At 42.5% G+C, this 144,179-nt stretch overlaps 1 protein-coding gene across 2 annotated transcripts; it reads right to left on the reverse strand.

Annotated features, from left to right (window-relative positions):
* Positions 1-8,837: 8,837 nt before the first annotated feature.
* Positions 8,838-103,652, reverse strand: LOC142109312 (prolactin-releasing peptide receptor-like). Of its 2 annotated transcripts, none has more exons than XM_075193457.1 (2): positions 103,262-103,652; positions 8,838-10,624 (listed from the first exon to the last, which is right to left on the reverse strand). In XM_075193457.1, the coding sequence occupies exon 2, from the start codon at positions 10,604-10,606 to the stop codon at positions 9,512-9,514; it is 1,095 nt and encodes a 364-aa protein (XP_075049558.1). In that variant the 5' UTR covers positions 10,607-10,624; positions 103,262-103,652; the 3' UTR covers positions 8,838-9,511. The 2 variants fall into 2 exon arrangements, 1 of the variants encoding a protein (XP_075049558.1); XR_012680331.1 differs by lacking the exon at positions 8,838-10,624 and adding an exon at positions 91,283-92,643.
* Positions 103,653-144,179: the final 40,527 nt, after the last annotated feature.

The following is a 144,179-nucleotide window of genomic DNA, read 5'->3' on the forward strand; positions in this document are numbered from 1 at the left end:
CCGCAGTGGCAAGACAAGCTCAGACTCAAGTCCACATTGTGCTAGTAGGGGTTCTGCTACTGCGGGTACTGCTATACGCACTAGAATGGCTATTCCAAAACAGAGTACACGATGCAGTCGTGCATCTTCCTCAATTTCACATACACCACCTTGTCGCTTTAAGAGTGTGTCTTTTACTGACACATCCAAAACAGAAAAATCAGAGCCTGAGGATAACATTGTGGTTGAAGAACAACTTAGGCACTCACAGAATCCTGGGGAGAGATTACAGAGGGTGCCAGATTTGTGAATTGGATGGAAATGCTAACTGGTAATGACACTTCCTGTTTAAGGAGGCACGGAGTCTAATGCACCCCTGGTATTCACCAGGGATTCCTGCAAAGAGGTTTAGACTTCGCAGCTAAGGGTGAGCAGGTCGCAGTTCTTCAGGACAGTTACTAGTGTGGTAGTGATGCGGGTGGTCAGGAGATTCCGGGGTCAAAACAATCGTCCGACACAGTACGGAGGGAGATCTAAAGGAATGGTCAGAGTAGCCGAAGTCAAACCAGAAGATCAAGCAAATCAAATTAGGATCCAGGAGAATGGTCAAGGGACAAGCCGGGTCAATAACAGGTGAAGAACACATGGAATGCTGGAGGCAGGAAAAGACCTGATACTCTGCCACCCTAATGGTGTCAGAGTCAGATTTAAATAGAGGTGAAAGGCGAGTGATAGGTCGCGGTCAGTGACGTCACAAACCACTGTCGGGAAGCCAGAATAGCATCCCATTGCCTAGCAATGGGGCAAGTTACTGCACATGCTCAGGGAGCTTTCTGACAGAAGCAGTGACTCTGTTGCCTAGCAACAGAGCTCCCTCTGTTGGAAGTGGCAGGCAGCCGTCCCCACTCTATGGACGCGATGCGGGGAAGGTGCCTTACAGTACCTCCCCTCTCTCCTATCATGAGAAGGATTAGAAACAGATCTCTTCAGAAATTCAGACGAGGGGTATGTAGATCTTCTTTATCAACCCATGATCTTTCCCCCAGCCCATAGCCCTTCCAATGAACCAGTAACTGAGTCTTACCATGGAAGAGACGCGAATACAGAATGCGTTCCACCTCATATTCAACACCAATCGAGGTCTTGACGGGAGAAGGGGAAGGTTCCTTAAAAAATTAGGTGATGACCAAGGGTTTAATTAAAGAAATATGAAAATTGTAGTGGATCTTAAGAGAAAGAGTTAAGCATAATTTGTAAGAGACCGGATTAATAACTTGAGAGATAAGAAATGACCCAATGAACTGAGGAGCCAGCTTCATTGAATGGACTCGAGGCTTAAATTTAGTGGATATCCATACGCGATCTCCCACTTGAAATACCGGCAGACTCCTGCAGTGAAAATCAGCGGACCATTTGTAACATCGAGAAGACTACCATAGTTTCGTTTGAGTCAGGGTCCAGATCCGGAAGAAATCGTGAATTAAGGTATCAACCGCAGGGGCCGGAGAGACAGGAACCTCGGCCAGACTAAGAAAAACAGGATACCTGCCAAATACTGTGAAGAAAGGAGAGAATCCGGTAGAGATATGTAAATGATTAATATGAGCGAACTCGTCCCAGCAAAGGAGATCACTCCAGGACGATTGATGTTCTGATGAATAATATCGTTCAATTTGACCGTTCGCCTGCAGATGATAACTGGAGGAAAATTTAAGGCCGATCCCCTAATTCTTACAAAAGGACCTCCAGAATCTTGAAATAAACTGTACCCCACGGTCCATGACGTTAATTTAACCGAATCACCATTTTTACACTGGGGGCAGGGCCAAAATTACTTCCTCTTACTGCTGGAGTTCCGGCCGTCTCCATAACAACCGGGGTGTCACTTCATGTTTCTTGGCCCCGACCGTTGCCAAGTCAATGGCTGGACGCTGAGTGTTCCAATCAGCGCGCCCCGGCAAGTAGTGCAGCCGGGCGCATATGCTAATACTATCACGGCCTGTGGGCTGATTAATTTAGGTACCTGTTTAATTACCTGGGGCCTGATGATGATTACAGGGCTAAGTCCTGATTGGCTAGTATCAGTATATAAGGCAGTGAGGGCTTAGCCTCCCTGCCGGTTACAGCGTCCAGTTTTCCTGTTAGCTAATCTGCTCCTGTGCTGTGTTTGGTGATAGCCTTTTGGATTGACTTCTGTGTATGACCCCTGCCTGTACCTTGGACTCTGTCTGCTTGCCTGTGACACTGACCCTTTGGCCTGTATCTTGGACCACGATGTGTTGCCTGTGACCCTGACCTTTGGCGTGTTATCTGACCAGTCTGCTTACCTCTGATCTCTGACCTTGGCTTACATCTGACCATCCGCTGCCATCTACTCTGTCTCCTGGCCTGCCGCTACTGTTCTGTATTACAAACTTGCACTACGTTTGGAGTTAAGTCCTGGGGACATCTGAGTACCGGTGAGCGTTTAAAGCTCTATGGGAAAGGCGGCTGCTAAAGGTGAAGACCTCTGTCAAATAGTTCTGTAAGTTTGTGAACAGACCGTCAGCCTAACAGATTCACTGCGAATAGCATAATTTTAGCTGCTGAATTGCAAGATGCAGGAGACCTACCTGGAATTTGGGAATCTCCCGGACATTCTGGAACAGTGGGCAAGTATGGTTACTTGCATCTGCTACCCCAGCCTTGTTTCCTACTCAGCATATTTGTATGTATTACTAGTATATGCAGCCATTAACTCCTGTGACCCCTGTACCAGTGGATTTTCAGCCCTGCTATACTTGCATTGCTCCTGCCATCTTGTTAAACCTCTGAGGTCCAACCTCTGAACTCATTTTTCATTTTTGCTCTACCTGTGAGTGCTTACACTTTTTGTCTGGATTATGCTTACTCGGCAATAAAGATAGCCTTATCTGTGAGGAGTTTGTTTATCTCCCTGTGTTTGCGTGGGTTTCCTCCCACACTCCAAAAACATACTGGTAGGCTAATTGGCTGCTAACAAATTGACCCTAGTCTGTGTGTATATCTGTGTGTGTGTATGTGTTAGGGAATTTAGACTGTAAGCCCCAGGGCAGGGACTGATGTGAGTAAGTTCTCTGTAAAGCGCTGCAGAATCAGTGGCGCTATATAATTAAATGGTGATGATGATATATGATTTTATCTTAACATCTGCCTTCTACTCTTCTTCCAGTTTTGGAACTCAGTTTTACGTCAGCACTTTGTTGTTATTAAACATTAATGTGCACATGCAGGTGAGAGAAACTGAGATAGATAGATGTCGGATACATCAGTAGGTGTCACCATTCACTCAGCTGTGTGCCTAGAAATAACAATCGGCATCCCTACTCATCTGTTTAAGTTTTGTGACGTGTAGCCGATTGCTAAACAGCAGCTGCTTAACTTTAGGTTATTATACAAGTGTGCAAGGTAATTTACTTGTATGGAAGTGCCTTAATCCTATGGGCTCCTCATTCTTTATTGAGCTCAGAGGCGAACGCAGGGTTTAGAAGGGGGGGTTTCCGCCCCCCCCCCCCCCCCCCCCGAAAAAAAAAAAATAGAGCAGCTCCATTTCAGCGAGTCTGAATTCTACAGCAGCCGTGGCGCTGTCAAGCAGCATCCGCGGCAGTGCTGTATTATACTACAATACAGCACTGCCGCGGGCGCTTCTTTGACAGCGCCGCGGCTGCTGTACAGTATCATTGGTTCCCGGAGGGGAGGGGTTTCTGGAGAACCAGAAACCCCCACTGCGTGCGCCACTGGAGCTGTCTTTCCTCACTGTGCTGGTGATAGTTTTGTCTGACCCAGTGTGCTGTAATTACTACTGTGATTCTTTGTTCTTACCAGGATTGTTTATTGAACCTTGCCTTGTATGCTGCCTGCCTTCTGACATTAGACTGTTATTTGTATTCTGCTTACAATTCAGTTTGGACCCCTGCTAGCCCTTGATCATTGCTGTTCTGACCTTGCTTTTTGAATTTGCCAATAAGTAGCTTGGTATCCCTCAGGGCCATCTTTTCCATTGGCCACTATGGGCAGCTGCCCGGGGGCCCCACAGGCAAGGGGGCCCCATAGGCAGGGCTCTTAATGAGAATAAATAATCCTGCAAAAGAAAAAAAACCTGTAAAAAAAAAACCTTCAAGGGTCACTGAGCAAGTACATATATCTATCTGTATCTCTATATATCTATATCTGTATCTATATACATCTATATATCTATATCTATATCTAGGGGCACTGCTTTGCCCGGGGGCCCATAATGTTGTTAAGATGGCCCTGGTATCCCTCGCTGGATACCTGGGGGTAAATGTATTAATGTCCAGATTATTCAACTCCGGCGTGTTCAGCGTCTTCGGCGATTAAATTTAAAGCGGCGCTGCATTGTAAAGGGAAAGCTTCCCTTTACAATGCAGCGCCGCTTTAAATTTAATCGCTGAAGACGCTGAACACGCCGGAGTTGAAGAATCCGGACATTAATACATTTACCCCCTGATGTTCTATCTTTCCACTGTTACTGTACTGGACTTACTGGTGTTCTACTGTGTCCTGTCCATCACCTCAAAAACCTTGAAGTTAATATGCCCCTACTACTGCAGGTTAAGTCCTGAGGGGAAATGAGCATGAGAACATATAGCGGTCTACAAGAAAGCGGGCTGCTATACGTGAATGTGAGGAAACAGGGTGCTCCTGGACTGAGAACTTTTAATTCTCACAGTTTAAGTATATACACCAGAGTATCGGTGTACCATATGTATTATTATTCATGTTATTAGGTACATTTTGCCCTTGCTATTACCTGCAATATTGTATGTATTAGAAATAGAAAGAATATTGCCATATTGTGTGAAAATAACAGTACAGCAGAAGTAATTTTGCTTGTGTTAGCTAATGTAATTATCATTTGTCTCGTCTCAAATGTCCATTGTCATGAGGTGTGGCTTAGATCTGGTTTGTAATCAGAACAATATATGAGTGACATGACATAGCTAGCTGACAGCCCACATTAATTAGCTAGGTCAACAGGTAATCTGAGAGGTAATTTGGTTAGAACTTCTAGATGATAAGCAATGTGCCTCCACAGTAATATACTGGCTGAAATAGCATTGGGAAATGTATTAGCATGTATCAATATAAATGTTATTGTATCAAAATGTATTACAGACTCAGATTGTGTAATGTTGCAGATACAGGGCCTAAGTCATTAATGAAAGTAAGACAAAAAAAGGAGTAAATGTTCTCCAGGACAAACCATGTTACAATGCAAGGGGTGCAAATTAGATTATTGCTTTGCACATAAATTAAATACTAGCTGTTTTTTTTTTCATCTAGCACACAAATATTTGATAGTTTTATTTTTAGAATTAAATTTTAAAGTGGATCTAGGACATGTCACTTCCCAACTATAAATCTGTCCCCACATTTTAAATTTACCTCCCCCTCCAATGCAACATGGCTTTGCCCAGGTGCAAAATTACAAATTTTTTATGCTTTGCTCTCCTTAATGACTCAGGCCCACAATGTGTCAAATGCAAGAGTGAAGTGTCATTCCTTGATGTTATATTGTAACCCTTTGTTTACTTTATCCAGACAAATAGCTAATTGAGTCAAGCCATTCTATTATATAATCAAGGTAACAGAGTGTCAGGAACCCCTCCAACCAGTACAACCACACCCAGAGTCTGCTCTGACAGTCTGGTGTTCACTGGAGCCCCTAGTGGTGGGGACAAACTTGGCCGCAGACTACAGAGGGTCGTGTGATGTGTACCAGCTGTGGAGAACCCAGGAGCAGAGGGTTATGGCAGACAGCGTATCCAAAGATCAGGCCAAGGTCAGGGGTCACTTGCTAGATAGAATCGTCAGAAAACACGCCAGGGGTCGGGGTCACGAGCAAATCAGCAATATCAGAGGTTCAAGCCAGAAGGTCAAGGGCACAGGCAAAAAGGCAAGTCCAAGGTACAGGCAGGGGTCATACACGGCAAACGGAGGTCCAAAGGTTAACACCAACAGCACAGCAGGCAGCAACACAGAAGTCTGGAAGCTATAACCGGCAGGTAGGCTAAGCCATCCCTGCCTTAAATACTACAAGCAGCCAATCAGAGCCTGGCTGAAGTATACACAGCCCCCTGCATAAGTTTAAATTATCTTCATTAATTAGCCCGCAGGCTAGTGGAGCCGATTAGCGCATGCGCCCGGCTTTCTTTCATTGCCGGGACGCGGCGCTGAGGAGGAAGCGTCTGACCATTGCCTTTGCAATGGCCGGGTCACGGCCGGAAAAGACATCCTGGTCGTCAAGGTGACGGCCAGGACGCCGGGGAGTCCAGGAGACGAGTCGCAGCGGCGGCTCGTAACACAGAGACAGTATGTCTAACAGTTAAAGTATCCACTGATAGATACCAGCTGAAGGGGGGAACATTGAGACATTTGACCTTACTCCCTGTGTATACAGCCAAGAATATAGGGAGAGCAGAATACCAAGAGAGGTATTCTAGCTTGGTGTACAAGACATCAGTGAATAAGACTCTGGTCCAGGCATTGTGGTGCCGCTGGAGGAAACCCTACCAGGACATGGTCTGTGTGAGCTAGTATCCCTAGCTGGGCGACATAGTAACTGCCTAGCTAAATGGTAGTGGTAATATTGTGGGAGGACAAGACTCTGAAAGAGACTGCGATTATTACTTTGGAGTGCTGACTGCAAGAGGCTGCTGGAGGATACCTGCTACCATTTACCCTGTATCTTGTGAACGTGTTGTGGTGTTGTGCTGTCGTAATAATGCCTTATTTTAAATATACTCTGGTCTACCCGAGTGAGTTGAATCCCACAGAGGGTAATTGCCATCCCAGCTAAGGGTGGTATCTTCACAGTAAAGATCCCCTGGGATCATATTATCTGATGGGTATTTATATAACAATAGAGCCCGTTTGCTGACCTGAGCGCACTATAGAGGTAGGTGTAATCAAGAAATACACCACCACCCATCATGAAAGCATAGTGTTACACTGAAAAAGCATAACAGTGAAATTCAAATATTCGAAAAGCCTCTAGCAAAGCAATATTATGGGAAATTAGAAAGTGAATGTAACTTTGGAGCATAACTGTTTTTTAATAAGACCTTTTGAAACTGACTCAGTTTGATGCAGCTAACTTTCTGTTCTATTACATGAGATTTTAATCTACTCTGCAAAGGGATCCATGCAGTGATATTATCCTACAGCTTACCCTACAGAGGCTAGAAAATAAATCCATCATTTCCTTTGTTCTCAAACAGCAGTTAAAAAACCAAAAGGATAAATGAAAATCCTTCCCATTACAGTACAAGTGCTTGATTTCATTGTAAAGACATTCTAGGTGTTACGTACAGAACACAATGTTCAGTTCAACTGCAGCCCCGTTAGATACGAATGTTTTCGTATGGGGCATTTTCTCATTCTGATGATGTTCTGCTCAGGAGGCTATGCATAAACAGGAAAATATTTTAAAGCTGTGTTTAATTTCATCATAGCAGGAGGTTGCAAATCTCATTTGGAGGTAAAAAAATTTAGAATGTAAAGGACCAGTCTCTGCTAGAGCAAGAATTTGCTTTGACTTGCCTAAGAGTAAATTGTATTAATGAATAGAACAAAAAGTTCTACTAAAAATGCAACACTTTCTGAATCTTAATATGTTGGAAAAAGCACTTTTTGTAGGCATTGCAATACACAATTTTCTTTAGACAGGGATAGATTTCGATACAGGCCTAGTTGACTTGTACCCACTGGCTTTCTCTCCTTCCATGTTACATAAGTAAAACTTATTTTTTGCTCCATAAGTAAATTAAAATGACTCGAGGAAATGAACATGTAACCCCTGCCTCCACTTGTCTCCCCGACAACACTAGGGGCTAGATTTACTAAGCTGCGGGTTTGAAAAAGTGGGGATGCTGCCTATAGCAACCAATCAGATTCTAGCTTTTATTTATTTAGTACTTTCTAAAAAACGACAGCTAGAATCTGATTGGTTGCTATAGGCAACATCCCCACTTTTTCAAACCCGCCACTTAGTAAATCTAGCCCTAGGAGTTATCTGACAGGCATAACACTCGGCAGTTCCTGGTGTTCTGATGCACATCCCAGCAATCGACTGTTAATGAAGCTACATTTTCAAACAGGCCCAGCTGCTGGAATCATGGAAAGTGACAGATGAAACCCTTGTGAAGTAGGCTGTATTTAGCTTTGGCCTAGACCAGAGACAGAGAAAGGTGGTAGGATAGCAAGCTCTGTGCATTGAGCACACCAGCGGTATAGAGTGGAAGCAGTTGAAAGTGGCATTGCTTTTTACACCGGACTTACATTGTGACACTGTACTCTGCTCTGTAGCTACAGTATGTACTTATGTTAGAGATGCGGACAGTTGATTATGTGGGGCCTAGGGCATCAAAGTTTGTTTGACTACAGTGTCCAATAACTTTGCTTTAGAGATACATTTTCTATATATTGTATAATAGCATTATTTCCATTTCTTAGCTGATTATTTCTGACTCGCTAAAAAATACTTTTTCAATTGGTATTATTCAAAGAAATAACTTATTATCAAACAACATGTGTCTTGTATAACTATTATGAATGAAGCAAGGATATTCAAACATCTTATAGATTGTTGAAAGTTTATTTTATGTTTTAGCTAAGTTGTACTGCATCATCTCTCACAAGTAGCTTAAGCCAGTTAGGACACTTTAGTCTACTGAAATTTTATTTACTTTTAATTTTATCTTATCAGAGCAGTTAATGACAGCTTCCATTTACATGACTTTAATAAATGAATATGAACAGTTAGTTATGATTTATGGAATACAAAGTTACATCATATTTATTAAATATAGGGCATATTATCTCTTCAATGTAGTATTGTGATGGCATAGAAACTTTTTTTTGCCTGCTAATGTTAAAAGTTCACTACATAGAGAGTTATGGTACTATAAAACACTTGAAGGGTTTATGCAAATTGTGGTATGTAGAAAACACAACAGAACTACCTCAACTGCTCAACAACAACTTTTCTCTATTTAAATATATACATTACCAATTTAATTTAAAACTATATGTATGTCAGTATCAGGATTCAATACTAATGCAATGTCATTAAAAGTGTGTAGAACTGCAAGGTTTTGAAAGAATTTGAACATTTATAATTTAAAATGAAATATAAAGATGATCTGTAAATACAATACTTAAATATATCAACATTAAAATTATGAACTCTCAGTCAATGGAAACTTTCTTATTATAGTATCCATGTCCCTGAGAAAAATCCATTGGTTTAGTTTCCAAGACGAACAGCTTATAAGAAACATATATCTTTATTATATAACTTGATCATGTTGGATCAATTAAGAGTCTTTTACGTTGTACATCAATATTAAAGCACTGCATGTGTAAGTGGGATGGAATCTGCTGGTCTCAAACATATATTGTATTCAAGCAGTAGTTATCACTCACTTCACATTATAAAGGAATTTAAGCAGCGATGCACATATCAATTGAAATACAGAGCAAAAAGCTTCTAATTAAAAGAACATCTCCCTTGAAACGTCATCTTATCTGAAAGGACCATAGGAACATCAGCTAGTGTGGAACAAGTGTTGAGCCTTGAATTCTTACTTGACATGGTGCTAGCTCTCTTCTTATGATGGTAGAAGTAATTTTTGAGGTGAAAACGGAATTTGTCATGCAAGGAAGCATAGATAAAAGGGTTGTAGCATGCAGAGCTCATTGCAATAAGATGACAGGTAACTTGAATAACATTGATGTATTTTTTATCCAAGATGAAAAACTCTCCATCAATATCCCGAATAAGGTTGACTACTTGAAGAGGAAGCCAACATATGGCAAAAGCCATGACTGAAATAATGAGCATACGGTAAGTCTTCTGCTTCTTTTTAGACCATTTTTCTTGATTGTGGGATGTGGCCCCTGGAACATTCCTCCTCCTAAGGTGATAGGCAATGGCACAGTAGGAGATGGTAACAGCAAAGAGTGGAAGCATGTAAGACAATAGTAGTATTGTACAAGAATACAGAAGCCTTTGATTTTCTTGGTGCTTCCAGAATTCCTCACAAACTATCATGTCAAGTCCAACATTCTTGAGATCAAGATAATGAGTATTCATGGATGTTGGTAAAGATACTCCAATTGAAACCATCCAGATGACAGATACAATATAAACACATGATTTACATCCTATTCTCCTCCTGATAGGGTAGACAACTACAACATATCGGTCTATCGCAATAGCAGTCAAGGATAACACAGACACAAACACAGTTGCAGCTTGCATTAAAATGACAAAGTGACACATGAATTTTCCAAACAACCATCCACGGACTTCAAAAGCATAGGAGGCTGTCAGTGGGACACAGAAAATACACATGACCAGATCTGCTGCTGCCAGGTTCCCAATAAGGAAATTTGTAGTGTTGTGAAGCTTCTTAGTAAAGGCAATCAGAAGAATTAGAACACAGTTTCCCAAGCAAGCTACAGTCACTAATAAAGCGTATAAAGGAATGAATAGAGGTTTCATATCAAAAAGGAGATCCAGACCTGAAAAAATCTGTGATGTATTCTCTGTGGACTCATTCATCAACTTGCCTGCCATCATTTTCAAACTTCTGCAATTCTGAAACAGGAATTACACATTAAATGTTATTTTAAAACATTATTCCAAAATTATATGATATGATTAACGATTCTTAAGAAAACACTAACATTTCAGATTCTTTTAATATGAAAATTTTAGTGCAAACTGGATAATTCATCCTGCAGATCCTGCACCTATGGATTATTATATATATATATATATATATATATATAGTCTGGAGTACAATGATCACTCAATTGTGATGATCCATTTCACCGTCAAAAACAAAAAATACACCATGTTGAATGATATAATTTGTTTTTGCTTTGTTATTCATTTTTTTTGCAGAGAACTCACCAACTGTTAACTACAAGAGTTAGTGCAAAGACAATACGCATAGGGAAGGCATGTTCTCTGGTTCTCTCCACCTCCTAATGTTTCTCAGTTCCTTCAGTGACCACTCTCTACAATAATTAGAAACCTTTAGGATTTTGCCCATGGAAGTTCTTTCTTCACCTTATTGTACTGAAGAACTCCACACAACATTAAAAATTTATTTATAGGTAGAATTTAATATGTTAAGCTAAAATATGAAATGCTGACTACCTGGTATATCAATCTGGAGCACCACCTAAGTCTACAAATTAAGATGTATATGGTAATTAATGTTTAGAATTAATGTTTAGAATTAAGTTAAATAATCTTAATTATTAATATTATTGTTATTATTATGAATTACATTAAAATAGGCAATGGTGTTTTCAAGACTTCTTCCCATTAATGAAATTCAAAGGTGCATGATGAAATAGCATCAAAAAACATGAATGTGTCTTTGAAAGAAAAGACATATGCCCTAGGAGGAGAAAGGAGTCCATCATTAGACCATTGGAGCTAATGGTAAACTTACTACAAATAGAAGAAATACTGGATACTAGGAAAGTAGTATTTGGCATTATAGCATAAATTACTTAACTCCACCCAAAGCTAAGCTTTCAGTTTACTAACCACTATCAAGAGACACCTCCAGCAAACTAGCAGTTAACCTTCTGTCCAAGAAGAAGTTTAAAAATTCTGGATTTATAGTGCTCATTATCACCTATGCGCGTGAGGGGACATTGTAACTGTTTTTATAACTTTGGTGTGTGATGCTTTTTATTACATTAACCAGAGGATGTCAAGAAATGTGCTTATCCACCTAATGCAACACAGAGGCAGAATGGAAATGGCTGTGTACCACTCCACAGAAAGGAATGACCCTCTAGACCCTTTGCATCTCATTTTCACAATCTGGCTCTACAAATGGCACACTTAAACAAATTGAGACACTTAACAGTATCAAAGATGATTTGCACATTGGACATTTTGCTCTTTGGTAATTGCCTCCACTGTGTTCAGGGCCGGATTAACCATAGGGCTAACTGGGCTACAGCCCAGGGGCCTATGGCATCCAGGGTGCCCTTGAAAGTGCTCAGCAGCAGTATTGAACAGTCGGGGGCGGGGGCGCCCCCGGCGCGATCAGTGCTGCTGAGCACTTTCACTGCGGTCCTTCTCCGGCGCGCTGTAGTCTCCTTACTGAGGAGATCTCGTGAGTCTCACTCTCACGAGACCTCCTCAGTAAAGAGCGTACAGCGCATCGGGGAAGGAGGTAAGTGCCGGGGGGGGGGGTGCGGGGCATTCAGCTCGGATCACGGGGGGGGGGCCTCACGGGGGAATGGAGGCCCCCTTAGCCCAGGGGCCTCCATTTCCTTAATCCGGCACTGACTGTGTTCAGAGTATAGGAACCAGTTCTTTGAGTGCAGTGGGTGCTTCAGCACCCCCAGTAGTTGTGTTGGCCCTAACCATGTCTATGCATTTTTCAGTCATATGGCAAGGGGGTATTATGAACATCTCCAAAATGTTAAAAAGATGGCTCTTATAGTTAAGAGTGATATCAGTATGCTTAATGTAAAAATATGAAGCACCTCCAAGTCAGTTGGTAAGCGAATGAGAACTAACCTAGTAACAAATAACTAAAAAGTTTTATAAAAATAAAAATACATATAAAAAGAACCAACTTTTCTTCCTAACTAAATCCCACGTATAACAAGGCAACATCATGAATGTGACACTTATGAATACTAGGCTCGTGTAAAACTCTAGCACAAGAATGTGTAAATGTTACTGTCAATGATGATAAACTCAAAAATCCCCAAAATTACCTTAGGCTCCAAACTTGTACTCCTAGCCCTTGCACTGCTCCCCTTTGTTTAATTTAATTAATTATGCCCTGGATTAAATTGAAACCTTGTACAAACATAGCACATCATGAAAAAATAAAACTTTCAAAATTAACATGTCCTTCTTTTCTTCCTGAACCTTACAACTATGTAGGAGCTCGAATTAAGTATTGCTATATTCTGGAGAGCTAGGCAATTACATTGCATGTTTTTGGTATACATTTATATAAGATATAGCAATTATGAACAGAATCATGATAAAGTTTATTTTCACTCCATTTTTCTCATTATTTGCCCATATAAGATCCTTCAAATAAAAAATAATCTATTATAATATGTTACCAAAAAAATCTATCCTGAAAAAAAACATATAATTCTCTTGTGTAAATTATAATAATTGGCCTGGTTATGAAAAGTCAAAAACCCTCCGGTTATGAATAGGTTACTGTGTTGGCTTATTAATAGTGGTGAACTGTACATTTAATAATTTCCTTGTTCTCTGTATGGACAACTGAATTATATCACTTCTTGTATTACATGCACTGTGCAATCCAGTGTATGTTTTCCATACGTACTGATAACTGTATAATACCACTGCCCTTGATTTTTGTGCATGATGTATGCAACACCTGTTAGTAGGCAGGTGTTCCTTCTAATATAGTATCCGTGCCTCCACTTGAATCTTGATGAGGATTTGACTTGTGACTCATAATTAGAGCAAACAGAGGTCGATTCTCCCTTCCCAATACTAATGTATACAGAAATCACACACAGACAACAGTCTATAGTTGAATTCCAATCAAGAAGTATCTATTTATTATTACTTAAAAATATATTGTTAATTAAAATGATTTCTTAAATAACATATAATATATATAGAATAGGATTAGATAGTTAATTAATTATAATATAACTGTAATATATATATATTATATATATATATATATATATATATATATATATATATATATGTACATGACTGTTTAATGTGAGTAAAGCACACTTTATGTCAAGGAATGTTATGTCCCAATTACACTTAAGAAATGGCGGAACTACCATTGGTGCAGCAGGTGCCGTGTCCCGGGGCCCATGGAGATAATGGGGCCTGCTGCATGGGGAGCTAGTGAGCTGTGGGCCCCAGTTCCCTCCTCCCCGCTTCCCTGCACCTGGGCCCACATCTTGCTAGTTTCGCCTCTGCACTTAAGTGGGGTTAACATAAGTGTGGTTATAATGTTGTCAGTAGCCATTAGGGATACCAATGAATTATATGGCATCATTTATATCTAGATCTTTTCATATATCTCACTTCTATGAAAATGGGAAAAAAATGTTTAACCTGGAACAAGTAGAACAAAATATATTAACTACTATAAGGCCTTTTCTCTACATCCAGAGAAAAAAAAAAGAAACAAAGAAAAAAAAAAGCCCATGTTCAGTGTATCCCATATTGTACAGTCATGGCCAAAAGTTTTAAGAAAGACACTAGTATTGGTTTTCACAAAGTTTGCTGCTTCAGTTTTTAGACCTTTTTGTCAGATGTTGCTATGGTATACTGATATACAATTACAAGCATTTCATAAGTGTCAAAGCCTTTTATTGACAATTACATTAAGTATATGCAAAGAGTCAAAATTTGCAGTGTTGACCCTTCTTTTGGAAAAACCTCTGCAATTCGCCCTGGCATGTGGTCAATCAACTTCTGGGCCACATGCTGACTGATGGTTGCCCATTCTTGCCTAATCAATGCTTGGAGTTTGTCAGAATTTGTGGGTTTTTGTTTGTCCACCCGCTTCTTGGGGATTGACCACAAGTTCTCAGTGGGATTAAGGTCTGGAAAGTTTCCTGGTCATGGACCCAATACTTCGATATTTTGATCCCCGAGCCACTTAATTATCACTTTTGCCTTATGGCAAGGTGATCCATCATGCTGGAAAAGGCATTGTTTGTCTCCAAACTGTTCTTGAATGGTTGAGAGAAGTTGCTCTTGGAGGATGTTTTGGTACCATTCTTTTTTCATGACTGTGTTCTTAGACAAAATTGTGCCATTATCTAAGAAGCAACCCCACACATGGTATGATCTCAGGATGCTTTGCTGTTGGCATGACACAGGACTGATGGTAGAGCTCTTCTTTCCTTCTCTGCACAAGTGTTATTCCAGATGCCCCAAACAATCTGAAAGGGGATTCTTTAGCGAAAATTACTTTACCCCAGTCCTCAGCAGTCCAATCCCTGTAATTTTGGCAGAACATCAGTCTGTCCCTGATGCTTTTCCTGGAGAGAAGTGGCTTCTTTGCTGGCTTTTCTTGACACCAGGCCATCCTCCAAAAGTCTTCGCCTCACTGTGCGTGCAGATGCACTCACACCTGCCTACTGCCATTCCTGAGCAAGCTCTGCACTGGTGGTGCCCTGATCCTGCAGCTGAATCAACTTTAGGAGACGGTCCCGGCGCTTGCTGGATGTTCTTGGGTACCCTGAAGTGTTCTTCACAACTATTGAACCTCTCTCCTTTAAGATGTTGATGATCCGACATATGGTTGATTTAGGTGCAATCTTACTAGCAGCAATATTCTTGCCTGTGAACCTCTTTTTGTGCAAAACATTGATAACTGCACTTGTTTCCTTGCAGATAAGCATGGTTAACAGACAAAGAAAAATGATTTCAAGCACCACCTTCCTTTTAAAGCTTGCAGTCTGTTCTTCTAACTCAATCAGCATGACAGAGTGATCTCCAGCCTTGTCCTCATCAACACTCTCACCTGTGTTAACGAGAGAATCACTGACCTGATATCAGATGGTCCTTTTGTGGCAGGGCTAAAATGCAGTGGAAATATTTTTTGATTAAGTTCATTGCCATGGCAAAGAGGGACTTTGAAATTAATTGCAATTCATCTAATCAATCTTTATGACATTCTCGAGTACATGAAAATTGCCAACATAAAAACTGAGGCAGCAGACTTTGTGAAAAATTATATTTGTGTAATTCTCAAAACTTTTCGCCATGACTGTATATGATACCTGCTGCGTCGCAATATAAATGCCCAAATATGCATACAATCAAAACGATAGTTGTCAGCGCGTATCCTTAACAATGTATATCTATGTGTATCTAGCAAAAAACATGAGGTATTAGTTCATATTTTTGTCAAAACATTTAAGCCTGCATCCAAGCATAAAGGGCACCTCATCATCTGCAGCTCCTACAGTGACCTATATGCTTTAAATACCATTAAAACACAGTTCACTTCCAGATATAGGGGTTTACATCTAGCAAGGACTGGCTTGTGAGCAACACCCAAATGTGCCTTAAATAGGCTTGATGGACAGATACTATGACATCTAAACCTGGTGGACTGGAATCTGGACGTAGGAACTGAAGGACTGAACCCAGGGCTAGAGACTTTGTACACCCAATCATCCAGAAACTCAGAAGATTATAGTACCAAAACTGGGACTGGGAAGGCACAGAACTCAGGCAGCAGATTATCATGGGTGACTATCTCCTGAACTGGAAAAACCTGGAACTGGCCTCAGGCGACTTAGAAGCTCCGTCAAGCCTTGAACTGGAAGCCGGTACCCAGAGACACAGAAAATTACTTCTGCTGTCCTGTTATTTTCACACAGTTTGGCAATATTCTTTATATTTCTAATACATACAATATTGCAGGTAATAGCATGAGCAAAATGTAACTACTAACATGAAATAATAATTCAGATAATATACCAATGCTCTAGTGTATATACTTAAACTGGGCCAAGGATTAAAAAGTACATTAAACCATGAGATACATTGCTGGTTCTCCTCTCCTAGGATGACAGCAGGGATCATATCTCTCTCTAATTGCTTTTGTCATTTAATCAATATGGCACTTACTTTGGGTGTCGGGTCACTATGTCAGTCTATAATTATTGGACTCTGTATACCACGTAATCTCCCTATGACCTGTAATAGTTAATATTCAGATACTTCTGACAATTCTTCCATAAATGTTAAACATCTAGGGTCTCTCTGGAGTGTTCTGCTCCATTCATATATCACTAAACTCCCCCGCTCCCACCTCTCTCCCCTTCAGCCTATACTTAATGTGGCTGCTAGACTTATATTCCTTTTTTTACCCCCCCCCGACTCAAAAAAACCAAAAACAAACACACGAGTGAGAGCTGCCCACGCATGCGCAGCAGCTCTGTATAGGCAGCGCTGTCCTATACAGCAGCCGCGGAGCTGTCAAAGAAGCGTCCGCGGTGGTGCTGTATACAATACCACCGCGGACGCTTCTTTGACAGCGCCGCGGCTGCTGTATAGGACAGTGCCGATATGGTGGGCACTTTAGTTAGCGCAGGGGGGAGGGGTTCTGGAGACTCAGAAACCCCCCCTGCGTGCGCCACTGCTTTCACACCGCTCTTCTTCCAGAAACTCAGAAAATTATAGTACCAAAACTGGGACTGGGAAGGCACAGAAACCTGGCACCAGATTATCAGGGGCACAGAGACACAGAAAATTACTTCTGCTGTCCTGTTATTTTCACACAGTATGGCAATATTCTTTATATTTCATATACATACAATATTGCAGGTAATAGCAAGGGCAAAATGTACCTAATAACATGAAATAATAATACACATAATACACCGATGCTCTCATGTATATACTTAGACTGGGCCAAGGAATAAAAAGTATATTAAACAGTGAGAAACGGGTGATGAATAAAAAGTTCTCAGCCCAGTACCATCTTGTTTCTTGCCATTCCACCCCCACTTTTTAAACTTGAGCCCCAGTCTCTTCTGCAGACACTACTGAAGGTATCATGCAGTCCCCCGCGAGGTGAACCAATTTCCTGCTGGGCTGTGCGCTGCCTCCAGCGCTCACTTGTTGCACCTTGTCATATTCTTGTAGCCGTCAGCACCGGTCACCTCTCAGAGCCTCTGCAGGAAGTCTTGATCTTCTGCTCCAGTATCTACTCTGAGCCCTTCTGCCTGAGAGCCCTACTGACTGCTTTTCCCTGGTTGTCTGGAGTCCTGCCTGGCTCGCCTCCACCTCCCCCGTCCCTTTCTGCCCTGGGGTTACTCATTTCCCCAGTCAGTACCCGCTTATGGACTGGCTTCTTGCAGAAATCCTGCTGAACACAGCAGGGACTACTGAGAGTAACATCACGCAGTCATCAATGTCCTGTTTTCTATGCTGCCTTCTTCCCATCTGTGTCTGACTGTTACTGTTGCAGCCCTGCCCTAACATATTCTTGCAGTCTACACAGTTGGCTATGTAGCGTTCTACATTCCTCACTAAACCTAACCACATGAACTGCTGCCCGAGCCTGGCTCGTATTCTCCTTTTTCCTCTGTGATCGGTGTCCCCTTCCCCATGGGCCTGAGCTATGAAACGATCCCGATATTTAGGTTGGACTACCAACCTGTACTTATGATTTGGGCTGGACACCGTATACAGTAACCCGTCCAGCCAAGCACATTCATCTACCACCCCAGTCTAATATGACAAATCTGCTAGTACCCGCATCCTTTCTAGATCTGGATCTAGTAACTCGGCTTATTGCAGCCTAGATTTATCCTCGTCCGCCAGGACTAACTGCCACCCTCCTCAGGATGGTCTTGGCTACTCACCCTCAGAGGCCCGGAAATGGAAAAGAGAGGTTGCTGACACCCGGATGTCACTGGCGTGTAGGGGAGGATGTTCTTCCTCTGCATGGGGCTCGCCTTTCTATGGGCATCTTTTCCAACAAAATAATTTGCGATGTCTTGCCTCAAATGATTGCCCAAAATCACCTCATTGGACATTCCCGCCATAACTCCAACTTCCACCAGGTTGTTACAATGGCCCCAATGCAACTGGACTTGGGCTGTTGGAATCTCTGCCCATCGTCCATCCTTCATCCTAACTTTAAAGTACTTGTTGGGGATAATTCTTCTGGAATCCACCAACTCGGGTCTTACCAGGGTGATGGCTGCCCGAGAGTCCTTATGTCCTTGGGCTTATATATCCACTTATACAGGTTTCAAGTGCCTGTAAAGGCATCCTCCTGTTGTTTGCCTCATGCTAGCCACAACATTGCAAGTGACACTTACCCCCCTCGCCTCTGGTGCGTCAGGGTGATAGTGTTTGTTTTTCCGGTGGTGGCTCCTGCCAACAACCCCTGTGGGTGGGAAATGCTCTGATTGACCTCCTTTCTTGGGACACTCATCTCAAAGTTGCCCCCGCTATCCACATCGATGGCACCACTTCCAAACTTGTCCCAAGTGTGGTATCGCTGGTCCTCGGCTGCTGGGTTGCCTTGGGCCTTCACTCTGCCCCTTTTCTGTTTTCTCCCAGTACTGTAGGTTACACTTTGTCACCCAATCCTGAAGGCTGGGTAATATCTCAGTCAGCCCTGCTTTTACCAATTCAAGTCCTTTTCTCCGGATCCACTCACCAAGGATGTGCTGCAGCTCTTGGCAAAGCTGGCCATAATCATAGCTTCCACTGTGCACTGCTGACTGGCCTAGAGTGGGGGTGGTCTGCATGGTAGCTGCGAATTTCGGAAGCCTTACTGGCTGCTCCTGAAAGAGTAGGACATGGTCTGAAGGTTCCAGTAGCCCCTGCTCCTCGGGCAGCGAGGTGGTATAGTAGTTCACCCTAGTCTCCTTGGACTATTTCCCCACCACATATGGCAAGTTCTACTGACATTCTTTAATAAAGTCCACCTTAGACAGTTTTGCACATATGAATCCCCCATCACTCAGCACCAATATATGAGGTTGCTCCTGGTCCTCACCTGACTCCTTAGCATCCAGGATTTACGAAATATATGTCCCAACTTGGCCGGCTTCCACTGCTGGGACCTCCGCTATTTTCATCCTGCCTGCATCATCGAGTAGGCACAAGTCAGATTTGCGTAGTTTTTCCACTAGCTGTGGCCTGTAGTCATCCTGGGTAGTGACAATTTCCCTTGCTCGGCATAATCCCCGTAGTTCATCCAGTTTTAGGGAGTTATAGTTGTTCATGGCTCACGTTTCTTCTAACTCCTCTGATAGGCTTCCTCTGGGTGCTGTGTAGCCCATGCTGTGCTCTTTGACCACAACCACTTGCGTCCTCTGCAGCCTTCCTGGTTCTTGCACACCGGGTCGAGTGACCCCACTACTTGCCTCCAATTGTGAGGATACCACCCTTAGCTGGGATGGCAGTTACCCTCTGTGGGATTCAACTCACTCGGGTAGACCAGAATATATCCAAAATAAGGCTTTATTATGACAGCACAACACCACAAGACGTTCACAAGATACAGGGTAAATGGTAACAAGTATTCTCCTGCAGCCTCTTGCAGTCAGCACTCAAAAATAATAATCTCAGTCTCTTTCAGGGTCTTATCTTCCCGCAATATTACCACATCCGATTAGCTAGACAGTTACGGTGTCGTCCAGCCTGGGTTACTGACTCACACAGACCCTTTCCTGGTAGGGTTTCCTCCAGCGGCACCATGATGCCTCGCCCAGAGTCCTTTTCGCTGATGTCTTGTACACCAGGATCCTCAAAGCTAGAATAAATCTATTGGCATTCTGCTCTCCCTATATTCTAGGCTGTATATACAGGGATTAGGGTCAAATGTCTCAGTCCTTCCCCTTAGGGGTATATCAGTGGATACTTTAACTAATAGACATACTGGGTCTGATTCATTAAGGCACTTAGGCAAGAATTTTAGAAAGTTTTCCTTCTTAAGTTTTCTGGACAAAATCATGTTTTGAAAACTTAAGTAATAAAACATACTCAATTTCTTGCCTAAGTTCCTTAATGAATCATGCCCTCTGCTACCTTGATTATACAATGGAATGGCTTAACTAAATTAGCTATTTGACTGAATACACTAAACAAAGGGTTACATTATATAACATCAAGGAATGACACTTCACACCTGCATGAAACATTGTATCTGCCACATTACACAATCTGAGTATGTGATACATTTTGTTACAATAACATTTATATTGATACATGTTAATATATTACCCAATGCTATTTCAGGCAGTATATTACTGTGGAGGCACATTGCTTATCATCTAGAAGTTCTAACCTAATTACCTCTCAGATTACCTGTTGACTTAACTAATTAACGTGGGCTGCCAGCTAGTTAACTAATTGTTCTGATTACAAACCAAATCTAAGCTGCACCTCATAACAATGGACATTTGAGACAAATGGTAATTACATTAGCTAACACAAGCAAAATGACTGCTGTTGTCCTGTTATTTTCATACAATATGGCAATATTCTTTATATTTGTAATGCATACAATATTGCAGGTAATAGCATGAGCAAAATGTACCTACTAACATGAAATAATAATTCAGATAATACACCAATGCTCTAGTGCAGGGGTTGGCAACCTTTTTCTATCAGAGTGCCGGCTAAAATCTAGTGAAGCCCAGGTGTGCCAGTTGGGTGTGATTTTATATATATATATATATATACATACATACATACATACATACATACATACATACACACAGGGCTGCCTAGAGGAATTCATGGCCCCAGTACAGCAACTTCATGTGTCCCCCTTTATATTATTATTATCATTATTGATAATTTATAGTCAAGCATGGCAAAAAAAATGCGGCGGCGCAACATTTTTTTTTCCATGCAAGTGGTCGTACAATTGGGGGCGTGGCAGTGCATCATTGGGGTCGTGTCTAGCAGGTGAAAAGCACCAGGCCACCCTCTTACAGAAAAATGCATTACTCCCACATGCCCCCTTGCTCAGCAGCTTTGCTCACATATGTCCCCTCTGCCCACATGCTTTAATCACACTTGCCCCCACTCTGCCCAGCACCTTTAGTCACACATGCCCCCTCTCCAGCACACCTTCTTACCTTATTTTCCACTGCACAGCATGGGAAGATATCCAGCAGCCCGCCGAGTACCATGTGACCACTGCAGTCACATGACCTGGCGTCTGAAGATAACTGAGCTGAATGGCATTTAGCTACTACCTATCCTCCCTGCACTCAATAAAAAAAAATAATAAAAAGTACTTTTAAAATAAAAAAATTATTTTCAAAGATAGGTCTCCAGTGGGGACTCGGGTCACCAAGCAGGCCCGGGCAATTTGTAGCCGCCCCCTCCCCTCTCGGCTATATATATATATATATACAGGTATTCCTCACTTAATGACCGACCTATTTAGCGACCATTCGGACTTACGACCCGTTGTTACGTCCGGCTCCGCCGCTCAGCAATAGGGGAAATTAATGACCTGTGCCCTTGCGACGGGACGTAACCACGCCCGTAGTACCCGCATAGTTTCTTTCTGAGCTGAAGAAGACAAGACAAGACGCACCTGATACCCTTGCAGTCTCCATCTTGCGGTAAGTTAGCTCTACAGTACTTGAAAGCACTTGGTTCTGAAGTAATACTGCAAGGACATTAACTAAACATAATATCTTTTTACTAAAGGGAGGAATATAAAACTGCATATGCACATGCTGATTTTTTATTGCCATGCATATGTATAAAGTACTGTACTCACTTAGCGACCAATTGGCTTAACGACCTAGTCGTTGGAACGGAACTAGGTCGTTAAGTGAGGAATACCTGTATATATATATATATATATAATTTTATGAGGCTAATATCATATTAACAGTAAGGGCCCACCAAAAAAACGTTATGCCGCACAGTAGTGCTCCAGTTCACATCATACCTCATAATTGTGTCCCCAATTCATCTTATGCCTCATAGTTGTGCCCACAATTCATACTTTGCCACAGTTGCCCCCAGAAACACATAGTATGCCACAGTTGCCCCCAGAAACACATAACATGCCACAGTTGCCCCCACAAATACATAGTATGCCACAGTTGCCCCCACAAATTTATAGTATGCCACAGTTGCCCCCATAAATACATAGTATGCCACAGTTGCCCCATAAATATATATCATGCCACAGTTGCCCCCATAAATACATAGCATGCCACATTTGCCCCCATAAATATATAGCATACCACAGTTGCCCCCATAAATATATAGTATGCCACAGTTGCCCCCCACAAATACAAAGTATGCCAAGTATATGTGCCCCTCAATTTGCTGCCCTTACTTACCTTTGTACACTCATCTTTCTCCAGAAACCTGGGAGCTGCTTCAATAAAACAGCCGGTAAAGGGCGAAACGGAGCTTCTGCGCATGCGCAGAAGCCCCGTTTCGCCAATCACTGACTGCTTTGCTGAAGCTGCTTCATTACTGAAGCAGCATCACTGTGGTATGGGTAATAAAGCTGCTTCAGCAAAGCAGCCGGTGATGGCCGAAACGGAGCTTCTGCGCCGGCGTGCCAGACAAAAGTGGTCAGCGTGCCACGTCTGGCACGCGTGCTGGGTGTTGCCGACCCCTGCTCTAGTGTATATACTTAGATTGGGCCAAGGATTAAAAAGTACATTAAACCGTGAGAAACGGGTGATGAATAAAATATTCTCAGTCCAGTAGTCCAGTAGCACTCCGTTTCTTGACAACACACTTTTTGTTACAGGTGTAAGAATGTTCAGGGAGATTAACATACCTATTCTAGGTGGCCTTATGATTTGTGTCCAAGTTGCCTATCATGCCGTGAACTGTCCTGTCAAACCTTTCTTGTTGTGGGTTTCCTTGTGGGTGGCCTTTTCCATCCTGAGGTGGCCATGCTCCATATGCAATTCCCTTAATACCATAAGAGAATATTTAAGTAGTAGTACTAATTGTTTTCTCATCTTGACAACTGGGTGGGTAGTCTCTCGATAGAGCAAGTATTTAACCATATATTGATCAATTGCTGGTTCTCCTCTCCTAGGATGACAGCAGGGATCCTATCTCTCTCTAATAGCTTTTGTCATTTAATCAATATGGCACTTACTTTGGGTGTCGAGTCACTATGTCAGTCTATAATTATCGGACTCTGTATACCACGTAATCTCCCTATGTCCTGTAATAGTTAATATTCAGATTCTTCTGACAATTCTTATGGAAGAATTGTCAGAAGTATCTGAATATTAACTATTACTATTAATTATTATAACACTTATGGAAGTGTTAAACATCTAGGGTCTCTCTGGAGTGGTCTGCTTCATTCATATATCACTAACCTCCCCCACTCCCACCTCTATCCCCTTTGGCCTATACTTAATGTGGCTGCTAGACTTATATTCCTTTCACACCGCTCTTCTTGTCTGTCAGGCGCCGTCCCCGCAGTGCTGGGGATGGACGCCCGACTCCTTATGGCCGTGATCGTTCCGTTTTCTAGCAACGGGGTGCAGTATATTCGGCTGTCTGCATGCATATGCTAGACCAGTGATGGGCAAACTACGGCCCGTGGGCCAGATCCGGCCCACTTAGAGGTTCTATCCGGCCCCCCAATATTTTAAAAAATTTCATTAAAATATGCATAAATTTATTAGGGCCGACCCTGTGTATCAGAACCTTTATTTTTCATCCTCCTTCCTAAAAGGACACTTCGTATGTCAATCACTCAAACAAACACCTGCTCGCACCTTAATGGCTGAAAGTCATGTGAGAAGAGATGGGCTGGGCCATATACTAAGGCGGATTTCGATTGGCTGCTGTGTTGTCAGTTAGTGGCTCACCAGAAAGACGGATCTGCGACAACCTGCTGAAATAAGTGCTGTGTCTGTACGATCGCTGCACTTATAGAGGTAACACTGCTATATAACACCCTCCCGTCCCATTAATAAAATTTGTATTATATATTTTTCGATATTTGAGTTTTTTAATAAATTATATTGGCCCGCTCCTGAAAAAGTTTGCCCATCACTGCGCTAGACGGTCCTGTTGCCTAATGGTTGGAACGCTTCCTGTCTGAATCGGAGGGCTGTTCTCCTGGTACTTCTCGGCTTCCCTGACTACTCTTTGGCTACTGACTCGGTACTGCATCATCCTCGGCCTGTCTGACTATCTGCTGTTAACCTATCTCGCTGGTGACTGTCTTGGAGAACAGCAACCTGTGCACCCTCTGCAGCCAAGTCCATACCTCCTTGCGGGGGTCCTTGGTAAATACCAAGGATGCGTTAGACTTTGCACCTCCCTGCGCAGTCGCGTCAACAACAGCCTCCATCACACTTCCGTTGTGACATTCTGCTTCCCCTCTCTGCCATGCACTACACTGGCTCCCCTTCCTCTACAGAATCCTCTTCAAACTCCTCACCCTCACCTACAAGGCCCTCTCTCACTCCATCACTCCATATAACCTCCTCTCCATACACACTCTCTCCCATCCCTCGCGATCAGCCAATCACACGCTCTCTCCCATGAATACTAGCAATGAATACTTTATAGAGGTGGGAGAAAGTCCAGAAGTTCAGTGTTTAAAATATTAGAGGCATATAGTATAAGTGTTGATGTCTATCTTATCACAGCAGCTAGTGAGATTTTCTTTGCCTGAGAACAAGAGAACACTCTGCTGAAAAATGGTTGGATGACCTTATTTTGGCCATGGAGGTCACTGGCAGAAAAAGTGGCCAGAATTGGAAAGACGACAGGAAATGGTTTTACTCACTAGAACAGGTAGCAAGTCTGGTGAGCATTGGGGAAATTCTTCCTCCACATTTCTTTCTGCAATTTAAGCTTTTGCCCTATCCTGGGGGCTTGCTACATATCCACTAAGGCCTTCTTAGATTCCAGAACCATGGGTAATTTGATAGATTTGGATTTTACCCACAAGATAGATCTACCTTTGTTCCTGCCGATCAGGCCAGTGGCGTAGTAGCTATGGATAGATAACCCACAACACTGCTGTGTGTTAATTGCAGTCACTGTAAGCTGGAACCTTAGGTCTCAGAGTAGAAAGCAGCTTGAAGTGACTGCATCCTCTCTGGAGCAGAAAGGTAGAATGGCATCTTCTCTGGAGCAAGGTGGAAGAATGACATGCTCTCTGGAGCAGGATGGAGGAACAACAACCTCTCTTGGGCAGGATAGAGGGAAAACAACCTATGCAAAGCAGAACTGAACTTTCTCTGAAGCAGTTTGGGAAGACAGCACCCACTTTGTATCAGGACTTTGGGGCTGAACCATATCAGAAACATGTTGGAGGGACTGAACCCTAGTGGGAGCAGGTAAAGAGGATGCGACACTCACTGGAAAAGGATTTGGAGACATTATTGCCTCTGAAAAAGTTATGGGAGGCAAGTCTCCCTCTGGACTTGATTCTAGGGTAATTTATTTATTAAGAACTGGACAGGCTATGGTCGCACTGGAGTGCGCATTGGCATTCAGTGTGGACATTGCTGTAGAAAGTGATCAGTGAAGACATAATATAAGCATATGTTGCAGCTCCTTCTATGGCTGCATTCTGCTTCTGTCAGGAGTGGGGTGTGGGCATCTGCAGGTCTGGAATTTACAGCAGCCGAGACTTCAGTTCTGTAACTAGATACCAAAAGAGGATCAGGAAATACAAGTGGTGTTCTTTCGCTGGTAAACAGTGTCTAATACATATCCATGCATTCAAATGCTGACTGGGTGTTTCCTAGGGGTAATGTAGTTGTCGACACCATCACCAAGCTAGAATTGGTAAAACCAGGTACTGAGATAAACTTCAGCAAATCAGGCAGCAAACTCAAAAGTTGTGTAAGCTGGGAGCGATGCAGGATCATGACGAGCAGTAGGGCCTGCATTAATGGTGCATCTAATAGTAGCAAAATAGTAGGGATGTGCACCGGCCACTTTTGGTGTCTCGTGTTTTGTATTTTGGGTTCGGATTTGCTTGATGTTTTGGGTTCGGATTTGTTTCACAAAACACCTGTCGAAAGGTTTTGGTTCGGATTTAAGGTTTTGGATTCGGATTTATTTTGAAAAAAGCATAAAAAGTTCCAAAATCAAGTTTTTGGGCTTATTTTCACTCCTATGCTATTATTAACCTCAATAACATTCAATAACAATCATTTCCACTAATTTCCAGTCTATTCTGAACACCCTCACACCTCACAATATTGTTTTTAGTCCAAAACGTTTCACCGAGGTAGCTTTCTGGACTGCATAGTGGAGTAATCCCGGTACCCAATTTGGTACCGGGGCCACAATATATCACCCTCAACTGGTCTCAATTCCACCAAAAACGTATCTGGACTGCGTAGTGGAGTGGTCCCCACAATATAAAAAAACACTCAACTGGTCTGAATTCCACCAAAAAAGTATCTGGACTGCGTAGTGGAGTGGTCCCCACAATATAATAAAAAATCCCTCAACTGGTCTGAATTCCACCAAAAAAGTATCTGGACTGCGTAGTGGAGTGGTCCCCACAATATAATAAAAAAACCCTCAACTGGTCTGAATTCCACTAAAAAAGTATCTGGACTGCGTAGTGGAGTGGTCCCCACAATATAATAAAAAAAACCCAATTGTTCTGAATTCCACCAAACAAGCATCTGGACTGCGTAGTGGAGTGGCCCCGGTACCCAATTTGATACCGGGGCCACAATATAATAAAAAAAAACTCAATTGTTCTGAATTCCACCAAACAAGTATCTGGACTGCGTAGTGGAGTGGTCCCCACAATATAATAAAAAATCCCTCAACTGGTCTGAATTCCACCAAAAAAGTATCTGGACTGCGTAGTGGAGTGGTCCCCACAATATAATAAAAAAACCCTCAACTGGTCTGAATTCCACCAAAAAAGTATCTGGACTGCGTAGTGGAGTGGTCCCCACAATATAATAAAAAAAAAACCAATTGTTCTGAATTCCACCAAACAAGTATCTGGACTGCGTAGTGGAGTGGTCCCCACAATATAATAAAAAATCCCTCAACTGGTCTGAATTCCACCAAAAAAGTATCTGGACTGCGTAGTGGAGTGGTCCCCACAATATAATAAAAAAATCCCTCAACTGGCATGAATTCCACCAAAAAAGTATTTAGACTGCGTAGTGGAGTGGTACCGGTACCCAATTTGATACCGGGGCCACAATATAATAAAAAATCCCTCAACTGGTCTGAATTCCACCAAACAAGTAGCTGGACTGCGTAGTGGAGTGGCCCCGGTACCCAATTTGATACCGGGGCCACAATATAATAAAAAATCCCTCAACTGGTCTGAATTCCACCAAAAAAGTATTTGGACTGCTTAGTGGAGTGGTCCCGGTACCCAATTTGATACCGGGGCCACAATATAATAAAAAATCCCTCAACTGGTCTGAATTCCACCAAACAAGTATCTGGACTGCGTAGTGGAGTGGTCCCCACAATATAATATAAAATCCCTCAACTGGTCTGAATTCCACCAAAAAAGTATCTGGACTGCGTAGTGGAGTGGTCCCCACAATATAATAAAAAAAACCTCAACTGGTCTGAATTCCACCAAAAAAGTATCTGGACTGCGTAGTGGAGTGGTCCCCACAATATAATAAAAAAAAACAATTGTTCTGAATTCCACCAAACAAGTATCTGGACTGCGTAGTGGAGTGGCCCCGGTACCCAATTTGATACCGGGCCACAATATAATAAAAAAAAACTCAATTGTTCTGAATTCCACCAAACAAGTATCTGGACTGCGTAGTGGAGTGGTCCCCACAATATAATATAAAATCCCTCAACTGGTCTGAATTCCACCAAAAAAGTATCTGGACTGCGTAGTGGAGTGGTCCCCACAATATAATAAAAAATCCCTCAACTGGTCTGAATTCCACCAAAAAAGTATCTGGACTGCGTAGTGGAGTGGTCCCCATAATCTAATAAAAAATCCCTCAACTGGTCTGAATTCCACCAAAAAAGTATCTGGACTGCGTAGTGGAGTGGTCCCCATAATATAATAAAAAAACCCTCAATTGTTCTGAATTCCACCAAACAAGTATCTGGACTGCGTAGTGAAGTGGTCCCCACAATATAATAAAAAATCCCTCAACTGGTCTGAATTCCACCAAAAAAGTATCTGGACTGCGTAGTGGAGTGGTCCCCATAATATAATAAAAAAAACCTCAATTGTTCTGAATTCCACCAAACAAGTATCTGGACTGCGTAGTGGAGTGGCCCCGGTACCCAATTTGATACCGGGGCCACAATATAATAAAAAAAACCTCAATTGTTCTGAATTCCACCAAACAAGTATCTGGACTGCGTAGTGAAGTGGTCCCCACAATATAATAAAAAATCCCTCAACTGGTCTGAATTCCACCAAAAAAGTATCTGGACTGCGTAGTGGAGTGGTCCCCACAATATAATAAAAAAACCCTCAACTGGTCTGAATTCCACCAAAAAAGTATCTGGACTGCGTAGTGGAGTGGCCCCGGTACCCAATTTGGTACCAGGGCCACAATATAATGATTAAACCATCAACTGGTCTGAATTTCAGTGCACAGGTGGCGGACACCAGATGGACGTCTAAAACCAACATAGCAGTTAAGGGCGCAGTTCCTCTTTTTTGTGACTGCACAAACAATTAACGTAGTAATAGAAATGACAGTTTTTTTTAAATAGAGAAAGAAAGAAGGTAGTACTAGAAATGGCAGTTATTTAGTTTCTTTTAAATAGAGAAAGAAAGAAGGTAGTAATAGAAATGGCAGTTATTCGAATACCCAGGAGAGTCTAAGTGGGGTGAGCCACAGAGAGATTATTTCCCTTAGTTTCTCTAACAGGTTGTCAGTGTTGTGCCTCTTCTTAAAACCTGTGATACATAACTACACACATTCAGCAAAGCTTTTACAAATTATCTGCGGCACAGGAGAGTACCACTGGACTGTACTTTAATAGCAGTACCTATTATTTTTGGGTACAGCAACAGTGAATGATCGTAGTTAGACTTTTAAATAGCAGTACAAGCTAGATTTTTTTAAAATTTTGTAATATTTTTTTCCAATTATTTTTGGAAAATTTTTTATTTTTTTTTAAATTAATTTTTTATAATTTTTTTTATAAATTTAAATTAGTTTTTTTAGAACTTTTGGATAACTTGGAAATAACAATGCCCTTAGCAGAACAGACCACACTACACAGGAAATACAGAAAGAAAGAAGGTAGCAATAGAAATGGCAGTTCCTCTTTTTTGGAACTGCACAAACAGTGATAAAAATGAAGGTGGAGCTGGTGGCATGTCACTGTCCTCTTCAGAGGACAATCTCCTGACCAGCAGGTCTTTGCACCGCTGTAGACTTGTGTCCGCCGGAAACAGAGACACAACATACGCTTTAAACCGAGGATCGAGAACGGTGGGCAGAATGTATTCCTCTGACTTTAAAAGACTGACCACCCTCGGATCCTGGCAAAGCGTACGTAGGGCTTCATCCACAAGAGCTACATGCTTGGTGGAATCACAATGGTGTACCAGCTCCTCCCTCACTTTCTCCAGCTGCTTCTGCAAAAGCCTGATCAGGGGAATCACCTGACTCAAGCTGGCAGTGTCGGAACTGACTTCTCATGTGGCAAGTTCAAATGGCTTCAGAACCTTGCACAACACGGAAATCATTCTCCTGTGCGCTTGACTCAGGCGCATCCCCACTCCTTTTCCTATGTCGTAGGTGGCTGTGTAGGCTTGAATGGCCTTTTGATGCTCCTCCATCCTCTGCAGCATATAGAGGGTGGAGTTCTAGCACGTCACTACCTCTTGTTAATTTAGATTGCAAGGCTTGTAAATACTTTGAAGATAAAAAAAGCAGGCTGCACAGACTGTGGAGCTAGAAAGTGAAATTAAATGGACCACGTTACTTTGGTGGCTATCTATGCCCCCCCCCCCCCCCCGCCCTACACTTGTAGTTGAATATAAAAAAAGCAGCCTGCATAGACTGTAGAACTAGAAATTCAAATATACAAAGAAATGGACAAAGGCAGTTTGGTATCTGTCTGCATCAGATCCCCTCTCCACTAGGAGTAAAATAGAAAACTATTCAGCCGTTATATAATCTAGAATAGAAATAGAAATTGAGAAAGGCAATTTGGTATCTGTGTGCATCATAATCATCAACATCCTCCTCAGCGCCAGCTACATCAATATCCTCCTCCCGGTGTACAACATTCACACCTTCATTAGCCAAATCTGTAACTGGACTGTGGGTGATCCTTCCAGCATATGCAGAGGGCGTGCTGCAAATGGTGGAAGGAGCCACCTCTTCCCGTACAGTGATGGGAAGGTCAGGCTTCGCAACCACCAACACCCTTGGACTCGCCTTGGGGATTTGTGATAATTTCTCTTTAGAAGGCAGAGTTGTTTGCTGTGTTGTTGCTGACAGCATAACTCTCTTAAATTTTTTGTAGGGGGGGAGGAGGGCTTAGTTCCTTGGGTGAAGCTGAACCACTAGTCATGAACACGGGCCAGGGCCTAATCCGTTCCTTGCCACTGCGTGTCGTAAATGGCATATTGGCAACTTTACGTTTCTCCTCAGATGATTTTAAGTTTCTCTTTTTGCTACTTTTACTGAACTTGGGCTTTTTGGATTTTACATGCCCTGTAGGAGATTGGGCATCGGGCTTGCCAGACGACGTTGATGGCATTTCATCGTCTATGTCATGACTAGTGGCAGCAGCTTCAGCATTAGGAGGAAGTGGGTCTTGATCTTTCCCTACTTTATCCTTCAAATTTTTATTCTGCATTATATGTAGCACAAGAGAGTGTACCCCGAAGCCACACACACTCGGCAAAGCCTTTAAAAATTATATGCGGCACAGGAGAGTACCACTGGACTGGAGTTACACAGCAGTACCACTGGACTTATACTGCAGAATGAGTGAACTTTGTAATATTGCAGTACCAATGGACTTATACTGCAGAATGAGTGAACTTTGTAATATTGCAGTACCAATGGACTTATACTGCAGAATGAGTGAACTTTGTAATATTGCAGTACCAATGGACTTATACTGCAGAATGAGTGAACTTTGTAATATAGCAGTACCAATGGACTTATACTGCAGAATGAGTGAACTTTGTAATATAGCAGTACCACTGGACTTATACTGCAGAATGAGTGAACTTTGTAATATAGCAGTACCACTGGACTTATACTGCAGAATGAGTGAACTTTGTAATATTGCAGTACCAATGGACTTATACTGCAGAATGAGTGAACTTTGTAATATAGCAGTACCAATGGACTTATACTGCAAAATCAGTGAACTTTGTAATATAACAGTACCACTAGACTTATACTGCTGAATCAGTGAACTTTGTAATATAGCAGTACCAATGGACTTATACTGCAGGATTGTTTTGGGATATTTTTTTTTTATTTATTTTTTTATAACTTTTTTTGAAATTTTTTATAATTTGGGAATAATGGGGAAATAACAATGCCCTTAGAAGGACAGAGCACAGGACACAGCACCACTGGACTGAGCAGAACACAGAGCTCAGCACAGCACAGCTGTCACGTACCAGTAGGGTTATAACCGGATCCTAGTAGTTCAGCCGGGATTGGCGTTACTCTCGCTAGGGGCGCGGAGTCTAACAAGTGAAAGGTGTTCACCAGTGATTCCCTCAAGGGAATATGGGCTTTTGCGGCTTCCACTTGCAGGTCGCGGTCCCCTAAGGAAGTTCCCAGTGAACCACAATAGAGAGAACGTAGAATCAATTAGGAATAAACTTGCCACTTGATAGAGATGATGCCGGTAATGTTTTAGCGACGTCGCCACTTGGGAATGGAAATAGCAGGGAGATACTGCAACGTAGATACTCGGAAGTTGGCTTGCAGACGTAGAATATAGTTTGCCAGTTGGGGGTGCTGACCGGAGCTTCGGTAGCGTAGCCACCAGAGGTGGTGTTCCCGGAGGAATAGCGGCTTGGAACCTCGGAGAGGAGCAAAACACAGATGCTGTATCCAATACTAGAGTCAGGGACTGACTGAAAGAACCAGCATTGAGTTCTGGTCATAGGGTTTAGATATAGTGCAGTTCCTATTAGGCAGCCAATAGAGGGCAGTGAGAGCACAGAAAAGGCTAGACAGCTCTGCGCATGCGCAGAAAACTGAGCGCCGAACGGAAGGAGGAAACAGACAGCGCTGGACGGTGGCAGCAGCGTGGAACCAGGTAAGTGAGTTTTGCTTAATAGGGGGGGAATCCTGGTGAAGGAGGCCTCCGGAGTCAGCGGGGACAGGCGCCGGCTCCCGGGGAGACAGCGGGAGTCCGGCGTGTGACAACAGCACAGCACAGAACTGAACAGCACGAGATATAGTAGGTACAGAGGACCACCTAACACACCCTTCCTCTACCCTGATCAATGCCTGAGTGAAGATGGCGGCGACTAGCGGGGAATTTATAGGATCCGAGTATCGCAAGATCCGACAGCGGGATTATGACTCAGAGCCTCGGTTTCAGTTTTGCAATTGGCGGGAATACCCGGATCTGTCTCGGATCCGGCTCGGATCGGCAACGTTCGGGTGGGCTCGGATTTCAGAAATCCGAGTGCGCTCATCTCTACAAAATAGGCAGTGTTTTAGTGGACTCTAAAATAGGCTCTATAACTCTGCTGTGAAATTGTTAAACAGAGGCAGAAACTCTCCAGCGGGCTGCAAGTTAGTGAGTCAGATTACAAGCAGAGCCAGGGTTTTAAAGACCAGCAGCATATTCTGATCATTACAAGCTGTGAAGAGGAGATTAACTCTTTCAAAATGGAATGAGCACAGTCAGCAAATAGCAGAACTCATTGCAGAGTAGATAAAGCAACAGAAAGTATTATCACTATTTCAAAATGTAGGATTGTTATAAATATTGCAGAGGCTCCTGGATAATTAACTATTTGCCAGATGGAGAATAATTCCTTCAACCAGTTCAGAATGAGCTTCCTGGGGCACATCTTTTCAGCACAGGGCTTAGAAATGGAACCAGAGAAGTTCTTCACTGTACTCGACTGTCCGGTGCCCAGTGGGATAAAGGCAATAGAGAGGCTTGTGGGATTTAGCAACTGCCACCTTGACCAAACAGGGGACACCTAAGAAACATCTCTTCACCTCTGCACCCATACTCTGGTAACCCAATCCCATCTGAGAGTGTAGTCAGACTCTCCCAGACCCATGACAATGATGGCCTTCATACCTGCACCTTCTTTTCAAAGAGGTTCACCTCCACCAAAGTCAACTATGATGTGGGAAACTGGGAATTGCTAGTCATCTTTTGAGAAGAGACACCTTCTGGGATTCCCTTTCTCTATCCTCACAAACCACAAGAACCTGCAGTATATTCAGGGAGCAATAAGATTAAACTCTCAGCAGGCACAGTGGGTGCTATTCCTTACCAGGTTTCAAAATGACATACTGACCTGGATACTGCAATGTCAAGACTAACACACTTTCCCAGCAGTTCTCTCTTGAACAATCTGTCATTGGGACAAAGCCATTATACTTTCCGGCTTTCTTCTGACAGCAGCCATTTCTTCGGTGTTGCCAGACAGTATCCAGTCAAAATGACAGCACTCACCAAGGTGCCCAAGACACCAGGGGGTAAATGTATGAAGCTGCGATTTTTTCGCCTATTTATAATCGCCGCAAATCGCGAGAGATAACCAGTGATTTGAAGTGCAAAATCACCATATGTATTAACCAGCAATTTTGACTTTCCTAAATCCAATCTCTGGTAATTTGTGTTGATTTTAAAACACCTATCTCTCCCACATTATAGTCAAACTCACGGGAGAGTAAATACAAACTCGCCCGAGTTTGAATTCAAAATCGCCAGATACAACAAGCTGCTTCCTATAACACATCACTGTTATACTGCAGGGCAATGTTAATATAACAGCAGCCACAATGAAAGTTTCAATAAACCATATTTTTTGTTGTAGAGGACCAAAAATGGTTATGGTTTTTCTTACAGGGGACAATTTATTTCAAGATTAAATTAGTGGGGCTTTTTTTAGCTTACTATTTTATCAGCAGTGGGGCAATATTTATATTTTTATGATATGGCAACACTTAAAATTTCCTGACACCATTAAAAATACATACTTGTGGCACTACAAGTGTCAGCATGCACATGAACACTTGTGGTGTCACAAGTCTGTACCTTAAATGGTGACCCCATCAGGAAATTTTAAGTGTTGCCATATCATAAAAATATAAATATTGCCCCACTGCTGATGAAATAGTACGCTAAAAAAAAACACTTACATCTATTCTATATGGGTCACTAATTTATTCTTAAAATAAATTGTCCCCGTAAGAAAAATCATAATCATTTTTGCCCCTCTACAACAAAAAAGATTGTTTATTGAAACTTCCATTGTGGCTCCAGTTATATTAACATTGGCCTGCAGTGTAACAGTGAAGTGTTTGCTAGTCTCGCTTATAGAAAGCAGCGTGTTGTATCTGGCGATTTTGAATTCAAGCTCGAGATTGCAAAATTGCAGCTTCATACATGTGGCGATTTGATTTTTATAGCTAGAGTGGGAAAATTTTGTAGCGGTTTTGAAAATGGCGCTTTTGAAAGAAACACATCTTTGCCGATTTTACATCAAATCGCTGGTTAATAAATCAGCGATTTTAAACTCGCCCGAGAAAATCCCTGGACATTCAAAATCGTAGCTTGATACATTTACCCCCAGGAGGCAAAAGATTTGAACCTCTTAACTGCCAGCCGGAGGTCCAGCAAAGGGGACATAGCATGATTGGCAAGGTATCCTGTGATCAAGAAAACATTGATTTGGTCATCCAGGAATTCTGGCAGCTGACTGTAAGGAAGGATATCATCTCCTTCGTCCAATTCTGCACTACATGTGCACTCACCAGGACTCTCTCCTCCTTGCTTCTAATGCCCCTGCACATTCCAAAAGCCATGAACCCATGTTTTCATGGATTTCATCACCAACTCCCCAGATCCTACACCTCTGATGAAACCAAAGTCTATGGAGAAAAGGGTAAAGTAATTTTGGACATATTGTGCAATATTTGTGTAATTTCTGTTTATAAACAATACAGAGTATAGACCCTATTAAAGAGCTAATTCTATAACAATATATAAAACTGAACATGGACAATTGAGAGTGTTTGGTTACTTTACTACTCTATTCTGTGATTACATACCGGCTCCAGATATAATACAGTGAACCTTTCTCACTATCTTCTGTGTGTACATCTTAAACATTATTTCTAAAACCCTGCACTTTTCTCTGCACAGATGCCGACAATGGAGAGCGGTGCAGAGGTAGTCAAATAGATTCTGAGACCCAGAGAATACTCATACCCAGCTTTAACATAAAGACACCATTGAAATATATTCTTGGCACGGGATCTATGGACGGCTTCTTTATTTACATGTCATCCATTGGTGAATTAAATGTTAATATTGCTTTATCACCTAGAATAATAGGCCTTGATAAATCTAGCATATTTTTGAATTTCTGTTACATAATTATTAGAGATGAGCGCACTCGGATTTATGAAATCCGAGCCCACCCGAACGTTGCCGATCCGAGTCGGATCCGAGACAGATCCGGGTATTGGCGCCAAATTCAAATCTGAAACTGAGGCTCTGACTCATAATCCCGTTGTCGGATCTCGCGATACTCGGATCCTATAAATTCCCCGCTAGTCGCCGCCATCTTCACTCAGGCATTGATCAGGGTAGAGGTAGGGTGTGTTAGGTGGTCCTCTGTCCTGCTATATCTCGTGCTGTTCAGTTAAGTTCTGTGCTGTTCAGTTAAGTTCTGTGCTGTGCTGTGCTGTGCTGTGCTGTGCTGTGCTCAGTCCAGTGTTGCTGTGTCCTGTGCTCTGTCCTTCTGAGGTCAGTGGTGCTGCTGTGTCCTGTGCTGTGTCCTGTTCAGTCCAGTGGTGCTGTGTCCTGTGCTCTGTGCTTCTAAAGGCATAGTTATTTCCCCAATATTCCAAAGTGTTTAAAAAAATTAAAAAAAGTTATTTAAAAAAAATACAAAAAACTAATTACATTTTTTTTTAATTACAACAAAATTTGCACAACCAATCCTGCAGTATAAGCCCATTGGTACTGCAATATTACCAAGTTCACACATTCAGCAGTAAAAGTCCAGTGGTACTGCTATTACAAGGTTCACTGATTCAGCAGTGTATAAGTCCAGTGGTACTGCTATTACAAAGTTCACTGATTCAGCAGTATAAGTCCAGTGCTACTCTCCTGTGCCGCATATAATTTTTAAAGGCTTTGCCGAGTGTGTGTGGCTTAGGGGTACGCTCTCTTGTGCTACATATAATGGAAAACCAAAATTTGGAGGATAAAGTAGGGAAAGATCAAGACCCACTTCCTCATAATGCTGAAGCTGCTGCCACTAGTCATGACATAGACGATGAAATGCCATCAACGTCGTCTGGCAAGCCCGATGCCCAATCTCCTAGTACAGGGCATGTAAAATCTAAAAAGCCCAAGTTCTCAAAAAATAGCAAAAAGAGAAACTTAAAATCATCTGAGGAGAAACGTAAAGTTGGCAATATGCCATTTACGACACGTAGTGGCAAGGAACGGCTTAGGCCCTGGCCCGTGTTCATGACTAGTGGTCCAGCTTCACCCAAGGATCTAAGCCCTCCTCCCCCCCTACAAAAAATTTAAGAGAGTTATGCTGTCAGCAACAACAATAAAACAGCAAAGAACTCTGCCTTCTAAACAGATGACATCACAAATCCCCAAGGCGAGTCCAAGGGTGTTGTTGGTTGTGAACCCTGACCTTCCCATCACTGTACGGGAAGAGGTGACTCCATCCAGCATTTGCAGCACGCCCTCTGCATATGCTGGAAGGATCACCCACAGTCCAGTTACAGATTTGGCTAATGAAGGTGTGAATGTTGTACACTGGGAGGAGGATATTGATGTAGCTGGCGCTGAGGAGGATGTTGATGATTATGATGCAGACAGATACCAAATTGCCTTTCTCAATTTCTATTTATATTCTAGATTATATAACGGCTGAAAAGTTTTCTGTTTAACTCCTAGTGGAGAGGGGATCTGATGCAGACAGATACCAAACTGCCTTTGTCCATTTCTTTGTATATTTGAATTTCTAGTTCTACAGTCTATGCAGGCTGCTTTATTTATATTCAACTACAAGTGTAGGGCAGGGGGGGGGGGGCATAGATAGCCACCAAAGTAACGTGGTCCATTTAATTTCACTTTCTAGCTCCACAGTCTGTGCAGCCTGCTTTTTTTATCTTCAAAGTATTTATATTTACAAGCCTTGCAATCTAAATTAACTAGAGGTAGTGACGTGGTAGAACTCCAAAAGTCAGTTTGGAAGCCCCTGTACAAACTGGCTCTATTTTTTAACTGAGTTGTCCCCCCTCCAGTGTGTACTCGGAAAGAGTTTTTAGTGCAGCGGGGAACCTGGTCAGTGAGCGGCGAAGGAGGTTGCTTCCTCACGACGTTGAAAAAATGATGTTTATAAAAATGAATAATCAATTCCTCAATCAAGTACAGCACTGCCCTCCAGACAGTACAGAGGGACTATGGTTGTGGAGTCCAGCGGGGACGAATTGATAATGTGTGAGGAGGAGGAAGTACACACTGTAGGGGGAGAGGAATCAGAGGTTGAGGATGAGGACGAAATCTTTCCTCAGTAGAGCCTGTTTAGTTTGTACAGGGAGAGATGAATTAATTTATTGGTGTGGGGGCCCAAACAAACCAATCATTTCAGCCACAGTTGTTTGGTAGGCCCTGTCACTGAAATGATTGGTTTGTTAAAGTGTGCATGTCCTATTTCAACATCATAAGGGTGGGTGTGAGGGCCCAAGGACAATTCCATCTTGGAACTTTTTTTTTTGCATTATATGACCAATCAACAGTCGTTTGCCATGTTCAAAAAGTAAAACCAAATTTAAACAAATTCAAGAAATTAAACCAAAAGTAAAATGCCCTGTCATAATTTAAAACAAGAGGTATTGACGTGCTCTAAAACTACTGTATTGTTGTTTATATTTTATAAACACTACACTTGAAAGCTTGAGTCTTTCAATAAAAAAGTAACTGTCCATTGCATGAATATTTGCAACAGGGACAATTTTAGGGTTAAGAAAGTCAACTAATAACACTTCAACGCTGTCTGTCTTTATAAACACTACACTTGGAAGTTGGAGGAGGTATTGTGGCCCCGGCACCAAATTTACTACCGGGGCCACTCCACTGTGCAGTCCATATTTAGGTGTATCAGATATTAAACAACGGTGACAGTTGATGCCCAATTTTTTAATTATATTGTGGCCTCGGTACCAAATTGTGTACCGGGGCCACCACACTACGCAGTCCATACCCTTTTTTGGTGGAATTCTGACCCGTGGAGGGTTTTTTAATTATATTGTGGCCTCGGTACCAAATTGTGTACCGGGGCCACCACACTACGCAGTCCATACCCTTTTTTGGTGGAATTCTGACCCGTGGAGGGTTTTTTAATTATATTGTGGCCTCGGTACCAAATTGTGTACCGGGGCCACCACACTACGCAGTCAAGATAGATAGATGCGTATCATAGATAAAGTACATTCAGTGGTGTGGGGCAAATTGAAAAATATTCAAAATGCACTGACATTATCAAAAACAACAGGGTTTTCACACGCTGAAACTCCAACATGTATATGATGGAGAGGATGGAGGAGCAGCCGTATGTGCAGTGTAATGCAGACCTGTTGAAGGTTTTTTATATATTTTATTGTGGTGCCCAGTGCCCACTACTCTACGCAGTCCAGATACTATTTTTGGGTGTAATTCTGACCTGTTGAAGGTTTTCTATATATTATATTGTGGTGGCCAGTGGCCAGTCCTCTATGCAGTCCAGATACTATTTTTGGGTGTAACTCTGACCTGTTGAAGGTTTTCTATATATTTTTTATTGTGGTGCCCAGTGCCCACTACTCTACGCAGTCCAGATACTATTTTTGGGTGTAATTCTGACCTGTTGAAGGTTTTCTATATATTTTTTATTGTGGTGCCCAGTGCCCACTACTCTACGCAGTCCAGATACTATTTTTGGATGTAATTCTGACCTGTTGAATGTTTTCTATATATTATATTGTGGTGCCCAGTGCCCACTACTCTACGCAGTCCAGATACTATTTTTGGGTGTAATTCTGACCTGTTGAAGGTTTTCTATATATTATATTGTGGTGGCCAGTGGCCAGTCCTCTATGCAGTCCAGATACTATTTTTGGGTGTAATTCTGACCTGTTGAAGGTTTTCTATATATTTTTTATTGTGGTGCCCAGTGCCCACTACTCTACGCAGTCCAGATACTTTTTTTGGGTGTAATTCTGACCTGTTGAATGTTTTCTATATATTATATTGTGGTGCCCAGTGCCCACTACTCTACGCAGTCCAGATACTATTTTTGGGTGTAATTCTGACCTGTTGAAGGTTTTCTATATATTATATTGTGGTGGCCAGTGGCCAGTCCTCTATGCAGTCCAGATACTATTTTTGGGTGTAATTCTGACCTGTTGAAGGTTTTCTATATATTTTTTATTGTGGTGCCCAGTGCCCACTACTCTACGCAGTCCAGATACTATTTTTGGGTGTAATTCTGACCTGTTGAAGGTTTTCTATATATTTTTTATTGTGGTGCCCAGTGCCCACTACTCTACGCAGTCCAGGTACATTTATTGGTGCGAATCATACAAGTTCAGGGTTTTTAATATATATTGTGGTGACCCACTCCTCTACGCAGTCCAGGTACATTTATTGGTGCAAATCATACAAGTTCAGGGTTTTTAATATATATTGTGGTGACCCACTCCTCTACGCAGTCCAGGTACATTTATTGGTGCGAATCATACAAGTTCAGGGTTTTTAATATATATTGTGGTGACCCACTCCTCTACGCAGTCCAGGTACATTTATTGGTGCGAATCATACAAGTTCAGGGTTTTTAATATATATTGTGGTGACCCACTCCTCTACGCAGTCCAGGTACATTTATTGGTGCGAATCATACAAGTTCAGGGTTTTCTTATTATATATATTGTGGTGACCCACTCCTCTACGCAGTCCAGAAAGATACCTTGTTGCAACGTTTTGGACTAATAACTATATTGTGAGGTGTTCAGAATACACTGTAAATTAGTGGAAATGCTTGTTATTGAATGTTATTGAGGTTAATAATAGCGTAGGAGTGAAAATAAGCCCAAAAACTTGATTTTTAAACTTTTTATGTTTTTTTCAAAAAAAATCAGAATCCAAAACCTTAAATCCGAACCGAGACCTTTCGTCAAGTGTTTTGCGAGAAAAATCCGAACCCCAAAAATAATGAAAATCCGGATCCAAAACACAAAACACGAGACCTCAAAAGTCGCCGGTGCACATCCCTAATAATTATTTGATTTATACATGTAATAAATTACAAATATCTGCACGCATGTTTCTTTATAATTATAGGGCCTGATTCATTAAGGAAAGGAAAGCAAAAAAATAAGTATATTTGAACCTTGACAAAAACCATGTTGCAATGCAAGGGGTGTAAATGAGTTTATTATTTTGCACATAAGTTAAATACTGGCTATTTTTGCATGTAGGACAAAAATACTTGATAGCTTTATTTTACACTGAAATTTAAAGCTGACCTCGGTCATGCCTTATCCCAGCTATAAATCTGCCATCACATTTTAAATTTCCCTCCCCCTTAAATGCAACATCGTTTTGCCAAGGTTCAAATGTACTAATTTTTTTTCCTTACTTTCCTTAATCAATGAGGCCCATATTGTTTTTAATAAGTCAGTCTTAATTTTTAAACCAAATTTTCCCTCTAGATATAATTTTTGGGATTTTCACACCTCCTTATTTTGTGTTATTTTATTGTGATATCAAAACAAGGTTTACTCACCAGAGGAGACAGGATAGTCCAGCATTCTCAGTAGGTGTTAAAGTATGCCTCTTCACACACATCACACTGGAGATGCCCTTATTCATATTGGAGTCTAAATATATCAGTCTGTACCCAATCAATGTGAATATAGCATACAGACTAAAGCTATCACCTTCCTTCTGAATCCACCCAGTATTTCACATCTCATTTGTGAAACCAGTGGTGAAAGATCCATTTCCAAGGTGAAAGATGTCTCTTCCTACTGCAATAGAGGTAGAGTGTTACCATGAATACATCACCCAATAAATTATTAGCTTACAAAAATCTGGGAGAGGTGTGAAGTCCCTGGTGCACTGGAAAGGATCTGGTCCAGAGGGCTGCTCTTGGACTGATGTTAACATACATTCTCTGCTCAGTAAATTCCTCAGGTTGCATCATGCAAAGCCAAGAGGATCACATCCGGCAGTGCACCTTTAACACTGACAACTGCGCATCCCTTTTTACTTACTGCAATCAACACTTTGCTAAAAGTCAAGATAATTAAGAGAAGTCACCTGTATGCAACCTTTACAACGATCTCTTCCTTACCAAGATTTGCACAAGCAAATCTAATTTATCCAAGCCACCAATTTATCTATCATTCCTACTGTCCTATCAGAATTAAGTGGCTACCCATGCCAAGTGGTTCTCTCCATGGATCAAGCAGCATCATGACACAGGGTAGGTTCCTCACACCACTGCATCTCTCTTTGCTTCGTTCCATACACACGCTCTCATAAAGGCAGCTATTTTTGGGTGGGGCAACTTTTCCCTCTCTACTTCAAATGTGTTTTGAAGGGCTTGCTGTCTAATATTTAGATTTTTGTTAGGAACTGACTCAATGGCAATGTATATTTTTGGCAGGGTCTTCACTTGGTCCACCTTGCTTTAACTCTCCTTTTCCACTGCCTTCTCTGTAAGGCAGGATATAGCCTCCATGTTGGTCAAATTTGGTTCCTGAATCTTGCTAGATAAGGCCGTTTTCCACAGACACCTGTGGGTTTAAGGTTAGCAAACAGCCATCCCAGCACATGCATGAATCACTTTATCTCAGTAGAGATTGTATCTTTGGAACACTTGACTTTAACTATCAATTGGAAAAAACTTTATGAGCATGTTCAAATAATTTGCCCTCTTCACGGAGAGCAAATCATGCAAACAATAAGTCTTTCACCACAGGGAAATTGCATATTACTGGCATCAGGGGGTAGCCTGAGAGCAGGGCACAATGGGATATCTAAAATTAGCGTTGACCCACAATCTACAGTGATCTGTAACTTATACATGAACTATATGCTTTATCACAGTACACACCAAGACAGAATCATAGAGGAGCCCCTTGGAATGTAGTTGCCATGATGATACTTTTCCACCTTTGTGGTTCAAAGAGTAGAGGTCAATACACCAAACAAGCATATATGATACACAGCCAAACCTGGATTTCATGATTTTGAGACAGGGGACTCTCTTGACACCTTCTTGCCCTGGCCCAGTACCGTCTTCTTCCTCATTTCTGTTTACAAATGATAGGGCTTAGTGTGAGTGGTGTTTGTGGGTGTCAGTTTGTATATGCACAGTTTGCTGACTAGCAGTGGGAGGCAGGCATGCTAGCCAATAGAAATAGAGATCCAAGTCCACAATAACAAAACTACAATATACAGAATCTTAAAAAAAAAATCAGAAGCAGAGTAATTATAAATCATATAGGGTCTGATTCATTAAGGATAGTTAAGCAAAAAATTGAGTAAGTTTTTTGGACAAAGCCATGTCGCAATGCAAGGGGTGCAAATGTGTTTGTTATTTTGTTGGAAAATACTGGCTGTTTTTTTTATGTAGTACACAAATTTTTGATAGCTTATTTGTACACTGAAATTTAAAGTTGATCTAGGACATGCCCTACCCCAACTATAAATCTGCCATCACATTTTAAATTTACCTCCCCTCCAATGCAACATGGTTTTGCCTTACTTGCTTAACTTTTCTTAATGAATCAGGCCCATATACCATAAGTATTTTCCCAGGAATAACCTACAAACTATAGTATCTAACACTACAAACATAGTGGGCCTGTGCTACATGAAAAATAAACAGTATTTTCCTTATGTTCAAAATAATAAACTAATTTGCACCCCTTGCATTGCAACATGGTTTTCTCTAGAAAACTTAAGTAAGAAAACTTACTCAATTTCTTGCCTAAGTTCCTTAATGAGTCAGGCCCAGTGACACTGCATCTGCTAGGTGTTTTCTTTACTTTTTATTTAAAGCAACCCAGAATACATATACTATTATGTGATACACATCTTAATGCATATTTGCAATATACACTGTTTTAAGAAAATATTTTTCTTATGTAGTTTAATTTATCATGAGTGTGTTTCATTCTTTTTTGCTTTGTCTGTAACAGTTTTAAAGAACTCTTTGGATTTGCCCTACTCCTACCACTATCAGAGATCATAGAAAATGGGTCTTCTGTAGAACAAAGATGTGGTTTGGCCTTTAATCTCACATACAGAAACAGATACAAGTGTATGATTAACATCAAACCAGCTCAACATAGAGAGAGAATATGAATTAAATTACAAAAAGTAAAAAACAGAACACTGAAATACATTACTAGTTATCAGATCAGCATCAGAGCAAAAGATGCAAATGGCTAACTCTCAACTAAATTTGTATTTATTATCCTAGCAATACTGAGAATAAAATGAGTTGATAACACATTGATAAATTCATTTATACTCGACTGAAAAGGAATGAAAAGCATCTAACCATTCTAATCCATATCACATGGGATGATATATTGGTGGATAATGCTGACCTTATAATTCACAAAAAAGTAATAATACAATAATGAATTATCAGAAGGATCATTGTTATGTGGGACCACAGTTATTAATAAGCCACCTATCTCCTGGTTTTGACAAGAGAATGGTGTCCTATCCTGACCTAAGTCTTGCTCATTACTCTTTGAAACTCTCTCTTTTTCATGTACATGCTTTCTCCATTTGAAAATAGCGACATATATGAACCTGCAAGCACTCCGCTGGAGCCCAGCTTTCAACATCATCTGGGCCCCAAATTCTGCTGGAGTAGCCAAGGACCCATTATGCTGCCTGATCCTGTCTTCTGAGCCCTGTACTCTTTTGTAGTTTCACCTTTCTTTCTGCTATGTTACGATACTTTGATCCGGCCACTGCGGCTAGTCTAGTCTTTTGGCCTACTCGCCAGTACTCTCAGACATGTTCTGTAACCTTTGTCTGACTCCTCACCTCCTGTTCTGCTTACTTTGCGTCCTTGGTCTACATGTCACCCTGGACCCCACCACTAACTGCATTGCTGACTGAAAGCTGCTCCATTCCTTCCTCCTCCTGGTGACTACCTCCAATCTAGGCTGTGACTTCAGCCCGGAACTGTTGGCCTTTCCGCACCTTCTCTATATGCACAGTTTTGCCCTGGTTCTGCTCTGATGCTCTCCTCCTATTCTCTGATACCCAATACTTTTATGTCCTGCTCCAATGCTCTGGATCTGCTCTGGTAACTGTGGCTATGAATTCGGCCTAGTCCTGGATTCAGGCCAGCCACAAGGTCTTCACCCAAGTTGACTTGATGCTTCCTCCCTTCAATTGTGTTGCTCTAGTGCCCGTCACCCAAGGGCCTAGTCATCCCTCCTCCGTTGCATACAACAAAAGTACTTTGCCATGTTCCACATAAGGTCATACTAACGATGTTCTTACACTGGGAATAAACCTTAGGCCTACAGATCGATCACTGCATGTGCTTGGACCTTCATATCTACCCTGACATCCTCTCTGCTCTGAACTGCAACTCTTGATTGAATTCCTGAATCTGAACTTACCCTGGACCGTATTCTCTTGCTACTCTCTCCTGTACCCCCTGAACTCACCTTTGGACCCTTGTGAACTAACTACTGGCATTTTACTGTCTCTCCAGCTCTATTCACCCGTCCTCCATTTTCGAGTTTTTAATTATCCATCCTCCAGCCCTATTTATCCATGACCATTTCCATCCATATTCCCTAGCATTGTACCCATTGTTCCATTACATAGTTGTTGTCAGGCGCCGTTCCGCACGGCCGCCTGTCTGCTGACAGCGCGTCTGGTTGCATAGCAACCAGACGCATCACTTCCGGATCCCCCTGCCGTCCGACCTCTGGGTGTGATGACGCGCCCCGTTGCTAGGCAACGGGACGCTATGAAGGATTCCCGGCGGCAGGTATGACAGCGCTGCAGCGCTGATTCTGATTGGGTTACCACAGTATTTAAACTCCTCTCACCAGTGCCAGAGTATCAGGTCTTCCTGCCTCCAGCGTTTGTGTATACCAGTTGCTGTATTCGTTCCTGACTATCCTCGTGCTGCTTGTGACCTTTTGACCCGGACCGTTTGACCACCCCTATTTGGATTCTGCCTTTGTACTGTTCTCCCTGAAAGTTACCGACCCGGCTTGCCTCACCATTCTTCTGGATTTCCCTTTGTACCTCTTCTACCTGAACGTTGCTGACCCGGCCTGTCTGACACCTCCTTGTATCTCGCTGTGGACTCTAGGAAGGACCGCGACCTGCGTGTCCCTGCAGCGGAGTCCATACTTCCTTGCGGGGGTTCCTGGTGAATACCAGGGGCACGTTAGACTCCGCGCCTTCCTCTGAGTTGCGCCAACAACAGCAGGTACCCACTATCAGTCGTGACAGTATACTCTGGCCATGACAACGGAGGGGTCTGGTGAACCGTCTGCTCGAGACCTACTCCTGCATTTGGCTCAACGAGTGGAGCAACAAGAAGCAGCCCAAGCGCATCTCCTACAATGTGTCCAAGGGATTGCTACCCGCTTCGATACATTTCAGAATGCTTCACCCGCTACACCAGCCATAACCTCTTCTGCATCCACAGCATCCAGTGTGGTTACGGTCTCTACAGCGGCCTCCGGTTTACGCATCCCGACACCCGAAAAGTTTGACGGTGATCCCAAGAAGTGCAGGGGCTTTCTGAACCAATGTGCCATTCAATTTGAGTGCAACCCAGGGGCCTTTTCTTCAGAACGCACCAAAGTAGCCTTTCTCATCTCCCTCCTCAGTGGTCAAGCCCTTGCCTGGGCCTCACCTTTATGGGAACAAGGGGGTCCACTTCTTAATAGCTCCAACTCCTTCATTGAAGCGTTCAGAAAAGTCTTCGATGATCCCGGAAGAGTTGCTTCTGCAGCTACTAGCTTGTTAAACCTCCGCCAAGGTGACCTGTCCGTGGGGCAATACGCAGTTCAATTTCGGACCCTGGCTTCCGAGTTAAAATGGAATAACGAAGCACTGGTGGCAACCTTTTGGCAAGGTCTGGTTGACCGGATTAAGGATGAGCTAATTTCCAGAGAACTCCCGGCCGAGTTAGATTCCCTCATCTCCATGTGCATAAAGGTGGATTTGCGCTACCAAGAGCGCACGCAGGAATGCTCTCCTGGCAAACGGTTCATACCATGGCTAGCACCCCAGTTCCAAAATCCCCTCCTGCCAGTGGACGAACCAATGCAAGTAGGACGCTCTAAATTATCCCTTGAAGAGAGGGAGAGACGCTTTAAACAACGCCTGTGTCTGTATTGTGGAGATCCGGGACACCTGCTAAGAGTTTGTCCCAAGAAACTGGGAAACTCTTCCTCCTAAACGGTGGCGGGGAGGCCGTTTTAGGAGAATCCACAGTTGCTCCCTATTCTAAAGAAAATTCCCCAGAATTTCAGATGGCTGTCATCCTGAGCACTCCCAAGGGTACCTTTTCCACCACGGCCTTTGTGGACTCCGGCTCCTCCGGGAACTTCATTTCGGCGGATCTAGCTTCGCAGCTCCAAATACCTTTAAACCCATTGCCTCAACCGTTATCCCTGACGGCAGTCGACGGTAGTCGTGTCACCCACGGCTCCATCTCCTCCGTGACTTCTCCTGTTCGGTTGATGGTAGGAGTACTTCATAGCGAGATGATCCAACTTTTGGTGTTGCCGAGGTCCATTAATCCCCTCATCTTGGGGCTACCGTGGCTGAGAAAGCATTCTCCTCAGATGGATTGGGACCACGCTCAAGTTATGTCGTGGGGTTCAGGATGTCGCTTTGAATGTCTGTCTAGAGTCTTGCCTTCAAAATGTCAAGTAATGGCTCATTCCGAGCTAACCCATCTTCCTGAGGCCTATATGGAATTCCAAGATGTATTCAGTAAGGTGGAAGCGGAGATCTTGCCTCCTCATCGTCCCTGGGAGTGCGCTATTGTTTTATCTCCTGACCAACCCATCCCCAAAGGGCGGACCTACCCTTTATCTCGTCCAGAGACGTCAGCCATGTCTCAATATATTTCGGAAAACCTGAAACGGGGATTTATCCGCAAATCCACTTCCCCAGCGGGTGCAGGGTTTTTTTTCGTTAAGAAGAAGGATGGGTCTCTTCGGCCTTGTATTGATTATCGTCCTCTCAACCGCATCACTGTCAAAAATCGATATCCACTACCTCTCATCTCCGACCTCTTTGACAAACTCAGTGGATCTCAAATTTTTTCCAAATTAGATCTCCGTGGGGCCTATAATTTGATTCGCATCAAGAAGGGGGACGAATGGAAAACGGCCTTTAACACCAGAGATGGACATTTCGAGTACCTGGTGATGCCCTTCGGCCTCTGCAACGCCCCAGCCATCTTCCAAACCTTTGTTAACGATATCTTTCATGACCTGTTATACACTTCTGTGGTAGTGTATTTAGACGATATATTAATATTTTCTAAAGATCTGAAAACTCATCGGGAACAAGTAAAGGAGGTCTTACGTAGACTCCGGAAACATCACCTCTACTGCAAGCTGGAGAAATGTGTGTTTGAGATTAGCCAGGTACCTTTTCTTGGTTTCATTGTGTCGGGTCAAGGTCTTTGTATGGATCCCACCAAGGTGTCAGCTATTCTGGACTGGCCTCAGCCACAAGGCCTTAAAGCAATTCAAAGGTTCATTGGCTTTGCAAACTATTATCGCCAATTTATTCAGGGATTCTCCACCATTATAGCTCCCATAACAGCTTTAACCAGGAAGACTGCCAACCCCAGGGTTTGGTCCTCGGAAGCCATGTCTGCCTTCATAACGTTAAAGAAAGCATTTTCTTCAGCTCCAGTTCTGTCCCAGCCAGATCAAGAACGACCTTTCTTCTTAGAGGTAGATGCATCCTCTGTAGGCATTGGGGCGGTGCTTTTTCAAGAGTCTCCTGCTGGCTCACACAACCCGTGTGGGTTTTTCTCCAGACGATTTCTTCCAAGTGAATGTAATTATGGAATAGGGGACAAGGAGTTACTGGCCATCAAGGCGGCTCTGGAGGAATGGCGACATCTGTTGGAGGGGGCTATATTTCCTGTTACTGTGTTTACCGACCATCGGAACCTAGTGTTCATTCAAGAGGCACGTTGCCTTAATCCTCGGCAAGCCCGCTGGGCATCCTTCTTTGCTCGATTTAACATGAAGCTCACATTCTGCCCTGGAGCCAAGAACGGACGTGCCGATGCATTATCTCGCTCATTTGACGATTCCGATCGTTTAAGACCGTTGGTTCCTCAGCATATTATTGATCCTTCTAATATTGTAGCCCTCACTAGGACCAAAACGTCCTCTCCTCCTCCAGGCCGGTCATTCGTGGAACCTCATCTCCGGCTCAAGACCCTGCAGTGGGCTCATTCATCCCGCATTGCCGGCCATGCTGGAATAAAGAAGACAACATCGTTGCTTTGCCGTCGCTTCTGGTGGCCTACTGTACGTGCCGATATTTGTAAATTTATTGCTTCCTGCACTACTTGTGCTCAACACAAGACTTGTAGAAGAGTCCCGGCAGGCCTTCTTCGTCCACTCCCTATCCCCGATGCTCCTTGGGAAAGTGTGGCCATGGATTTTATCACAGACCTACCCCACAGTGCAGGGTTTACCACTATCTGGGTGGTTATTGATCGATTTTCGAAGATGGCACATTTTATTCCTCTAACTGGACTGCCCACGGCCAGTCGTCTGGCAGATATCTTTATCAAGGAGATATTCAGATTACATGGTTGCCCGAAGGAGATCATTTCGGACCGTGGAGTCCAATTCACATCCCGTTTTTGGAGAACCTTTTGTAGGAAATTGAACATAGAATTGAAATTCTCTTCGGGATATCATCCTCAAACCAATGGACAGACGGAGCGAATCAATCAGGACCTCGAGACATTTCTTCGCTGTTTTACCTCTGACAATCAGAATAAATGGTCTCAATTCCTTCCTTGGGCGGAGTTCTCCCATAACCAACACATTCATGAGTCTACCGGATTCTCCCCATTCTTTATTGTATATGGAAGTCATCCTGTGTTTCCGGATCCTTTTCCAGTGTCCTCTTCACCGGTTCCAGCCGTAGATACTCTTTATCGGGAGTTTTCTCTCATTTGGGCTAAGACTAAGATGGCTTTACTCAAGGCTACTCAGCATCACAAAATCTTTGCAGATCGTCATCGGAGGGCCACTCCTCTCTTAAAGGTGGGAGACCAAGTATGGCTATCCACCCGGGACCTAAGACTAAAAGTTCCTTCTATGAAGATGGCTCCTCGATTTATTGGCCCGTACACCATCATGCAAGTAATTAATCCTGTATGCTTTAAATTGAAACTTCCTCCTTCTCTGAAATGTCATAATACTTTTCATGTCTCATTACTACGACCAGTGGTACTCAATAAATTCTATCGACCTCCCTGTCGTCCCCCACCAATACAAACCTCTTCTGGAACAGAATTCGAAGTCAATCGGATCTTGGCCTCTCGCATTCTTCGTGGCAAACAGCAATTTCTTGTCCATTGGAAAGGATTTGGCCCAGAGGAGAGATCATGGGTGGACAAGCAGGACCTTCACGCTCCTAGAATTCTTAAGAGGTTCCTTCAAACAGGATGAAGAAGAGGAGGGTATACTGTCAGGCGCCGTTCCGCACGGCCGCCTGTCTGCTGACAGCGCGTCTGGTTGCATAGCAACCAGACGCATCACTTCCGGATCCCCCTGCCGTCCGACCTCTGGGTGTGATGACGCGCCCCGTTGCTAGGCAACGGGACGCTATGAAGGATTCCCGGCGGCAGGTATGACAGCGCTGCAGCGCTGATTCTGATTGGGTTACCACAGTATTTAAACCCCTTCCTGCCCTCTTACCAGTGCCAGAGTATCAGGTCTTCCTGCCTCCAGCGTTTGTGTATACCAGTTGCTGTATTCGTTCCTGACTATCCTCGTGCTGCTTGTGACCTTTTGACCCGGACCGTTTGACCACCCCTATTTGGATTCTGCCTTTGTACTGTTCTCCCTGAAAGTTACCGACCCGGCTTGCCTCACCATTCTTCTGGATTTCCCTTTGTACCTCTTCTACCTGAACGTTGCTGACCCGGCCTGTCTGACACCTCCATGTATCTCGCTGTGGACTCTAGGAAGGACCACGACCTGCGTGTCCCTGCAGCGGAGTCCATACTTCCTTGCGGGGGTTCCTGGTGAATACCAGGGGCACGTTAGACTCCGCGCCTTCCTCTGAGTTGCGCCAACAACAGCAGGTACCCACTATCAGTCGTGACAGTTGTCTTTTGTTCTAGCTTGATTCCATTATTGTATTTTTATTCTGCAGGTTGCTGTTCTTTAACTAATTATATGAGGGTTAACCCCTCTGACCTGGCAAGCATCAAACTTCTTACCCTTTCTTTCTCCTTCAGCCTATCCCAATAAAACTCCTCCCACACCCACTGTCTTGGTCACCCCTACCTCTCTAGTCTTTCTGACAACTCCAACTCTCCCTTCCCTCTCTTGGACCCCATCTCCACTCCTTCGCCCTCTCCTCATCTACGGCAACTAGACAGCCTCCCTCTATAACCACTCCCACACCTCAGCCCTTGAATCTACTACCTCCACCACTAGAGGAAATGTCGTTCACTGGCAGACTTTCTTCATTTTAAGTTTATCCTCTCCTCCTACTGCTCTGCCATGTCCCTTGCCAAACAATCTTTCTTTAAGTCTCTTGTCTCCTCCGAATTTTCCAAACCCCACTGCCTCTTTGCCCACCTTCAACTACCTGCTCTGCAATCCTCCTACTCCCCTCCACCCTTACTGCCACCAACTTTACCTTTTATTTACCTCCATAATTAATTCCATCATTCATTAAATCTACCCCTGCCATCTCTCTCCTGCCCCCTTACCACAACCCCCTTGCCGTCCAGCCACCATCCTATGTGCTCCTTCCACCCCACCATGGGTGAGGAAGTCCATTCCCTACTACTGTCCTCTCCTCCCTCAACCTACCCCCTCGATCCCATCTCCTCGCACCTTTTTAGTTCCCTCTCTCCTATTGCCTGCTTCCACCTTGCCCAGCTCTTCAACTTATCCCTCTCCACTAGTATATTTTCCTCATTCTTCAAATATACACTTGTCTCACCCATTCTAAAATAAACCGTCCTTGGTCTTCTGCTCTTCTCTCAGGACATCTCTTCCCTGGGTGAGTTTATCAGCTCCTTCAACCTCCTGTATAACCTCTAAGCCGACGGCACCCAAATCTACCTTTCATCTCCTGACCTCTCTTCTTCCCTCCTCATATGGGTGTCCTTCTGGCTCTCTGCTAACTCCTTTTGGATGTATCAAAATATTCTTAAACTCAACTTGACTAAAACTGAATGTCACTCACCGGACCGTGAGTGCCTCTACGCTGGTGCATGGCTCCCTAGCCTTCCTGCCGGCACCTATCTTGAAACGCGGCCGTCCGCCATCCTGATGGACTGCGCATGCGCAGCACCCAAGAACTCTTGTGACTGTTGCTTTTAATCTAATTGGTTGATCAGGCAACTCTCCCTATTTAAGACACCTGTGCTCATTACCTCATTGCCTGATCTTGAGTCTCATTCCCTGTGAGTCTCCGAAGGTGTCTCCTGTGTTCTACTAGTGTCTTCAGTTTCCTGCTGATTCCTGTTCTACTCATCGCTGGTCTCCATACCCGCTACTGTCTCCTGTGTACTACTAGTATCTTCAGTTCCTGTGGATTCCCTGTGCTACTCATTGCTGGTTTCCATACCTGCTACAGTCTCCTGTTTCCTGCCTGTGTCCTCAGCTGGACTCTGATTACCGGATCTACTCACCTGTGGTACCTACAATCGTCTCTGCCGTTCAGCGTCTCTGCAGTCTCTGCATCTCCCTGTGGACAGACTGTTCTACTAGATAGCGGTATGCCTATCTGTTATTGACTTTCTACGTTTACTCTGCATATCCGCTAGGACAAGTTTCCACTCTCAGCAGCGGTATCCATACCCGCTATAGACTGTTATTGTTACGCTGCATATCTGTTTGGAATTAACTGTACTACTCAGTCGTTATATGCATAATTGTGATTGACTATCCTTTATTGGCCTGCATATCTGTGCTGAGCAAGTCTCTACCAAGCAGCGCCACATACCGTTATAGACTTTGCTGGATACGCTGCCTATCTATTGGGATCAAGTTCCCCTGTGCTCACAGTGCCTGCATCCTATTATCCTTTGTATGCCTCCACTCATCGACACCTGTACACATCCTCACCTATTAAGCAGTGGTACAACTTGCTGTACGCAGACCACTGACTTCCCCGCTACCTACCTGCACCTGGACAAGTCTTCTCACCATAAGCAGTGGTACAACTTGCTGTACGCAGACCACTGACTTCCCCGCTACCTACCTGCACCTGGACAACTCTTCTCACCATAGCAGTGGTACAACTTGCTGTACGCAGACCACTGACTTCCCTACTACCTCCCGCATCTGCTAACGTCCATCCTGATCTCCGTGTTCAAATCTGCCTTTCCACTATCTCAGCTATTTGCTGACTCATTGACCAAGATTGCTGCAAGTCACTGACTTTCCTATTCTTTATTGGCATTCTCTCTCCATCTGCTGTGATATATGTTCCGCTAGTCACCCTGCTACCAGAGGACCGTTGTGTTAACTTCACTACTCTGGTAAGCCCAGTCATCTGGTGAATTCCTGGGCAAGACTCCTAGTGCCCGTGACAGTAAGATCAGGCCATGACAGACCCAGGATCGGAACCAACAGCTAAAGAGATGCTGCAGTATCTGGTCACCCGAATCGAACAACAAGATGTTCGCCAACAACAGTTGTTGCAATATTGTCAGGCTTTAGCCTCCCAAGGAGCCCCTGTGCAAAATGTAGCAGCTACCGTTGATCTTTCAGTATCTCCATCTCCTTCCCCAGTGCCTTCCCAGGTGTCCATCGCTTCCACGCTACACCTGCCTACTCCTTCTAAATATGATGGAGATCCCAAAACCTGTAGGGGCTTTCTTAAGCAATGCTCCGTTCATTTTGAACTTCAACCTCATAACTTCTCTACTCATCGTTCCAAAGTGGCCTACCTCATCTCTTTGTTTTCCGGGCAGGTTCTCGCATGGGCCTCCCCTCTGTGGGAAAGAAATGACCCTTTATTGCAAGATATTGCCATGTTTATTTCTATGTTTCGAAGTATTTTTGATGAACCTGGTCGTGTTATCTCTGCAGCTTCCAGTATCCTCCGACTATGCCAAGGATCTAAGACTGTAGCTCAGTATGTCATTCAATTTCGGATACTTGCTTCTGAACTTCAGTGGAACAATGAGGCATTGATTGCCGCCTTCTGGCAGGGGCTTTCAGATAAAATTAAAGACGCACTGACCTCTCAAGAATTACCCTCCTCCTTGGATGATTTGATTTCCCTTTGCCATCGTGTAGACATGAGATTTCGTGAGAGAGATTCCGAGAGAGTAACTTCCTGCAAAGCGCCTCTTCGCTCAGTATCTCAAGTTCGTCATTCTCCAGCTCCAGTAGAACCTATGGAGGTAGGTCGCTCTAAACTAACATCAGAGGAGAGAGAACGAAGAGTGAAAAATAGACTCTGTATCTATTGCGCTGACTCTACTCACATGCTGAACTCATGTCCTAGGAAGTCGGGAAATGCCAGGCCCTAACCAGTTCTGGAGAGGTAAGGTTAGGGTCCCTGGAGTCCTCTCCATATTCTACGAATGTGAAAGTTTGTGCTTTTGATGTCACCGTCTCCTTTTCTACCAAATGCTTTGTCTCTTAAGCACTTATAGATTCTGGAGCTGCCGGAAATTTTATCTCTAGTTCCCTAGTGAATCAATGGTCTCTACCAGTGATTTCCTTAAAGGTATCCATTGCCGTTAATGCTATCGATGGGTCACGTATAATTAATGGTCTAATTACTCAAAGTACATCTCCACTGACTCTTCAAATTGGAGCCTTACACCAGGAAAAAATTTCTTTACTGATCCTTCCTGTTACTACCAGTCACATCGTACTAGGCCTTCCATGGCTTCAACTTCCTTCCCTTCAGATTGACTGGAACACTCCTCAAGTCACTTCCTGGGGTCCCGAATGTCATCATCGTTGTCTCTCTCAAGTTGTTCCGCTCAAAATACAGCAGTCTTCCATTTCACCGTGTCCTCCGGGTCTCCCCCCACAGTATGCTTCCTTTGCGGATGTGTTCGATAAGGTTCAATCAGAACGTCTTCCTCCTCATCGGGCATGGGATTGTCCGATTGATTTACAACCTGGCAAGAATCCTCCTAGGGGCCGTGTGTATCCACTTTCATTACCTGAGACTCAAGCTACATCTGAGTATATTAAGGTGAACCTCCAGCGAGGATTTATCTGACCTTCTACCTCCCCCGCTGGAGCGGGGTTCTTTTTCGTAAAGAAGAAAGATGGATCATTACGCCCCTGTATATATTTTCGTGGACTCAATGCCATTACCATCAAAAATCGGTATCCTATTCCGTTAATTACCGAGCTCTTCGATCGCATTAAGGGAGCCCGGATCTTTACCAAGTTGGATCTTCGAGGTTCCTATAATTTAATCCGGATCAAGTCCGGAGACGAATGTAAGACAGCTTTTAACACCAGGGATGATCATTATGAATATCTAGCTATGCCCTTCGGGTTGTGTAACGCCCCCCGCTGTCTTCCAGGGTTTCGTGAATGAGATCTTCCGGGACTTGTTGTATGTCTGTGTCGTCGTCTATCTGGACGACATATTAATTTTTTTCCAGGATCTGCCCACTCATCATCAACATGTGGCAGAGGTCCTTTCTAGACTCCGAAGAAATTCTTTATTTTGCAAATTAGAGAAATGTTCATTCGAGTTATCCCAGATTCCATTCCTGGGATATATTGTGTCCGGAGTCGGTCTTAAGATGGATCCAGAAAAGATGAACGCTGTATTACGTTGGCCCCAGCCAACTACTCTCCGAGCAATCCAACGTTTTTTAGGTTTTGCGAATTATTACAGACGCTTCATTCAGGGGTTTTCGTCAATTGCCTCTCCTATAGTGGCCCTGACCCGCAAGGGGGCTAACACTAAGCTATGGTCCTCCGAGGCTCTTCAAGCTTTCCAGTCTCTCAAAGAGTCCTTCTCTTCCGCTCCTGTTCTTCGACAGCCTGATGTGATGCTTCCCTTCTTCCTAGAGGTAGACGCCTCTAATGTTGGCTTAGGGGCCATATTATCCCAAAGATCGGAGCAACAAAAATTCCATCCTTGTGCCTTCTATTCCCGAGGTCTTCTACCCGCGGAGAGGAATTATACCATCGGTGACAAGGAGTTGTTGGCCATAAAAGCAGCAATAGAGGAGTGGAGATATCTACTGGAGGGAGCTCGTCATCCTGTAACCATTTTTACGGATCACAAAAAACTGTCATATCTACAGTCAGCTCAATGTTTGAATCCCCGTCAAGCAAGATGGTCTCTTTTCTTTTCCCGTTTTGAACTTATTATAACCTTCAAACCGGCTTCCAAAAATAAAAAAGCAGACGCCCTGTCTCAGGCATTCGTGACGTCCTCAGACGTTGAAGATGGTCCTAACCACTCTATATTAGACCCCAAGTGTGTGTCTCTGGCCACTTCGTCCACCAAGGTGCTACCATTTGGGAGAACCCTCGTGCCTCCATCTCTTAGGAGGAAAATTTTATCTTGGTTTCATTCTTCACGTTTTTCTGGACATTCGGGTGAACGCAAGACCTTAGAAATCCTTTCTCGAAGCTACTTATGGCCCTCTATGAGGAAAGACGTCTAAGACTTTGTGGCCACTTGTGAGCTGTGTTCCCAGTTTAAAACTCCCCGCAGAACACCAGCGGGATTACTGCAACCACTACCCATTCCGTCCAAACCTTGGACCCATATTAGTATTGACTTTATCACCGATCTTCCTCCAAGTAAAAAGTGTAATACCAACTGGGTAGTGGTGGATCGATTTTCGAAAATGGCACATTTCGTTCCTTTGACCGGTTTACCTTCTTCATCTACTCTGGCTGATCATTTCATCAAAGAGATTTTCCGAATTCATGGATGTCCTTCTGAGATTGTTTCGGATAGGGGAGTGCAATTCGTTTCCAGATTCTGGCGAGTCCTTTGTAAAACCTTGGGTATTCGATTATCACTCTCATCTTCCTACCATCCTCAATCAAATGGACAGACCGAGAGAGTCAATCAAGATCTTGAAACTTTCATTAGGATGTTCTTTTCAGCCAACCAAGACAACTGGGTAGATTTACTCCTATGGGCTGAATTCGCCCATAACAACATGTATCACGAGTCATCTTCAAGAAGTCCATTCTTTGTGGTTTATGGTCACCATCCGTCTTTCCCAGAATTTCCTGCCCTCCCTCCCACCCAAGTTCCTGCTGTGGAGACTGTTTGTCAGACCTTCAAAGATATCTGGTCTCAGGTGAAAACCTGTTTAAAAAAGACATCTGCCAGATACAAGTCCTTTGCGGATAAAAAGAGGCGGGTTATTCCACCACTAAAGATTGGAGATCGTGTATGGCTTTCTACTAAAAATATTCGCTTGAAGGTTCCATCTATGAAGTTCGCTCCTCGTTTCATTGGTCCATATAGGATCACTCAAGTGATAAATGCAGTCTGCTTCAAACTTCTACTACCTAAGAACCTTCGTATCTCCAACGCCTCCATGTGTCATTACTCAAGCCTCTTATCATCAACCGTTTCTCTGTTCCTCCTTTAGCACCTCGGCCAGTTCAAGTTCATCAAGAGGAGGAGTTTGAGATCACTCATATATAAGATGCAAAAATTTTGCGAGGAGTTCTTCGTTTCTTTGAATATTGGAAGGGCTTTGGTCCAGAGGAGCGTTCGTGGATCCGGGTAGATGATCTCAACGCCCCAGCTCTTTTAAAAAGATTCTATTCCTAGAATTCGGGCAAACCCGGCTCCATGTGTTCTGTGCCCACCTTTAAAAGGGGGGGTACTGTCACTCACCGGACCGTGAGTGCCTCTACGCTGGTGCATGGCTCCCAAGCCTTCCTGCCGGCACCTATCTTGAACCGCGGCCGTTCGCCATCCTGATGGACTGCGCATGCGCAGCACCCAAGAACTCTTGTGACTGTTGCTTTTAATCTAATTGGTTGATCAGGCAACTCTCCCTATTTAAGGCACCTGTGCTCATTACCTCATTGCCTGATCTTGAGTCTCATCCCCTGTGAGTCTCTGAAGGTGTCTCCTGTGTTCTACTAGTGTCTTCAGTTTCCTGCTGATTCCTGTTCTACTCATCGCTGGTCTCCATACCCGCTACTGTCTCCTGTGTACTACTAGTATCTTCAGTTCCTGTGGATTCCCTGTGCTACTCATCGCTGGTTTCCATACCTGCTACAGTCTCCTGTTTCCTGCCTGTGTCCTCAGCTGGACTCATTACCGGATCTACTCACCTGTGGTTCCTACACTCGTCTCTGCCGTTCAGCGTCTCTGCAGTTCCTGCATCTCCCTGTGGACAGACTGTTCTACTGGATAGCGGTATGCCTATCTGTTATTGACTTTCTACGTTTACTCTGCATATCCGCTAGGACAAGTTTCCACTCTCAGCAGCGGTATCCATACCCGCTATAGACTGTTATTGTTACGCTGCATATCTGTTTGGAATTAACTGTACTACTCAGTCATTATATGTATAATTGTGATTGACTATCCTTTATTGGCCTGCATATCTGTGCTGAGCAAGTCTCTACCAAGCAGCGCCACATACCGTTATATACTTTGCTGGATACGCTGCCTATCTATTGGGATCAAGTTCCCCTGTGCTCACAGTGCCTGCATCCTATTATCCTTTGTATGCCTCCACTCATCGACACCTGTACACATCCTCACCTATTAAGCAGTGGTACAACTTGCTGTACACAGACCACTGACTTCCCTGCTACCTACCTGCACCTGGACAAGTCTTCTCACCATAAGCAGTGGTACAACTTGCTGTACGCAGACAACTGACTTCCCCGCTACCTACCTGCACCTGGACAAGTCTTCTCACCATAAGCAGTGGTACAACTTGCTGTACGCAGACCACTGACTTCCCCGCTACCTACCTGCACCTGGACAAGTCTTCTCACCATAAGCAGTGGTACAACTTGCTGTATGCAGACCACTGACTTCCCCGCTACCTACCTGCACCTGGACAAGTCTTCTCACCATAGCAGTGGTACAACTTGCTGTACGCAGACCACTGACTTCCCTACTACCTCCCGCATCTGCTCACGTCCATCCTGATCTCCGTGTTCAAATCTGCCTTTCCACTATCTCAGCTAGTCGCTGACTCATTGACCAAGATTGCTGCAAGTCACTGACTTTCCTATTCTTTATTGGCATTCTCTCTCCATCTGCTGTGATATATGTTCCGCTAGTCACCCTGCTACCAGAGGACCGTTGTGTTAACTTCACTACTCTGGTAAGCCCAGTCATCTGGTGAATTCCTGGGCAAGACTCCTAGTGCCTGTGACACTGAACTTATTGTCTTCCTTCCCTCAAGTGTTTCGTTCCCTTCCCTCCTCTGTATCACTGCTGACATTACCATCATCCCCTCTCTTCCCCAAGTCTGATGCCTAGGTGTCATCCTTGACTCCTCCCTCTTCTTTACCCCTCACATCCAATCTCTCTCCCAATCCTGTCATTTCCCTCTCCACAACACTGCTCATAGGAGATACTTCCACTGCCATAATGTCACCAAAACTCTCATCCATTCTCTGATCATTTATCTTAATTGTTGCAACCTTCTCCTAACTGACCTCCACCACACCCGTCTTTCTCCTCTTCAAAACATACTTAACACTGCAGCAAGACTTATCTTCCGTTCTCACAGACCCACTTCTGCCTCCCCTCTGTGCCAAATCTTAGTCTGGCTTCCTCTACCCTAGTGAAAAGTCATCAAACTCTTAATCCTCACCTACAAATCCATTTCCAACTACTTTTCTTCTCACTACATCTCCAACCTCATCTCCTTACATACTCCCTCTCCATACGGCCAACGACCACCTCCTCACTTCTCCTCTGGTAACCACTTCTCACTCCAGCATCCAGCAAGATTTTTCCTGTGCTACCCCCCAATTTTACAGCTATCTCCTTCATTCTATCATACGATCCCCTAGCCTGCAAAACTTAAAACGCTTCCTTAAAACCTACCTGTTCACTAAAGCTGTCCACTATTCCACTGTTTAACCACTCCCATGCCCACTTTATCTTCCCTTATAGTGTGCCTTATGACTAACAAAGTATTCCTGACCCTCATACATCCTCCGTTCATTAGGTCACGCACTCTTGTTTAATTCCCTCTAATATAATTTTTAGTCCCTTTAGACTAACTCACCCCAATGTGAAAGGGAGCAGCGACAGGGAATGTAGCAGATGGGGTGTCTGGAAGCAGTAAATGCGAGTGCGGCAGATGAGGTATCTGGAAGCAGTAAAGGCGAGTGTGGCAGATGGGGTGTCTGGAAGCAGGGAGAGGGAGTATTTATACTGACATGGCTGGCAACCATAAAGAGGCCTGGGTGTTATGAACCCCTTCAGCCGGCACACCACAACCCGGAATCTACTCTGCCAGTGAGGTGTTCACTGGAGCCCCTGATGGTGGGGACAGACTGGGCTGCAGACTGACAGAGGGTCGTGAAGTGTGTACCGGCTTGGGAGAACCCAGGCAAGCGGAGTAAGGTCAATGCAGAGGTCAAGGGCCGGCAGCAGGCAGCGGTATCAGTAAACAAGCTGAGGTCAGGGGTCACAGGCGGATAGCAGAAACGATAAACAGGCCAGGGATCAGGGTCACAGGATACACGAGCGAAGTCAGTTCAAAGCCAAAAGGTCATACACGGTATATCAGACGAGGTCTCAGAAGACTAGAGCAGGAACAAGCAGGTCAGCAGACTGGAACACAGAAGCTATAACCAGCAATGAGGCAGCAGACCTCATTGCCTTAAATACACAGATGGGCCAATCAGAGCTTGCCTGCACCCCTGAGGACTAATCAGCAATCTGGCTCCAGACAAATCAGGGCTAGACCCTGTCAGACACCCACCGTTGCAGGCCAATGCCTGTAACTACAGCCCTGCATTAATTAGCCCACAGGCTTGCCTGCGCACGCGCCCAGCAGTTCTCCTTTGCTGGGACGCGGCGCTCTCACTCTCTCTCAGCGTCCCGACCGTTGTCTAGGCAACGGCCGGGACGAGCCCCCGGAAGTGTCGTCCCGGTCGTCATAGCAACGGCCGGGACGGAGGTAAGGAGGTTGCTGCGGCTGGGCACCGCCGCAGCTTGTAACAGTACCCCCCCCTTGAGGAGGGGTCGAGGGACCCCGACATCCAGGTTTTCTTGGATACTTCCTGAAGAACTCCTTCAACTGTTTAGGGGCATGAAGTTGTCTCCGCGGAACCCATGACCGCTCTTCTAATCCACGATTCTTCCACTGTACTAGGAAGTGCACCTGCCCCTGCACTCTTTTAGAGTTGAGGATTTTCTGAACCACAAATTTTTGTGGTAAGTTCCTAATTCCCACAGAAGGCCCTGTAGGCTGGGATTGATTCGGGTATAATACTGGCTTAAGTAACGAACAATGAAACGTGTTGGGGATTTTCAGAGAGCCAGGGATCTTCAATCTAAAAGCTACCGGAGGCAGTGGATAGGCATCAGCTTACAGTCCCAATGATACAAGGTAGAGTTGAAGTGGTTAGAAGACTGTAGTGCACGGAGGCAGCGGATAGGAATCAGCTCACAGTCACGATGATACAGTAGATGGTAGAAGTGGTATGGGAACCACAGTAGTAGAAGTGGTTTGGAAACCACAGAGGTAGAAGTGGTTTGGAAACCACAGGAATCAGCTGGGCTGAATAAACGAGGAAACACAGGAACACCTTCAGAGACTCATGGGGAATGAGACTCCAAGATCAGGCCCCGTGGTGTTGACCACAGGTGCTTAATATAGGGAGGTTGCCTGATCTGCCAATTAAGTTAAAGGAACATACACTGAAGGTTTAGAAAGGGCTGCGCATCCATCTACTGCTGATCCGCTCTCCACGCCTTCCTGGGTTCCCTGCTGGTCTACCTACCTGTGCGCTGCACCTGCTAGACCACCGCTTCACCCATCCAGGGACTTTGCATCCTGCCGGCCTCCTGCCGTTCAGGTATCTCTGCACTTCTGTCTGACTGCCTTCTCCTGAACCACGGTATGCATACTTCCCATTGACTGCGCTGTGTATTGCATACCTTGCTGGACTGTGTTGGTTCTCCTCTGGAGTCTGCTATCCGCTGAGTCTATTGCCATCATTGACTGTGTTATCTCGTGCTGGATTAGTTCAATAGACTTTCTATATTGGCAGTGTTGTTCAGTCATATATACATTTATATTGTGCATATTACTGTGGATCAAAGTCAAGGTGCCCGTGTATATCTTGTGTTGCAGTCTCTCCCCGTGCACCTCCTCACATATATATTCAGTGGTACAACTTGCTAGTGGCAGATCACTGATTCCTGTTCCGGTATCACCTGTTCCATTCCTCTCACATAGCAGTGGTACAACTTGCTACCGCAGACCACTGACTTCCCGGATACCTCCACTTGGATTCCATTCCTTCACTCAGACAGCGGTACCACTTGCTATCCGCAGACCGCTGACTCTCATCACCTCCTCGTTTCTGTTGGACATTCCTCCTCACTATAGCAGTGGTACAACTTGCTAACGCAGACCACTGACTACCTCCACTTGCCCTTGTCCATACAGTTCCTCGTGTATTATTACCTCCATATTACCAGTGCTGCTAGTCATAGACTTTCCTGAGCATCTCATCATCTACTATTGCCTGTTCCGTGATCACCCTGCTACCAGAGCACACTATTACCATCTACATTGCTCTGGTAAGCTTACCACCTGGTGATCCCTGGGTAAAGACTCCTAGTGCCCGTGACATTGAGTAGATGAGTGAGATGAGTTATTGTAGGCAAACTCTGCCCAGGGCAGCAAAGAGGACCAGTTGTCATGGAATTCTGAAGTATAACATCGGTGGAAGTGTTCCAGTGACTGGTTAACCCTTTCAGTCTGCCCATTTGACTGAGGGTGGTATGCGGATGATAAACTGATCTTGATTCCAAGGAGAGTACAGAAGGATTTCCAGAATTGGGCTATGAACTGAGAACCCCGATCGGAGACGATGTCAGTAGGAAGTCCATGGAGCCGGAAAATATGTTGAATGAATAGGACGGCCAAATCCCGAGCAGTAGGCAGTTTGGTTAGTGGAATGAAATGTGACATTTTGCTGAACCGGTCTACCACAACCCAAATGGTAGTGTGTCCTGCAAAAGGTGGTAGATCAACTATAAAGTCCATGGACAAGTGCGTCCATGGTTTTGCAGGAATGGCCAAAGGAACTATCTGACCTACTGGACGGGTCCTGGGGACTTTGTTTCTGGCACAAACCTCACATGACAGGACATGACTCTTGACGTCAGCAGACAAAGATGGCCACCATATACAACAGGAAAGGATTTCTAATGTCTTAAAGACTCCCGGATGTCCGGCAGTTTGACTATCGTGAGCTTCAGCAAGAACTGCCCTCCTCAGATGAACTGGGACAAACAAACATCCTACTGGAGTATTATCAGGGGCTAATCTCTCAAACCTCTGTAAAGTACAGCTCAGGTCTTGGGTTAACCCAGCATGAATCATAGACAAGGGGATAATAGGTTCTGGATTAGTAACCGGAGCATGGTGTGCCAGAAAGCTTCTGGACAGGGCGTCTGCCCGGACATTCTTGGATCCTGACCGAAATGTAATTACAAAGTTAAAACGAGTGAAGAACAGCGACCAACGAGCCTGCCGAGGGTTCAGTCATTTAGCCGACTGTATATACTGCAGATTTTTATGATCCGTTATAACGGAGATCTGGTGTGTAGCGCCTTCCAACCAATGTCGCCATTCCTCGAAGGCCCATTTGATTGCCAACAGCTCTCATTTCCCACATCATAGTTGGCCTCCGCTGAAGAGAACTGGCGAGAGAAATAGGCACATGGATGTAAGCAATGAGTCTGGGAATCTTTTTGAGACAAGATGGCACCCGCACCGACGTCAGAGGCATCAACCTCAAGGATCAACGGTAACTTAGGATACGGGTGTCTGAGGACCTGAGCAGACACGAAAGCGTTCTTCAGGGTTTCAAACGCAGTTATTGCCTGAGATGTCCAGTTAGCTGGGTCGCTTCCCTTGCGAGTCAAGGTGACAATAGGAGCCACAATATCCGCAAAACCGCCAATAAACCTCCTGTAATAATTGGCGAATCCCAGGAATCTCTGGACCGCTTTGAGGTTATTCGGTTGTACCCAGTCTAGGATTGGTTGGACCTTGGTTGGGTCCATAGAGAATCCTTCCGAGGAGATAATATAACCAAGAAAGGATACCTTCTGAACCTCAAACTCACATTTTTCGAGTTTAGCATAGAGATGATGTTTTCTCAACTTTTGTAAAACTTGTCTGACATGACCCTGGTGTACTGACGAGTCCGAATATATGAGGATGTCGTCCAAGTAAACCACAACGAAATGTCCCAGAAACTCACGAAGCACTTCATTAATTAGATCCTGAAATACTGCAGGGGCGTTACTAAGACCAAACGGCATGACCAAATATTCATAGTGGCCAGAGAGCGTATTGAATGCCGTCTTCCACTCATCACCTGTTCTAATACGTAAAAGGTTATATGCACCCCGGAGATCAATTTTGGTGAAGACTGTTGCACCTCTTAGTTGATCGAACAATACAGAGATGAGAGGAAGTGGATAGGTGTTTTTGACTGTGATGAGGTTCAATCCTCTGTAGTCAATACAGGGTCTTAGCCCTCCGTCTTTTTTAGATACAAAAAAACAACCATCTCCTACTGGAGATTCGGATGGCCTGATGAAGCCCTTTTCCAAATTTTCCTCAATATACTCCTGCATGGACTTGGTCTCGGGAGCTGAGAGGAAATACAGGCGTCCCTTAGGCACTTGGAACCAGGTATGAGCTCGATAGCGCAGTTGAAGTCACGGTGAGGTGGTAGGGTGTCCGCCGCTCTCTTGGAAAACACGTCCCAGAAGTCGTGGTATTGTGAGGGAAGTTGCTCCGAATTAGACTGGATCACCCGCAGCGGTAGTGCAAGCAGGACTGTTCACAATAAGAACTCCAGTGGACAATTTCTCCTTTTATCCAGTCCACTACAGGGTTATGCCGGGAAAGCCATGGGTGGCCCAGGATCAAGGGCACCGATGAGCAATCAATAAGGAGGAAGGTTAATGATTCTGAATGGAGGGCTCCGATATTCAACTGTAGTGGCGGGGTCTCCCAGGAAATCTTGCCACCAGGTAACGGAGCTCCATCTAAGCCACAGACAGTAACAGCAGACTTGAGTCCTACCATTGGAATTTCAGCAGCGCGGGCAAACCCGATGTCAAGGAAGTTGCCCGCAGCTCCACTGTCAATGAAGGCTGCCACGTCCATGGAACGGGTATTGAACGTGAGCTGCGCAGGGATCAATACGGCATTTTTCGGGGAGACAATCTGCAGACCTAGGTGAACTTTCCCCTCGTTCCCTAGGCATGCTCTTTTCCCGGTTTATTTGGGCAGGAACGGGAGAAATGGCCCCTTGTGCCACAATAAAGACATAGGCCTTGTGATCATCTCCTGTCTCTTTCCTCAGGGGAAAGACGATATGCTCCTAATTGCATCGGTTCCTCACCATCCATGGAAACAGGAACGAAGGCGGATGGAGGTGATGATGTCTCCTTTTCGGTCTTCCGCTCTTTAAACCTCCTGTCAATTTTAATGGAGAGGTGCATCAGATCCTCCAGAGAAGTCGGAGATGGGTATTGCACCAAAGAATCTTTGATCTGTTCTGATAGGCCGAGACGGAACTGACTACGTAAGGCGGGGTCGTTCCATCCACTATCAGGTGACCATCTACGGAATTCAGCGCAGTATTCTTCTGCCGACCGTCGGCCTTGTTTCAAGGCCTGTAGATGAGCTTCTGCGGAGGCCTCTCGATCCAGGTCATCATATAGTAGACCCAATGCCTCAAAGAAAGCATCTACGGACTGCATGGCAGGACTGGTCTGTGGCAAAGAAAAAGCCCAGGACTGGGGGTCACCTTGTAGGAGGGAAATGATGATCCCGACTTTTTGATGCTCTGACCCGGAGGAACGGGGTCTGAACCGGAAATAGAGCTTGCAGCTCTCCCTGAAATTCTGGAACAGAGATCTATTTCAAGAGAAGCGATCCGGCAAATTCATCTTAGGTTCACAGGTGGAACTTGGAGTGGGTTGAGAAGTTTTTGCGGCTTCTTCTAGAACAGACAAACGCTCAGCCAATCCCTGGATCATCTGATACAAGGACTCAATATGGGCTGCTAAGGCTTGTGCCGGAGACGGTGTCGATCCGCTTCCATCCATCGCAATCTCGTCTCAATGTGCAGCCGGTTATAATGTTAGGAACCTCTCCAGCCGGCACAACACAACCCGGAATCTACTCTGCCAGTCAGGTGTTCACTGGAGCCCCTGATGGTGGGGACAGACTGGGCTGCAGACTGACAGAGGGTCGTGAAGTGTGTACCGGCTGGGGAGAACCCAGGCAAGCGGAGTAAGGTCCACGCAGAGGTCAAGGGCCGGCAGCAGACAGCGGTATCAGTAAACAAGCTGAAGTCAGGGGTCACAGGTGGATAGCAGAAACGATAAACAGGCCAGGGATCAGGGTCACAGGATACACGAGCGAAGTCAGTTCAAAGCCAAAAGGTCATACACGGTAAATCAGACGAGGTCTCAGATGACTAGAGCAGGAACAAGCAGGTCAGCAGACTGGAACAAAGAAGCTATAACCGGCAATGAGGCAGCAGACCTCATTGCCTTAAATACACAGATGGGCCAATCAGAGCTTGCCTGCACCCCTGAGGACTAATCAGCAATCTGGCTCCAGACAAATCAGGGCTAGACCCTGTCAGACACCCACCGTTGCAGGCCAATGCCTGTAACTACAGCCCTGCATTAATTAGCCCACAGGCTTGCCTGCGCACGCGCCCAGCAGTTCTCCTTTGCTGGGACGCGGCACTCTCACTCTCTCTCAGCGTCCCGACCGTTGTCTAGGCAACGGCTGGGACGAGCCTCCGAAAGTGACATCCCGGTCGTCATAGCGACGGCCGGGACGGAGGTAAGGAGGTCGCGGCGGCTGGGCACCGCCGCAGCTTGTAACACTGGGAGGAATTATTGCATTGAATCAAAATAGATATGAGACTGCATACGGAAATGGTATCAATCAAATCAGGGAGGAGTAATTATCTCAATATAGGGTAGGAGACTGCACAATGCATCTTCAAGGAGAAATAACAGGAATGTATTGCAAAGAAGGCAAAGCAGGTATTAATTTGTTATGCATTATACCACAATACAATGCAAAGAACATCCAAGTGACCATCATATAATGCAGTGACCAGTGCACAGTCACACATGCAGCCTATGCTCAGGCTGCACTTTACACAAGTTTCCTCTACCCACTCCACCATAGGAGAGATACACAGAATACATACCTTAGAATATAGCTACCTTTTCTCTTTGATTTAACTGCCTCTCATCACCATCTTCTTCTCTCCACTGCAATGAATCATCTGGAGGTTGTTACTTGAAGTTGCAGAACAACAGGTTCCAGCATGCCCATGGCTGCCAGAGCATGATAGTGCTTGAAGAAATATAAGTGCCAGCATATCTGACAGCCAGGGCCTGTTCAAACATGTTGTTTGACAAAACTACCCATTAGTAAAAATATCACACGCACTGAATTTTGGAATATTTTAATTGAAATAAATACTCACCCAAATCCCTGTTTTCTTCCATGCTGAAGAAATTCAATAGAAAAAAAATCAATAAAAAAACCTTTACGAGAACTTGCTCCTAGCAGACCCAAAATGTGACTGAACTAAAAGGGACCTGTACGTGAACAAACGATCAGAACAGCTTGAGTCTGATTGGCTGAAGTGTGGCAATACCACCATTCACTATAGACCCCTTGTGGTCAATGAATGACTTTTCCTGTTAATCAGGTTAACTCCCACTTATGTATAAGCATATTAATAAGCTGAAAGAACATAAATAGATATGATGCAAAGAACAAAACACTATTTACAAAATTACTGTACTTTACATATCATATTGTATAATGTATTACACAGACACCTTTGAAAGCTTGCTGGAAGGACTGTGGACACAGTATGTAATGTTATATTATGAAAAGAATATGAAATTCTACATGGCCTATATAGAGTATATTACCGCTCATAAACAGGTGCTGCTTGTCACATTTTTTAAATTTTTAATTTTAACTTTAATTATTACTGTTGATTGTTATTTGTTTGTAATTCAAAGTTTAAAATCTAATTTATTATTTTATGTACAGTGTATTACATTAATAATTGTATAAGCCTTGAAACTGTCTGGTATACAACAGAAAATAGTATGTAGTGAGACATGTAGAAACCTTACTATACTTCATGTAACTTACAATCTGTACCAGTGGTCGAAGTGGAAATGTAGAAGTGTGGGTGTATGGACAATTTAAGTGAATGAAGTATGCTAGTATGATATTTTTCTTTTCTTTTTTTTTAACACTTGTCTCGTTTGTACCCGAATTATTCCTGCACCCCTCAAAAAAAATCTGCGTCTGTGCATTCCCATCCTTCTATTATGGTGGCTGCATCCCTGATGTTCTGTCGAAGTCGTATAATTGGATGAACGAAAGTATATTGATTAATATTGTTTTATTGGCCGATTGCACTCAGTATGCCATGCTACACGTGGCATACGGCGATCGCACGGTAAAATACGCACGCACACACTCTTATTACAACAGTTAGTTATTTATGTAATTCATATTCATATTGGATCCATTACACAGTAATTTATGAGCAGACAGTATTTGGTTTATTATTAGTTTATATATTATGATTATATGTACACTTTAGTGTTATCTAAGGTTCAGGTTATGGGAAATGTGTCATGTCTGATATCATACTAATCCCCTATTCATCAGCAGCTGTCCGGTTCCATCGCCGAAGAGATCGCATATTGCTTACTCTAGTTATTGATGTTAGGGAATAAATAGCCAGATTGATATCAGAATGTGATATGCTAATGAACTCATTGTAACTGGAGCACATCTCCTGGACAGATGACCCCCACCTTTGGATTCCTTAGATTGAATCAGCCTATGACCTGTTTACCCTGGAACCACCCTTGTCTGGACCTATAGAAGCAAGTTACGTCATCTCTATTGTTCACTGTGTAACACTGACTGTATATATAATCAGAGCTGCACCCCCACCAGGCTCAGTCTTCACTGATCACAGTATTCAAAGGGTAAATCACTGTCCACTGGTGCCTGTGGTTAGCGCAGCGTAGCGCAAGCGGTATGTATTTATCTTTTGGTATTGGCTGTACTGTACTGTATCATAATAAAATAATGTATTGAATTGTTGACTATTTACATATGCTAAAATAAATCACTTTGTGCGTTAGAAACACAATACAATCGCCTATGCAATGCTTATTTGAAAATGATAGAATTACTTCAATAGTTCTCATTCTTAAGCTGTCTCTGCTTTCACACCTTACCTTTTACCTATGCCCCTGCACCACCTTTTGTCTTGTTCCTATTATCCATCCCCCTGTACCACCTTCTCCCCTGTCTCGCTCACACATCCCTCTGGAACATTTTCTCCCCTGTCTCTTTCACTTAACCCTCTGCACCTTCTTCTCCCCTGTCCCTGTCACATATCCCCCTGCACCCTCTTCTCCCATGTCCCTGTCACATATCCCCCTGCACCATCTTCTCCCCTGTCCCTGTCACATATCCCCCTGCACCATCTTCTCCCCTGTCCCACTCACATGTCTTCCTGCTCCTTCTTCTCCCATGTCCCGGTCACATGTCTCCCTGCACCTTTTTCTCCCCTGTCTATCTCCCCAGGTGTAGCACCTATTAACGGTACTAACTACCCCGACAGAAGATAACGACATGAGGAGTCCGATTCAATAGTACACTGACCTGCCAAAAAAACTACTTACCGAAATGCAGATTACTTCATATCCCGACTCACTGTCTTGCCGACTGTAAAAAATGACATCATCACAAACCGTGACTTGGCTTAAAGCGGCGATGGACGGACCCACCTGTCATTTATGTCATGTATTATTTTAGGACTTAAGGTTAGGGTTAGGGTTAGGATTAGGGTTAACCCTAACTCCTAACCCTAATATCCCTAACACCCCTAACCCCTAAAATAATACTTACATGACATAAATGACAGACGCTATGCTACTCCACAAAGTACAATGTGTGTACCAGGTGGGGACAACGCTCAGGATCCAGTCGCTATGCTGAGCATGTACCGACAACTAAATTATGAAAGTAGCATTCTAAGTTCATGTGAACTAGCAAAATATGTATACTAATTTTATACCCATATATTTTTGTTAGTTTTAAAGATTTTCTTGCTAACATCCAATATGCCTACATTGTGACTTTTCTTTAGATGTAAATAGTGTATGGTCCATGATCTTAAACCAATATATTCATTTTTTTTATTTTAGTACAACACAAAAATGTTGGTAGCTATAGTCTGCATCTGTGTATGATTAGTATGGGTGATATTTTCATTTACATTACAAATACTAGGTTCATGGCAGCAGAGGTATACACCACAGTGGAGCCCTAACTAATGAGAAATGCTCTAAAAGAAGGGAACAAAACCAGTATTTAGTTTGTTTGTATAAAAAGTTGAGTAGACCTTCTTAACAGTTACATACAGAGTAGTACAATTATGCAGCAGACAGCAAGCCAACGCAATATCTGCCACCTAGGCAGGAACATTGTGAAACCCACAAAAAGTTTTATAAAGGCACCAGAAGCTGATCTTCAATAGACAATTGATATGTTCTATCACGTCTAGTGGATTTGTGCGCCTCAGTATATCTGTGCTGGGCAGGAGTCTGTGGATTCAGCATTAGCATCATTGACGATGATTGATATCCAAGTCCTGAACCACCAACAAATACATATTACATTTATTATATTAAAAAACTGCAAAATTTGGTATTCTGTATAATAAGGAACACAAGTGCTATATACTATATGCTAAAAACCAAGTACTAAAACTATATTATGAGTAATTATGCCAGTGCATATGTATTATTTTACATACCCCTTAGCCATCCCTCTGGAATTTAACCTCTCTGAACTTTCTCATAGAGTGCTGACTGATGCTGTATATAGGTGCCAATATGGCCTGCCACTACACTCATGATTCTCATAATTGCATTACAGACGACTTGTACATTGATAGAGCAGTAATGATTTTGATTTAAAAAGGTCTTTGCTCTGTGACAAGGGAGTCTCATTGCAATCTCTGTGCATTATATGGCCCCCAAGATATTAGGTATTCCTAAAAGCCAACAGAATGGAAACTTGAGCTCATGCCACTCAGCATCATGGCAGGGGGAGCAGATATAAGTGTGCAACAGTCTGGTAAGAACAATAAAGAAAAGTGCTTTGAGAATGTCGTCTGTGTGAGCCCTACAACCTGTAAGCACTCAGACTGGAATTAAAATATGGCCAAAAACAGAGAGCACAAATTAATCTTTGCATCCCAAACATCATCCCTCACCTGTTCATACAGCTGAAGAAGGTTTGCTCTCAAGCCTAAAAATGTAAAAAAAAAACTCCTGATCTGATAGAGTCCTTAATCAAGTTTGAATGTAAGGCACATGCTCTGAGCCTGAAATGACCCTGGTACTGTTGATGTTGACCCTCCTTCCTCCTTCTCCTCAAATTCTAATACCATGCTTTCAACAATCAAAGACTCTAGTAGATTGCCTACCTTTGCCATGTTGCCCTACCCATAGTATGAGACAGGCCTCTGCCCTTTTTATAGGTCTGCATAAGCCAGTGGCTGTCGATTTTTGCAATCTTGCCTATCAGAACCATATCTATTTATTTGGAATTGTTTTACAGCAGGTTCCACTGCTTCATACACACGGTTTGTATTATCAGAATAGCAGACTGGATAACAATTTATAAATGACAGCAATTTATATTGTGGTGCTTTTGGAAATGGAGACTTTCTAGTGGCTTGCTGTCAGTTCACCCTCTCTTACATTAGCAGTTTGCAAATCTCCCAAACAACTGGATACATTAACTCCTTAGAGCTGTTTTTTCATTCACATTAAGAATAAAACACTGTACACTGTCAGATAGAAATATTTTTTGTAAATGCTAGTGTATGGATGAGTCCAACTCCCAAATACATCATATGCAGTAAATAACATTGCACATGCAGATACATAAGGCTTTTCTGGCTCCATTTAGTACAATATCATTTAGCAATAAGATGTATGTGAAATGTGATACTGTGAAATTATACCACACCGATATGGTTGATGCTGGCAAATGACTGCATCTGGCACAAAGATATTTACACTTACTACCTATCTTTTAACCTCAGAGAAAAAAGGGGAGGGTACAAACGCACTAGGTTTCAGACCAAGTATCCTATATATATCAATTTATACTTAGTGATATAGTATCGTCAGAAATCAGCAGAATCGCTGAAAGGTGCACCCTGTAACCTGGAAATATACTGGTAACAAAAAGGACAGGACAGAGGTTATAGCGTGGGGCCCCACGCTATAACCTCTGTCCTGTCCTTTTTGCTATCTTTTAATCTACTTATTAGTTGATTTCAACATTCACAGTCACACTGTCTCTGTTGCCACAAAGTTTCTTTGACTTACTTCCCACCCATTGTGATGGTCACTTTGTTGGTATTGTCTTTTTCTCTCTTCTGCTCCATCTCTAATTTTTTCAACTTGGCCTTTCTGCTCTCTGACCACAACTTCCTTTCTGTTATGAACCCCACAATCAGCAATTGATAACCCCTATACAAAACCTATGCCACGGGATGTTTTTCACCACAAGCAGCCAACTTTCCAAGAACCACATTGTTCACTGGTACTCGGATGCCCCCTGTACTTGATCCCAGTGGTGTATTGTTGTTAACAGTTGTGAGTCAGGTAGAGTCAGGGAGACTCGCAGCTATGGAGCAACACGCAGACAAAACAAGACAGGCAGGACACTAATGAGGATAGTCAGCTGACAAGTCGGGTCAAAGGACAGGAGAGGTACACAAGATCAATAAACAGGCAGAGAGTTCAAGGGCAGGCAGAGATCTAACAACAAAGTCCAGTAGACATAGTCAAAGTCAAACATACTGAATCAAGCAGCAGATATACCAATCTATATAGGACAAAGGTAAAGGAGCTAGCCTAGGTAAACCTAACACAAGCAAAGCAAACATGGCAATACGTGTATTTATGTAAGTCCTGGCCGATCAGCTGCTGGATTGAAATCATATGAGCAGAAAGTATTGACTGATCAGCTGCTATGTAGTGAGCAGTGGTGAGTCTTGCAAGAGCTGATAAATCATCTGAGTGTGGAATCCCTGTTAGCAGTTCAGGAAGCAGGGTAAGTATGGTTGCTTAGCAACCTCCAACACACAGAAACACAACAATTCTGACATTCAGCAAAATATGGATACTGTAAAAAACTGAGCAGTAAAAACATAACACTTTCCTTTCCTCATGCTTTGCCCTTCACCAAAATCTCCACACACACACAACAACACCTAAATAATCTCAACACAGTCTACTTCTCATCTTCAATAAAACTACTTGCCGCTCCTATAACTGACTTATCCTGGTCCATCTGCCTCTTTCTACAACAACACACTCACTTCAAAACTAGACAATATAGCCCAGCCACCATATACATTATCTGACAATCCAAAACTCAATCATGGCACATCAAACAAACCCACCACATGCAAAGTATTCCCTCACTGCTGAGCTCCACTGGAAGATATCTTGAAATAAAGCTTCCTCCACAAAAAAAATGGATTTTATTTTATTACAACACAGTTCTTTCACTTTCCAAGCAATTTTATTTACCTTCTTTTATATCAACCTAGTCTTCTAACCCCAGATACTTCTTTTCTGCTTTCAACAAGCTTTTTGACCCATTTGCACCACCTCTCCTTCCTTCTTTCAAGATTTTGCCACGTACTTCAAAGACAAAATAGATGCAATTCTGCTATTTATTATCTAATGCCAGATCCTGCAAACCTTTCCCAACATCTCCTACATTGCTCCAAGCACCCTCAGTTCATTATCCCAGTAACCGAGGACGAAGTCTCTTCATTCATCTCATAAACTCACCCTAAAACCTTCTTGATCCTGTGCCCTCCCATATTCCCATCCTCCTATAAATGTGCTAATTTCACCAATCCTAAAGAAGCTATCACAAGACAGAGCCACCCTGTCAGGATTCAAACCCAGGGCTTCTGCCTCTGTGGATTGCTGCTCTACTGACTGAGCTATTCTGGCTGCTGGACAGTTCCTCACCTTTATCCTGTGTTCCAGATCAGTTCTAGTGATCTCCTGAAGTACCAGCATGCCTTAGCTCCACCCCTTGACTTCCTATAAAAGCCTGGCCGGTTCCTGTCTCCAGTGCCTGATTATTGTGCTCCTTGCCTGTTATCTAGCTCCTGTTGCTTCTCTTACCCTCAGACATCTACCACTTGTGTACCGACCTCGGCTTGCCCTTGATCTTGCTTCTTCCCTAACCATTGGACCTCATTGCCTCTCTGTGTACCGTACCCGGCTATGTTTGACTATTCTTATATTATAATCTCTTGTTGGCCAGCCTTCCTCCCTGTGTCACGGTCTGGAGACAGGATAGGAGCCCAGTGGCAGGGAGGAAGGCTGGCTAACAGGAGGTGAGATGGTAAGGAAGGTCAAACAAGCCGGGTTCGGTACACACAGAGGCGGAGAGGTCCAAAGGTAGAGGCAGAGGTGAAGTGGAGGACACGAGTAGTAGATGCTGGTAATCAGGAACAGCAGCAGGAGCAGGAGCTAGATCACAGGCACAGAGCACAATAATCAGGCACTGGAGACAGGAACTGGCCAGGCTTTATAGGAAGTCAAGGAGTAGAGCTAAGGCATGCTGGAGCATCAGGAGATCACTGGAACTGATCTATAACACATAATACAGACAAGGAACTGTCCAGCAGCCAGAATAGCTCAGTCAGTAGAGCAGCAGTCCAAAGAGGCAGAAGCCCTGGGTTTAAATACTCCCCTACTTCCAGTACGTCCTCTGGACGTCTCAGGAGCTGGCTTGCTAGGATGTCTCTGGTGAAACAGTCTGGTTAACCTGGAGGCATGGACATTTTCTGCAGGCTCCCACGAATTTTCTTCTGGACCATATCCCCTCCATTTCACCAAGTACTGCAGTCTATTTCTGCGGATTCTAGAGTCCAGGATCTCTTCAACAACAAATTCCTCTTCGTCTTTCACCATGACTGGTGGTGGTGGGGCAGAAATACGGCCAGGGAGGGGATTGTCTTGAAATGGCTTGAGCAGAGAGACATGGAATACCAGATGTATCTTCATAGAGGTGGGGAGTTCTTAGCGGAATGCAACTTGACCAATCTGGGATAGGATTTTAAATGGCCCGATAAACTTTTGACCCAATTTTGGTGAGGGTATCCACTGTTTAAGGTTCTTAGTGGAAAGCCAGACGTTGTCTCCAATAAGAAAATTGGGTCCATCTCTACGGTGTCTGTTGGCAGCTTGCTTGTAATGTTCCTGGGCTTCTCTCAAATTTACAATAAGCCTCTTTTGAACCTCTTGTAAACTTGTGATTCTATCAGTCACTGTTGGAATTGATGTGGAAACCGGAAGATTTGGAATGAACGTTGGATGAAGTCCACAGTTGGCAAAGAAAGGCGTCTGGGAAATTGAACCGTGTTCAGAGTTATTGTAAGAAAATTCAGCAGTCGGTAGAAAATTCATCCAATCATCTTGAAGGTAGCTAATAAAACATCTTAAATATTGTTCAAGTGTCTGATTAGTCCTTTCAGTCTGTCCATTAGACTGTGGGTGAAAAGCCGAGAACAGGGCAGTGCAAAAACTCTTCCAAAGCTTAGAAGTGAACTGAACACCTTAACCCGAGACTATGTCATCAGGGAAGCCATGAGGCCGGAATATTTCCTGAATCAAAAGCTCTGCAGTCTGTTCAGCAGTGGGTACTCCTTTAACAGGGATAAAAAAAGCCATTTTAGTTAGACGGTCCACTACCACAAGAATTGTTATCATCCCTTTCGAAGGAGGTAGATCAACTATAAAATCTATAGAGATAGAGCTCCAGGGGCGAGATGGAATGGGAAGAGGTTGTAGCAAACCTAGTGGTGAGGTGCGAGGAGTCTTGTTTCGGGCACATGTCAGACATGATAAAACATATTTTTTTTAACACCGCTTTTATAATTTGGCCACCAAAAGGAACGTGCGAACAATTCTTGAGTGCTGTATACTCCTAAATGTCCAGCGGCTTTGGAATCATGGACTAATTTCAATACTTTAACTCGTACTGACCCGGGTACATAAAGGCGATGAAGCTGAGTCCAGTAGCCATTATGAAAAGTTAAATGAACATCTGTAGAAGGAGGTCTGAGGAAAGGATCAGTGTCATAACCTTTCTTCAAAAGGGAGAGTAAATCTGTAGAAACCGTTGCCCCTAAGAAGTTGTGCTCAGGTAGAATAGTCTTTCCAGAATTTTCTTCTAGATGAGGCTTGGAGAACATTCTTGAGAGTGCATCTGCTTTGCCATTTCTGGATCCCGGTCGGTAAGAAATTATAAAGTTAAAGCAAGAGAAGAATAAAGTCCATCTAGCCTGTCTAGGAGACAATTGTTTAGCAATGCGTAAAAAGTCAAGATTTCTGTGATCAGTAAGAACTTTCACAGGGTGAAAAAAAACCCTCAAGAAGGTGTCTCCATTCTGAAAAAGCACACTTAATGGCCAGTAATTCCTTGTTCCCAATATCATAGTTTTTCTCAGCTGATGTCATCTGGCGAGAAAAATAAGAACAAGGATGCAACAACATCTTCTCACCGACACGTTGAGAAAGAGTTGCTCCCACTGCAGAATCAGAGGCATCAACTTCGACAATAAAGGGTAATTCAGGATTTGGATGTATCAGGATTGGTGCTGATGTGAAAAGAGTTTTAAGTTGGGTAAAGGCTTCTTGAGCTTCAGGTGATCATTCAAAAGGAACGCCCTTCTTTGTAAGTTGCGTAATAGGAGAAACGATTCCAGAAAAGTTCCTTATGAATTTCCGGTAGAAATTGGCAAAACCAATAAACCGTTGTACTTGCTTTTCGTTCTTAGGTACAGGCCAGTTAATGACTGCATCAATCTTACTGGGATCCATGCTCAGACAATCAAGGGAAATTATGTATCCTAAGAACTGAATCTTGGCTTGTTCAAATTCACACTTTTCCAATTTGATGTACAATTGGTTCCTCCGAAGTCTTTCGAGTACAGTACAGACATGTTTGCGATGTTCCTCCAGATTATTGGAGAATATAAGAATGTCATCCAGATAGGCAACAACAAATTGATCTAATAAGTCTCTTAAGACATCACTGATGAAATGCTGAAAGGTTGCAGGGGCATTACATAGGCCAAAAGGCATGACCAAAGACTCAAAATGTCCATATCTTGTCCTGAAGGCGGTTTTAAACTCATCCCCAGGTCGGATACGAACAAGATTGTATGCCCCATGCAAATCAAGTTTTGTAAAGATCTTTGCCTTCTGTAGCCTCTCCAAATAATTCAGGAATTAAGGGGAGTGGATAACGATTCTTGACTGTAATCTTATTGAGTTCCCTATAATCAATACAGGGGCATAAGGTAGAATCTTTCTTTTCAACGAAGAATAAGGTGGCACCAGCAGGAGAAGTAGAATGGTGAATGAAGCCTTTGCTTAAATTTTCATGCAGAAATTCCCGAAGGAATTTTAACTTTGGTTCAGATAGAGAATAAAGTCGCCCAAAAGGTATGGATGATCCTGGTAACAGCTCAATAGGACAGTCAAAAGGGTGATGAGGAGGTAATATATCTGCATTCTTCTTATCACAGACATCTGAAAATTCACTGTATTGCAGAGGCAATTTCAAATCTTTAGAAGAAAGTTAGATGACCTGCTGGTCAACAGATACCACAGCTCTAGATAGGCAGTTTAGTTTGCAGTGCTCAGAAGGAAAGGATAAAGTGCGAGTATCCCAGTTGATAGAAGGATTATGGGTAGACAGCCAAGGAATTCCCAATATTATGGGAAATTTAGGTGAAGCAATCAAATGTAAGCTTATAGCTTCCTGATGCCCTGGATCGATAGTCACTTCTATCTGGATTGTTTCGTGAGTTACTTGCCCAGAAGACAAAGGGGATCCATCTACAGTGTCCAAATTTACAGAAGCTTGTTTACTCTTTGATTCAATGCAGTTTTCCTGTGCAAAGGTGATATCCATGAAATTGCCACCAGCACCCAAATCAAGCATAGCCAGACTGCAAATTACAAGAGACCCGGATGAAAGCGTTATTGGGAGAACAAAATGTGATTGTTGCGGCAAAGGATCCTCTTCTTCATTAGTCACGGGATCTAGTGATTGTGAGATGGTAAAGGATTGACTAGACTTCTCGAAATTCATTTGCTTAAAGTCAGTCATAGCGATGGTCCGGTGGATCTTATTTGGGCAAGCGATGGCATAATGTGCTTGAGCACCACAATGTAAACAAAGATTCTCATCCCAACGTGTCTGTTTCTCATTAAAACTGAGTGGTTTCCTAATTACATCAATTTGCATTGGTTCGAGTGAGTCGTTAGGATTGTCTGATGGTGCAGCTTTGAACGCTGTAGGTCTATTGAACTGATGCAAATTACTGCCCACACCAAACGCTCTTAATCTTTCATTCTTTTTCTCACTTGGTCTTTGATCATTCCGAATGCACAGTTGGATAAAATCGTCCAGGGTGTCTACTCTGGCCAGTTCATCCTTTACTTGCTCAGGAAGGCTGCGACGGAACTGGCTGTTTTTTGCAGAATCATTCCATGTGGTGTCTGCAACCAAGCATCGGAATTCAGCTGTATACTTAGCCACAGAGCGTCTTTCCTTGTCGCAGTCTATGAAGTTTAACTTCCGGGGTGGCACATCGATTAGGATCATCAAAGACCTGCCCCATTGCAGACGTAAAGGATTCCAGATCTTCCAGAATAGCACTCTTTTGCTCAATATAAGGAGAGACCCAGGCTAGGGCTTCCCCTATCAGGAGATTAATTATGAAGAAGATCTTCATCTCATCACCATTGAACTGTGTAGGTTATATCCGAAAATAAATGTTACATTGTTTTAAGAAGCCTCTGTATAGGCGACGATCGCCACTGAATTTTCTAGGCAATGGTGGACGCGAAATTTGTGCAGCGGTGGCGTCATAATTTTTTAATTCTTTCAGCAATTGAGTTATTTGTTCCTGCTGAGCTTTAACAAAGCTTTCTAGTTCTCTGATCTTGTTCTGAGAAATGCAGGCTCCTTTACTTGGTTTTTCAGAGTATTTAGCGCAGCTACTCCTGCGGGATCCATTTTTGGGCCTGATTATTCTGTCACGGTCTGGAGACAGGATAGGAGCCCAGTGGCAGGGAGGAAGGCTGGCTAACAGGAGGTGAGATGGTAAGGAAGGTCAAACAAGTCGGGTTCAGTATACAGAGACGCGGAGAGGTCCAAAGGTAGAGGCAGAGGCAAAGTGGAGGGCAAGCCGAGGTCAGTACACGAGTAGAAGATGCTGGTAATCAGGAACAGCAGCAGGAGCAGGAGCTAGATCACAAGCACAGAGCACAATAATCAGGCACTGCAGACAGGAACTGGCCTGGCTTTATAGGAAGTCAAGGGGTGGAGCTAAGGCATGCTGGTGCATCAGGAGATCACTGGAACTGATCTAGAACACAGAATACAGGCAAGGAACTGTCCAGCAGCCAGAATAGCTCAGTCAGTAGAGCAGCAGTACACAGAGGCAGAAGCCCTGGGTTTAAATCCTGACACCCTGCCACTGGGCTCCTATCCAGTTTCTGGACAGTGACACATGCTCTCCAACTACTGGCCTATTTCTCTCCTTGCCTTTGCTCCAAACTACTTGCATGACTTGTCCTGACAAAAATTATTAATGATCAACTTATGTCATCCTCCTTCACCACTCTGTTGCTTTCAAAACTGTTAATCCCCCTCTTCTACTGTACATCCTTATCTCTGTGGACTTTATGACAAAGTTCTTTTTTTTTTTAACTTTTATGAGTCCAACAACTCCTTCCATTTCTCTTCCTCTGACACATCTAAACCTCCACTCCTGCTAGCTTTTTGTGTCCTAGAAGCCTCTATTTTTGGCCCCTGTTTTTTTGTTATACAATTTTCTCTTTGTGAATTAACTCCAGTACCACTTCTATGCTGATAAAAACCCAAATCTTCCTTTCTTCTAGTAGCCTCTCCCCTGCTTTAACCATGTAGCTAAATGTTTACCTGCTATTTACAAATTGATGTCCCAAGACCACCTAAACTTCAACATGTCCAAAACAGAGCTTATCTGCTGCTGTCCTCCCAGAGTCAGCACCTCCCCTCAAATCTCATTCACCATCAACAACACTAAAATTTCCTCAGCCTGCTGCTTTGGTGTTACAATTGACTCTGCTCTCTGTTTTATTCCTCAAACCCAGTCTCTCTACCAGTCCTGTTGCCTCCACCTTAAATACATTGCTAAAACACACCATATTCATACAAAACATGCAAACACAAATCTTATCCATTCTCCTCCCTCAACTACTGCAACCTCCTTCTATCTAGAATTCCTCTCAAGGCTGACTTTCCTCTCTCGCTGCTCCACATCCTCAGCATCACACTTTCTTCTCATGTCCTCCAGAACCCAATTCAAATTACTCACAAATTACTCACACACACACCGACAAAGCCTTCAACAGTAGCATCCCTTCATACATCTTAAATATCATCTCAAAATACTTACCCTCAGACCCACTTATGTCTACCCGACTAGTGCCTCACTTCATCTCTGATAACCACTTCTCACTCCTGCCTACAAGACTTCTCCCATGTCATTTTTCCCTAGCACACCTGATAAGATTCTCCAAATCTTTAAACACTCTCTTTAAAAACACTGATCTCTTACCATACTCTCTAATTAATATAGCAACTGAATACAGAATCTATTATTTCATTGAATTGTTCTTTTTTTGCAGACACTGTAGAGCACATTTTCTGGCATAAAGAGAACCACTGCCTAATATTTCATAAGTTTTACTGGTGAAATGGGCATTGATCTGTTTTTCCTACATCCAAATAATAAGTACATGAATTATTTACTCACCTACTGCCATTTGATCTACAGCGCCATCTGTGCACTGTGGATTCTTTGAAAATCACCTATGCAGATGATTGCACCAAATCACAGTTTATTTAGTAGATGGCAATGCAGCTGGGTAGATAAACAGTCACCAGGCAGATGAATCCTTAGAAGCACAGTGTACACATGTGAGGGAAGCGCAGTGCCTAGTCTCTAATTAACGGGCCCTTGACACTGGGAAGCAGGCTTGAATGTTTTGATCAAAATATGAACTAATACCTCATGTTTTCATTTTGCTAGATACACACAAATATGCAGTATTAAGGATAAGCGCTGATAACATCTGTTTTTTTATTAATATATATATATATGGGCATTTATATTGCCACGCAGCTAGTACCATATACAATATGGGATATACCCAGGGCTGTCTTTCCCATTGGGCACAATTGGCAGGTGCCCAGGGGCCCTGCAGCCCAGGGGGGCCCGTCGAAGGCAGCACAAAAAAAAAAAACCCCTGAAAAAAAAGAATAAGCAAATACTTACCTTGCGGTCAGCTGGCGATCGAGCTCCCTCCCTGGTCTCCTTCTCCGTGCGGTGCTCACAGTGCATGTCGGGCGAGACGTCATCCCACCCGCCCGACATCCATTGCGGAGCACGACAGAGGAGGAGACCAGGGAGGGAGCCAGATCGCCAGCTGACCGCAAGGTAAGTATTTTCTTCTTCTTTTTTTTCAGGTTTTTTTTTTTTGTGCTGCCTCCGACGGGCCTTCCTGGGCTACAGGGCCCATATATATATATATATATATATATAGTCACTTTTTTTTTTATATATATATAAATATATATATATGTACAAGTTAACCCGTGCATGATACTCATGCATTCTAGACAAATCAAGCTACTTAAGGTGTTAAAAAGGTTCTTGTCATGTATTTGGGCCTAGCCCAGGCCTCCTCAGGGAAAGAGCGTTACTTCCCGACGCAAGCGCCCTTTTTTAACGTGGTTTTGTCCACATGTCACCACCTCATCATTTCTCTCCATCACCTCATCCTTCATCTTCATCGCCACATCCTTCATCAAGCTACTTAAAGTGTTAAAAACTCCCCACTGTCTCCCCCGGCAACCACCAACCACTCCCAACTGTCACTTCTCCTTCAAGAAATATATAGGTCAGGTGGCGCTGCAGCTTGGTTTTTTTTTTTCCACACACGCCACTAGGCATTTATATAGTAGATATATAGGGGCCCCGGTGCACTGCTTTGCCCGGGGGCCCAAAATGTTGTTAAGAGGGCCCTGGATATACCGAGCACAGGCTTATTGCCATGCATCTTGTACCATATATAATATGGGATATACCGAGCACAGACTTATTTTTTCTCTGTTTCAGACATCTTATTCGGTCTTATCCCTGATTAACTACTCCACCTGGCGACATTTAAGAATAAATCCGTCTAACATATAACAAGTAGGATAAATACACATGGAATATAATAACATATGTTAACAATAGAATATGTACAGAAATTATAATAAAGTGTAAAGTAACGAGATGAGGACAATTCAATACGCAGGGTCTCGTTATTTTTTATTCGTATTAGTCTAAAACTCGCATAGTGTGGTTTTCACATGCACAGTTAACTTTTTCTGCTTAGCTACTTTTGGAGAAAGCAGGTAGTCAGCACAGACACTGAAACAGAGGTCTCATATGTCAGAATTCTACACTGACATCACTTTTCGTTTGCTTTGTCCAGTCTTCAAGCCTTTTTTTGGACAGGAGGAAGAAAACCATACTGCACTCTGTTTCTTAGTTTGTAATCATCTATTTGTGATTATGTTCTTGTATAGTAAAGTCTAGGATTTTATGGCTGTACTGTGATGGCAGGATCCAAGCTTCCATTTTGATATGAAAGAGATACACTTTGTTTCTGAATGTTCTGTGTAGTTTCAGCATTTGGAACACCAGGGTTCCTGTGCTGTCTACCACAATCGTTCTCTGAATGCTTCAGGCTTTGGTGCTGAAAATCTGCCATTTTGTACCTAAGTATGGTGGTGTAATGTACCTATGGCCCAATTGTCTTTAACCTTGCCTATTTCTGATTGGTGAAATTGCTTATTAAAAACTCAATGAATAATTCCGCCATTGTCTGATGTGATGTTCTTTCTTGTGAAGTGCAAACAGTAGTGACTCATCTCAATTTGTGCTTTTTTTTAAAGTATGTAACATAAATAAATACTGAAATTCGCCTCTCCTTTATCTGAAAGTCATTTGATCTCAGTTCTATTAGTTACTCATCTCACAGAGTAATTCAGTTGCTTTTGTTCAGCTGACCAATTAGCACAGATGTAACTTTCTCTAGAATCAGCATTACTATACCTTTTCATTCAGTCTAAGTAAACATACTGTACTGTCAGGAAAACAGCTGTGTTTTCTTCACAAAGTGTAGGAAGATACAGTTAAAAAACACAGTTGAATAGACATTAAACAACATATGAAGACATCCGTAAATAATCTTTATATACTGCAGCCTGATGCTGCACTTCTGTACTTACTGCGCTGGATATTGTAGGTATGTTGCTTTATTTTCCTTATTCTCTTTGCATTTCCTAAGTTTATTTGCCTCTGGTGTGGGACTACTCCTTTCCCCACATTGCACATTCGAAATTCTACCAAATATCCAATCTCTCCCAATTTTCAAGTAATTCTCTATGCATGTTGCTGTGATCTGTAAATCAATGGACCACCCCAACAAGCAATTTTGTCTGGCTTCCTCATTTTAACATCCCTATGGATAATCCACATTCAACTTCTTCCTACAAACTGCACTCTCTTAATTCCTCCCTTGGCCTCTCCCAGTGCACTGACTCCTCTACTTAGCGGACTAGCCATTACCTTGATCTTGTATTTTCTAGAGTGTGCTCAGTTTCTGATTTTCTTACCACTACTTTCCCCCTCTCAGATCATCACTGTATCACCTACAAGCTATCCGCCATTACTTTACCCTTTTTGCTGTTGAATGCTACCAAGCCTCTTCATACCCGAAATTTTCAACAGCTTTCCACCTCTCTGCAACACCTTCTCTCCTCAATTTCTACATTCTCTTCTCTTGGTTTCGCAGTAACACATATTTACCAAACCCTAGCAACAGCGCTTGATCAAGTGACTCCAGCTACTCTTTACACTCTGCATCAACTTCACGGCCAGCTGTGGCACACTAGATAAACTAGAGCATCATTGGCGTAAACTTTGTACTTCTAATGATCTCCTCATATATACTGTAATCTTCCACATCTATCGAAATGCTCTGGACACTGCTAAACAAGTATATTTCCAGACTCTCAGCTCTGCTTAAACTCCTATTCGCAAATTCATTTAAAACATTTAAATCTCTTTAAACCCTCCCATCCAAAATCCTATAACTACTATTAGTGCCCAAGATCTTGCTACCTACTGCAAGGACAATATTGACAACACATAACATGCTCAATTCCTTTCATGTACTCTCTGGCACCTTCTCTTCATTTGATCTCGTAAATGAAGATAAAGGGCCTGATTCATCAAGACACGTATTCCTAGCACAACCCGCTTTCTGTACTATACGCACGTATTTAGGCTTTGCGTCCACCCGAATTCAGCAAGGCACGGATCTCAAGAAGGCGGTGCTTTTGAAATCGGAGGCAGGTCTACAGTGCTCTATACTACACCGGACGTAGCAGGATCCGTCCAATGCCCATGTCGATTATAAATTTGCAAAAGAATGCACTGGGAAATAAAATAAAACCTTGCATTATTGTTACCTGATAATATTAAAGGCATTAATGTTAAAACAGTAAAACAAAATAGGGTGGGTTTTATATTTTATTATTTTCAAAGAAATATATTTATTAGAATGTTGTTAATGTCTTCTGAGCATAAAATACATTTTTACCGTTGCTTGTGATTGCAAACACATGTTATAGCATGCATACAAGACTGTCATCACTATTGGTTGAGACCAGCCCTTTAGCTGAAGCAAGAGATACAGCAGAAAAACAAGTACCTTTGAGATGCCCAAAGTTTGACTTGGAGGTGGCTGCATGCCCTTGAGTTTGGCATGCTGTATCTCCTGGTTCTGGGCACATGCAGATTGATTTTGTGTATGATACGCCCAAAACTAATAGATAAGTGTGTTTATAAATCAGGCCCAAAGTATCTACTCTATTCTTTCTTTCTATTCTACTACTTGTCCTCTTGATTCTATACCCTCACAAATGATTCAATCCCTCTCTCCTGTGCACATTCCAACTTTTACTAAAATCTGTTATCTCTCTCTCTCTCTCTCTCTACTGATAACTTTTTATCATTATTCAAGCATACAGTGATTACCCCTATTCTGAAAAAACAAAATTCTGACCCAAACTCCAAATTCCAACCCTCCTGCTACAATTCTCACTGGGGAAAATGGACATTTACCTGCTAGTAGTTGACACTACTGAGCAAAGAGGAGCAAAGTCTAATGCTAGGTACACTACAGAATCTTCCAACCAATATGTTATCTACGACGATTTTGCTGACAGCTGCTAAAAAAAAATGTCCCGATCAGCATGCTAATTCATGCGTATACACTATAGATATTGTAAAAATCCTCACACCTTACCCTCACATCTGTGCTCTTCAACTGTCATAACCATCGGCTGAAAAGATCATGACTCTGTAAACTCTATGGAGATCGTGATCGTGAGTACATACCCACTGCAGAATTGAAAGGCGGTTGGAACAAGATTTTTAAACAGTACGACCAATCAAATAAAACGACTGACGGTACTTTGAAACGACTCTTGCTCATCGTGTAAGTATATACACTAATGCGATATGAGGCGAAACGGTAATTTATTGGGTGTTTGGCCCGATAATTGGCAGAAAAACCTGTAGTGTGTACCTAGCCTAACAGCCCCCCCCCCCATGTTCAACAGAGACTCCCACATGCCAGTCACTAACAAGGTAGCTGGGATCACAGACAGAGTGTAGTTGACAAGCCAGGTCAAAAATCAGGAGACCCAAATGGAGCCAAAATTCAAGGCAAAGGATTGGTCAGCAACAAGCAAATTTAGCAACAGGAAGCCCAATATAGAACAGAACCAGAGGTGTAGAAAAAAATCAGGAAGAGACCTCAGATGTGATCCAATTATTTTATTTTTTGTGGAGAGTTTGGTGAAAAAACATTTCTGAACACTGTGGGCAGTTAGTATGGTTAATATGCTACTATGCCAAGCTACCTCAAAAGCCACTGTAATAATTAAACCTGTTTCATTGTTTTGCCCTTTCCTGACTACCTACCCTTTTCAATGACATATTTTTTCTACATTGAGTGATCATTGATTTTCAGGGATTAAAGAACTTGAAAAATGTACACCAGGAACACACTCTTCTATTAATTGATAAAATCTCAATGACCAGACCAGATTTTAGAATTTTACATTGCGCAAAGTATGCTGTGATAAAAAAATATTTGTTTTATAGCTTACCTTAACTCATTTAAATTGTTTTTACATACATGATTGGTAGCTTAATAAAATATTTGAATTAATTTACTTGTATGATAGGAAAAAAATAAAAATTATAATACAATATGTTTTTCATGCTGCTTTTATAATCGCTTTAATTTTTTACTTTACTGCAATCCTAGAAATTACTTCTACTGAGTGTGAACATATAATATGTGTTCTTTACTCAAAGTCTTATGACATTTCAAGAACTTAATTGGCAGACAAGCCTTGTGCAGAGCAAATCTACATAAACATTTGTAAATATTTATTGGTCAAACAATTGCGCTACAAAGCGAACGCTGTGCGGCTTAATATTAACAGGAAAGTATGTGATATCACAATAGTGATATAATCAGTTATTTTATTCAGTGTTGGAAAGCCTAGGCTGCTGCAAGGGACATCAATCTTAGATCACTTCAGTCTGTCAGCACTGATATATGCCATGCAACTAGGGGCACCATGAGTTCAGTGGTGTGGGATTGGTACGAAGCACCCAGGTTTGAGCCTTTTATCTCAGGATCAGCCTCTGCCTGCAGTGCAGTCCATCGCCCGCATGGCCAAAAGTCTGCTGCCTCAGTTTTTTATGATGGCAATTTGCATATACTCCAGAATGTCATGAAGAGGGTTCAGATGAATTGCAATTAATTTCAGTCCCTCTTTGCCATGACAATGAACATTATTCCAAAAACAACATTTCCACTGTATTTCAGCCCTGCCACAAAAGGACCAGCTGAAATCAGGTCAGTGATTCTCGTTAACACAGGTGAGAGTGTGGATGAGGACAAGGCTGGAGATTACTCTGTCATGCTGATTGATTTAGAATAACAGACTGGAAGCTTTAAAAGGAGGGTGGTGCTTGAAATCACTTCTTACACTGTTAACCATGGTTATCTGCAAGGAAACGTGTGCAGTCATCATTGCTTTGCACAAAAAGGGCCTCACAGGCAAGGATATTGCTGCTAGTATTGCACATAAATCAACCATTTATCGGATTATCAAGAACTTCAAGGAGAGAGGTTCAATAGTTGTGAAGAAGGCTTCAGGGCGCCCAAGAACGTCCAGCAAGTGCCAGGACCATCTCCTAAAGATGATTCAGCTGCAGGATCGGGGCACCACCAGCGCAGAGCTTGCTCAGGAATGGCAGCAAGCAGGTGTGAGTGCATCTGCTTGCACAGTGAGGGGAAGACTTTCGGACGATGGCCTGGTATCAAGTAGTTCAGCAAAGAAGCCACATCTCTCCAGGATAAGCATCAGGGACAGACTGATATTCTGCAAAAGGTACAGGACTGCTGAAGACTGGGGTAAAGTCATTTTTTCTGATGAATCCCCTTTCAGATTGTTTGGGGTATCTGGAAAAATGCTTGTCCAAAGAAGGAAAGGTGAGCGCTACCATCAGTCCTGTGTCATGCCAACAGTAAAGCATTCTGAAAACATTCATGTGTGGCGTTACTTCTCAGCCAAGGGAGTGGACTGACTCACAATTTTGCCTAAGAAAGCAGCCATGAACAAAGAATGGTACCAAAACATCCTCCAAGAGGAACTTCTCCCAACCATCCAAGAACAGTTTGATGATGAACATTGCCTTTTCCAGCATTATAGAGCTCTTTGTCATAGAGCAAAAGTGAAAACTAAGTGACTTAGGGATCAAAACATCAAAATTTTAGGTTCATGGCCAAGAAACTCCCCAGACCTTAATCACAGGTAGACAAACAAAAACGCACAAATTGGGACAAACAAGCATTGATTAGGCAAGAATGGGTGGCCATCAGTCAGTATGTGTTCCAGAAGTTGATTGACAGCATGTCAGGGCCAATTGCAGAGGTCTTCAAAAAGAAGGGTCAACACTGCAAATATCAACTCTTTGCATGAATTTAATGTAATTGTTAATAAAAGCCTTTCACACTTATGAAATGTTTGTAATTTTACTTCAATATACCAGAAGACTGCAGAGGTGGCCATGGAGGAGGAGGCTGTTGAAGAATGTGAGCATCTAGAGTTAAAAATGTTTGTAATTTTTTGTGCTTGGGGGACCAGTATTAAAGTGTAGTCATCCAAATATGTGGATTTCAAACCTGGAATCTGCCCTTTAAAAAGTCTGGGGGAGGATATTCCAAAATAATAGGTCCATCTTGTCTGAAAACTGAGAATTGGCTCACGTTGCCTAGGTGCAGGGTAAATTCCAGGTATTCGGATGACTACACTTTAATGCTGGTCCCCCAAGCACAAATAATGACAAACCTTCTTAACTCTAGATGCTTACATTCTATTATACATATACATATATGTACATTCTACTATATATATGTAATATATATATATATATATATATATATATATATACACACACACATTGATATATATGTTCAAACCAGAAGTATGTATTCTGGCTACTACTGTGTTTAGCATAACTTGAACCTTAGCATATTGTGTAAAACTTCAAACTTTAGTTCCGGAAAATGGCTATACAAAGTGCACCCAATCAAATATTAAATGTGTGCAAAAATATATAATTTTATTTTGGGGAGAAACAGCTAAAGCAGACAGCAAGATTGGGATCCAACATGACCTGCATTCCCACACCTCTAACCATGCTAAAAATCCACAATCCATAGTTCTGTTTTTGTTCTAATATAGCTTCTTTTTTGTTCATCGCAAATTAAATTGTTTCCCAAATTTGTTTATAAATTGTTTATATAATATTTATATTTCTACATAATAAGATAGATGGACGTTGCTGCTTAGAACACTGTAAGTCACCCTCTTCTCCTACACACCCTTAACTCCATTGTCCTTAATGACACTGTTCTGTCCTGGTTCACTTCCTACCTATTGAACCAATCCTTTTTTGCTTCTGGCACATCCACTCCTCCACTCCCACTATCTATTGGGGTCCCATAAGGCTTTGCTGTTGGCCCTTTACTTTTTTCATTTAACACCTCTTATCTTGGGGCACTAATTAGCTCACCCGGCCTCTAATACCACCTGTACGCTGATGACACCCAAATTCGACCTGACCACTCTCCTTTTTTACTATGTTGTGTAAACAACTGTCTTTCTGCTATCTCAACATGGATGTCACAAAGCTACCTAAAGCTCAACATGTCCAAAACAGAGCTAATTGTTTTCCCTCCTGCCAGAGTCACCACCTGACCTCAAATCTCTCTCACTGTCAATAACACCACAATTTCCTCAGTCTCATGAGTCCGCTGCCTTGGTGTCACACTTGACTCTACCCTCTGCTTTATTCCTCACATCCAGATTCTCACCCAGTCTTGTCGATTCCACCTTAAAAACATTGCCAGATTATGCCCTTTGATTACTCAACATGCTTCCAAAACTCTTAACCATTCTCTCATCATCTTCTGACTTGACAATTGCAACCTCCTGCTATCTGGCATTTCTGACACCCATATAACCACACTTCAATCCATGCTAAATGCTGCTGCAAGACTGATCTTCCTCTCTCACCGCTCCACATCTGATGCAACACTTTGCAAATACCTACAATGTCTCCCTGTGTCCTCCAGAATCCAAATCAAAGTAATCACCCTTACCTAAAAACCCTCAACAACACTACCCCTGCATAAGGCATTACATAAATAAACAATTACATTTTTACAAACAAAGGTAAAAAAAACTAAAAAAAAAACCTAGACAGCTTAAACAACTGTCGAAATGAAAAAGCCAAACAGTGGACCAAATTGGTTGACCCCGATTTCACTATCATCCACCAACTTGCTTTGCCTCACACAGCATCGTGTCCACCTGCCATAATTGCAACCAAAGCCAGAGTAGTCAGTAATGGTATGCAATTCCTATCGAGATGTGGCACTATGCACCGCCCCTCCTCCTTCATAGGGGTATCCACCCCTGGGATGAAAGCACAATAGCCCTTCACTAAGCAGTGTGTGTGGGGGATAATAATAATGCATGAAAGTAAATTTCCACTGATGTAGTTCAGGTCCCAGAAAGGCCAGGTTGCCCCTAAGCAGCACTAGTACTACAAGCACATGGCCATGCTGGGACCTATAGTGTTCCAAAGAAACATGTACTGTATATACAACACAGATACCAGGCTAATACTCATTTGCATGTAAAAATTTAAGAAGTACACACACATTATTGTTCTTCCCTTGAAGGAACTGTCATCTGTAATGTTTTTCTTATTTTGAAAAAAATATGCACAATCAGCACCTAATAAATTTAATTATAATATTAACTTGAGCATCCATAGTTCTTACTAGACCAAGTCCTATTGTACTCTTATGTTGGCGACCTCTACACGTTACTTATGCATTGTTTTTGCACAAACATTTTTAAAGAGCTTTTTTTGTTTCCGGGGAGGGGCAGATGCTTGTGTATGTGGTAACTCATCCAACCCCCCTAACCCCTTCAAACAGATAGGCCTAATTAATGTTCCATTTCTCTATGTGTCAGACATTTTGGACCTATACTTTATTTTTGCAAGGTATGTTTGGTCTGTGTACCTATTTTCCTTGTAAAATCTGTAATCAATCTGTTGACAACAATTTGTCAACTATAAAAAAAAAAGGATTGTGAGAATAATGATTTTTAACATCTTTTATTTAACCCAAACAAATAAGAACATATAATAGGAAAAAAAATATACAAGATACATCACTGTTTCTTTTTTGTTGGAAGGGTGCTTGGTTTCTGGTCACCCATGACGTGGAAGGCTGGAGGGCAGGAGGGTAGCCAGGAAGCTAGACAGGAGGATAGCCAGGTAGGTAGCAATGTGGCTTTGGAGGGTGTGCCGAAGGTTGTTCCAGATGGTGTGTAGGAAGCTGGGCAGGAGTCAGAGAAGTGACAGGAGCCTGGGCAGGAGGGAGAGAAGTGACAGGATGCTGGGCAGGAGACAGAGAAGTGACAGGATGCTGGGAAAGAGGCAGAGAAGTCACAGGAGGCTGGGCAGGGGGCAGAGAAGTGACAGAATGCTGGGCAGGAGGCAGAGAAGTGACAGGAGGCTGGGCAGGAGGCAGAGAAGTGACAGGATGCTGGGCAGGAGGCATAGAAGTGGCATGAGGCTGGGCAGGAGGCAGAGCAGTGGCAGGAGGCTGGACAGGAGGCAGAGAAGTGGCAGGAGACTGGGCAGGAGGCAGAGAAGTAACAGGAGGCTGGGCAGGAAAGAGAGAAGTGACAGGATGCTGGGCAGGAGACAGAGAAGTGACAGGATGCTGGGAAGGAGGCAGAGAAGTCACAGGAGGCTGGGCAGGGGGCAGAGAAGTGACAGAATGCTGGGCAGGTGGCAGAGAAGTGACAGGAGGCTTGGCAGGAGGCAGAGAAGTGACAGGATGCTGGGCAGGAGGCATAGAAGTGGCATGAGGCTGGGCAGGAGGCAGAGAAGTGGCAGGAGACTGGGCAGGAGGCAGAGAAGTAACAGGAGTCTGGGTAGGAGGCAGAGAAGTGGCAGGAGGCTGGGCAATGAGGCAGAGAAGTATTGGGGTCCAATTCTTGGATTGGTGAGGACTGAGGGGCAGCACGGGAAAAGTGGGGACTATAGGGGGGGTGTAGTATGATGGGACTTAGGGTCTGGGGTGGCAAAATTAGGCTATCGGTTGGGAGTGTGCATTGGGGATAATGGTGAAGGAGTGTAAATTTGTGGTGAAAGTTGTGAAGAGTGATGCTGGTCTAAGAAGCGGCCGAACAAGTTGCACAGATTTGTGAGAGAGGAATTAATATTGTGAAGGTTATAATTCATATTTTGAAGGTTGGTGTCGAATTTGTGTTCAATATCGGGGTGAGGGTAGTGAAGATATCACGGGTATTGGATCAAATTGCATTATTGTTTTGTGCAGGTGGTCGGATAGGTGAGAGAATGCCTGCTGCCGAACGACCCGTGCTTCCTCCCTCTGAGTCTCCTCCACATCACAGGCAGCCGCCACCACTGTCTTTTGGTTGGCTTCATTATCCGCCTCCTCCACCTCCTCCTCTGCCGGATCTGTAAAATTAGGAAATAGACAGTGTGACTGGATCACTATTAAATAACTTTTGGTAAAAATTTATTTAAAACAAATAGCGCAGGGCACTTATTTATGTAATTGCACGTGCACTTATTTTTGATATTGTGTATATTGTGAGATAGCAAATCGTTATTTCTGAGACCAGGGGAAGAAATTTGTCTCTTGTTTAACCTTGCTATAGAATATTAAAACATCAAAACACACGTACATTTAAGCGCAAACTTTCAAACACATAGATGTTCAGTGTGAATATGGGCTCCTCCCACTTAATGATGAACTGAATCTTTTTCTGTGAGTGGGTATATCGAACCTATGATGAACTTGGAAACACAAAAACGGGGACAATAATAGTGCAATATGTACACAAATTAGTAGACAGTCCCAGAGATGAATCCTTGTGTCGAAACGCGTAGGTGTAAGCTGAATCGATTTCTTCTGCTGGATCCTTCCTTGATACAAATGGACATTTGTTGAAAAGTGCATGATTACAGCAGAATCTGGTACGAACACTACATTACCTTTTTATATTCATGTTTTTGATCTGTTTAGCATAACATGTCGGTTATGCAATAAACATGTTGATTTAAAGATAATGCACCAAAATTTTGTTTATTATTTTTTGCATTGTCCAATCAGTGGAGTTTACTTTGAGATGGAATTTTAAGGAGAAGTTCATGAATATATGTATATGAGATTCCGGATACCATCTGCTTTCCTGTAAGTATAACACCTTTGGGGGAGATTGAGACATTAACAACACAGAATTTTGGCTGGTGTTATTTCTATTTTCTACACATAGTGGAGGAACAGAAAGGATTCATCTCTGGGACTTCTTTGGGACTATCTATCTACTAATTTGTGTACATATTGCACTATTATTGTCCCTGTTTTTGTGTGTCCAAGTTCATCATAGGTTCAATAGGTTCACAGACAAAGATTCAGTTCACCATTAAGTGGGAGGAGCCCATATTCACACTGAACATTTATGTGTTTGAAAGTTTGCGCTTAAACGTACGTGTGTTTTGATGTTTTATTATTGTACTTTTGGAGGAAGGTGAACTCTCCATCACACGTAATAGGCTGCATTCCTAGTGGAGCGCCACATCATTCCACATTGTGTATAACAACTTGCTATAGGATATGCCTATTTCTGATGTATATATCTGATACAATGAGCCTTTGTTTACAAAGCCTCTTGTGTATTGTGTTGTGGGAAACTAGCTTGTTTTTGGGTTTTGTTGTTCTGTGTGAATATGTATTCCGAGCAGTCTGATGAAAGGCAACATGTTAATTAGATCTTTTGATGTGTTAAGGTCCAACATTGAAGGCAGTAACTATTAATTAAGACTGGCTCCTGGATTCTCTGCATCTGAAAACCAGGTGTAGGACATCACAGCGTTTCTAGAATTTCATAGATAAGGGTAAATTTTGTTAGCCTTGAAATGTAAATCTATGTTTTGATAAGCAGGGTACTTCCTGATTCTAAAAATAGACTATTTCTGAACTGTATAAAAGATGAGCTGTATGAGCATGTAAGTGTTCTTCTGATTTCAACATCTGACTTGATCACTGATACCTCAACCCAGTGTGAGCAAATAAACATCTTGCTTCAAAGGCCTGCTTGGAAACATCTTCAATATTGCTGTATTCCTGTGATCTGCAGAGTAGACCCTGAAATCTAATCCGTTCTCCGGCTGTCTCTGAGGTTTGGACCCAAGCGTTTTCAGTACCACGGCTCTGCCGGCTACCCAGCAGCCCTGGTCAATGTGATAGGCCAGGGGGGATCCATTCACAGCAACCCGGATCCATAGTAAGAGGTCCGGAGTACCAGCCCAGGTACACCAGCAACGAGATACGCTAGCAGCGTCATTTACCCAGAAGAAACCCGGTACTGGATGCCGGTAAGAAGTCCAGTGGTGGCAGCTCCTGTAAGTCCCTCCTACTGCGGCAAGAGGGCGCATTTGGGATAATGAAAGGGAACGGTGGCAAAGTAAGCCCAGCCGGTTCCCAGCAACAACAGACAGGGTGGCATAGGCAGGCAATACTGTCACAGAAATATGACCTACATGTATCCTATGGGAAATAATGCCAATTATTACCCATCCATGTAGATGACTAGTGATGTTGTAAATTGACCTCCATTGTTAAAAACAATAAAAATATTTAAACTGTATAAACCAACATATATGAGTAGTGAATTATCAAATAGACATCGTTAGGATTTGGTTAGGATTTATGAAGAATATAAACAAAAATGCTATACACTGTGGACTGAATGTACAGTAGGATGTTATAGGTGAAGTTATTTGTAATGTATATTTGAAAGGTATCAATAAGCCACATACTGTTAGAGGTGCCAAATTTAACATGACAAACATACAAATATCAGATACAATTATTATATAGTTACCATGTACCTAGTGTACTTAGAGGTCGTAATAGGGGTGGGTTGCAGCCTATATCAATACGACCCACCCCTTGCACACCCTCAACATCAAGACAGGCCAATGCTGTGTTCTCCAGGGGATTGAGGTCTAGAGGAGCGGGGGTCCGCATCCAGTCCAGCGAGCAGGGACCATCTGGTCCCTCACTTTTTTTTAAGTCTTTGCTTAAAGTCATACCAGCTGTGAAAAATCAGGAAATCTATTAATGTTTTTACCATCTTAAAATGTATAATTTTGCTAGAAAACTGTCCAACTTTTATATATATATATATATACACACACACACACACACACACAATCCAAAATATATTATGTGCCTTGCCCTTGTTGAATAATTGTAAGAAACAAACAAGCACATTGTTAACAAAAGACTTTCACACAAGAAAAAAAAATGACACATTTAAAAAAATTGCTATCAAGCATTAAAATATAAATATATATACATCTAATGTGTAATGTTAACAGTAACCTGACCTGTACTATTATGTTTGCGGGGAAAAAAATATTAATTAGTTTTGGAAAAATATAAATGTTACCGTTTTTTAACCTCACTTGACATGGAGCCACGGCATTGACCTGTCCTGTTCAGGGCCGGATTTACCGCTAGGCAGCCTAGGCACCTGCCTAAGGCCTAGCGGCTCTCGTGGGGCACAGCTGGGGGGGACAGGAGCAATTTTAAAAAAAATAAATATCAATTCGACCCCTCGCGGCCCCCCCCCCCCGCGACTCGTGCGGGGGGGGGGGGCGCGAGTCGGGGGAGGGGGGGTTGGGTGCCGCGAATCGGGTCCCGGCAGCCTCTTCTCCTCTCAGTGTCTCAGTGATAGAGAGAGGAGGAGAGGCTGCCGGGACCCGACGAGCGATCACGTGACTCTTTTGGTGATGGTGAAGGGCACAGAGGTGGTGATGGTGAAGGGCACAGAGGTGGTGATGGTGAAGGGGCACAGAGATGGTGATTGGCACAGAAGTGATGATGGTGATTGGCACAGAAGTGGTGATGGTGAAGGGCACAGAGGTGGTGATGGGCACAGAGGTGGTGATGGTGATTGGCACAGAGGTGGTGATTGTGATGGGCACAGAGGTGATGGTGAAAGGGCACATGTGATATTGTGAAGGGGCAAAAGTGACAATGAAGGGGCACAGTGTGATGATAGAGGGACAAAAGTGACAAGAGCACATACTTGGATTTATGCGTATTATTTTTACAAACAACTTAAGTAAGTATTTCTGCCCTGACTTCAATATTTATTAAGTTGTTTTGACCCAACGGCGGCACATACTTTCATATCTACTTAACTATAGGGGTATATGGTAGGCATGCGGCGGCACATGCTTTCACTTCTACGTAACTATAGGGGTATATGGTAGGCTGCAAAAATATAGTGCTATGGATTGTTTCAGGGAGGGGGCCCAAAAACAGTATCCTGCCTAGGGCCCTATGAGGTCTAAATCCGGCTCTGGTCCTGTTATATCATCCCATATGCAGGTTTTGGAGGAGGCGGAGAGCTGGCGGTTGGGGAAGTGGAGTTTTTCCATCACAAGCTCCACTATAATTTGAACCTCCTGGTGGGTAAAGTTGAGATGATGTCTATTGCCGGTTGTTGGGACGGAGGCCTGACTGGGGCCGGCATCCTCACCTGACATTTTTACACTATACTGAAGAGAGGCAAAAAGACAGGCCATAAGTAAGCTGCATTACATGGTCTTTAAGGGACAGACCGAGGCCTAAGTACTCACCCAAATACAATATAACAATCTTTCAAATTAATAACTTAGTAAATTCAAAATAAACAGTCTTCTTGAGACGTTTCCTAAGGGAGGATTAAATTGAAAAAAAGTGTTTGTTGTATATGAAAGGCCCCCTCCAACAAATATATTTGCATGATTCTGCCAAACAATGCACTCCTCTGGCTACTACTGTGTTTTGTAGTACATGCACATTAGCATAGAGTTGCAAGTAAGGTTACACTGCACACCTGCAGAGGCAGACAAACTATACCCCTAGAAAGTATATCTAAAGCCAAAGTGGCTTCTCTAAACTAATTGCATTACATAGTCTCAAACAGCTCTGGAACACATAGTGAGACATAGGAAATTGTACTCACCCCAATTATGTAATGCCAAATAAAATGGTGTTTTGTTTTTAATGTCGAAGCAAAACGGTGCACAATTCAGAAATAGCCGGACCGAATGAACGGCAGAGCAGTCTTTAAATACAGATGCAATCAATTGCGAATAACGGTGTACAATTCTCATAGAGCTGTCCCCACCCCCCATTTGCTAGGATACGATAATAAATGAAGAGCAGACGTTTTCAATATCAAAGAGATACGCAAGTGACGTGAGTCGAAGAGCAAAATCTTGGGAAACATAGGCTTTTCCAAATGAGAGCTGCCACATTGGCAAGAAGAGAGCTCTGTGTTCTTGCTTCGGCAATGGATAATTTATACCGACCTGCAGTCCGATACATTTCGAACAAAGACAAGCTACGTGCTTATCGAGCCGTACGCCGGCATATATGGCTCCAATTCCACCGCTGCCGCACCATTGTACAGCTGCAGCGGCACTGGAGTGATCTATGATGGCTGCAGCCCAGACTATTGGAGAAGTTGAGAGAGGATATACGAAGAAGTGAGTTCTCTAGTAATCAAATATTTTTTCATATAGATAGTCAGATAGAAGTGTATAATTGTTAGTTTTTTTTTTTTTAATGCTCAATGTAGTGCTAAGCTTAATTTAACATATTACAAGGCCTTTACCAAATACCTCCTGTAATATGTCTTCCTCACCTCTCAATGATTCTGACATTATTTGTCATTAATTAATTAATTAGACTGTAATAATGATATTTCCAAAACCCTATGTCACATAAGCCAAATTCATCCATTGTCCAAGGCCATCTGTAAGTTGTGTGTGTGTGTGTGTATGTGTGTGTGTGTGTGTGTGTGTGTGTGTGTGTGTGTATATGTATTAATTGTTTGATTTTTCAAGACACTCAATTTTCTCTGTCTGTAAATGCGTATTTCACTATTTCACATTATATTATCTGGCTATATGTACATAAATGTGAAACGGAGAATATATTTTACTAAACTTATGTGTCATATATTTTCAAACAGACTGTCTGACCCGGCAACGTCGCAGACGGGAGGAAGGTATGGCCTGGGAGGAGGAGGTACAGGCCAGGGAGGAGGAGGTACAGGCCAGGGAGGAGAAGGAGGAAAGACAGGCCAGAGAGGAAGAGGAGAAGGAGGAGGGGGAACCAAGACAGGCCAGGGAGGAGGAGGCCAGAGAAGAGGAGGAAGAGGCCAGGGAGGAGGAGGAAAGATCAGCCAGAGAGGAGGAGGGGGAGTGAAAACAAGCCAGAGAGAAGGAGGCGAGGGAAGAGGAGGAAGAGGACAGGGAGGAGGAGGAGCACAAGGTGGAGGCGCTGTTAGAATGCACAACATTTTATTGTAGTAATCAGAAAGCATTGATTTCCTAGACCTAGTGATTCAGTCCACAGGTTTCAGACAAGATTGGCCTAATAAGTGTTTGGTGGAAAACAACTCTTCACCCTCTTCCCGGCCACCATATAATTTGCATCAGGCAACACAAGATTTTAGTCCTCTGGCTACTACTATGTTTAGCATCCCTTTAACCTTTGCTGACAGTTTCAAATTATGTAACACTTCACACCTCTGCTGATCCCGGCAAAGTACAAGGTACATCCAGAGAAGTAATTTATGTATTAAAAATTACCTAAGCATGCTAATTTTTTTTTTTTTTTTTGAAAGCTCAAGAAGACAACACAACTGTCGTGGTAAACCCACCATCGGTGGATGACACTGAAAAATATTAAAAAATATCAACTAAAAATTGAAAAATACCAAAAATTCATTAAAAAAATATTGTCCTTTATGATCAGTTTTATGGTTGTTCCTAATCTTTTTCTTTCTGTTTTTTGTTTTGTAGATTTTGATTATATTTAATTTAGAAATAAAAAAAACTTTGTTGTGTATGTCTTTTGTAATGTAATTAGAAAACATGTATTCATTGGATTTTTGCAAATAATGAATGGACATTTACAACATACATTAATCTTTATTTTACATTTGTCCCTTCTTACTAGATCATCATTTCATCATTTATTTAGGTATATAACACCAGCAATTTTGCAGCGCTTTACAGAGAATACAGTCTCTCCCCAACAGAACTTAGTCTAAATTTCCTAACACACACATACACACAAACTATGGTCAAGTTGATAGCAGCTAATTAACCTACTAGTATGTTTTTGGATTGCTGGAGGAAACCTGAGTTCATTAAAGAAATATTTTTTTTTTAAAAAAAAGGCAATTTACACCATGGCAAAACAATGTTGCATTGGTGGAGGAGGAGGAGGTAAATTTAAAATCTGGGGATAAATTTATAATTGGGGTAGGGCATGTCGTAGATCAACTTTAAATGTCATTGTAAGAATAAAGGTATCAAGTATCTGTGTGATACCTGAAAAAACAGCCAGGATTTCCATATGTGCAAAATACTAAACTAAATTGCACCCCTTGCGTTGCAACATGGTTTGAGCAAGGTTCAAACTTCCTCATTTTTTAGCTTTAGTTCCCTTAATGAATCAGGTCCACAAACTCCACACATAAGGCCATAGTTGGGAATCAAATTCATGACCCCAGTGCTGTAAGGCAAAAGTGCTAGCCACTAAGCCACCATGCTGCCCCAGTGTTGTCTGTTTTGAGTTATTTGAACACTGGGTACATAACATACAAGCGATAGATGAGAAAAACAAGGTTTGCAGACACTAGTTGCATTTACCTAAAAGGAGCATGTCCACTCAAAATCAACCCACCTCCGCCCCCAAGTCTTAGGGCATTCATAGTAATAGCATCATGCACATAATGTGCCCTGTGGGACTGATTCAAGAAAGTCAAACATTTTAATAAAGAAAATAATGCACCTTAGCCAAACAATGTAAGATTGGAGGGGGAGGTAAATGTAAAATGTGAGGACAGATTTATAATTGGGATAATAATAAAGAAAAAAATGCACCTTGGCCAAACAATGTAACATTGGAGGGGGAGGTAAATGTAAAATGTGAGGACAGATTTATAATTGGGATAGAGCATGTGCTAGATCAACTTTTAATGTCAGTGTAAAAATAAAGCTATCAAGTGTTTTTATGTGACATGAAAAAACAGCCAGCATTTTCCTTATGTGCAAAATAATAAAATAATTTGTACCCCTTGCATATTACAAACATGGTTTGGCCAAAGTTCATGTTTTTTTTTCCTTTCCTTCATGAATCTGGTCCTCAAACTCAATACAGATAAGGCCATGGTCGGGAATCGAACTCATGACCCCAGGGCTGTGAGACAAAAGTGCTAACCACTAAGGCAACATGCTGATATCTACCATACATTTTAACTCATAAGGAAGTTTGTGATGAGGTTATCAGGTATCCACAAACTTGAACATTCTTCCCTATGACTGTAAGGAATGAGGTAATCCTCTTTCCACAAACATTCCTTAGGAAGATGTGACCCCACCCTCCCCAGGGATACCCACCCCTGTGATGAAAGCACTAAAGCCCTTCCCTGAATGGTGTGTGTGGGCGAATAATATTACTGATAATACTTGAAAGTAATTTGTCCCTGGTGCACTACGGGTCCCAGGATGGCCAGGCTGCCATTAACTAATGAAGTAGGAGTATTACTAAAAGCACAAGCATAGTCCATGGCTGCAAAGCCATGCTGGGCTGTCTTTCCTCCTTCTCCTCCCTGTACTATCCCAACACATTTAAATTCAACACAGACACAAGTTTAAAGATCATTTTAGTGTGATCCAAATAGAACCAAAACCCCAAACCCAGGTAGATGATGAAAAATCATATGGTCTGCAAATTAAACTCTTTTTAAATATATTATTAAAATAAAAAAATGGATATTAATAAACAGAAAAGAAAAATTTTATGCACTGGATTTTAGTTCCATTAATTGTGTTATGATGAAATAATAATAATAAAAATAATATTAAAAATAATATATACAGACAGTTCATTGAGTACTTTCAAGTTCGTGCTTTGTGTTGACCTCACTGTTTAATATCCAAAGTTGTCCACAGCTCCATGTTGCATAGTTTTTTTGCGTTGCGTAAGCGATCTTGATGCATTGCTTGTTTAATCAGTTAGTTTCTTTCATGCCTTTATTTGCGTAAAATACCATACTCAAGTTGCGCACAGTATACGTCCGCTAATGAATCAGGCCCTATAAGCTCAAAATCGTCAGATACGCTCTTTAATGAATCAGACCCATAATGTTCTACAAAAAGGGAGGCTACCATAGGTGAAATACCTGTGAAGCGGTTCTAAGGGTCTAATTATCCGAAAGGAGTTTTTCATTAACATTTATTAGTAAAGTACGTTGTGAAAGTAAATAAAAAATTATCTGTTACTTGGTCAATCAAACTAAAGTAATACACATTAAATTAACCTGCAACGAGGTGGAACCAAAACAGAGACCTTGAAACATGAAATAAGTACAGATTGTTTGCATAACTGAGACCAGGGGGTATATTTACTAAACTATGGGTTTAAAAAAGTGGAGATGTTGCCCATAGCAACCAATCAGATTCCAGTTAGCATTTATTTAGTACATTTTACAAAATGACAGCTAGAATCTGATTGGTTGCTATAGGTAACATCTCCACTTTTTCAAATCCACAGTTTAGTAAATACACCCCCAGATGTACTAAAATATGTTGCAGGGGAAAAGTTTTTCCAATTACAATTAAATTTACAAAATTAACATGAAATAAATTGATGCATTATAGTTGCAATTTTTTTACAACATATTTACACATTTAGTGTTATGTGAGGGTAAAAAGACCATTATAATGAGAAGACATAACTTTCATATTATTCCCTCTGTGCTTAATAAAATCAGCTGTTTTTTAAATATACATAACTACACTTTTGTATGGACTTTTTCGCTGTGTTATCATTGGTTCTCAAAATCCAATGTCCAAATAGAAAGCAAAAAGTACTTACATAGACATCAAAGGCTAGTATTATAAACATACTTTACTGATGTGCTTGGTACTGAGACTATGCTCACTGAACGCCATTTGAATCTTAGAAATGACTATTTGACTATCAGCGAATAGAGCCTCACAGGGGAATACAATCTTATTTCAATTATTTTTAAGCTATTCAAAGTAAATGTGGTGTGTGAATAACGAGTTCTATAGAAGCTTACACCACTTTCACTAAGACCTTTAGCGAATGATGAAATACTTGCACTGACCTATTACTGAAATAAGGATACACTATATGTGAAACTCTATCTTTGACTGCCAAAAGGGGGGAGGGGTTGTTAACAGGTAAACATCATACACAGTTTGTATTGCCTGTTAAAGGTCACATGCACTTTTTTCTGGAAAGGCAGGGCTAGTTAATCATCTGCCTGAACCAGCAATTAACAAAACAAGCTAACCCACATTAACATCAGCACTCCAGTCCATTAATATTAATCTATGAGGTTAGCTTAGCAACCTTTAAAATCTATTATGTTAATAATAATACATCATCAATTATCACAATGGAAGTTTTGAAAACAAATCATTAAACGACAATTACATATTTGAATATTCATGTTTTTTTCTGCATCTTATTTACCCTAACATCTGCAGTTTATTTTTTATAAACATTTATTGAATATTCTTTTCATGGATAGATGTTGCTATGCCTGGTTTATTTTGTGTGACTCATTAAAGCCCTGTTTGCCTCTTAAGCTAAAGGCTAAAGGTCCCATATAACCAAACAATATAAATCTGTCCTGTGGCATTTTGTTAGTCACCTTTTGCCTGACTAATAATAAGACAATTGACTATACATCCTGTGTAGACCTTCAATACTTTAAAATATTTAATCACATGACAAATAGATAGATTCTTGCAAGACAATAACTAATTAAACATTTTAGTCTTATTTTTGCACTTACACCAGTACACATCTAATATATCATCAATTCTAGTCATTAAATGAACCAACCTCATCCTGCCAGGTAAATTTATTTCTTAGAAGAACAGAAGACTGAACCTCATAAGCGAATATGTTTTCCGAGAACAAAGTAGGATAGCAAATTACCTGTTGATCCATACTTACATAGTAAATAGAACTATATGTATCACGATCTTTTTCCTGACAGCCAAGAAATTGTATCAGTTGTGTTATCTGTAAGCAGAGTTCAGAAAAGACAGGTAGTACATCTGCCGCTTGACACTTGATGGATGAAAGATGTTGCTCACTGTGACAGCACACACTAACACACTCCAGATCAGCTTTGTTCACAGAGTTTAAGCTATATAGCTTTGCTGACGTAGTCAGATATTCTTTCTCTTCTTACAGAAAAAAAAATGTTGGTGTGAGAGTTGTCTGTCAATCCAAGGCTGCAAATAGTGTAATGAACGTCCAATCCTGTGCTCGTGATGTGCATAAAGCTGCCGGCATCAGAGGTCTGTGATCAGCTTTCACAGTAAATGCAAGCAAATAGAGTGACTTGTCAACTGAGCTGTCCAGAGCTATGGTGCTGATTGCATTAGTCCTTACCCTTAACCCTGTCCACTTCAAAATAACTGCAATTAACTTTAATTAGCTCTTATTCTTTAAAACTGGTAAAAAGTACACAAATATATGATTATATCTGTTTTTCTAATAAGCTGTGTGATTCAGAATTTATGAAGAATATCTGCCATAGCTAAATCCATTGTGAAGAACTGGGTTTTTCCTCCATGGCAAACTAATTATCACATATATGCAGTGCTTCATTTGTGCCCTGAATACTTGTTTTAACATTTAGTCTACCAAAGGAAGTTTTATATTTTTGATTGTCCTTTTTATAGGCTGAGTTTCTTAATTTTTTATTCCCTTTAGAGGAACCAAAAATTGCATTTTACCTTTTGTCTGTATCACTAAAGCATGCGTAATATGCAGTGACACAAGCTTCTATGTCCACCATATTATAACAGCTCTATTTATAGTGATCTTACAACAGTGAACCAATTCAATTATGTCCTATTCTGTCATTAAAAGCTGTGTTCCTGTGCAGTTGATGCAGATCGTAGTCTGCCACTTGGATTGTTAAAATGGTATAGACTTACATCCTTTATTTTGGTGAAATTGTGGAAATGAAATAAAAGATCTGAAGATTTTTTAAACATTTTTCACTAATTTATAGTCCATGGTCATCTACATATCACATGAAACAGACCGTGAGCAAGCACTACCATAACAGGACAAAAGTAGCAATTGGTTTATAGATGAATGCAGGGTGGGGCACTATGTTAGCCTAGAAAACAAGTCCAGGGGGTTAAATTTATCAAGCTGCGGGTTTGAAAAAGTGGACATGTTGCTTGTAGCAACCAATCAGATTCTAGCTGTCATTTTGTAGAATGCACTAAATAAATGGTAACTACAATCTGATTGGTTGCTATAGGCAACATCTCCACTTTTCAAACCCGCAGCTTGATAAATTTACCCCCAAGAAACATTTTGCAGTAGTAAAACATTAATTTGTGTCCCAAAGGCTTGCAGTATTTATAGAGTTATTTAGCTATCAAAGGTATAAACTGATTGCATTAGTCCTTTCCATTAAACATGTCTACTTCAAAAAAACTGCAATTAACTTTAATTATTTTTTATTCAGTAAAACTGCTAAAACGTAGACGAAAAGATGATTGTAATTTTTTGTTCTTGTAGTCCACTGCAAAGTGTATCCTACATTAATTAACTGCAATGTAATATCTTACCTTATGGTTAATTCAAATGTATTTTTAATTGTTTGCATGTGTGTGTTTTATGTCTGTTTGTATTACTTCACTGGCAACTTCTTGGCATTAAAAACTAGCTCCTGCTGTCTGTAATTAAAAAAACAAAAAACATGTTTAATATTATTTTTATCATGTTGATAATAGGCATAACCACAATGACATTCAAAATACAGTAAATGTATATTTTGGATAACAGTTGTTCCACCTTGTGCTGTTATGGTCATATGAGGGGAGCAGCAAGCAGTTTAAGCAGTACATAATATGTAATTAAACAGACAAAAATAAGAGGAACTCAAAACATATGACATGCTGCTGGAAGGATATTAAAATTATTTTTAAATATTGAAGATTAAGGGGCTAAAAGAAGTGCTGGAATTGCTTTCCTGTGCATTCTCTTATTAAAGTGGCTTATATGCATTCCTGTGGCTTAAGCACTAAAATGTTGGGTCCTATAGGCATGAATACAGCAGGTATCAGTAGCAATTACAAGATAATGGGTAGTTAATGAGTAGTTGTGTACTTTCCACCTGACTGTTACACTGAGAAGAGTGGGGTAGCAAACAAGATAGGGTTGTCCTATCTGGACAAACACTTCACCACTTACTCCTATTACAGCATAACAGCGGTTTAGAATTGTTGAATTATTATTAATTGCTGAATTATTGTTAAGCAACTAACGTTACGTAAATAATGGTGACATTATATTTGCAAAATAATCCTTTTGTAGTCAACATTATGCTGTTTCTAACTTGATCCACTGGTTTGTAACCTGTGCCTTATACAGGACAACTTCATAAATACAGTCAGGTCCATAAATATTGGGACATCTACACAATTCTCATATTTTGGGCTCTATACACAACCACAATGGATTTCAAATGAAACAAACAATATGTGCTTTAACTGCAGACTTTCAGCTTTAATTTGAGGGAATTTATATCCAAATCAGGTGAACGGTGTAGGAATTACAACGGTTTCTATATGTGCCTCCCACTTTTTAAGGGACCAAAAGTAATGGGACAAACTAAACAATCCTACATCAAACTTTCACTTTTTAATACTTTGTTGCAAATCCTTTGCAGTCAATTACAGCCTGAAGTCTGGAACGCATAGACATCACCAGGCGCTGGGTTTCATCCCTGGTGATGCTCTGCCAGGCCTCCACTGCAAATGTCTTCAGTTCCTGCTTGTTCTAGGGGCATTTTCCCTTCAGTTTTGTCTTCATCAAGTGAAATGCATGCTCAATCAGATTCAGGTCAGGTGATTGACTTGGACATTGCATAACATTCCACTTGTTAGCCTTAAAAAACACATTGGTTGCTTTTGCAGTATGTTTCGGGTCATTGTCCATCTGCACTGTGAAGTGCCGTCCAATGAATTCTGAAGAATTTGACTGAATATGAGCAGATAATATTGGCCAAAACACTTCAGAATTCATCCTGCTGCTTTTGTCAGCAGTCACATCATCAATAAATACAAGGGAACCAGTTCCATTGGCAGCCATACATGCCCACGCCATGACACTACCACCACCATGCTTCACTGATGAGGTGGTATGCTTTTGATCATGAGCAGTTCCTTTCCTCCTCCATACTCTTCTCTTCCCATCACTCTGGTACAAGTTGATCTTTGTCTCATCTGTCCATAGGATGTTGTTCCAGAACTGTAATGGCTTTTTTAGATGTTTGCCAAACTCTAATCTGGTCTTCCTGTTTTTGTGGCTCACAAATGGTTTACATCTTGTAGTGAACCCTCTATATTCACTCTTGTAAAGTCTTCTCTTGATTGTTGACTTTGACACATATACACCTACCTCCTGGAGAGTGTTCTTGATTTGGCCAACTGTTGTGAAGGGGTTTTTCTTCACCAGGGAAAAAATTCTTCTGTCATCCATCACAGTTGTTTTCTGTGGTCTTCCGGGTCTTTGGGTGCTGCTGAGCTCTCCGGTGCGTTCTTTCTATTTAAGAATGTTCCAAACAGTTGATTTGGCGACACCTAATGTTTTTGCTATCTCTCTGATGGGTTTGTTTTGATTTTTCAGCCTAATGATGGCTTGCTTTACTGATAGTGGCAGCTCTTTGGATCTCATATTGAGAGTCGACAGCAACAGATTCCAAATGCAAATGTCACACCTAGGATCAACTCCAGAACTTTTACCTGCTTAATTGATGATGAAATAACGAGGGAATAGCCCATACATGTCCATCAAATAGCTTTGGAGTCGATTGTCCCATTACTTTTGGTCCCTTAAAAAGTGTGAGGCACATATAGAACACGTTGTAATTCCTACACCGTTCACCTGATTTGGATGTAAATACCCTCAAATTAAAGCTGAAACTCTACAGTTAAAGCACATCTTGTTTGTTTCATTTCAAATCCAATGTAGTGGTGTATAGAGCCCAAAATATGAGAATTGTGTCGATGTCTCAATATTTATGGACCTAACTGTATGTCTCATAACCTAAAGTTTAAAAAACCTGTTAAAAGACAAACATTTATCATCATCATGACATGTGCAAATACCTGTATTATGGATCTGTTTAGTTCACATTTTTGTGATCACGACTCCAATCCTAGGGGCTGCTGTCCTCTACAGCTCAACTCAAAAACAAACCACTGTTTTAGTATTGGCATACTCACTTCTCGTAGCAGTAGCTTTCAACATTTTAAAAATTCAGCATAATAAACAATAAATATTTTCAGAATTTAGTCCACAAATTGGGCCTGATTCATTAAGGAATGCAAAGTTTAAGCAGAGAATTTTTTTTTTGCCAATATGCCATTCTACACACGCAGTGGCAAAGAAAGAATGAGGCCTTCGCCTTTCTCTATGAGTGTGAGATCTTAAATTGTTACGGAGGCCTCTTCTTGTAAAGTCACTTGTGACCAACCAAGACCAAGTAATTCGGAGTACAAAAGTGGTGCACAAAAACTGTTACGTGTAAAAGCCGAGCTGGAAGAAAACAGTAAGGCAGTAGAGTATAATGTATGCTCAGATTCAGAAATTACACCAGTCCCTGAGTAGAGTCCATCCACTAGTGGTATGTGTAATCGTGACCATTCTGATAGTGTACCCATAAAGAAGGGGTTGGGTACTATTTTACGAAGCTGTAAAACCCGACAGTACTTACCCTGGCAGGATGAACTCGAAGATCTCATCGCAGACTGCCTGAAAACACTGACACCTTCCAACGCAGACTTTCTTCAATTGCGGCAGATGAAGAAGCCGGCAGCGAGCGATGACGTCACCTTCCAGAGTCTGACTGTGATCCGACTTCTTAAGGTAGTAATTTAAGGAGGCGCTGCCTGTACAAGGTACATGCTTTAGTAATGAATCTTGTACAGGCAGCACCTCCTTAAATTACTACCTTAAGAAGTCGGATCACAGTCAGACTCTGGAAGGTGACGTCATCGCCCGCTGCCGGCTTCTTCATCTGCCGCAATTGAAGAAGGTCTGCAATGGAAGGTGTCAGTGTTTTCAGGCAGTCGGCGATGAGATCTTCGGGTTCATCATACCGGGGTAAGTACTGTCGGGTTTTACAGCATCAGTAACATGACTACCACCCTGTCACGGGCACTAGGAGTCTTGCCCAGGATTTCACCAGATGACTGGGCTTACCAGGGTAGTGAAGTTCACACAACGGTCCTCTGGTAGCAGGGTGACTAGCGGAACATATATCACAGCAGATGGAGAGAGAATAGCAATAAATAATAGGAAAGTCAGTGACTTGCAGCAATCTTTGGTCAAGGAATCAGTGACTAGCTGATATAGTGGAAAGGCAGATTTGAACACGGAGATCAGGATGGACGTGAGTAGATGCAGGTAGGTAGCAGGGAATTCAGTGGTCTGCGTACAGCAAGTTGTACCACTGCTTATGGTGAAGACACTTGTCCAGGTGCAGGTAGGTAGCGGGGAAGTCAGTGGTCTGCGTATAGCAAGTTGTACCACTGCTTATGGTGAGAAGACTTGTCCAGGTGCAGGTAGGTAGCAGGGAAGTCAGTGGTCTGCGTATAGCAAGTTGTACCACTGCTTTTGGTGAGAAGACTTGTCCAGGTGCAGGTAGGCAGCGGGGAAGTCAGTGGTCTGCGTATAGCAAGTTGTACCACTGCTTAATAGGTGAGGATGTGTACAAGTGTTGATGAGTGGAAGCATACAAAGATAATAGGATGCAGACACTGAGAGCACAGAGGAACTTGATCCCAAAAGGCATGCAGCGTATCCAACAAAGTCTATATAACGGTATGTGTGGCGCTGCTTGGTAGAGACTTGCTCAGCACAGATATGCAGGCCAATAATGGATAGTCAATCACAGTTATGCATATAACGACTGAGTAGTACGGTTAATTCCAAACAGGTATGCAGCGTAACAATAACAGTCTATAGCGAGTATGGATGCCGCTGCTGAGCGTGGAGACTTGTCCTAGCGGATATGCAGAATAAACTTAGAAAGTCAATAACAGATAGGCATACCGCTATTCAGTAGAACAGTCTGTCCACAGGGAGATGCAGGAACTGCAGAGACGCTGGACGGCAGAGACGAGTGTAGGAACCACAGGTGAGTAGATCCGGTAATCAGAGTCCAGCTGAGGACACAGGCAGGAAACAGGAGACTGTAGCAGGTATGGAAACCAGCGATGAGTAGCACAGGGAATCCACAGGAACTGAAGACACTAGTAGTACACAGGAGATAGTAGCGGGTATGGAAACCAGCGATGAGTAGATCAGGAATCAGCAGGAAACTGAAGACACTAGTAGAACACAGGGAACACCTTCAGAGACTCACAGGGAATGAGACTCTAAGATCAGGCAATGAGGTAATGCACACAGGTGCCTTAAATAGGGAGTTGCCTGATCAAAAAATTTGGATTAAAAGCAACAGTCACAAGAGTTCTTGGGCGCTACGCATGCGCAGTCCATTAGGATGGCGGACGGCCGCGGTTTAGGACAGGTGCCGGCAGGAAGGCTAGGGAGCCACGCACCAGCGTAGAGCCACTCACGGTCCGGTGAGTGACAGTACCCCCCCTTTTAAAGGTGGGCACAGAACACATGGAGCCGGGTTTGCCCCGATTCTTGGAATAGAATTTTTTTAGGAGAGCTGGGGCGTTGAGATCATCAGCCCGGATCCAGGAACGCTCCTCTGGGCCAAAGCCCTTCCAGTGCACAAGAAAACTAAGAACTCCTCGCAAAATTTTTGCGTCTAATATATGAGTGATCTCAAACTCCTCCTCTTGATGAACTTGAACTGGCCGAGGTGCTGAAGGAGGAACAGAGAAACAGTTGATGATAAGAGGCTTGAGTAATGACACATGGAAGGCGTTGGAGATACGAAGGTTCTTGGGTAGTAGAAGTTTGAAACAGACTGGATTTATCACTTGAATGATCCTATATGGACCAATGAAACGAGGGGCAAACTTCATAGATGGAACCTTCAAGCGAATATTTTTAGTAGAAAGCCATACACGATCTCCAATCTTTAGTGGTGGAATAGCCCGCCTCTTTTTATCTGCAAAGGACTTGTATCTGGCAGATGTCTTTTTTAAACAGGTTTTGACCTGAGACCAGATATCTTTGAAGGTCTGACAAACAGTCTCCACAGCAGGAACTTGGGTGGGAGGGAGGGCAGGAAATTCCGGGAAAGACGGATGGTGACCGTAAACCACAAAGAATGGACTTCTTGAAGATGACTCGTGATACATGTTGTTATGGGCGAATTCAGCCCATGGGAGTAAATCTACCCAGTTGTCTTGGTTGGCTGAGGAGAACATCCTAATGAAAGTTTCAAGATCTTGATTGACTCTCTCTGTCTGTCCGTTTGATTGAGGATGGTAGGAAGATGAGAGTGATAACCGAATACCCAAGGTCTTACAAAGGGCTCGCCAGAATCTGGAAACGAATTGCACTCCCCTATCCGAAACAATCTCAGAAGGACATCCATGAATTCGGAAAATCTCTTTGATGAAATGATCAGCCAGAGTAGATGAAGAAGGTAAACCGGTCAAAGGAACGAAATGTGCCATTTTCAAAAATCGATCCACCACTACCCAGATAGTATTACACTTTTTACTTGGAGGAAGATCGGTGACAAAGTCCATACTAATATGGGTCCAAGGTTTGGACGGAATGGGTAGTGGTTGTAGTAATCCCGCTGGTGTTCTGCGGGGAGTTTTAAACTGGGAACACAGCTCACAAGCGGCCACAAAGTCTTTGACATCTTTCCTCATAGAGGGCCACCTGTAGCTTCGAGAAAGGATTTCTAAGGTCTAGCGTTCACCCGAATGTCCAGAAAAACGTGAAGAATGGAACAAAGACAATATTTTCCTCCTAAGAGATGGAGGCACGAGGGTTCTCCCAAATGGTAGCACCTTGATAGATGAAGTGGCCAGAGACACACACTTGGGATCTAATATATAATGGTTAGGACCATCTTCAACGTCTGAGGACGTCACGAATGCCCGAGACAGGGCGTCTGCTTTTTTATTTTTGGCAGCCGGTTTGAAGGTTATAATAAGTTCAAAACGGGAAAAGAAAAGAGACCATCTTGCTTGACGGGGATTCAAACATTGAGCTGACTGTAAATATGACAGGTTTTTGTGATCCGTAAAAATAGTTACAGGATGACGAGCTCCCTCCAGTAGATATCTCCATTCCTCTAATGCTGCTTTTATGGCCAACAACTGCTTGTCCCCGATGGTATAATTCCTCTCCGCGGGTAGAAGACATCAGGAATAAAAGGCACAAGGATGGAATTTTTGTTGCTCCGATCTTTGGGATAATATGGCCCCTAAGCCAACATTAGAGGCGTCTACCTCTAGGAAGAAGGGAAGCGTCACATCAGGCTGTCGAAGAACAGGAGCAGAAGAGAAGGACTCTTTGAGAGACTGAAAAGCTTGAAAGGCCTCGGAGGACCACTGTTTAGTATTAGCCCCCTTGCGGGTCAGGGCCACTATAGGAGAGGCAATGGACGAAAACCCTTGAATGAAGCGTCTGTAATAATTTGCAAATCCTAAAAAGCGTTGGATTGCTCGGAGAGTAGTTGGCTGGGGCCAACGTAATACAGCGTTCACCTTTTCTGGATCCATCTTAAGACCGACTCCGGACACAATGTATCCCAGGAATGGAATCTGGGATAACTCGAATGAACATTTCTCTAGTTTGCAAAATAAAGAATTTCTTCGGAGTCTGGAAAGGACCTCTGCCACATGTTGATGATGAGTGGGCAGATCCTGGGAAAAAATTAATATGTCGTCCAGATAGATGACGACACAGACATACAGCAAGTCCCGGAAGATCTCATTCACGAAACTCTGGAAGACAGCGGGGGCGTTACACAACCCGAAGGGCATAACAAGATATTCATAATGGCCATCCCTGGTGTTAAAAGCTGTCTTCCATTCGTCTCCGGACTTGATCCGGATTAAATTATAGGCACCTCGAAGATCCAACTTGGTAAAGATCCGGGCTCCCTTAATGCGATCGAAAAGTTCAGTAATTAACAGAATAGGGTACCGATTTTTGATGGTAATGGCATTGAGTCCACGAAAATCTATACAGGGACGTAATGATCCATCTTTCTTCTTTACGAAAAAGAACCCTGCTCCAGCGGGAGAGGTAGAAGGTCGGATAAATCCTCGCTGGAGGTTCTCCTTAATATACTCAGATGTTGCTTGAGTCTCAGGTAATGAAAGTGGATACACACGGCCCCTAGGAGGACTCTTGCCAGGTTGTAAGTCAATCGGACAATCCCATGCCCGATGAGGAGGAAGGCGTTCTGACTGAACCTTATCGAACACATCCGCAAAGGAAGCATACTAAGAAGGGAGGCCCGGTGGACATGGTGAAATGGACGACTGCTGTATTTTGAGTGGAACAACTTGAGAGAGACAACGATGACGACATTCGGGACCCCAGGAAGTGACTTGAGGAGTGTTCCAGTCAATCTGAGGGGAATGAAGTTGAAGCCATGGAAGGCCTAGTACGATGGGACTGGTAGTAACAGGAAGGATCAATAAAGATTTTTTTTCTTGGTGTAAGGCTCCAATTTGAAGAGTCAGTGGAGACGTACTTTGAATAATGAGACCATTAATTATACGTGATCCATCAATAGCAGTAACGACAATGGGAACCTTTAAGGAAATCACTGGTAGAGACCATTGATTCACTAGGGAACTAGAAATAAAATTTCCAGCAGCTCCAGAATCAATAAGTGCTTGAGAGACAAAGGATTTGGTAGCAAAGGAAACGGTGACATCAAAAGCACAAACTTTTACATTCGTAGAACATGGAGAGGACTCCAGGGACCATAACCTTACCTCTCCAGAACTGATTAGGGCCTGGCATTTCCCGACTTCCTAGGACATGAGTTCAGCATGTGAGTAGAGTCAGCGCAATAGATACAGAGTCTATTTTTCACTCTTCGTTCTCTCTCCTCAGATGTTAGTTTAGAGCGACCTAGCTCCATAGGTTCTACTGGAGGTGGAGAATGACGAACTTGAGATACTGAGCGAAGAGGCGCTTTGCAGGAAGTTATTCTCTTGGAATCTCTCTCACGAAATCTCATGTCTACACGATGGCAAAGGGAAATCAAATCATCCAAGGAGGAGGGTAACTCTTGAGAGGTCAGTGCGTCTTTAATTTTATCGGAAAGCCCCTGCCAGAAGGCGGCGATGAGTGCCTCAGTGTTCCACTGAAGTTCAGAGGCAAGTATCCGAAATTGAATGACATACTGAGCCACAGTCCGAGATCCTTGGCGTAGTCGGAGGATGCTGGAAGCTGCAGAGATAACACGACCAGGTTCGTCAAAAATACTTCGAAACGTAGAAATAAACAAGGCACTATCTTGCAATAAAGGGTCATTTCTTTCCCACAGAGGGGACGCCCATGCGAGAGCCTGTCCGGAAAACAAAGAGATGAGGTAGGCCACGTTGGAACGATGAGTAGAGAAGTTATGAGGTTGAAGTTCAAAATGAACGGAGCATTGCTTAAGAAAGCCCCTACAGGTTTTAGGATCTCCATCATATTTAGAAGGAGTAGGCAGGTGTAGCGTGGAAGCGATGGACACCTGGGAAGGCACTGGGGAAGGAGATGGAGATACTGGAAGCTCAACGGTTGCTGCTACATTTTGCACAGGGGTTCCTTGGGAGGCTAAAGCCTAACAAAATTGCAACAACTGTTGTTGGCGAACATCTTGTTGTTCGATATGGGTGACCAGATACTGCAGCATCTCTATAGCTGTTGGTTCCGATCCTGGGTCTGTCATGGCCTGATCTTACTGTCACGGGCACTATGAGTCTTGCCCAGGATTTCACCAGATGACTGGGCTTACCAGGGTAGTGAAGTTCACACAACGGTCCTCTGGTAGCAGGGTGACTAGCGGAACATATATCACAGCAGATGGAAAGAGAATGCCAATAAATAATAGGAAAGTCAGTGACTTGCAGCAATCTTTGGTCAAGGAATCAGCGACTAGCTGAGATAGTGGAAAGGCATATTTGAACACAGAGATCAGGATGGACGTGAGTAGATGCAGGGAGGTAGCAGGGAATTCAGTGGTCTGCGTACAGCAAGTTGTACCACTGTTTATGGTGAAGAGACTTGTCCAGGTGCAGGTAGGTAGCGGGGAAGTCAGTGTTCTGCGTATAGCAAGTTGTACCACTGCTTATGGTGAGAAGACTTGTCCAGGTGCAGGTAGGTAGCGGGGAAGTCAGTGGTCTGCGTATAGCAAGTTGTACCACTGCTTATGGTGAGAAGACTTGTCCAGGTGCAGGTAGGTAGCGAGGAAGTCAGTGGTCTGCGTATAGCAAGTTGTACCACTGCTTAATAGGTGAGGATGTGTACAAGTGTTGATGAGTGGAAGCATACAAAGATAATAGGATGCAGACACTGAGAGCACAGAGGAACTTGATCCCAAAAGGCATGCAGCGTATCCAACAAAGTCTATATAACGGTATGTGTGGCGCTGCTTGGTAGAGACTTGTTCAGCACAGATATGCAGGCCAATAATGGATAGTCAATCACAGTTATGCATATAACGACTGAGTAGTACGGTTAATTCCAAACAGGTATGCAGCAAAACAATAACAGTCTATAGCGGGTATGGATGCCGCTGCTGAGCGTGGAGACTTGTCCAAGCGGATATGCAGAGTAAACTTAGAAAGTCAATAACAGATAGGCATACCGCTATTCAGTAGAACAGTCTGTCCACAGGGAGATGCAGGAACTGCAGAGACGCTGGACGGCAGAGACGAGTGTAGGAACCACAGGTGAGTAGATCCGGTAATCAGAGTCCAGCTGAGGACACAGGCAGGAAACAGGAGACTGTAGCAGGTATGGAAACCAGCGATGAGTAGCACAGGGAATCCACAGGAACTGAAGACACTAGTAGTACATAGGAGATAGTAGCGGGTATGGAAACCAGCGATGAGTAGATCAGGAATCAGCAGGAAACTGAAGACACTAGTAGAACACAGGGAACACCTTCAGAGACTCACAGGGAATGAGACTCCAAGATCAGGCAATGAGGTAATGCACACAGGTGCCTTAAATAGGGAGTTGCCTGATCAACAAATTTGGATTAAAAGCTACAGTCACAAGAGTTCTTGGGAACTGCGCATGCGCAGTCCATTAGGATGGCGGACGGCCGCGGTTTAGGACAGGTGCCGGCAGGAAGGCTAGGGAGCCACGCACCAGCGTAGAGGCACTCACGGTCCGGTGAGTGACACACCGTAAAGAAGGCCCCTTTCAGCACTTCTGCTGATGTGTGCCTGAACAGCCCGAGTGTAGCTGCAGGATTTGGCTGAAAGTGAATGAAAAGCATATTGTGACCTGTGAGATGGTAAAAATTAAATGAAAATCACTGGAATTTAGAATTAGTAAGGTTAATAATAATGTAGGTACAAAATAATTCTGAAATTATGTGATTTTACCCCTAAAATTTTAATTTTGTAAAAAAATAGCTAAACAAAACCAAAACCAAAACGCACAAGGGCGGTTTTGGCAAAACCAAAACCCGAAGGTAATCCAGATCCAAAACCAAAACCAAAACATGGGGGTCAGCGAGCATCTCTAGGTATAATATGAATTGATGGCACTACTGTGTGGCATAATATGATTTGGAGGTAAAATTGTGGCATAATATGAACTGAGGCACTATTATATGGCATAATAGGAACTGGTTGCACTACTGTGTGAGATATTATGTTACCGAGATGGTGCTGGACACACCCCTCCAGCAGCGAGCTGAGGCGCAGAATATCGTTCTCTAGGTTTCCCTGGGCACACACCTTAATGAAATGTACTGCGCACACCTATTTGTAATACGTGGGGCGTGCACCACCTGACGTGCTTGCTGCCGATGTGTGATTGCAGCAAGAGAGGTAGACACTTGAGTCTACCTCTGAGATACAGAATGGAAAAAGGTAAGTGTGGGTGGAGGAGGAGTTAATGTAATGTGGGTAGAGGCTTTACTTAATAATTTAATGGTGGGGTGGGGTTTAATCACTTAATGGTGGGTGTCTAATGCTTAGTTGAGTATGTGCATAAGATATCTGAGTCTGTCAGCGTGCCTAGGTAAGTGTCAGCAGATGTTGTGTTTCTGCACCTGTTGTGTGTATACACAACTGTCTTGTATAATACATTATAATTATAAGATACATTATAAGTATTCAGTTGTCTGAGATTTGACAAATTTATGGATTAAATCACTTAAACTCATTGGGCATACAGAGTGGAGCACAGTGACATCAGAGTGCTGTGTCAACACTTGTTATACCAACTGTGCCCACTCTGTGCTAGCTGTAAATGTCTCTGTGTGTTAGATGGCAAAAAATACATTTAGCCGGGATACATGTGGTATTTCATTAATCTCCCGGGTTTGCACTTGGGGGGGTGGGCTTAATTTAATGGGGGGTGGGGGTAATCCTTTAATTGTGGGTGGGAGCTAATGATTTATTGGTGAGATGATGGTTAAGTCTATTAATTTGATGGAGGGGGATATCTAAAGTAAGTGGGTCACGGTATTGCCTATTTAAGGTTGCGTGGGAGGAAATATGTGTATTTATAAAATGTGAATACTATTGATTTAATTTATGGGCAGGTTAGTGGGGATATGTCTATTTATTAAATGTGAATGCTATTAATTTAATGTTGGGTGTTGGTTGGAGGGAAATAGATCTATTTAGCAAATGTGAATATTATTATTTTAATGTTAGGACTGAAGGGAGGCCTAATTATTAAATGTGGGTGTTATTGATTTAACTCCAGGGCTGGTTGGAATTTTCAAATTTCATGTACCTTTTTTTTTTTCCAAATACGTCCTCCAACATTCTAAGATCCAGACAAGCAGCAACTGATATATAGACACAAGCAGCCACAAGTGGTTTTTAGTGACAAGAACAGGTAGGAGAGAGCAGGACAGTCTGCCAAGTTTCCTGAATCTGGTGGGGTAGTCCCGAATTTAGGTGACTGTCTTGCGTCGACAAGATTTTGTCCAACTGTAAGCAGGAGAGGGCTGGCAAATTTTAGCCTGGGGGGCAAGATTCAACTCAGCAGCCTATTAGGAACATTTTAAAGGAAAAAAATGCAGGTCGCCCAGAGACCCAGACCAAGGTAGTCCACTATGGGACCAGCCCAGCCTGCCCCTGACTGTAAGGACAGTTGGCAACCGGTATGTCACCCTTCACACTGTACTGCCCGTGAAGGCAAAGCTGAGTGCACCTAACAGCAGTGCACACAGTATTGCCTGTGTATTTGTCTAAAATATTAACTATGTGACATTACAGAGACCCCCCTGTTTTAAATACACAGGGCCCCCCAAGCCTTAATCCAGCTCTGGTTAGCAGGAGGGCGCTGATTGCTGCTCCAGAGCCCTGGACAGGAGACAGCCTGCAAAGTAAGCCGAGGAGCTCAAAGTCTCACAAGATTTGGTAAAGCTTCCCTGCTCACTCTGCAGAAAGTTCCCACCCTGATGGATGTCAGCAGCACCAGTAGGATAGATAAGTACCGTGAGCTGGGGGTGTCATAATGTGCCTGGGGGGCTGGTGTGATGTGGCTGGGTAGGGCGTGATAAATGTAATGTTTTATTATAATGTATGTCATTTCCATAATGACCAGGGAGGTGATACAAGGAGAAGGCCAGCTCAGGGCAGGTAAGAGACAGCAACTGGCTGATCCACAGAGGTTTATAGTAACATTCCCAGACACCTTGTAGCTCTCCAGTTGCTGTGGACTAGACGTCTCAGCATACCTGTCAGCCTATTGTGGGGCATGCTGGGATTTGTAGTTCCAAGTAAACTGGAGAGCCACAGGAGGCATAAGGGAGCTGTTCCTCAAGCATACCTCTTTTTGACAGCAGCAGGTTTTCATAGATTGTCTGATTATGATACAATAAGCAAAATGTACTGTAATTATTATTATTATTATTATTATTATTATTATTATTATTATTATTATCTGGAACAGAGGTGGTCATGTGTGCTTTAAATGCAAGGGCTGATTTTCAGACCCAGTCCGGCCCTGACAAAACCAACTGTAACATGAATTTCATGTACAGTAGACATTAATAACATCCTGATAAATGTATTTCATGGAGAAAAAAAAGAGAACAGATGATAATAACTGAAAACTTTTTTTTCTGTGTGTCCTGCTAGGTGTTTTAAAAAAATGCACAATACTTTCACTTTGCATGCCTTAATGAATCAGTCCTATAATCTCCTGTTACACTCTGCTCTATGTTAAACTCCAGATTTGCTAGCAGTATGAGTTGAAACTGTCCAATGTCAACTGGATTGTTGCCAAGTCTGTTCTATAACACTTCTTAATGTGTTTTCAACTTAGCCAATGCATATTGAAGTCCTCCACTTATATTCAAATGGTTGAGTGATTGGAGCATTGAAGCGTCTCTATACATCATTAGAGGCTGAACGATTGTTTGTTAACAAGAGCCCTCAGCACTCCTCCACATCAATATGTTTATAATTCATTGCTTTCATGTTAAATGCTGTACATCAGCTGTGTTGTAGATGATAAAATGTATACTATAGATGTACTAATTGCAGTGTTGCTCTTAAGAAAAGCAAGTTGGATTGTACTAGTAATACATATAAATGGATGCTTACATGTGTAAAAAACAATTACCTATAGTAAATATAGGAGTCAGTAACAAAATTAAAATGTACTCTTTTGTGACACCATGCGCCTACAATTTTGAAATTGTATCCAAAAAAATTCCTACAAATAATTTATTTACATCTGAAGTCCTAATTCCATTGTTAAAGACTGGTATCAGATTTACTTTGTCAATCTTGTGGCTCTGTCCCAGTTATGAACGAGAACACAAGTATAACAAGTAGTGGTCATTCAATTACTGAATTTAGTTCCTAGAATTTTTATGAGTGGATGCCTTACGGGCCAAGTACTTTATCTTAATCTTGTTGGGAAATAACTGCACTTCCACCTGTGTTAGACAAGTAAGTTTTATTGTGTACATAAGCTAATGCTTTACAACCCATGTCCTAGTATTTTTCATCCTATGTGAATGCAGGAAAAATAAAATATATTTAAAAGATTAGATTTCTCTTTATATTCTACAATTATCTTTCCTGTGTTATTATTTAGTCACCAATAATTCAGATTTTATTTTTCTTTGTGTTTATATACTTTGAAAATATTTTGGACTTGTAAGACCTGATATCCCTGAGTAGTCCATGAGATCATGAGAGACTACCAACTAATTGGTTGCTAGGGGAACTACATTTCCCCTGCAGACATAACTGCAAGGACTGATGGAGATAGATAAAGCTATAAACCTCTGTGGAGCAGCTATCTTGCCCTCTTCAGCCTAAATAGCATTGAAGCAATATGTGCAAAGTGAGCTTCAGGCGAGAATAGTGAGTCCCTCAGCTTTGGGGACCTCTGACTATATGTGTGAATGAGATATACGTTTATAATAATAATAATGCATCAAACTTGATTCTTCATAAGTTAGCTACTATTGCATAGCATTATTATTTTGCTTTACCTATTACTGTGCCCTATTGCTACCGTTCCCAAACACATACATCTCACTCTTCCACATTTGTAAAAATAAAAATACCATTTTACCTTATCTCCTTTTCATATTTGCATAACTAGTGGGCAGAACAGGCATGGGATTTACAAGCGCTACCATGCTCCAGCCATGGACATGTTGGCACTTCTAGCTTTATTTGCACCAGAATTTAATGTATGCTAGTACTGTATGTGACCTGTGGAGCCACATAATAAAGTGCTTTTTTTTACTATTTAACTTTACTTCATCCTCCAACTGACACCAGGGAGGTTAGGATGAGTCACAGTCATAACAGGGCTGACTTTCATAGTGAGGGTGCCCAAATTTATTTTGCAGCTTTGAGCAGGCATTTTTAGTGGGTGACCCTAAGCTGTGGGTTTCCCTTGCTAGTGCTAGTTTCATTATCTGCTGGAGGACCCCTTGCTAGTGCTAGTCCTTGGATACATTTGTTTTTGCGCTGGCACGTACACTCACCTTGTTTATTTTTTATGTGTTGTATTTTTTTATTAGTAAAAACACATCATTAGCACATATTTTTACACTAGGAGTCGAGTACATGAAAACATATACATCTGTTATCAGCTGTATCTGGACTATTCTAACTAGGCTGCATCTCCAGGAACTTATTTGTGTATGTCCTTACTGTACTTGTGTTGCATTTGCACACTTTTGAACCCCCAGTCCAGCTCAGTAAAATAAGACACAATTTTGCATCTGAGAGTTGGACTTATGTCTAATTCTGAATGAGTTAATGAATTCCTAATTTCTTGATATTGTGATACACCAGTATTTGTGTCTAGGGGAACATGGATATTTTCTATGAAAGCGGAATTACAATGAAATAATGAGTTGAATTTTTTAACATAATTCACTGTGGCAGGCAATAAAAAGCAGCTTAGGAATTGTATTTTTGCCTAGGTTTATTTCTTCAGACTTCTATTAATGATTGATATATTAGTGAGCAGAGAGGCTTTGACATGCCCCTCTGAGCTCTGTTTCATTGAGACATCCCCCCCGCTCTTTCTCCTACTCTACAATTACATGACATGCTCAGAAATGTGAGGCTGTGTCTGTATAGTAGACTGACAATGTGTTTTGTGTGTGCTATATGCAAAGTGGTATCCTCCCCCACCTCCCCTTCGGCCACACATGCTAAGAACTGTGACCTCGTGGCATTGGTATTAAAAAGGAGATAATGATCTGTAGGGAGATAGCTAAGAACAATGGCTATCAGATGAATGCTTTGAAGGTACTTAACTTACTAATTAAAGAAAAATACCTTTATGTGGGATTGCTGCTTTAGAAGGGTGATCTTCTGATCTTGAAAGTGGCAAAATATATTAGGTTATTAATAAAAACTAGGGTTTGCTGCTATATTATTGCCATTCGGGACTTGCAGATTCAATTACTTTGAGATAAGGAGCATTGGATAAGAGCAGAATTGTCATTCTGCATCTGTATAAACTAAAGACATCTAACAACCGCTCACCATCATTTAGATTAGCAAATAATGGACCTTCAAGTGGATGATCTCTTCATTGGATGACTGAGTGGATGCAGCCTAAGCAGTTACAATTATTGATTAATTTTAGACATCTGAATACATTAGCATTCAGAGCATTAATCAATACACACACACATATACATTTATATATATATATATATATATATATATATATATATATATATATATATAACAAAGGGAGCCATTTATCTGACAAGATGCAGAGACAGCATACAAGCAGAGTAAGACATTGGCGCAGTTGTGCACCTAGATTGAGGTTAAACCAGGTAAAAACTTATGTGTAGTTTAAAGTTTAGTTAACTTACATGATTTGAAAGCTCCTTCCTCTCAGCAAACAGACAGGGTGTGTCTGTTAGTGCAAACAGAGGCAGTGATGGGTGTTTCCTCTTAAAGGGAAGGTGGGTGTGTCACCTGCCCATCAAGCTAAGGCTGGGGGAGGAGTATCATGTATAAAAGCTTACTTGTGTCATTTGTTCACTGAGACCAACGCTGGGGAAGCTGGCTGGTCTGGAGAGAGCTGGTCTATGTCTAGCTAGCTTTTAGGGTCTCCATAATTGCTGTGAAATTCATACCGTGTCAAATACATTTTAACCATCCTGACAATAATGCTGCATAAAAAGAAGAAGTTGTTCGCGTGTGCTTCAGCAGTAGCGGGCTCTTGCCACAATATATACATATATTTATATATGCACATATATATAAGCCCACCCGAACTTTGCTGACTTAAAGTACCAAGCCGTACCGGCTCGGTACATTTGCATGCCCTCAGAAGTGAAAATGTGATAAAACGTCATCATTGCGTCATTGGATCTCGTGAGTTTTGGGTTCTATAAGTACCACCCTCCACGGAGATCCGGCGCCATTTCACAGAGAGACACAGAAGGGGTAGCATGGTTCTTGGCAGTCTCTAGTGCAGTCAGGAAGCGTCATAGCTAAAACAGAAAGAGAAGGGGTGGCAGTTTTCATAAAAGTCTCCAGTTACATTCTACTGAGTTATAGCTCACACAGAAACAGTAGAGGTCCCAGTGTTGTTGCCAGTCTACAGTCTATGTGCCATTGCTCCATTGCTAATTGTCATTGATAAAATAAAAATAATAGGCCTGTCAGTGTTCTTCAAAATCTGCAGCCACATTGTACTGTGTTATTATAACTCACACAGAAACAGGAGAGGTCCAAGTGTTGTTGCCAGTTTACAGTTTACATGCCATTGCTCCATTGGTAATTGCCATTGCTGAAATAGAAATAATAGGGATGTCAGTATTGTTCAAAATCTGCAGTCACATTGTACTGTGTTATTATAGCTCACACAGAAACAGGAGAGGTGCTAGTGTTTTTGCCAGTCTACAGTCTAAGTGCCATTGCTCCATTGCAAATTGTCATTGCTGAAATAGAAATAATAGTGCTGGCAATGTTTTTAAAAGTCTCTAGTCACATTCTACTGTGCCATAGCTCACCCAGAAATAGGAGAGGTGTTAGTGTTTAGTGCTGAAACAGAAATTAAAATAATATGGCTGTCAGTGTTCTTAAAAGTCTCCAGTGACATTCTACTGTGTCATATACAGAAACAGGAAGGGTGGCAGTGTCTTTGTCACTCTCCAGTCTCTAGTCACATGTTCTTGTCACTCTCCAGTCTTCAGTAACATAGTTCTTGTCACTCTTTTGTCTCAGTGCCGTAGGTCACACAGAAACAGGGGTAGCAGTGTTCTTGTCACTCTCCAGTCTCAGTCATGATGATACTAATCCCTCTACGTCATGTGCTAAAGCCTATGTTCAAGTGCATAGTGGTTTTAAGTAAGGTTAACAAAAATGTAAAAAAAAGCTTGTACCTTTTTAAAGAAAAAATCACCTCTCTAATAAAGGTGAAAGTTTACTGTAGAAAAACATAAAATTGCCAACTTGCCATTCTACCCAAAATATTAACAGGCATACCAGCATCAGCTAGCTCCCTTCTCTCACCTAGATCCCAGCACCTGCAATCTACATAATCATCATCATCACCCTCATCAGTGTGTACATCATCCTCACACAATACTAATTTCCTCACGTGCTATCAACTGACGTGTGTTTGTGTCGACTGAAAATTAGTGTTATTGAGGTTAATAATAATGTAAGAACAAAAAAAAGAGCAAAATGATGTGGTTTTAGTATATTTTAGATATTTTTCTAAAAAATACAGATTCAAAACCAAAACCAAAACCAAAATCAAAACACATAAGGGCGATTTTGCCAAAACCAAAGCACGATTATAATCCAGATTCAAAACCAAAATTTGGGGGTTTATATATATATATATATATATCCTGCGCATCTCCTGTGCATTAAGAAGCTGTAAACTGTAAAATGAGCATATTACAGAGATGAGCAGTTCAGGATACAGAGAAATCTGTCAGATCTGATCCGTCAAATCAAGTTACACAGAGTCATAACTTGATTTCTCGTGCCAAATTCGGATCTTAAAACTAGACAAAAAAGTTATTTCCGGTAAAATTTAAGATCTTGCGAGATTTGGATCAATATCTTTTACATAAAGCCCTTTCCCCTGTTCTCATCTGCCATTTTAGAAGTGATAGCATGTGGATAGGAGGATGGCTGCAATTCTGATTTAAGAAAATCGCTTCTAGAGGATTGGACAGGGTGAAAGAGGCAGTTTATATAGTAATAGGTGTGATTTTGCTGCAGTTTATTTAGAGATCTAGAATTGTGTTCTAATCAATAGGGTGTCAGGGAATGAAGAGTAGACAAGCAGTGGCTACTGGTTCTTGTAATAGTATATTATAATATATATAGTATAGACATCTGAAATATTTAGTGGACAAAAAACAGAATGCTGTTTGAGTGTAAACAGCACCCCCCAAAAAAGAAACAGATTTATTGCTTTTAAAATCCAAAGTGTTTCAAACTGCAAGCAATTATGTGAGAGCAGTATCAGGAGCACCCCAGTACCAGTACACAGGGGCGGATTGGGAACTTAAAGTGGCCCTGGAAAAATTTCTGGAAGTGGCCTCATGTGGGCGGGACCATATCAACTGTAGGCGGGGCAAGCACAAAAGGAGGCGGGATTACTACAAAGTCGACTATGCCACCAGAAGCCTGTAAAGTGCAAGACTGCCTTTTACATAGAACCCTTCCCCCAACATTCCCACCGATGGGACAAACATGTCCCTGGGCGGGACAGAACCCTAAATCAGGACTGTCCCGCTGAAATCGGGACAGTTGGGTGGTATTATTGGTTCACCCACATAATGGCTGCCTTCTCTGTGTACGAGTGATGGGTACACTTTGACTAATACATAGTAAGTAGGACAATACGAGCAACTAAATTTAGCAGTAGTAAACCAGTAACAGAAAATGGCATCACAATATATAGTCATGGCCAAAATTTGAGAATGGCACAAATATTATTTTCACAAAGTCTGCTGTCTCAGTTTTTATGATGCTATTTGCATATACCCCAGAATGTGGGATCGAGGCACCACCAGTGCATAGCTTTCTCAGTATTTGCAACAGGCAGGTGTGAGTGCATCTGCACACACAGTGAGGCGAAGACTTTTGGAGGACGTCCTGAAGTCAAGAAGGCCAGCAAAGAAGCCACTTCTCTCCAGTAAAAACATCAGGGACAGACTGATATTATGCAAAAGGTACAAGGAATGGACTGCTGAGGACTGGGGTAAAGTAATTTTCTCTGATGAATTCCCTTTCAGATTGTTTGGGGCACCTGGAAAAATGCTTGTCCAGAGAAGAAAAGGGTGAGGACTACCATCAGTCCTGTGTCATGCCAACAGTAAAGCATCCTGAGACCATTCATGTGTGGGGTTCTTCTCAGCCAAGGGAGTTGGCTCACTCACAATTTTGCCTAAGAACACAGCCATGAATAAAGAATGGTACCAAAACATCCTCCAAGAGCAACTTCTCCCAACCATCCAAGAACATTTTGATAATGAACAATGCCTTTTCCAGCATGATGGACACCTTACCATAAGGCAAAAGTGATAACTAAGTGGCTCTGGGATCAAAACATCAAAATTTTGAGTCCATGTCCAGGAAACTCCCCAGACCTTAATCCCATTGAGAGCTTGTGGTCAATCCTCAAGAGGCAGGTGGACAATCAAAAACCCTTAAATTCTGACAAACTCCAAGCATTGATTAGGCAAGAATGGGCGGCCATCAGTCAGTATGTGGCCCAGAAGTTGTTTGACAGCATGTCAGGGCGAATTGTAGAGGTCTTCAAAAAGAAGGGTCAACACTGCAAATATTGACTATTTGCATAAAGTTAATGTAATGGTCAATAAAAGCCTTTGACACTTATGAAATGCTCGTAATTTTACTTCAGTATACCATAGCAATATCTGACAAAAAGGTCTAAAACTTTGTGAAAACCAATACTTGGGTTATTTTCAAAACATTTGGCCATGACTGTACATATTTGTGTTTATTTAATAACAGGGTGCATAGGAACTGCCAATATAGAAAAATACAGTTGGCAGACTGTCCTGCTCTCTCTTACCTGTTCTTGCTGCTTTCCCTACCTGTGGTTTCTAGTGTCTCTTGCTCAGTTTGCCGCTTGTCTGGATCCTGAAATGCTGGGTGCACTATTTGGAAAAGAAAATGGGTACATGAAATTTAGAAAACTCTAAGGAGCTCTGGTGTTAAATCAAAATAACCCACATATAATGATAAGGCCTCCCTCCAACCCCAACATTAAAATACTAGCATTCACATTGAATAAATAAACCTCCCTCCTAGAGCCCCAGCAATAAATTAATAGCATTTACATTTAATAAATATAACCATTTCTCACAACTATCCTGGCATTAAATAATTCATATTCAAATTTAATAAATAGACCTCATTGTCCCCAAACCCACCCTCACATTCAATTAATAGCCCCCAAACCACCCCATCTTAAATTAATAGGCCCCACTATTAAATTACATTACCCCACTATCACCCACAAACAAAATAGCACCTATTAGCCACCACCTACCCCACATTACATTGACACACGCCCCCTTGTCATCACACACACACATAGCACTGAAATCAGCCCCCTCTTCACACACACACACACACACACACACACTGACATCAGCCCCCCTTCACACACACACAACACTGACATCAGCCCCCCTTCACACACACACAACACTGACATCAGCCCCCCCTTTACACACACACACAAAACACTGACATCAGCCCCCCCTTCACACACACACAAAACACTGACATCAGCCCCCCTTCACACACACACAACACTGACATCAGCCCCCCTTCACACACACACAATACTGACATCAGCCCCCCCTTCACACACACACAACACTGACATCAGCCCCCCCTTCACACACACACAACACTGACATCAGCCCCCCCTTCACACACACAAAACACTGACATCAGCCCCCCCTTCACACACACACACACACACACACAACACTGACATCAGCCCCCCCTTCACACACATACATACACACACACAACATTGACATCAGCCCCCCCTACACACACACACAACACTGACATCAGCCCCCCCCCTTTACACACACACACATTGACATCAGCCCCCTCCTTCACACACAGCACTGACATCAGCCCCCCACTTCACACACACACACACAACACTGACATCAGCCCCCCTTCACACACACACAACAATGCCATCAGCCCCCCCCTTCACACACACACACACACACACACACACACACACACAACATTGCCATCAGCCCCCTTCCCCCCCCACTGTTGTCCTCACAAACTCAACTTTGCCATCAGTCCCCCCACTCTTCTGCCCACACACACAATTTTGTCATCTTCCCCCACACACACACACAGCCAACAGCCCCCCCAGCTGCTCACCCACACACACATAGCCAACAAGGCCCCCCCAGCTGCTCACCCACACACACATAGCCAACAGGCCCCCCAGCTGCTCACACACACACACACACACATAGCCAACAGCCCCCCCAGCTGCTATTGCACACACACACACACACACACACACACACACACACACAGCCAACAGGCCCCCCCAGCTGCTCACAGACACAGCCAACAGGCCCCCCCAGCTGCGCTCTCTCTCTCACACACAAATAGACAACAGGCCCCCACCGCTGCGCTCTCTCTCTCACACACAAATAGACAACAGGCCCCCACCGCTGTGCTCTCTCTCTCACACACACACATAGACAACAGGCCCCCACCGCTGCGCTCTCTCTCTCACACACACACATAGACAACAGGCCCCCACCGCTGCGCTCTCTCTCTCACACACACACACACACACACACACACACACACACACACACACACATAGACACATAGACAACAGGCCCGCACCGCTGCGCTCTCTCTCTCACACACACCCATAGACAACAGGTCCCCACCGCTGCGAACACGCACACAAACATGCACACAAAAACACATAGCCTGCACATACCTTTTAGTAGCTTCCAGCGGCGCTTCTCTGCTCACATGGGACGGCACCTGTCACATGGTGCACGTCCTATGTGATATTTAATCTTTGTGTGATAGGCCACACATATGGAGGAAGGACCGCAGATCTGCGGCCACTTGCAGGAAGTTGGCTGGTGCCGGCGAAGGGGACCAGCCACCTTCCTTGTTGCGGAAAATTTTTTTAATGCAAAAAAAAAAAAAAAAGAACGATCAGGCGGCCTCAGTAGGTCACTGGCCTACCGGTAAATTTCCAGGTAAGGCCTATGACCAATCTGCCCCTGCCAGTACATGCAGTAGTAGAACTTTTTCGATCTCTACTAGTAAAATAAGTCATGCGGGAACAAAGTGTAAGAAAGTTTGCTCAAGATTCAAACACTGTTAATCTCAAATAAAAAATCGCTCTTCATGTAAGGATTAAGGGGAAGGTTTCTGATGAATGTGGGAATTTGACCAAAAAAAAATCAAATTGCTAACAATCGATACACCACCTGCAGTGGTAAGAAATGACTCAGACCATGCCACATTTTGCTAGTAGGGGTCCTGCTACTCTTGATACATGTACTACAATGTACATTGCAAAAAAGAGTGCCTAACACTCTCACCTGAAATATTTTTATCCCAACTCAGACAACATTTGTCAAGGCACCTGTAACCTTTGTGATGCCACAATAGGCAGAGGTAGGGATGTTAATTATCTAGGCACCTCCTCCCTATTATGTAATTTGCATTAAGTTATTCAAGTAGTTTTTCAAAAGGTGGAAAATTGTGTATAATAGCCAGCATCCCAGAATCAGCTAGCAGTTGAATGGATAGACACCTCATGCAGTCTTCACCGTCAACACCTTCATCATTAACCTTCTCATTATTAGTACATAGTACAATCAAATCAAACTGACTCCCATAACACTATCAATGGTTACCAAGAGACATCCTTGTGCGCTATAGCTGCTGCTGATGGTAATACAACTATAGAGAAGGGGACTGAGAAGAGTAACTATAATTTTACACAATTTTCTGTGAAGCCAGCATTTGCAAGAGGAACCAAGTATGACAGTCAGCATCCTGTTGCACAGTGGATCACAAAGTCATGACAGCTATCAGTGTATCCAATTTCTGCCATCAATGCATCAGGTTTTAGCTGATTAGTCATGTATCCACTCTACTAAATTTCATCTCAATTCCAGTTCTCCAAAAACAGCAAGTCCTCACCTGTACTGGGAGGCTAAAGAAAAAGTCCCTAGAAAACCTCATTGTACCGATTAGCCTCACACACTGCCCCACCAGACGTCTTGCAGATCTAGCGATCTCTCGGCCTAGTGGCCATTAGATACAATGTGTCTACAAGATAGTGGTATGCAGGAGCACTGAGAAGTGTGAAATGGAATTGGATGACCTCATGAGTATTTTGGATAAAGAGACTATTACAAGCATCCTATGTGGACTGACCGCTGGTGTGGACTGTCTACTTGTATGCCCACATTACATCAGATTTGAAAAATCTAGCAAAAATCAAATACAGCTTGCACAGAGCAGCACTGCTGCTGTATGGTTGTCTCTTCATTTTGGACTGGTTGTAGCCCACTGTGACAGACCCGGGCCTTACATTAGGAATATTGTGCCAACCAAGTCTGTCATCAGTGGTCCAATTGAACATTCACATCCCCCTCTGTTATTTACTGGCCAGATCTGTTATTGCTGTGGTGTCCAGAGAGGGAGTGGGGAGGCAGCAGGAAGTATGAAACATCTGTGGACACTGTGACATCAAAAAAGAGTGGAAGGGATTAAAAACAGGAGGATTAGGACTCTGCCTGTTTGCTAACTATAGTTTCAGCAACTCTTCAACACAGACTGAATGGCACAGTCAGAGCAGATCGGAGACCGCTGATATGATGCTCTACCTTCACCCCTGTTACCACCCAAACTCTTCACACCACCAATCACAAGGGGACAATGAATAGTGGGTGGACCCAGGGAAGGGGGTCAGGATCATGTTTCTTTTGAAAAGTGACAAAAAGGGATACCCGAGAGGCAGAGGCGTTGTTGGAGAATCTTAAGGGAGAAGGATTTGGACTGATTAAAAGTAACCATATCCTCTCAGGGCCAGAAAGTATTGCTATAGCAGGAGCTTCTTCAGACAGAGCGGAGTGCATCTCTAAGACTGATTCTGCCACCACTCCATTGGTGGTAGATTCTCATAGATTCTGGGGAATTAGTAAGCCTGCATCAGCAGGGAGACTAATACCCAGGGTCCCACCAAGTTGGTGGAGAGTTGGTTAAACTGCTGGAATCCTCAAGGTACAAGGACCTACCTACAGTCCAGAATCTCTGGCCCACTTGGACTATCTTCTGTGGACTGTTATTGCCGGGATTTGGTGCCTGCTAGGAATCTGTGCTGGGGAGGTAACCTGCTGGGGACTTTGTTGGGGAATTTGCCTGCACTGGTGATGATCTGATACTTGTTAATTTTGTTGGGGGAACACATTTCTCCTTGGGGAGCACTGTTGTATTTTACTATTATTACATTTACTATTATTTACTATTACATATTACTATGCATTTAAGTGTGCATTTTGTTTAATATAAGGGATTATTATCTCTTTCCGGTCTTCTCCTTACCTGTGTGGCCTATGAACCTAGAGTATCTAGTCAGCTTCGTTTCGAACCCTGGTGTACTCACAACCATGATGAAATTAAAACTCAGTCTGAAACACTTCTTGTTTCAAAGCAGGTTAAGTTTTCTCTTAGTGGTGTTTAGTGTCTTCAGCTCCTCTCGTGACAGACTGAAACTGGGTCAGCCAGTTTCTCAAATCAAGTTCCTAAGCCTGGGCTCTTGCAGGTGGCTAAGATTTTATAATCAGATGGTTCAGTTCACTGGCTATTCCTGGCTGCTTGGGGACAATCTCATACCCACTGACAAGTATGACCAAGCCAAGGAAATGGTAGCCTTGAGGCTGTTGACAAAATAGGGGTAGATCATTGACTAGTCTGCTCTTTTAATGAAGAACAGGGTCAGGCTGGGCTGAAGGCAGGTCAGTCCCATAGTGTGTTACCTTGGTCTGGGTCACTGAGAAACATGTATTTATTTTCTTTTAAAATGTTCCTAAGAGGTTGCTGAGCCGTGTTTTGCACCATGCTAAAATTTGCCAGCCAGCCCCTGATGAAGAACAAACAATGTTTTTATGTTGTGTTTTATATAATAGGAACATTTGGAGTCACCAAGATGGAGACCACATCTTGATATCCAGAAAATAATGCCATTGTGCACATGCCATAAGAATGGCCTATTACTGGTCTTAAATTAAAGCCATCAGGGAACGCTTACATATCTCCTCTGACCCCTGTCCCAGAGCTGAATGCAGTGTTGGAAATTAGTATATAGTAATATGCCCCTTTGAACTCCTCTAATCCTCACATAGGTTCATAAAGATCAAGTGGGCTTTATCCCGGGCCACCAGGCCAAGGACAACATGAGGTGGACGATAGGCTTAATTTCTACAGCTAACAAATATTCTACCCTTAATTTGGTGGTATCTCCAGATTCTGAAAAGGCCTTTAATAGATTTTCCTGGTCCTTGTTTAGAGGTACTATCAAAGAAATGGGCTTTCAAGGATACTTATATGGAGTTGCTGCATTGTACAATAACCCTTCTGCTGCCGTCCTTGCTAACGGTAAAGCCTTGGTTTCTTTCCCTATTGAGCATGATACCAGACAAGGCTGCCCATTGTCTTATCTTCTTTTTGCTGTCTTGATGGAGCCACTGGCATCTAGGATTCTCAATAACCAAAATATCACTGGCAAATGAGCTGGCCCTGCAGAATATAAGCTTTGTTTGTACGTGGATGATATCCTCTTAACACTTACAAACCCTCTCACTTTATCACTAGTTGTTAATTTGTTTTGAGCACGGTATATTTTTATAATTTGTAGGCATTCTGTTTAATGAAGTTATATTTATAAGGAATATTTGACATGTAGGTTTAATACAAAACAAATAATAAAAAAAAAATCTTCTGGGTGCAGACCACCTTCCTCTATCTACTAAAACGACCATCCTATAAGTCAATGCACTGCCACTATGTTTCATAGAGATTGTAGTATGCTTTGCACACAAAACTTAGTTGCTCATCATCATCCTTTCAGCATAGTAGTGATGGTACACAACGCCAGGTCATTTACAGGCAAGCTACTCTTTATATCACTGGTTTCAGTGAGAAATATACTGGTGTCAACAAGTTGGAAAAACTCAGAAATATTATATGTCGATAACTGAGCGAACCTTTTGTGTGCATTATGATTGGGTGATTTTGAACACGTACCATGCTTTGCACACACAATAAACTTGGTGGTGCAGAATTTCTTAAAAAATCAGAGGTTAGTGCAGAAGCTGCTCTTTGTTGCACATAACATTTTTGAGCATTTTCAGCATTCAGCGACTGCATGTAGATCATTGTAGCAGCTTCTTGCATTGCTACCTACTGAAGCAAAAGGTAGTAACGACGTGGAATTCCACACCTTATGCACACTGTTGTGCCACTATGTTTCATAGGGATTGCATCTTTACTTAAACTGCAATGTATTTGTGCCGTTTAGTGAAAATATTGGCATTTGTGAAGAAACCATTAGAAAATAGATTATAAATGACTGGAAATTAATGTTAATGCTTTAAAGAGTAAGGTAGTGTAACAAAAGGAGGCATTTAGCTGGCAATATGCAGAGAAAGCAGGGAAGTAGAGTAAAACATTGGCACAGTTATGTACCTAGGTGGAGATTAAACCAGGTAAAAACATATGTGTAGTAAAAGTTGGTTTACTTACAAGATTTAAAAAGCTGCTTCCTCTCAGCAAACAGACAGGGTGTATCTGAAAGTCTAAATAGAGCCAGAGATGGGCGTTTCCTTTTAAAGAGAAGGTGGGTGTGTCACCTGTCCATCAAGCTAGGCCTGTGGGAGGAGTGTCAGGTATAAAACCCTGCTTGTTTCATTGTTCAGAGAGATCAACGCTGGGCTAGCTGGCTGATCTGGACAGAGAGCTGGACTATGTATAGTAAGCGTTGAGGATCTCCATAATTGTTGTGCAAGTATACGGTGTCAAAACATTATTACCATCCTGACAATAAAGAACCATAAAAAGGAAGAAGTTGTACGCGTGTGCTTCTGCAGTAACGGGCTCTTGCCACAGTAGGAACAAAAGCAGTTAAAAATCACATGATTTTAAGTATTTTCACAATTTTTAATTAAATCCAGATCCAAGACCAAAACCAAAACACATAAGGATTTTTGGCCAACACCAAAACACTAAGATGATTTTAGAACCAAAACCAAAAAACACAGGGTCTACATCTCATGTATATTATCCCTTCAAATCACAATCTGAAACTTTCTTATCTAACGCTTCAGTCTTCCAATTTAAAAGTGTGTCCCCTTGTTCTAGAAATTTCCCTCAATAGGATTTATAGGAGATGGTTTAGCCCTCGGCCAGTTGCAACTCCAGTACTATTCTCCCACTCCCTTCTAAATCAATAAACAGCAACAGTGCTATAGTCTGGACTGGTTACAGTTAGTGCATGGGAACAAAGAGCATGGCATCCCCATGCAAAAACATCAGCCAGCACCTGGCTATACCAGGCTGGGCTAGTCACGCTACAGGGAGACCCACAGAGTGAGGTCCTCCTCACATAATGTGAGCCTGCCACAGCCTGCTCAGTACCATGGAAAAAATCCTAAGCAAATCAGGGGCTGCGAAAAATTTGCAGACCCCCACATAGGGCAAAGCAGCACCATGGTGGGGCTCTTCCTGGCAAATATGGGCAGTGGTTACCAGAATAATAGTTTAAAGTTTATGAAACTACAAGTCACAACAATGGATGTCTTTAATTGCTATATACACTCAGTGGCCACTCCATTAGGAATACCTGTACCGAGGCTCGTTAATGCAAATATCTATACATATATAATTATGCACAGTTTGACAATTGCCAGCATGATCTGACTCTTTGTAAATTGTAAAATGGGCTGTAACTGTGGGTGGTGGAATAAAATGTTATGGGTCTGAAGAGCTAGGTGGTTCATTATACTCTTTTTTTTTTTTTAAAGTCTAGATTTCTTGGAGTGATGTTAATAGATTTTCTATTTCCCTTGAAGAGAATTTTTGGTGACAGTTTGCTGAATTTCATTATTATAGTTATTACCACTGACATATTACCTTTTCTAGCTGTATGAATGACTGAGCAGTTTGTGCAAGTATTGACTTCCCTTAAAATGCAACAAAATATTGTATTCATTTGCCGTATGTAATGTTCCCATCTAGTGATCTAGGGGTAAATGTATCAAGCTGCGAGTTTGCAACTCCAGCGATTTTCTCAGGAGAGTTGAAACTAGCCGATGTATGAAGCTGAGTTGTCATACAAAATCGCCAGAGTTCTGCTTCTGTCAAAATCGCTACTTGTAAAATCGCCAGAGATCAAACTCACCACTGTTTGCCACTGCAGCTATACAAGTCTACAATGTATGAAGCTGCGAGTTAGCAAACTCAGGAGAGTTTGCTTCTAAACACGCCAGATACAACACGCTGCTTGATAGCAGCGTGTTGTATCAACACATCACTGTTACACTGCCCTGGCAGTGTTAAAATGTTAAAGAACAGATAAAAGTTTTAAAAAAAAAAAAGCGTGGGGTCCCCCCGCTATTTATGCTTAACCCTAGTGCTGCCTGACTAGTGCTGGTCCCGTGAAAATCGGGGAAAAATTTTGCGTGGGGTTCCCCCGATTTTCACTTTACCAGCACTAGGCAAACCAGCCAGGGTTGGCAGCACTATAGCAGGGGGACGCGCGGCAGGGGTCCCCCTGCCATAAAGACTAACCAACCCTAGACTGTTCAGCGCTGGGCTGGATTCCCTAGGGAGTGGGGTCCGGTGAAAAAAAAAACCCTAGAAAGAACCAGCCCAGTGCTGATAGCACTAGGGCGCTTCCTACTACCCCTGGGCTGTGGGTAGTAGGGTAATACGGCATATAGTAGTAAAAAAAACAAACTGACACCAATTTTGTTTGTGTAACTACAAGTCCCAGCCAGCCAGGTTGCCAAAAACAGTGTGGCCATGCTGGTGCTTGTATAACTACAAGCACCAGCATACCCACGGCAGCCAGGGCATGTTGGCACTTGGAGAACCACAAGTGCCAACATGCCCTGACATCCCTGGCTTGCTGGGCCCTGTAGTTCCACAAAGAAAAAAGTTTACAAAGCCACAACACCCTCATACAAACCACACATATTTATTAAAAATAATAAAACCCACAAGAAAGACACTAGCCACCCTCTTGTTAACCACCGCTATTTATTAAAAATAAAAAAAAACAAATACTTACCAATGATGTCTTCTTTCTTGATGGCTTGGTCCTGTCCTTAAGTATTTGTAAATCCATCTTGCCGGCTTGCCCCAGTCACAGCCATTTATACCTCCATAAGGGAATCTTTTCCAACAAGAACTCTTCGCCCAGAAGGGGCACATATTTGTAACATCCCGACTCTTTAGGCTTGATTGAAGTTTCCAAAAAAAAAAAACTTGAGGCGCCGCAAACACCTCCTACCTAGTAGGAGGTCCTAGCCGCAATGCTCTTACGCCGTTTGCGTAAGAGCAAAGTACAGTATTATGGGATTTTCCCACGCTAGTGGGGAAATCACATAATACTGTATTTAGCGCTTACGCAAGTAACGTAGCGCATTGCGCATGCGCTACGCTACTTGCGTAAGCTGTATTTACTGTATTTAACATTTTAACAGCTGCCGGAGCTCTGGCAGCTGTATGACAGGTCAGTGTAACAGTGATGTGTTTACAATTCACTGTTACAACACAGGAGAGTTTGCCAAACACAGGAGAGTTAGCTAAACTCGGGAGTGTTTACATCGCTCAAAATCGCCAGAGATGACCAGCGATTTTGAACATGAGGGTCAAAATCGCAGCTTGATACATTTCCAGTTTTTTTTAAAAAAAAATCGCGGGTAAACACCCGCGATTTACCGCGATTTAAACACGCTGGCAAACTCGCACTTTGATACATTTACCCCCTAGTGTTCCCAACAATGTTGCGGCTACATATTTGTGTTCTTTCTTGATATTTTCAACATGTTTGTCTTTTTGAATACATGACAACATACTGTGTACCATGGCTGCTATTTCACTAGCACCTAAAACACCATTTTTTATCTGTGTTTCACAGTACCATCATCATTGGTTGTTCACCATGATAACACTTATTGCTTAAGATGTATTTATATATGATCGTTGGATTGGAGAGAGAAGTAACTTGATGCTATGATCACCCTCATTATCCTGCTGAATATGGTGTAACAATAGTTCTAATGGGAAAATAGTAGATAAAATGCAATTAATGCCACATTGATCCCTGCTAAAAATTGTGGTCATCTCATCAAATGGTTGCAGCAGTTTACAAATGTCTTCAATTTTTTATTTTTTTTATTCTTTTGAATGTAGCATAACATTGTTTTTCTTTGCTCATGCAGTCTGTCAAGCAGAGCCGACATAGAATTCTATCTACTTGAAAAATCACATACGTTTCAAAAGAGGCATCCTCAATTGGTGTGTCACCGGCTACACTCGGGCTGTTCAGGCACACATCTGCAGAAATGCTGAAAGGGGGCTTCTTTATAGGTACACTATCAGAATGGTCACGATTACACATAGCACTCGTGGATGGACTCTCCTCAGGGATTTGTGTCATTTCTGAATCTGAACATTCATTTTCCTCTAATGCCTTACTGTTTTCTTTCAGCTTGGCTATTACACGTAAAGGTATTTGGGCACCACTTCTGGAGTCAGAATGACAAGGTCTTGCTTGGTCACGACTGACCTTACAAGAAGATGCCTCAGTAACAGTTGCGGAACTCGCACTCATAGAGAAAGGCGAAGGCCTCATTCTTTCTTTGCTACTGCGTGTGTAGAATGGCATGTTGGAAATTTTATTTTTTTCTGCAGATAAATTTGTCTGGATTACAGCTCTTTTTTTCTTGACCAAGGTAAAAGGTGTCTTTTTACATTTTTGTTTCCCTGACTTAAAAACAGAATTTACTTTCAAAAAGGCTTTGCCAGATGGTGTACAGGGATTACTCTCATCATGAATGGTGGCAGCATCTGCTTGGTGCTCCTGCTCTTCTGTGTACTGCTCTGAATCCATTTTGATAACACCGTAAACTTTAACTGCAAATTCAGAAGAAAAGCCCGCCAGGCCTAGTATTTGTTTTTCAGCAATGACAATTAGCAATGGATCAATGGAGCTCATCTCTTTATAACCTATATAACACCATACACTTTGACTGCAAATTCAGAAGAAAAGCCCGCCAGGCCTAGTATTTGTTTTTCTGCAATAACAATTAGCAATGGAGCTCTTCTCTTTGTGTGTAACCTATATAACACCGTACAATTTGACTGCAAAGTCAGAAGAAAAGCCTGCAAGGCCTAGTATTTGTATTTCAGCAATGACAATTAGCAATGGAGCAATGGAGCTCTCCTCTTTGTGTGTTAGCTATATAACACAGTAGAATTTGACTGCAGAATTACACCAACCCTGCCAGCACTAGTATTTGTATTTTTCTGCAATGAGAATTAGCAATGGAGCTCTCCTGAATGTCACTGTAGACTTTGTTGAACACTGCTACCCTCTCCTCTTTCAATTATATCTATTTGGCTGCCCAAATGCTCTACACAGTGTGCTACCCCTTCTGTGTCCCTCTTTCAATTGGCGCTAGATCGCCATGGAGGGCGGTATTTATAGATTTCAAAATTTGTGAAATCCGATGACGTAACAATAACGTTTTGCCTCGTTTTCAATTCAGATAAAGCGCAAAGTACCAAGTCACACACAACTATATATTGGTGAGATGGGTGAGGGAAGTCGAAAAGTACCCTCTCCCTGTCTATTGATGCTCTCCTTTGTCCCTTGGCACCCTCTTTTCCCTCCCCAGGCACCCAGACCCCGACTACCACTCCCTGTCACGACACCCTTCCTTTTCCCCTAGCACCTTGTTTCCTCCCTGGGTCCTGTCCGTCCTATCTCGTCAAGACGCAATATTATCGGGATCACATATGTAACTGAATCAGCTAAATCCTAAAATAATTAATCTTATATCATGCTCAAGAAGTCCTACAACCCAAGCTGGTATTGGACCAGCCTCCCTGTGACATTGTGCTGTGACTTAATTATTACAACACAAAAACACAAATACATGAGGCTAGCAAATTATACTTTGTCTGGGGGGGATATTATGCTTTGTCTTGGGGGGATAATGCTGTGTCTGGGTGGGGAATAATGCTTTGTCTGGGGTGGGACTCATGCTGTGTATGGGGGGACTCACGCTGTGTCTTTGGGGGGAACTATGCTGTGCCTGGGGGGGGAATTATGCTGTGTCTGGGGGGGATTATGCTTTGTCTGGAGGGGAATTATGCTGTGAATGGGGGGGATTATGCTCTGTTAAGGGGGGACTAAAACTATGTATGGGGGGACTCATGCTGTGTCGGGGGGGGGAATTATGCTGTGTCTGGGGGGGATTATGCCTTGTCTGGGGGTGATTTATACTATGTCTGGAGAAGGGGGGAATTATGCTGTGTCTGGGGGAAGAAGTGAGCTAAAAGATGTCAGCAGCTCCCAGTCCCGAACAGTGTGTGACATCATCATGCACTGTCCCAGCAGCCTGCACAGCAAGGAGGAGCTCCATCTCTGAGCCAACACAATTTAGGTAAGTATCTGTCCGGAGGGAAGGGATTATGGGGAAAAATTATAATAAATAAAGAATATAGATTAAATAGTAGTAAAAAATGGATAATAGAATCAACAAATGCAAAAAAACGATTAAAAACAAATACAGTTTTTTTTAAATAAAAGCTTAAAAAAAAAAATACTTATTACTTATAATGGTCACTTTAGGGTTATTCACGTAATAAATCACTCACTATATAACATAATAGTATTTTTGTAGATGCCACTACTACACTGATTATTATTAACATTGGCAATGTAGGATATTTAGTTCACAATATGATAATCATATTCACCATAATATTCACATCTCAAAATTATATTTATGATTTAGTTTACACTCAGTTCACATATAATTCATAACAATATTCACATTATATAAGTAACATCTTATTTTCATAGTGTATTTTCAATACTTTGTATTTTAAGATATATATGTTTTTCACTGATTTCATTAGTAATTTCATTTTAGTTTTTCTTCATTTTTTTCGTCACATATTTGCACATCACATAATTCCATTATGTTCACAGAAGTAAATTTATTATTACTTCAAATTAATTTGCACATTATTACACAAATCCATTATCTTCACTGAAATATATTAACAACTAACTCCAAATTAGATATACATGTAGTTAAATAGTAAATAAGTAATTTTATTTTATTTTATTAATATTTTTTTCTTTGTTTTATTTGTTCACATTTTATTTCATTTTATGTTGTTCACAATTGTTCCTTTACTGATTTATCTTACTAATTTAGATATACTATATATAATAGCATATACATAGTAACATAGTAACATAGTTGATGAGGTTGAAAAAAGACACCAGTCCATCAAGTTCAACCTATTTTGGATCTCCTGCGATCCTGCACTTATATTTGAAATTGATCCAGAGTAGGCAACCGCCAATCTGTTTCATTTGTGAAAATCCCCCCAGACTTAATATTGCAGTCCTATTTTTAACATATATCCACTACTTTCCTACATTTTAATTAACGGTCGTATCCCTGGATACACCTTTCCGCTAAAAATTTGTCTAACCCTTTCTTAAACATATCTATTGAATCTGCCATCACAACCTTCCCTGGCAATGAATTCCATATCTTGACTGCCCTTACTGTAAAGAACCCCTTCCTTTGCTGGTTGTGAAATTTCCTCTCTTATAACCTTAGAGGGTGACCACGTGTCCTTTGTATAGTCCTTGGGGTAAAAAGTTCCCATGAAAGCTCTCTGTATTGACCCCTAATGTATTTGTACATAGTAATCATATCTCCCCTTAGACGCCTCTTTTCTAAAGTAAACATGCCTAAACTGGCTAACCTTTCCTCATAACTTAATGACTCCATACCCTTTATCAATTTTGTCGCCCTTCTCTGAACCCTTTCTAGTTCCAAATGATCTTTTTTATAGAGTGGTGCCCAGAACTGTACTGCATATTCAAGATGAGGTCTTACCAATGATTTATACAGTGGCAAAATTACACTGTCTTCCCTTGCATCTATGCCCCTTTTTATGCATGCCAATACTTTGTTTGCCCTTGCAGCTGCTGCTTGACATTGAGCACTATTGCTAAGTCTACTGTCTACGAGCACTCCCAAATCCTTTTCCAAATTAATTCCATTTAATTTATAGATTGCGTTGTTGTTTTTGATCCCTGAATGCATAACCTTACATTTATCTGTGTTAAACCTCATATTCCATTTAGCCGCCCAATCCTCCAGTTTATTTAAGTCCCTCTGTAGAGAAGCTACATCTTGCTCTGATTTTATTACCTTACAGAGTTTAGTGTCACCTGCAAAAATAGAAATTTTACTCTCTAAACCATCACCAAGGTCATTAATAAATATATTAAAAAGGAGTGGTCCCAGCACCGAACCTTGAGGTACTCCACTTAAGACTTTTGACCAATTAGAAAATGTTCCATTTATCACAACTCTCTGTTCCCTATTCTCTAACCAGTTTTCGATCCAAGTACAAATTTTGATTTCTAAACCCAGTTCCCTTATTTTGTAAACCAACCTCTTGTGTGGCACTGTATCAAAGGCCTTTGCAAAATCTAAGTAGACCACATCTACTGTCCTGCCCTGGTCTAAGTTCCCACTAACTTCCTCGTAGAAACTAATTAGATTAGTTTGACATGACCTATCCCTCACAAATCCATGTTGATTCCCACTAATAATTTTATTGCGCACCAAGTAATCCTGAATACTGTCCCTTAAAATACCTTCCAGTAGTTTCCCCACTATTGATGTCAGGCTTACAGGTCTATAATTCTCTGGTTGTGATCTCGTCCCCTTTTTAAACAACGTCACCACATCTGCTATTCGCCAATCCCTTGGTACTGAGCCTGATGATATTGAATCTCTGAAAGTTAAGAATAGCGGTCTAGCTATTTCCGAGTTTAACTCCATAAGGACCCTTGGGTGTATGCCATCTGGACCTGGAGCTTTATTTATCTTAATATTCTTCAGTCGCCTTTGGACTTCTTCCTCTGACAACCAAGTATTAATTAATGGCATGGTTTCATTTCCATTTTTATGTATTACTCCTGCCATTTGTTCCTCTCTGGTAAATACTGAAGAAAAGAACGTGTTTAATATCTCTGCTTTTTCCTTACTATCATTTATCAATTCACCCATCTCACTTCTTAGGGGTCCTATATTATCTTTTTTAATCCTTTTGCCATTTATATACTTAAAAAACTTTTTGGGGTTTGTCTTACTTTCTTTTGCAACGTGCCTTTCATTTTCTAATTTAGCCAATCTAATTTCCTTTTTGCATGTTGTATTACATTCCTTGTACCTATGGAAGGACTCCTCTGACCCTTCAGACTTAAACAATTTAAATGCACGCTTCTTCCTTTGCATTTGTTCCCTTACCTTTTTATTTAGCCACATTGGTTTAGACTTAATTCTTTTACATTTATTTCCCATAGAAATGAACTTATACGTGTATGTTTCCAACAACATTTTAAAGACAGCCCACATTTCTTCCGTATTTTTTCCTTCAAAGGCTTTGTCCCCCTCCTCATTCAGGTGCAATCCATCACGACAATAAAGATGGCAACTGACCGAGAAATCAGCCCAGTGCTCTAAGAATCCAAAACCCTCCTTCTTACACCAATCTTTTAGCCACTCATTAACCTCCCTAATCTCCCGCTGCCTCCCTGGACTAGCGCGTGGCACAGGTAGTATTTCCGAAAATACTACCTTGGATGTCCTTGCCTTAAGTTTGCGACCTATGTCCTTGAAATCATTCTTTAGGACACCCCTTCTTCCTCTAACTCGGTCATTGGTGCTAACATGCACCAGAACCGCTGGGTCATTCCCAGCCCCTCCCAACAATCTGTCCACCCGATCCGCAATATGCCGAGCCCGAGCACCCGGGAGACAACACACTGTTCGGCATTCACGGTCCCGGTAACAGATTGCCCTATCTACCTTCCTAATAATTGAATCCCCTACCACCACAATCTGCCTGGGTCCCTGAGTAACTTTGGTCCCCTCTGTGCTGGAGAGACCATTCCCCTGGTTGCTAGAGGAAGCAGTGTCATCCAACTCTACCAATTCTGAACTGCCTTCCACAGTATCTTCATCCAATCTGGCAAATCTGCTGGGATTGCCTAGCTCAGAACTGTCCTGCCTCTTCCTCCCTCTGCAACCCCTAGTAACTGTTACCCAGCTGCCTACCTGTGCATCCTCCTCTGTCTCTGCTCCACCCTGCTCAGATAACGCATCAACGGTGAGCTGTAAACTCTGCTCCAGGTTGGCAATGTCTCTCAATGTTGCAATGGTCTGCTTTAGATCAGTTACCTGGGCTTCCAAAGAGACCAATTGCTCACATTTCTCACAGAGGTATAAATCTTGGAACACTTGCTCCAAGTGTGCAAGCTCTATTTAACAGGAGGTAGCAAGCGAGTGCTGAGAGAGTGATATAGTTTGGGGAATTATTCTGTGTGTTAATTAAACGGGATTCGTTTTTCTGTGTGTTTATTAAGTGTCTTTTTTTTTTTTCCTTCTCTCTGTTAGAGCTAGTGGGTGTGGTTTAATTGCATAGTTGATACAGCTGGTTAGTGCAAGCTCTATTTAACAGGAGGTAGCAAGCGATTTCATTGAGCTTGTGATTTCACTGCTTTTTTGATTTGAAGTGCTGTTTTTGTTTAAAGTGTGGAGTTGGTTCCAGGAAGGATTGCTGTGCTGTGCTGAGAGAGTGATATAGTTTGGGGAATTATTCTGTGTGTTTATTGAACGGAATTTGTTTTTCTGTGTGTTTATTAAGTGTCTTTTTTTTTTTTCCTTCTCTCTGTTAGAGCTAGTGGGTGTGGTTTAATTGTGATTTCACTGCTTTTTTGATTTCAAGTGCTGTTTTTGTTTAAAGTGTGGTATAAATTAATACAATCTCATAGTTATCATTATAGTATCCCATAGATTGTAAGCTTGCGAGCAGGGTTCTCTTTCCTCTCTGTCTGTATGTATTACCCAGTATTGTTTTATTAATGTTTGTTTCCAATTGTAAAGCGCTGCGGAGTTTGCTGGCGCTATATATTTAAATAAATAAATGATGATGATGATGATGATAGTATCAGTGGATAGGTGGCATCAGATGTCAATCAAAACAAATCCTATGGGATTAGATAATGGAGGTTTAAAAATGTCATGTACACAGGATGACAAAGTTTAAAAAGGGAAACAAGCATCGCAGCATCACATTTCGCCTTCAGTATAGTTTCTGCTATGAAAAATATTTTGATTATCTAAGAATAATAGATATGTAGCTCTAAATCACCATAATAAATCAATTAGCACTAGCCATGAAAGAACACTGCTTTTACAACGGTAGACTGGGCTGACAGATAGGGTCAATTTGTCTCTCCGTTCACTTAGACACTTTGTCGGCTATTTTGCATCCGAGACTATTATATCATATACCAAGAGTTAGCAGATAAACTACCATCAAGATGTTGCTATTAATCTCAGCCATTTAATCAATGAGAAATAAATGCTTAGAAGGTTGTACATATAATTTACCTTAAATATTCAGAAAGATGGCAGCATTATTAGGCACTATAATTGAGGCTCTGCTATATTTTAAATATGAGCAGGGCTGGACTGGCCATCTGGCACTTCTGGGAAATGCCAGAAGGGCTTATGGTCAGATGGGCCGGGTCCCGGGCAGTTAGTGCACCGACACTGACAGGCTGTCAGTGACAGGCTTCCTGGTGGATGGCTCCTTCCCAGGAACCAGCCACCTGACTACATGTGCCACTCGCAGCGTCGCACTTTCAAAACTGCCCGGGTCCTGCAACCTGTCAGAGAAGCGGACAGGAGACGAAGACAGAAACAAGAAAAGAAAAGAAGATAAAAAGGTAAGTACACTAAACTGGGGGGGAGGGAGACAGGAGGCTACACAGAAAACGGGGGGTGGAGAGAAAGGATGCCACACAGAAAACAGGGGGGGGGGAC

This window comes from Mixophyes fleayi, chromosome 12, assembly GCF_038048845.1.
Source record: "Mixophyes fleayi isolate aMixFle1 chromosome 12, aMixFle1.hap1, whole genome shotgun sequence".
Lineage (NCBI taxonomy): Eukaryota > Metazoa > Chordata > Amphibia > Anura > Limnodynastidae > Mixophyes > Mixophyes fleayi.

Excerpts from the sequence above, each read along its gene's own strand:
- LOC142109312 (XM_075193457.1), bottom strand. The coding sequence starts at position 10,606 with ATGATGGCAGGCAAGTTGATGAATGAGTCCACAGAGAATACATCACAG.